A 114,069-nucleotide genomic window follows, 5' to 3' on the forward strand; every position below is an offset into this window, starting at 1 on the left:
AAAGTACTTCGCTGTAAGGCTGTGTACTGCATCAGTAACCCAGAGTTTCATCATCACACCTTTAGCAGAAGGAGAGGAAGAAGAAAAAATAAACATGGTCAGCTGGTAGAATATATATGACCTGTTAGAAATATATTGATCTATCCTGGATGTAGAGTAAAATAAATAAATCAATCTATCCAGAATTAAAGAGAAAAAAGATAAACAAGATATTTAAAAGGTCAAAGTGCATTAAGTAAAGCAGCTAATGAGCCATGTGACAGAAGCTACAGTAACTTCTGAACATCAAAGATAATCCTTCTAATTAACCTCGGGCCCATGCATGGAGAGGAGCACTTGGGGGCGGCGGGTGTTGGGTTGTGGGCAAAACGATGTTCACAGGCGACTGCATGGCACTTGAAACAGTAATATCCTACCAAACATTTCATCCAACTAGTTCCAACTGCTTGCCATAAGAACAAATGAATTTTTAAGATGCAGTAATGCGAGATTATGAAAATAAGAGGAGACATGAAAATCCACTTTTCCACTTTAAACATTTTATTACAGACAAAGGAAAACAAAACAAAAAAGAAGTATCTGTGACACAAAAATGAAGCTAATGTTGGTACATGTATGTGAGAAGTGTACCAACGACAAATTCAGAAAATATTTATTATTCTAAAAATAAGGTTGTTGGTTCAATAATAATAATAATAATAATAATAATAATAATAATAATAATAATAATAATAATAATAATAATAATAATGATGCGCCTGATGCAAAATAAGCCAAAATGTTTCTTCATAATGTCCATAAATACATGTAAAACCTGCAAAAAATTAAATAAAATAACCAAATTATAAAACATTATGGTACTCGACAGAACAAAATGGGGCTCTTTCGTCACTGGCTTTACAAATGAAAAAATACGTTTGGCAGGTTTGTACACAAAATTAAAATATCTACCCCCGATGACCTGAAAAGCAAATCCTGCTACAGTGAAAATTAAAATGAGATATCTTGAAAACGTTTTCCACACACACACACACACACACGCACACGCACACACACACACACAAAAAAAAAACAAAAACAAAGAAAAGAGAAAGATGGAAAAGTTTAACACAATTCTAAAACACCTAAGGAAACTAGTCAAAAACTTGAAAACCCACTGTTATGTTTTTTTTCTTTAGTAACATTTCACATTTAGCAACATATTTATTTTTTTTTTACTTCACCTGTACAAGTGATGTGAGACTAAAAGGATGGAAGGCGGGGCTATAGGCAAAGGAGGCGGTCCTTATTGACAAGAGTAGGAGGTGCTAAAAGGGGATTGGTTTAATCGTTAACTCCTGTAACGTCCTGAGGCCTCGCAAGCAGAGTGATGTCCTCCAGAGGAGTTCTGCTCGGCCGACAAGGACACCAAACAGTTTGCAGCCTTCGCATTTCCTGCTTGTACTTTTTTTTTTTTTTTTTGGAGAGACATGAACACAAGCGTCGACTTGAGCTTTTAATGTGTGTGGCCCCTCACTGAATCCGCCTGCACAGAAAAACCAAACAAAAGAGGGTTTTTTTTCTATAAACAAACATAAAAAATAAAAAATAGGGAGAGGGACTCCAGCTCAATACACACACGAGAGGGTTCCATTTTGGTGATATTTACAATCACTCTGTGATAAAGGAAATAAAGTCCTTTAGTAAGCGGAGCAATGATTTACAAACGGCTTATGTATTCTTGACGACACCAGCATTAAAATGTTGCTTTCCCTTCAGCCGGGGATGTTTCAGAAAGTCCTGAAGTACGTCCACCCCTCATGAAGCAACTATATTCTATATTCCTGCATTACATTTTCTACCTTTGAGTATGCTTTAAGCATTTCATCTTCCTAATAAGGATAGTTCATGGCAAACAGAGAGGAAGTGAGTGAAAAGGAAAGCGATTTAAAAATAATTAAGAAAAAAAGACAAAAAACATCAAAACAAGATGAGAGGACATTTTTTTTGGCCCTCATTTCCAGTATGCCGGCATGAGCTTAAAGCTCACCGCCACCTCCAAAAGCAATGTTCACAGACCAGGAGGAGGAAAAAAAAAAAAAAGAAAGCAAAGGAAGTGCCTTGGGCTTGTGGCCGATTAAGTGCTTGGCAAAAAGGTGGTACTGTAGCAGTCTTTGGGATTTTCAAAATCCATCAGAGAAAGAAGAAGAGGAAGAAGAAGAAGAAGAAAAAAGAAAAACAAAATGAATAAAAAGCAGATACATCAATGATGCTGTTGTTATGTTAGAAATCTCTCTGGAGTCTGACATGTGGAGGTCATATAACTTCAAGTGAGGTAGAGAGGCTTGTCCCGGGCTCCCATGCCACTGCTGATGAAGAAGACAAGAGCTGTGTCAATGTGTGACAGAATAAATCTGAACAGAGGTCTGTTAGCAAAACATAACTGATTATTTTACATAACATTTCACCAGGGAAATCTGTTTTTCTTTTTTTCTCATTTCAATGAAGGCCTGTTTTCTTTCCAATGAAGGCCTGGGGAGCGGCTCCAAAACAAACATGAAAGCTGAAGACAGACATCACAAGGCACAGACTCAAAATTTGCAGATCAGTTGGTATTTGAAATGTCACATCTGGAGTCGATTCTCCAGGTATCTTTACTGACAAACTAGAAGTAATTTAGAATCTTCTGAAAGTCCCAAACTACAGAAATCTGACACTCGAAGATCTCTGTAGAGAAGGTCTAAAGCAAAAAAACTCAGTCCTCTTCTAAGAGCCTCAAACAGGGTTTAACCCAACCTGTTTGGGATCCAGATGCATCGGCTCTAAATGAAGCAGACAGCAGGGATGTAAACAATTTGTTTGCATCCTTTTGTAAAGATGAGTACAAGCCCAAATTACCTTAAGAAATTATTGTTTTTTGACTAAGTCAAACTTGGCATACTTGAAGGAACCTCTAACAATTCCTGGAAAATAAAAGTAACTATAATGTTTTTTTAAAAAATATATATTTACTTTTTAAAATTTAATTAGTAACTCATAATAATTTCTCACTGCTGTCTGTTTTTGGTTCTGTTCTCTATGCTACATGAAAATCCCTCTTTAACTTTCCACTATGAATAACAATTAAACAACTGCAGCCAGGAGTGGATCTTGCTGTCCTAATAGTAAAAATTAGACCCCATTTAAAATCTAAACAAGAGAGTCTTTTTTTCTCCATATCATCACCAAAGAAAACATTCAACCAGGCACCATGTTCAGATGAGACTAACATTCCTGGTGGATCAAGCATAAAACAAAAGATTGAATGTGTGCAAAAATACAGCTTTTTTTTTCTTCCGTCGATCTTGGAGAACTTAGATTGCCTAACATAATAAATTGTTTCATATAACAACAGACTTTAAAAAGAAATTCAGTAGAACACAGCAGCAAGATGCCATTCTTTGCTGCAGTATTTCAACAATGAGTTTGGAGATTTTTTATTTTTATATATATATAATTTTTTCTGGACACATCTTTACCAGAAACAGCAACAAATTCATCTGCATCTGCATGTCCTCTCCAAAGTCCAAAGTAGCAACACAATATTTTTAAACGTGACACAAAATCTTTACTTGGTGACTGTCTGAAAATATTCACTTTATTCAATAAAGAAATGTATGTGGAGCGACACATAATTGGATGTCGGCACTTTTTCCAAGCTCGGTAATAGCATTGTTCTTGTGCTGCGTTGCTCATTTCAATTTCAAGAAGATGCTTTTCTTTAGCAGGTAAATTGCTTTTTATGATTAACACTGTCTGAGTGTCAGAGTGTGAAGCGAAATGGTTTAATGTAGATCACTTGGAAAATGAGGAGCTCTCACAGAGCTGCTTAGTATTCTCAACAGCTAGACGTCATGAAGTGCAGCAGAGTCAGAGCATTTTATCTTGGAAAAAAAAAACACACGGAAAAAAACAAAAAACTAAAAAAAAAAAACCCCAAAAACATGGAGCTATGTGTTAACTGGTGTTATGAGCTTACCCGCAGTGGTTGGATCCACATTCCCTGTTGCAGTACTCGCCATCCCAGTCGGGGTTCTGCCCATGCACTGGATTGGGGGCCCCTGGGGACTGCGAGCCCCCGACACTGTTCTGGTAATCAGCCTGAAGATGGGAGAATCCCTGCAGAGGAGGCGGAGGAAAGGTTATACCAGCCAAGCGTTTGTGATGGCCAGCCATCAGGGTGTGCTGAGCCATGATCTGTTATGAGGCCAAACGATGTCAGTGGTCTATGCTAGCTGCTGCTGAGAGGAAAATGTCCATTTTCCTCCCTCCATTTGCTCTTATTGCTTGGTTGAAATAGTTCTCACAATCTGCTCCTGGACTGGAGGTTTTATTGACTGAGGCCGTTACATAATTAGTTATTTTGATGTAAATTATTAAGAAAATCAAAGTTCCACTTTTGGCATAATAAACATGTTTGTGTAATAGTAATTAGCAAAAAAATCTTTACATAATTACGCAAATTCAATAAATGGGACAAAACTTTATTGAGGACTGCACCAACCTGTTGGCTGAGCGGCGGGGAATGCAGAGGCGCCTGGAGCCCCATTTGGTGTGAGATGATTGGCTGCGACTGCTGCATGCGGATTGGCTGATTCAGATGCAAGGAGAGCTGGGCGTGTGGGTGCAGAGGCGGGCTGATCTGGAAGGGTGCTGGGGGAGAGGCACTCATGCTGGGCGGGAGCATCTGGGACTGGCTGAGGGTCGGGCCCAGGGCGTGGCGCGGCGGCCCACCATAGCTCTGGAGCTCGGAGAGGGGGAAGGAGCCTGGGGGGCCCAGGTAGGGTGAAGAAGACTGAGGGGGCACGCTGTACAGGGGCTGTTTGGGGGGCAGCAAGTGAGAGGGTTGGCTGGTCTGCTGGGCACTTTTTGGTTCAGGATCATTGTATGTCTGCGGAACAAAAAATAAATAAACATTATTTTAGGTGCTGAAAAATGGAGGCAATGACAGAGACAAATGAAAGATCATCATCAGGTGGAAAATTCTGCTTTAAACTAAAAATGTGTATTGGATGGAGATGTGCAAAAAAAAAAAAAAAAAAACATGAAGTTTGCTCTGCTTTATGCTTCTAAGTTTCAAGCTTGAATGTGGAAATGGTGGCAGCCGTTCTGAACTTATCAGTGAGGACATACAAAGAAAATGTGATTCTCTTTACTGAATCATTATGTTCACAACATTGTGTAACACTTCAGTTTGTGTTCTACCTGTTTCCCTTGGAGACAAAAAGTACATTTTTAAAGACTGTCGTAAAGTTTATCCCATAAGATTTTTTTTGTGCAATTTTAATGTAGAAATATTATTACTTTCAATCCTCTGTAAACATAACAAATATTCACCAATTTTCTGACAGTATAAAATTCTTCCCTGTTAAATGCCTGTTTTAGAGGTTAAATTTTGTCTTTTGTTACAAAAAAACACACACAATTTGTTTTTCCCCCCCATTCAGTATAAATAAATTAGTAGCTTCCCAGAAGATAAAAAACTTGTTTTTCACCCAGTGGAGAACAACAGCTAATGAAATTTTAAGCGATTTGAACACATACTAGCAAAAACAAATAAAAAAATAACCCATAAATATACAAACTTGCAAATCTTATGCCATTTGCGTCCACACAACCAAAACTTTATCCACTGACCTTTATAAAGAAATGATTACCAGACATAAGCAATGTTAATTTTTAGTTTATTTCATCTGATTAATTAAGTTTTAAAGTTGTTATACAGTGTTATCACAGTGTTTTAACCTCGTTATACCACGTTAACTTTTAACATCGAATCAATGCCTTTAGCACTGAAAAACAACTCAAAACTGCCATATTATTTTAATATGAATTGAATCTTTTTACACCAACTTGCATCTCAATCATTGCTGAGCATGTTTATGATAGCTGCCTGCTTGAGGACACTAGAAGGGTGCAAGAGGTGGAAGCAAGAGGTGTGACCTTCAAAATAAAAGGTGATTTTTTGAAAAATAAATGCAGCCTATTTGGATTTGGGCACAAAATTGACAATTTATGAATGCATTATTTAGAGTCTTCATGAGGGTCAGCAGAGGACATCTGGAGGGTAGGATGTGGCCTACAGAGTCCAAATTTAAACAATGTTTAAGAAAAACATGCTTAACAATAACTTATTGCCTAAAATGATAAAAAAAATATATAAGTGTATAATGAACACTCAGAGTAGGGAGGTGGAAAAGTGAGGATTTTTGATGCTGTTGTTTATTAAGGATTAATCTGAATCAGCATCAGCACACCAAAGATTCACAAGCACCAGAGATCAGACAACTGGTTGTGACGCTTGATTGACATCCGTGACACTGACGTTTTAAGTGGTTTATGTGCTTCACATGCTCATGACGGCAATCCAGCGATTAGAGGGCTAAAGTGAACTTCGTTGCTTTAAGGGAGAAGGCTGAACTCCACCAAATTCCTGAAAACTTGACCTTTTGCTTTCAGGACAGTGAGCAGGTGCAACACCCCCACCACCTCCTCCAGTCTCTCCGCAGGCCTCAGTGATGAGCTGTCAGATTGCTCATCTCCAGCCATCAGTGTTGATTAGAAGGTAATGGAGCCCATTTGTATGAATAGAGCTAGGGCCGAGGTAATGATCAATAGACTCCTTGACAGATAGATGGGAAAGGAAGAGGAGCACACACGCACACGCGCACGCACACACACTTACACATGTGCACGCATACATATATGCAGGACCCTGGGCAGAGAAATGAGGCTGTTTGCCTGCAGAACAAATGGAATGACAAAAGGAATCTTCCCCTCACTATATTGTGTGTGCTGTTAATACGAGGCGGCACTAAACAATGCAACCCTGCTTTCCTTCTTTTTATCCCAGTGCTTTTTTTTCTCTTCTTTTTTTGCTGGTGTATACAACGCAGCTTCGTTCTCTGGGCAAAGAGTGTGTCATAGATCTGAATTAGCAGGAGAGTGTCAGAGAAGGAAGCAGCGGCAAGCCAATCATTGCCCGAGTTGTTTTGTGATGTACTTCCTGTTGTAGATGATGAGATGAGGAAATCAATGATCTAACGCATGACTAGTCTGTTGATGTGAGATAAGATTAGGATTTCTATTTTACGAGGATATGCACTGTATATTCATCTGGTAGAACAATTATTTTTAATCGTGAAATCCTGAACGATGACATGGTCATATGCTTATGTGCTTTCTTTTTGTGACCTCTTCCTTTTTACCATACACTGCATATTTCATTCGTAATGTATATTAAAATTCCCTGCGGATCTGATGGAAATCAGGTATTGTTCCAAATATAGCTCGCTATTTTTGCATAACCCCCCTCCAATGTCTTCAACATCACAGTCTCAAACCATGGAGCACCTACACCCCCACCTCAGCCCATTAGCAAGGATTTTCCATCCAATCCATCATCAGTCTTAGCCAGGGCTTGTGTGTCATAAGCGTTACCTTGGAAACCAGACTGGCTCGGTACGCAGCCAACGCTTTCAGGTACTCTTTCTTAGCTGCCTCAGTTTTCCTCTTGTAGCCCTGCGAAGAAGGAAAAAAAACAAAAAACAACAACCACAATAATCAAAAACAAGGGACGAGGGGTTGACATGCTCATAAATGTGCAAAAACACACACATGCACACACACACAGAATTCCTTTTAGCTCACTTGCTTAAACACCCTGGAGGTACACACCCAAACCCACACACAAACATGTCCGTAATGGTTCCCTTTCCATCAGAGCCAATGGTACAGAACACCTCCATTTCCTCATCGTGGTACTAATACTCCCTCATCTTAACGTGTCTCCCTCTATCGTAGCGTCACATCATTTCCATTCCAATCCACCTAAAGAAATGGACTGGAACTTCTCGTTGTCTTTTGCTCTGTTCAGAGCCACAATAACATTTTCAGGGCACTGACGTCTGCGCTAAACCAAAATGGTTGCCGTCATTTGGTATATAAAGATCCCTTAAAAGACTTTTTTTTTTTGGCCTTCAGTATTGGTCCAAACTCCTGCAAGTACTTGTTGCAGGAATCTCAATGTGTTTAGTTTTAATTACGCTCAATTCATTTCAGCTTATTTGTAGAGCACAAACTCACAGCAGATGCCATCTCAAGGCCCCTTACAAGACAAACAGATCCAATTCAAGTTTAACCAAAATAGTCCAATTACATTGATAGATGACAGCTTGCCATATTCAATTACATTTCATTTAAACACCAGTAAGAATACAACGTGGTCAAATCTGGTGCCATTACAAAGGAAATATTCTAAGGCAGCACAGGAAACAGTCATAAACTTTGCAGATATTTCACTTCCAGAACAACCATAAAGCGATAGACAGTGAAATTACATCGACTCCCCTTAACAGGAAGAACTCGACGTAAGCCCATAAAGCACATTCACAAAACGCAGTGCATGCACAGAATCGGGCCAGTTCTGCTGGGAAGCTTTTAACCAAACATTGTGTGAGAAACTGTAACTGTGTTAGAAACAAAAGAAGAAACCTCATGATTTTCCAAATTCCACCGTCTTGAACTGAGAAATCTCCACAGAAAGAAATAAGAAAATTTAAGAAATGCTGGCACTAGCCAAGTTTAAAATTTGTATTTTGATTAAAGAAATTGCTATGCCATTAATATAGGCAGGCAAGTTCTAAACAGAATACATAATTTTTACAAATTCAGATGCATTTAGAAAATTCTTATGAATGAACAATTTTAGTATAGAAATAACTACTATTGAAAGCCATTTGGTTTCATTTCGATGTGGTCTAGTAATCAAGGTTATGGGTTATTTCCTTTCAAACCACACTTTGGTTGCTTTAACATAAGATATTTGTCACTTTAATCCATTTTCTGCAATAAGAATCCAACACAGTGCGCTAGGTCAAACCCATAAGCCAACCCTGTCATGTTCAAAGGACCCAGGCCTAGATTGTCAACAAAGCACCGGGTCAGCAAAGATCAAATTAGTTCTTAACCATGCAATTTTTTGAGTGTGAATATTCACATGTTAGTATTCTAATTGATGCACTGAACTGAAAAACACAGGAGTGTCTAAACACCCGTGAAACACAACATTGTGATCTCCTACAACCCTGTCATCATTAGCATTTCCTATTTATTACCGCAGAGCAGGGGTTGACATTAACTGGCAACAAAAGGAATAGATAGTTCCTCCTGAATAGCCAAAATGTCCTTCAGCTGAATCCAAGGATGAGAAAAAAAATACTGGAGAGGTAACTATTTGTGTATTCCAAGCAGGATCAAAATAGCAGGCGAGAAATATAAATAAAGAGAGGAAAAGAAAAATTCACACATTTCAGCTTGTCAGAAGGCCAATGAAGATGCATGGTGGGGAGATATCCGTCACAGAGGCGAGAGGGGGAAAGGAAATGGGAAGTTATATTGGCCTTTCACTTTTTTTTCTTCATATTTGAGGTAGTTTTGTGTTAAAACCTCGTAAGACATCCCTGTTTTGTGATTGTTTGAAGCAAACAGAGCTGCAGTGAGATTCCAGATTCTCTTTCATATGCGATTGTTTGCTTTCGCAGGATGCATTAGCGTTTGGCTTATGAGCATATTTACCCAGCGCAAAACATATCACTCCTTGTCTGCTGAAATCTCCCAAGGCATGTTTATATTTTCCCCACATTGACTGTTCCAGGCTTGTAAAACGTCCTAGGTTGTTAGTCTCGGACTGTTTTATTGCTGTTGGTGCACGGACCCCTCCTCCAGCCCTCCCGCTCCCTCCCTTTGGTAGAATTAAATTTAGAAAGAAAATCATTTTAATGAGAGTCAGGGGAGCGGGGATAAACGGATGGATTATCTTTAGAAAGAGAAGAACTAGCTCATTAAGACGAGCTGTAACTCACAGCAACGTTCAGGTAATTACACAAAAGATAATGACAACAAAAAGGCTGCTCGTCTGTTGCAGCACACGCCACCTACTGGTGGGAGAAAACTGAATATGTCGGCACTTAAATAATGCTATTTTGGTGAGTTTATTTGGGTTTAGCTTTATCAGCTGAACTAATATATTTAGAACCAATTCAATTAGATATGTCATGCCTTATGTATGCGTACCTGAACCCCGTGGTTGTATTTTTGCCTCATTTAATTTGGTTTCATAATTTTGCTCATATTTCAGTTGCAATCAAGACATGATCATTTTTTTCCCTGTCTATTTAGAAAAAGTCACTTTTTACTGCAGAATTATGCGTGGCTCTACATAAATCGCAGAAGTGACAGCCTTCCATTTGCACTTAAACACAGCATGCATTTGTGGGCTTCAAAACTTGATAATGGGTGCATAGCAGGCAATTTGTGCCACACAGACACCTTTTTTTTCAGAACAGAGAAAGTATTAGATCTGTGAGATTTAAGTGAAAAAAAAAACTGCACATGAAATATTAATATTTATGCAGGCTGTGATGTGAACATTTGCAGGATTATTCTACAAACTCCGACACTGTCTGATGTCTCTGAATCTGAGTGAGCCTCCCAATTTATGCACCAATCATTATTCGTACTTCTACTTTAATGCTCATAATTTGAAGCCTATATTTCCATAATGCTTTCTCGTTCATCTGCATGATCAGCATTCTGTCAGACGACACCCAAGCTTCATGTCTCTAATCTAAGTTTCTAAAAATTTGGATGTTTAGCTTTTAATCCTTTCTAAAATAAACATATAAATAATGAAAAGATTTTTAATCCTTTCTGAGGTAGAATAGAAATCCAACGTATAATTGCAGTTTGAGACAACTGCAGGCTCTTCTGTGACAAGAAGAAAAAGGAGTCCTGCAGCAGATGGTTAAGCTCCCTCTGAGCCCTTATTACAACATCATTGAGTCAGTCTGGCATTAAATTCATAGACAGAAGACAGCGAGACAGCCTATATTCCCAGAGGAATCATAGCAAGTTCTTAGAGATGTCTCCAACACCTACGTACCAATTATTTTGATAAACTTTAAAAGGAAAGCAGTCAACAGCAGAGAACTGGCTTCTTGAGGGGCAATTACATACAGTTTTAATACATTTCACTATATTATTCTGTAGGTATGCAGCATAGTGTTTATAAAAGCTTTACAGTTTCATTGTTGTCAATGAGTTTCAAGTTGTGTTTTGGATGCCCCTTTGTGTTTCGGCCTGTAATTCGCTCCTCCACAGGCGTAAATTTTGTACCTGCTTCTGTTCCTCCCCGAGGCTGTCCCACATGGAGGCCACAATCTTGGAGACGTCTCCAAAAGTGGCATTGGGGTTTTGGCCTTTGATGGCAGCTTGGGTGTCTCTGAAGAACAGCGCGTACGCTGACACAGGCTTCTGGGGCTCATTGGGGTCCTTCTTCTTTTTCTTCTTCTGAGGTTTGGGCTTGGGCTTCATCATTTCTGCCGCGCTCCGCTTCTCGTTGCTTATCTGGAGGGGGAGAGGAACAAAGAGACAATTGGTTATGATCTTCTGATGACGCAAACTGATCTAGATTTTTAACTTTGGAAAAACTCACACATAAATTACATTCACATATAATCAATAAGGTTATCAATGAATATTTGTAAACATTCAGACCAGTGCCATTATGAACAATGCCTATTCTGAACATAACTTCAACACAACCCAGTCCTAGCCAGAACCATAATGCCAGTCGTAGCACTTTATCTGATTTCCACCTAACTTTTGTAAATCAGTTCTTTCGTCGCCGCATATTAATGACACAGATCCCCAGACATTTATCTTGTTATTTTTAGGACTGCTGTGCACTCTGGCTTTTCCCTCAGCAATACAGCAGACTGGAACAAAAACTTATTTTAAGAAAATACAACCAAAATTCCACACCAAATTTTAAGCTGTCACTAACAAATATCGTCTCCTTTCTCCAAACATTTTGTTGCCACTTTGCCCAAAATGTTGAATTTGAAAGTCATGGGTCATAGAAAAATAAATAAATAATTACATGTTGTGAATTATTTTATTTTTAAGCTGCTCAACAATAAACGAAGCAGATTGTGACTCTTGCACGGGCCACCCTGCACGCCCGTCTCTTTTTTTTGTGGTGTTCTGAGTAGAAGACTTCATAAGGTTATATTTTCCTTATTTATTTTTGCCTTTCCATTTTGGTGAGTGGATTGCTTTGAATTCTGAGTCAGACTGTGTCACACTGCTCATGTGACCATGTTGTTTTTCCTCTGGATTGTATCTCCCTTGCCTCCAGAGCAAGATTTTGTTGAGTTCACATAGAAAAGTTCATATTGCCTTCCATCGAAGCAACTTGTGGATGTGCTTGAAAAGCAAACATATTTCTACATAATTCCTTTAATTGGTGTTTTGATGCGGTTAAAAAGTGGTTAGAGTTGATTGAATGGAAAAAGCAATTTCTGACTTTCAGCATCTTTGCTTAGGTAAAATTTGGATGTTGCCCAAAGTGCACCGAATTTTGGTACATTTTCCCATAGCTACTTAAATCTTGTCTGGGCTTAAATAGCCATAAAAACACAAGTCTGACAGAACTCTTGAACATGGTGGACACTATTTCTTTCTGCCTGATTGACAGAGTGTAATCCACTTGCATTGCTTAGCTGTTTTGTTGTGCACATGGACTTGAGATAATTTTTTCCAATTAAATTTTGCAGTTTTTGTTTGTGTTCTTCTTGTGGTATTGTAAGGCTCTGAAAGCTTTTTTGTTCTTTTGCTTGTCTTTGTGTTGTTTGTATTCATTTGGTAATGGCTTAGAAAAAGAGAGAGCAATGGACTGCCTCAAGCTGAAAAAATAAAAACTCACAAACTTGCACACATTTAACCTGAAATGTTTGACAAATAAAGATGCGAGATAAGCTGATAGAGCAAAGGCTGTACATCACGTGAACAATTATAAATACGAAAACACACAACGGCAAAACACAAAGAGAGTGATTACATTTATGCTTGTCTTTGTGCACGCGATATCAGTAATAACACAGTATGCTGAAATGTCCCCACATTTTCATACAGCAGAGCTACTTCCATCAGAGTAATGTGCTGCTTCATCCAATACACATGAATACATTTTCATTTCCAGGTAGAGTTTTGACTGGGAGTCAAATCCAGGTCACCTGATTCTGCGTGTGATTCTGTATGGAAATTGCTTTGTGTGCTCTGGAGAAACCATGTGAAGTGAAGGATGGAATGCGAAAGAGAAGGAGAAAAACAGCGAGATGAAGGGAAAATCTTGTTATTATTATGAGAACAATGTGAATTAACCTATTTTTTTTCTGTCACTAAAAAACATGCATTTGACAAATGATCTAAAACTACGGAGAATATAGATCAGGTACTAAAATGCTGCAATATTGCTAAATGTATGTAAGTCAGTGCTTTATGTTTGAAGCATTTTCTATATAATTTGGAACCGGGGTGATCTGCCAATAATTGACACCAGAATTATATTCTGTAATACACTGCAGCCATATTTTAATTTAAACTTAGAAGCTGCTCTGGCTTCAGGAGCCTTTTGAGCTTCTTTCAACGGGGACCTGCCTAATTAAGCTTCACAGCTTGTATTAGCTTGTCTTAGTCTGAAGTAAGAAATACATGAGTGGATTTGTTGTTTTGAAGAACGTTAATTGATAAAATGTTACAATGGCACTAAAGAGACCCCCATTACCTCAAGCAATCTCTGTGAGTGATAATGAGAAGAAATGGTGACAGAAGGATATTTCCTCTCCTGCTCCTCTGATCCAGGATTCAAAAAATTTCAAACAAAGAAGAATGCGTCTTGCCACATCGTAGAAAAAATATTCACCCACATATGTACCAAAATGCAGCGAGAGGACATTTAGAAACATTCATTTCCATCGCAAGATTAAGTAACAACCTTGTTTTCCCCTATTAACTGTCATCTGAAAAAAAAGATTGCCTCTGAGAACGACATTGTTTTAGGAAAGCATTTGCCAAACAAAAGCTGCATGAAATTAACTAATCAGAATTCAAGGTTTGGGAGAACATTTGCCAGCTACAGAAAAAAAAAAAAAGAAATAAGAAAGAAAAAACTTCAAAATGGTTTTTGAGGTGTTCCTGAATTTAATGAATGTTTCCTCCAAAGCTTTGCTTGTCTATTTTGCAGATTACAGGTAATATTCATATTTTTTATGCGTGCGAGGATATGCGGTTTCATTAAAAAATAATCACCCCTCACTTTTAGGCAATGAGGCAGAAGACAGGCGTTTGAAACAACATCTGTTCGAGCGAACCTTTGATGTGAAAATAGAATAAACTGGCAGAGGAGCTAATGGAATGACAGAAAACAAGGGGGAAAAAAAGGAGGATAAATAATCTCCAAGAAAAATTCACATGTATTCATATGGAAGGAGAAAATAATGACACACGGCAGCTCACTGCTGCATGCAGGAGAATAAGAAGCAAGGCTCTCTTTCTTTTTCTTCCATCTATTTCTTTATTTATGATTTGACAACCACAATCATGAACTCCAATATACACAGTAGAGAACGGAGGAAGTTATAACATTTCAATGAATCTGAAGGACTGGCAAAAAATTAAAATTTAATGAAGACAGGCCCAACTTACTGAGAAAAGAACAATGTTTTAGGTAGGTTCTTTATTTTTCCTGAAAGCCATTTTCTACATAATGGAAATTAGATCAGTAAATTTGTAAAATAAAAAGTTTGTACACATTTCAGCACATTTCACTACCTTTAAATAGTATATTATAAGTAAATAAATTTAAAAAATCAATAAGTGCATGCCTAATTGTGCTTGTCTATATGTTTTACTTTTGAATCTACATCCGTTTTTAGTAAGAATTAATGTACTGATGTAAAGAGATGCAAATTTGTTGATGACAAAGATGTTCATCAGCAATTTCTGAATTGCAGTTTTTCTTGATTATCATTTAATAGTGGACAAATAGCCTGAAAACAGCAAGAACATCACATCTGTTTGCCTATTATTTAAATTGCTTTTAAAATGTTCTACAGTCTGAACTCTTTATGTATTTAATTCATTTTGCCCACCATGTTGCTGCTTCTGATATAGTTTCTCATAGTCAGTAGGGAGATATGCATCTAATCCTCTTCTGCAATGAACCTTTATTGATCCAAAACCGAGTCAAGGCAAAGCTCTTGGATTCTGATGTGCTGAAATCTTGATACTAAATCTTGAAGCTGTAGAAACATCAATTTATTATCTGTTTTTGTGTTGCGCTGACTCAATCTTGGCATGTAATATTTCTTTCTTGAACAAACATGTCCATAACTTTCGCTGAAACTTTTTTATTTTGTTTTTACTGATGCAACCATAAATTAAATCCAGAAGGGTCTATTAAAAACAAATTCTTTCCCAATATTAATCCTCTACTTTGGCCAGCAAAAGAAGTCTCATGTTTTCCTCCAGCAAATCAGTTGTCATAAATAATAAAAATGTGACTCTTTCGTAAGCAAAAAAAAAAAAAAAAAAAATGGAAGTCTGTGGCGCCTTTAATAAACATTTATAATACAGAGAGTCACATGAAAATGTCTGGCTATGGCAGAAGCAAAAATGATATTATCAGATATAAAAAATGCTGAATAAGGTGTCATTTAGATGAAAGATAATCAAATTAAACTACTTCATCACCTAATGTTGCCTCATGCTGCTGGTCAGTGACTGAAAGAAGCCTGCTACAATTTTACCAGAGATTCATTCTTTACTGTTTATTTCAGTCATATATTCATGTGTAAAAATCAAAACAAAACAAAATGCTACAGATGACATTGTTACAGCAGCAATAATCTACCTGGCATATTATTGTAGTGGCAACAGAGATATGTTATATTTCAGATTTAAATAAAACATGTTACAACATTTTTTATTTTTTTGTTTTGTATTTATTGTAGCCTTTGTGCAAAGACACATTGAACCGTGAAAAATCTTGCAACATATTTGTTTTTAGTGCATAGCACATTTTCTTTTGCTTGCAATGTATGAGGAAGGATTGACCAACATCACATTATTGGACATTAGTAACAAGAAACCTTTCCTATTTTTAGTACATAGTATAATACATAAGTATATAAGTTAGTATATAAGTGTAAATGTTGTTGTTAGATCAGGTATTAGAACTGGGACCTTCTGTGAATTAGTGTTAGTATCTGGTCCATTCCTTTATGAAGATCAATTTCTCGTGATGAATTTGCCATCGCTGTAAGTTATAAAAACCAAAAGGTTTTGGTTCATTTTAGGCTACAAGTGTGTAAGGAACATGATTGATTCATGAGTATGTCATTCACGGTCTACATGTGATTTATGGACGTGGGGATCGTCGTGCTGGAGGACACCATTCCCATCAGGATAAAAATGTTGCATCCAAGAAAAATATTGATCATTATGAACGACTTTGTATTGATTCAAAGGACACGTCCCTCTGCGATAACAAGTGGACTCCAAGCACAAAGCCAAAATGGTTGCAACAGCATGAAGGCATAAAAGCCTCCACTTTAATCTTGAAGGTAATATTTTGCTAAACTATTTTTTTTTATTTTTTTTGTTGTGGGAACCTAGAGGACAGCGGAAAGCAACCGGATGATCGACTGAAGTCTGTAGTGAATGCAAATGAATCTGAATGAATTCGTTTCATTTTTTGGTTGCATGTATAAACTATGTTAACTTTTCAAAACCCTTCTAAAGAAAACACACTACCTAAATACAATATTATGATAAAAAAGCTACTTTTGAACACTGCACTAAAAGGTCAACAACAGCACATGACAGTTACCAGGTAAGACCACAATGTCCTGCACAGTCTAAATTTATTTTGTCCACAGCTTTCTAATTTAGCAGCAAAAGATTGAACTACAGTGTCAGCCTTTGCTTGCTCATCCCATCAGCGTTTCTGTTGTCTGAGAGAGAAAGAGATGGAAGGGATGGTAAGTGAAGAGAGAGAGAGAGCGAGAGGGAGAAAGAGGGGTAGAGATAGAGTGGAGGAGGGGGTAGCTGTAATTCTGAATGGGCCGAGCTGCACTGGCAAGACAAGATTAGAATTGACAGCCTGATAACTGCATCACTATCAAAACAGCAGAGGGAAAGAGAGAAATAGTTCGAGGCTGGGAAAGCGAGGACGTGAAAGCAAGTGAGAGAGAGGTAACAAAAAAAAAGTGAGGTGAAATGAAAGCGAGACACAGTTAATGCAAAACCAAAAACAAAACAACAAAAAAAACATAGAAATGTAGGGAGAAAAAGACAGATAACGAGAACAAGAATGATGCACCGGCCAGGCAAGGTTAAGAGAAAGGAAAATGACACAATAAAAGGACGGAACAGTCTAAGAGAGTGGAAAAGTGCCCAGTGACAACAACGTTCTTAATATGCATTTTAATAAAGATCATCACAAACAGTCACAGGCAATACGGGAAGTGCTTCATGCAGGAGTGATTTTAAAAGGCCCATAAAGGCGAACAGGAGCAACTCCGGGATGATGAGCACATACAAAGAGATGGCCATTAGACTAAAATGAGCTGCAGATCCTCAACACAATACAGAATCAAAACTGAGGTGTAGTTTCATGGGCATCTGACTAAATGGTTATAAAAATTAGGATCACCAATAAAAAACATAGGAGCAGAGGTTGTTGAAAGCATCACTATAAAAACTCATGGTGGACATTCTTTTTTTTTTGTGTGTGCTGGGGGATGATTTCTGGTTGTCCAGTGATTGAGGAGTAATATTTAATACATGCATGTCTTTCTTTAAAGCTGCAGTTCAGAAAATCCAAACAAAGATTACAGAAATCAGGATACAATGAATTTCAAAACTTTTAGTTTGTCAAATGCTTATTTGGTCGATGCATTTGTCAGTGCAATATCACTTCTGTGTCAAACTCAGCTTAATCTTATCTTCTTAAACCTTCATTATTTTGTCCATAGTGAATCATCTAAGATTTACTATGGAAAACGTGAAGGGATTTTTTTTCTTCCCTTCAGTTTTATTCAAAGCACAATACCAAGTAATAAACTGTAAGAATGCAAAATGCGAAATAAAGACACATCTGGTTTTGAAAACCTGACACACATAAAAACGCAAATGATGCATTTTAAGTATGCTGTCATCAATCAATGCCCCACACACTCAGCTGCATATCTGCATTGTCTTTAAAGTGCATAAAAGTGAGCTTTTTTTAATGCATTTAACATTATTGTACATGTAATTTCCAGCCAACTTTGTATTTTTTTTTCTGGGCAGAATGAAACATTTTCTGGCACAAACATCTTAATTCGGCCCATATGCGAAACATTATCATCATTATTGGTGCAGAATTTAGAGCTCCTTAAAGGTTGCCATGACCAGATAAAAATTTTACTACATGCTGCACTATTTAAAGGCTCAACCTGCTCAAAAAATAAAATAAAATAAAATAAAATAAATCACTAATGTCAGTTTTCAGTTTCTGCTTGGAATTGGAACCAACTGGATTCCCTAATAGTTATTTGAACACTTTTAGTCACTGGAGCTGAATATAGTGCTTTCTTCCCCAGATGGCCAGCTGGTTAGGAAGTACAAAAAATAAAACTGTGAAAAATGACAATGGCATCACAAAAAAACAAACATAACACTAGCCACTGTTGCGTGTTCATAGACCCAGAAAGACTTTATGTGGTTTTGACTACATAAAAATAATTAAGTTAGAGTGTATACATATATGAAGTATGGAGAACCATTTTATTTTGGCCTGCTCTTCTGCCCTTCTAGGTTCTGTGATCGGATTACAGAGGTAAGAGCTAAAATTAACAGAGATTAATGTTAGATTAAGATTCAGGTTAAAACCGACGGGTTTTAGCTGCGATAGTGCAGACAGCCTAAAATTATAGTTTTTTATCATTCAAATTAAGAAACTGTTTAATGTAAAAGTTGAGATTCAAAGTGCACCTGTATGCAATGTCATAAAAACCGCTTTCATATGAAGGTTTGGCAGTAAGTGCTGAGACCATAAACAAAGCTGCAAAATGTTTGTAACTCTGATCGGTTCTGTAAACTAAACGTGCTTGTTTATCCCCCATATGGGAACCAAATTTTTGAAGTTTGCAATTAAAGTAGTTCTTTTATAAACAGTTTGTCAGCAACAAGGGAAAAAAAAAAAACATTTTCCTCCGGAACATTTTCCTTTCCCCCTCCCTGCAATCGCCTTGTCCTTGCATATTTCCATCACCTTCTTGACATCAGTCTAGATGAGTTAAAATGTGCCTTAAAATACACGCAGCGCCCACCTCATCTGGAAGCAATTACAGCTACAAGTTAAACCGCCCATCTGTATGCAATAAGCAGAACTACAACAGATCTCCGAGCAGAACCAGGCTCTCATCCAGAGAGCAGCACTCGTTAAATGAAAACACAGTCCAGCTCAAACAGTAATGAACCGGAAGTCCAGATTCTTGATCCTAATCTAAAAGACATAACGGGCTGTGAGTGGGACTCATATAAATCATAAAAAGAGGCTGCTATAAAAAATTGTAGGCGGTCCTCATTTTGTTTAATCAAAAACTACACAAAATCTCTCTGATGTGGGGTATGTTGCTCAAGCTTTCAGAGAACAAGGCTGGCAAGAGCAGGAACTGGAACTGCACATTTTGATTGAAACGTAACCCCGAAGCCACTGCCGAACTCAGCTGCTTGATTTATTTGACATTAGGAGATGACTGACAGCTCAGAGGAGCTCCTCCCCGCATGCTTTGCCTAACAACATTGGACCCACTTAATCAGTCTAAATTGCAAAGTCGAGGCCCTTGTATTTGGTAATGTGGTGAAAACAGTGGCAAGTGAGAGCTAATTAGATTAACGGTAGTTTAACGAGCTGTTGGAGGGGGGGCCCCCGCAGATTGGATTTTAATAAATACGAAGCGGCAAAAAGCATCTGCTATGCACTTCCTGGCTCTGCTGGCATCCTAATTGGCCCCAGTGGGTTACGGCAGCTCAGCAATACGTGGTGCAATTTAAGGAGGCAGAGGAGGGCAGGGGAGTCGGGAGGGGGGCAGGGGCAAAATGCTTATCTTCTCTCCAGGTAAGTCAAAGAAAAGGAATAAACAATATGCCTTTATAAGTGTTTGCATTTATTAAAAAGGTGCTGCCGATTGCGTTTGAACGCTAATAAAAATTTCCCAAGACTTCAATCACCATGCAGCCTCCATGAAATGTTAAAGCAAGGGGAGAAAATGTCCTGCGGTATAATTAAAGCACATTTCTGCGGTGTTTGTTTTTCAAGATGGTGTGCCCCCACGATGAGGTCTTTGCAGGGGCAAACAGCGCAGAAAGGAAAAAACAATTAATCAAACATGAATGAGCGACCATTGCAGGGTTATTTCCATAGCAACAGCCTGAGGGGACAACTTGAACCCTTTAATGTTAGCTGGTGATGTCTCTTTGTAAACATGTGCACAGCGGGGGGAGAAAGCCAATGAGAGAGCCTGGCAACAGAGGCATCACAGGGCAGCAACCTCTTGGTATCAATCGAAGTTTCCATTATGTGCTGGAAAGGAGTGAAAGGTACACTAAAATCATTGTATTGTGGCGCATTTGGAGATGAAACGCAGGATTTTGAAGACGCATCTGCAAATATCAGAGTTTGGTGAGCAGATTTTGTGTGGAATTAAAACACAGAAATGATAAAATATAAAGCATCATGTTAGAATATATAGCTGCATTTTGGAGTATAAAATTCCCTTAGATTTACATGTATATTTATTGTCACATTTTGTCACATTATAAACACAACATACATTTATTTCATCAGGATTTTATATGATAGTGCTTGTTAAATGGCTTATAGCTGCATCTTTTATATCACAAACACATTTAGCGCCACACACTTCACTCTATGTGATTTTGTGTCCTGTGCTGTATAAAGGGATGCATATATATTATTTGTGTTGGTTCCTGTTACGGAACAATGGATAAAAATTTGTGCTTGTTATCGATGGTCATTGGTGTGTATCTCTCCCTTAATAAACAATATTAGCACAGATTTTTCACAGTTTTTACAAATAAGATGAAAAGTGTCGGGCACATCAGTTGTGGTGAGTCAGGTCTGAGTCGCTATTAAATAGCAAAAGCTTAAGATTTAATGTCGACTCAAGAGTTATCGTTCTTTAATGGGATCAAAATAATTTGAAAACGGTAGCTCAGAGAAAGGTTTGGCAGTAAGTGCTGAGACCAATTGAGCAAATGATTCATTTTATCTCCGCTGAGCTAAGGTTGTTTTTTTTTTTTTACACAAATTACTTGTATTCATGGTAATGGTAACATTATATATGGTGGGTATGGATTTCCCTGCAATGAGTCTTCACAGTATGTGCCGGTAAAAGGAGTTGGCAACAATTTCCAAACTCACCTGTTTTTATTTAACACTGCTATTGAGCAAACATTTACAGTGAATAAACTGCTGCAGTTTAGACACAGAAGGATATTTTCTCCTGTTAAATGTGTGTTCAATTCATTGACCCAGGACGCTGGTGAAGCATGGTTCATCTGTCCACGTTTGGTGTACAACTACAAAAATAACTAAATAGATATCACTCAAACTGAACTTTATCAAAACAAGCAAAACAACAACAAAAAAATGTGACATCTCTATGGTTTGACATCCATGATTTTGGGCTATTTGGGTCTTCTGGACTCTATAACTCTTTTCCGGTTGCACTATTTTGTGCTTAACAAAACAAATGTGCTGCACTCATACTTACAGTTTTCTGTACACATGACTTAGACGTAAGAATGTTTCTTTGAATTCATCACTTCCTTATTTTTATATTGTATTCAGACTAGATAGTATGCAACTGAAGAGAGAATGTTAATTTCGGTAAACAGATATTTGAGACCTAACTTCGACTTAAGGTGAAGGACCTAATCAAAGACTATACAGCGGAAATAGGCAGCAAACATAAACAAATCATCATAGACATAGTCCTCAAAGTCTAATATCTAATTTCAGAATCCATTTTTCATATGAAAAGATTATCTGTTTATATAACAAGAAGACTCTCGCAGCTTCCAGCTGTGAACAACAATGCAAGAACCGAACAGCACAAACAAGTTTCATCAAGACCGTAGGTTGACGGTGGCTGACTGTCGTTTCACATATTCCCAGATGGAATATTGGAGGAACTGCTGTCAAAGCAATCTGCCTTCTTTGTCCACAGATGTGATTAGAAAGCAATAAAAAATCTTCAAATTTGCCACAAGAATTTTAAAGTAATGAGGGAAAAGTATGAACTGAGGAGAAAATAGAGGTTCATGCTTAAAAAACGAACCTGATTGCAGGCTAAAAATGTATAAAGCTCCATAAGTATATAGTAGAAGGATGGTAATTCAGTTAACCGCAAAGCTCTAAGCATGTAAAAGGAAACAAGAACATATAGTTCTCGGCGGTCAAAGCTCAAGAGTCAACAATCCCTGTAAAAATCAGTTCTCAGTCAAAGCCAGACAAGAACAAAATCTCTCTCTCTCTCTCTTTTTTTTTAAACTGCCACGCAGCTAGTGTTGAGAAGCATTCGGAAATGAATTTATAAAGTTTTTTCCACTTTCATTTTCCAACCTATTTATCAATGAGTCCTACAGGGGGGAACATGCCAGTGAAAAAAAAAACAAAAGAAAAAGAAAGCTGGCAGAAGCAGGTATCTGTGACTTTCTTGGCCCAGACCTTGCTGGGTTCCTTGGATGAGAGTAATGGCTTCTTTGCACTGGGCTGCGTAGTGCTATTGTAGAATCACAGAGCGGCTAATTGAAACAAATGACTCTAATAATGGGACATTATCCCCACAGGCTGGCTTTGTGGTGGGCCTAATTAGCGTCGCGGTGGAGACGAAGAGGACGAGATACCGACGTCGAGCCCTGTGAAGGAAGCAGCCGAGGCCCTCTCAGGGTGGCCAGTGAGGGACTTTAACATGTGCAGAAGCTCTGGGCTTTATCAAGAAATGATAAGAAAATGTACATAGTATACCTTAGTTCACAATGTTTCCAATATCTCCCCCATTCACTGTGTATTTTCCTCCAAAAACACAGTTGAAACCTGAGAAGTAGCTAATTTACAATTCTGAGTGGTTTATTTCAAAGGTTTACAGTGAAAAATGAATTGAATTTCAGTGAAATATGACTGCTGACAAATAATGTTTTGACTACGCCATTGTTTCACAAATCATTTAAGCACTTCTATGGATTATTAACAGGTTGTAATTTTTCCACACTGTTGTCCTTTCGTTTTTCGCATTGATGCGCCAATAGCCCGTAGCTAATGTGACAACCGGGAAAGTTGTTCTCCAGATTTGTATTAAAATCTGTTTATGTCAGTCCTAATTGTTTACACTTAGACACAATGATCCCAGAAAGTCAGACATAATGCAGCATTCGAATCTTTGCAACCACGCTGGCTTAAATATTCATTAGTTGTAACAGTTGCCTAAGGTTATTTGATATAGTGTCATGAATATTCATGATTCGCAGTAAATGTGCGCTTGTCTTTTAATGCTCAGTCCGTTAATGCTCGTCTTCATTACTTCATTCTGCAGCGCGAATAATAAGGAACAACAAAACAAAGCCTTGCTATTTTGAAAGAGCAATTCTCTTTGGGAGCCTATTTGTTTGAGTATAAATGAAACAGGAGAGCCCCACCAATTATCTCGCTGTCATTTATTTTGACAGCTACAAGACACATTGTTCACCTCCGCTGTGGAATGTGACACTGAAGGGCATCTGTCTTTTTTGTGAAAGGAAAAGTCATGACAGAAAATATTTCTGCTCTTACAAAACATGATTTATCTAGGAACGTCGCAGAGATGTGAGCGAGAGGCAGCAGAGCAAACAGGTCATATGGGATCTGTCTAAAGCCTGCAGTGGAAAAGATTGCTCTTTCAATTATACTTTAGAAAGAAGGAGAACAACAACATTTAGTAGTCCAGCTACAATAGGAAAACTGGAACAATTATTTTATATGCTGCACTGACTTAAAAACCTTTTGGGCATTTCTCATTGGTTTAATTTATAAATAAAGGCCATTGGATTTGTCATCATCTGGAATATGAAGTAAATATGTGACCAATTGGATAAGCAATCAGAGATCATCGCACGTAATAAGCACAACTTGCTGCACAAATTGTGCAAATACATTGTCAGATCACGCAGTTACCAACGGGGTTGAAGCTGAAATGAGACTTTTCGTCAGACGGTTCAACAACAACAAATCTTAGTTGATTCTGTTCACACAATCGTTACAACAATTACATGGCGACTCGGGAACAACTTCCTTTTGTTACTTTCACAAAAAAAAACTATAATATAGACAGGGACAAGCGCTTTATGAGATCGACTTAACCTTATTTATAAGATACCGCATGAATCAAAAACTTATGTACCAAACCAATATCCAAACCAGTTATGATTATTGCTTGTGTTACGTATCCTAGAATTGGCTGAATTTGTTGGGGTTTTTTTCAAACACAGCAGGATGTTAAGAGTCTCTTATTAAGGAGATGTTAGACAGACATCACCCTGCCAAGAATATCCATTTAGAACCAAATATTTCAAAACAAAATCCCCACCAGGAGTCATCCGAGTTAATTTAAACCATATACTTATAAAAACTGACAGCCGCTTTTTAGGCAGCAGGGGTTTCTCCCCCCCTTCCAGCTCCAACCAGCCTCCTTATGATCGTAACGAGAAAGGGGCTGGTTCACTGGTTCAATATTTAACACACTGGCACCCCTCAAGGTTCCACATTTGGGCTGTTTCTACTAACTGCTCCTCAAAATCTTATTAGTGCCAGCTGGCGAGGGCTCTCTGATATTTATTTCTACTTTTTTTTTTTCCCCAATGGGGCTGGAAGCTCCTCCTCCTCGTGCACCGCTGCGCGAACCTGAACGACAGGGCGACTTGTTGAACATGAGACCCCTGGGTGACACCTTTTACCCCGGCACCGAAGATGACAGAAACACTGAAAGCTGCGGGCGAGACGGGAATTCTCCCTTGGCAGCGAGTACTTGCACAACAGGCTGCTACATTTCACAGCAGCCAGTCATACAGGACTTGGCTCTTTCTGCTTCGGTTCAGAGAGGCTGACAGAACAGGTCAGCATTTTGGAAAACGGAGACGCGTCTCTGACAGACAGCTCTATAATCTAAAATGCCAGCACCGAGGCTCCACCTTGTTGCACTCCTGCAATTTTGAGCTCTTGAAAAGCTCAAAAACTGGCAGCGAGAATTGTAAAGAAAACGACGGAACCGCAACAAAAAGAATCACAGAAAAAAAAAAAAAATGAACCCACATACAACACAGGTGCTTCTTAAGTAATTAGGACTTAATCAAAATGTAAATCTATTTCTGCAATTAAACTTAAATGGTAAATTTTTTTAATGCATTTAATAATTGCAGGGGACATACTTCAAGCATTTTGTAATAATTATGCTTTCATGCAAAATGAGCTATAACTCATTTTGCATGAATTGCTCCATCAATGCATACAGCTCCATACAGCTGAATAGCAAAGGGAAGGGTGAAGTGCTCCAACATTTCTTGATAAATTGCTGTGCTAATTTTAGACTTGATAAAGCACAGACCACCACTATCAGATGCATCGGCTTTCTAAATCCTCACTTACTCTGGAAACTTCACACTGGACCTGAAGCAACTCGAATTCTGTACCACTCCACTCTTCCTCTTGTCAGGAGTCTTGATTAAAAAAACAAACAAACAAACTGCTAAATGTATGTTTATCTGAGAAGAGGACTCTTTTTTGTTTTCCTTCCACTCAACTATTTATTAGTTTGGACATATCACTCTGTGCACAAATGCCAGAATGAACAGAAGAAAATGCTTGAAAAATGTATCTATACATAAGCTTTGTGTTTTGATTTGTATCACAGAAATAAATTAACTCCTGCTAGTAATTTTGTCATTTAATGGGAAGCACCTGTGTCTCCATGTTGCATTTGTAATGGGTCAATATTTTCCCTCTTTGTGGAGTCATAAATTTACAAAAAGCAGAAAATTTGACTGGCAACAGCAAAGAATACACATCTCCTTCCTCTATGTCTTGTCGTTTTGTCACCGCTAAGCCAGCAGAAACATTAAAAGCTACAACGCCAAACACACACACACACACACCCCACACACACACACACGCACACGCACCATGCATGCACACACAACTATATCTATATGTCCATGTAGCATGATAGTCAATCCAATGCTCTCAATCCTGTAATGATTTAACTCTGTTTGCTGTGGGATCGATGCATGCTGAAAAAGAGAATCCCAAAGCAGGGTGAAGTTTACAGAGCTTTAGCCTCAGGCTAAATGTTGTACAAAAACCAGCAACAACATCCCATGAGATGAAGCGTATCTGTTGCTCCAGCTGAGCTTGTACTTGTAGGAGGCTTTTAAATGTGTGCTGAAGGATAGCTGCTATTGAAGAGACGTGTATCCTTAAGGTAACGCTGTCGACTTTTCATTTGCTTTATTTTCAGTCTTTTTCTCTTTTCTTTTTTTGCATCAGTAAAAGAAGTCTGCCGAATGATTAGGGTTTGGGTTTTCCAGCTATCTCCTCCAATTTTCCGAGTTCATTGTACGCTTTAGTCAATACCAAGAGAGGAGAGGGGCTTTTTGCTTCATTTCTGACCTCCGGTTTCATTGAGAGCCTATTTCCATCCCCCACTCATTATTCTTTAAGCATGCAGCAGACATAAATTCAATCTTCCTTATTATGCCTTTATCAGTATGAAATTAAGGTTAATTGACTTTGCTGGGGAAACATCAAATGAAACATCCCTAATGGAAGCAAAATGAAAATAACGTCATCTCCAATTGCCTTAAAATATTTCTCAATATACAGCCCAGTTTCCAATTCCTCAGCCTCAGAAATAAGCTCCTCTTGTCCCGGGAGATAATAAATGAATCGAACCCCCCACCGCCCTCCGCAGCCCCTCCTTCTTCCTTATCGGTCATCTATTTTTCCAGAGTAAGCTATTACTTGCCGTGGTTGCTAGGCAACAGGAAATATTAATAGCAGCTATTATTAGCCAGCCTCTGCAAGAGTAGTACTAAAATGTGGAAGTGGGAAACATGAATGTGTTACATAAATCTCTGGACCTTTTCTCAGTGTGTGCAAGTCTCTGTTTGTGCAGTGATTTATGGCGATGACGGTTCATTTATGAGAAAAGGGGGTGTGAAATAAGAAAATGGAACATTACCCTGAAGGGCTATTTGGAAATAAATAATTGCAAAGGTGAAACAAAAGCTGTTTAGGAAGTGGCTGCTCCCTCCGTGTTTGCCTTCAAAGAGTTATTTGCCAAAATGGGGCGCGTTGTTACGCATTATCTGAAATTACGTAAGACAAAATTGAAGCTGAAGAAGGATGGATGCTTTCCTTTTGATTTGTTTGTTTGTTGTTCAAAAATACTGACAAGTGTTTGCACCGAGCCTATTTTACTTGGATACCCCCAGTGTGTCAAAATGCCATTAGGAGTCTTCCCTCGAGGAAAAAAGAAAAAATCGACCAGAACTTTTCTGGCTTCAATCAAAACATTAAATATGGCAAAAAACCTGAAGTACCATGAACACCACATCCTCACTGTGACACCTGTGGTGGTGGCAGCATCATTCTGCGCTGATGATTATCTTCATTGGGGACAGGGAAGCCGGTCAGAGTTAATAGGAGGATAGGTAACGATATATGCATATATTTTTAAAATCCTTTTTAAAAAAGATCGAGGCTCAAGAGCGTGGTGAAGAACAATAACCACAGACATGAGATTAAAGCTGCAATGGTGGATGTATCTACACATGCACTTTTCTATCAATTCAACCTTTTTAGTCACCTTCCTTTGATTTTAAAACCGACTATATACATACTCACATGAGCTAGGGATTTAATTGATACGGTAGTCAATGGCCTAAACCTAAAGACCTTCACCACCACCCACAGAAAAAGAGAAAAAAAAGAAGAGTTTTCAATTTATGCAGTTTGATTCTGAAAATCACATAAGATCTGATTAACAGAGGATAAATGCCAGGGATGCTCACATTAAGGCATAAATATTCATCACAGAGGGGAGAGAGAAATAAGTAATATTTATGTCAGATGAAAGTATATAACGCTGAATAATTCACCACCGGGGCCATTTATAATTCATCTGGTTCGATTCCATGATTAAAGCTTTTGAACGTGTTCGCCAGAGGTGTTTACATGTTCGGTCAGGGGCATGTTTAACATAAAAGATAGTCGCTGCACTGGTAGGGCTGGTGTCGGCGGCGGTGCTGGTGCTGAGGCGGGTAGCGAGTACACTCTGAATCTCTTTGAAAAGAAAAAGTAGCTGACGTGGGATATCCCGCATTCTCATCAAGATGTTTGGGTCGAAACCCGGTATCCAGATAAAACATGTAGATAGAGCGGAGTGTTATTTCTCCTGTTTTTCTGGGTATGAATTAGAGAAGGTCCACTGTCAAGGTCAGCGCTCTAAGGAGGAAGCGGGTCTCTCTGTGATTAGCAGGGTACAGTTTACAGAGTTTATCTAATCTTCTTCTTTGGCCTTCAACTTTTTTTTTTTATATCATCATTTTCAAGTATTGGATAAAACGCCGGAGATTTTATAATTTTCTGTTTAAATCACTTCAAGACTTGCAAACAGACCAAACTTTCCATTAAAGGAACATGTCAGTGTTTCAGACTGGCTGGCCGATTTCCAATGCCCTGATCGCAAAGTCTGAGTCTAAACTGTAGCACAATTCTTGACTCGCATAAAGGCCCACAGCTACAATGAGGAATGGGGGGAACGAGAGGGGAGCCAACTCACCGAGTGCATAGGCCCAGAGAGGAGGTGAGTGTCCTGACCCAGCATGTTGGACATCATGAGGGCAGGCAGCTCGGGATAGGAGTAGGTGTTGAGCAAGCCGTTGTGAGGCAGAGAGTGGAAGGGGTAGCCCGACTCGTGCTCTGTGAGGTGAAGTAGAGAAGGGTCGACGTGGTTTGGAGGCGTGATGGGGGGAATCTCGTAGTCTTCGTCCCCTGTGCCTCCTCCTCCTCCTCCTCCTCCGCCTCCGCCTCCACCGCCGCCGCCGCTGCCGCTGCCTCTGCCCTGACTAGAGTAGCTCTGAAACAAGATAAAACAGCGGGGAGTGAACTCAGAGAAACCCGCACCTGTTCTTTTTATTGTCAGGTTCGCAACCAAGGCATTTTTGAGCACAATATAGATGAACAAGAGCAGAAAGAAAATGATTTGATCACTCAAATAGACAATTGTAAGCAGAGATGCGTTGAAAACTGGAATTGGGTGATTACCCGATCAGATGGTTGAAAACAAAAAAATTCAATCTATTTCTGATGGTACCATGTGGAAGCACTCACAGGTTGCGCTGATGACAAAATGCTGGTGTGGAAATGGTTTCTAAGTGAGAAATGGGGTCTTTGTTTTGAAATATTATTGAAATCCTGTTTTATTGCAGAGCTGTGTAAGACCAGCTTCTCTCTCTTTTACACGCGCAATTTGACATCACTTCTGGCTGTGCTATGAAAAATTAATGACCAATCATAGAAATATTTCTAGAGGCTCTTGAAGGAATAACTAACATAAAAATCTGCACATAAAAGAAAATCTGTGCTTTTTCCTTTTTGTTTTAAAGGTATTTTGTTGGAAACAATTCATTATCCTGTGATATGGGGCACTGCCACATTTTGTCTTTGCAAAAAAGTATGAGCTGCAATCTATTTTGATCAGGAATAAATGAAATATAATGTGATTTATTTGAACACGATTATATTTCTAGATATATCCGTCCCATTAAGTGGAGAAATTTACTGTACTCATAGATTTTCAGTGACACAGAGACCTATAGGGCTCCGTCTCTGAACAGTAAGAGAGATTTTGGGCTATTTCATTGAGAAATCATTGCGTTATGAAATATTCTATTCATAGCCGAATTTTCAATTCACCCAAAAATGAAAAGAAATGTGTTTTGTTGCCATTTACGGGGCTTAAGGAGAAATTACATCTGGCTAAAATCTGAATTGAAAATTGGTCACAGTATCTCCAATTTGCTCCGCCGTGGTTTCATAATTGCTGACAAAACAGAAAGTAGAGAACTACGTCGCATTCAAATTAAAGCCGGATTATACTTTAAAATGTGTTCGTCTTTATTTAAACTGTTACATGCAGAAAACATGAGAAAGATTGTTTGTGCTCTTTTATCTCCCAGGAATAAACAAAGTTAATAAAAAAAAACAAACTTTTGTGAAACAGCTTACCAAACATGTTCCAGACTAAAATATGGAAACTCTCTAATTAGTTTTAAATGCACCTGTTTATCTGTGTTGTTTACACTCGAGTTTGCAGCCTTTGCACACACAGAACTGCAGCAGTTAGTTCGGAGTGTTTGTGCTGCAAATAAAAAATAATTAGAAATGCAAATTGTCGCACTTGGAAAAGTGTAAAGAATTCGTTCAGTACAATCGTACGGAGCAAATTAATTAGTTAGACAAGAACAGCTGCTATACGGAATAATTTGCTTCAGAAATCTTGACAGCTTTGAAGCAACAAACTGTCAGCCTGCACGCCTTAAAAAAAAGAAAAGAAAAAGAAAATACAGTGAATCAAATTTATTACGTGGAAAAACACACCACAGAGAGTCACTTAGTTGTTATTTTGTAATCCCATAATTACTGTGGCAATTTTGTTTATATAAACAGAAAACCTGGATTGTACAAATCTCCCACTTCTCATTATGGAATAAATTCAGAGTATCCAGCTGTTGAAGCAGGAGAACATTTTATGGTGCTAATAAGGTGATACACGAGCAGTGTCTTTTCCAGGGCCTATCTTGACATAATGTTGCACAGAGAAATATGGTTTCAGGCTCTCAAAAAGCATACTGAGGGTATTCACCAGGGAGTGAAAAGCAATTTTGTCAGAGGCAATCTGATGCCAACTCCCTTTTATAATGACTGAAGAAAATTAATCATCACAAATAATATTCCAGTGTCAGCCATTCAAGAGCTTTTTAATAGAATTTTTATTATTCATGTCTCGTGGTACACATCAACTAGTCCGTTCTGCAACATTTCAGAAATCAATTCAATATCATCTTCATGTAGGCTGTCATCTCGCCTGCCAGCGCAGCAATTCATCTTGAAAACAAATACTTTTAGCAAACAAATGGCAAGAAACGCAGCAAAAAAAAAAAAAGAAGAAGAGAGAGCCTTAGCTGCAATGTGCTCACTAGTAGAACCGGTGCTTGAAGACAGGATGAAAAGTCTCATAATGTGCACTATCATTAGGGAGAAAATAATCATCATAATAAAAGAGGAGTATGTTTACTATCACGGGGCGATGTGCTATTTTCTCTTCCCATAACTGTTATTGCTCAGAGCTAGTTTGGAAATATTGTCTGCAACATTTTTTTTTTGCCCCATTATAAAAGATTTGTGCATTTCTTTGACATTTAGGATGCATTTGTTGCTGTTGTTATTGTTAACAAAAATTACATGCCGATATGCTTCAACGTATCAAACAGTTTACCATCCTGCATTCACCGGTCCATCCATTAGGTCAGATATGTCAAAGATTAGTTATAGGTGTGTGGATAGCACTACATGCATATTTAAGCAAACATAATCCTTTCGCCACTTTGCTACATAAAGCATAGGTCATACATGTGGATTTGACTGATTGAGGACAACTACCACTGGATTTCATGTGTGAAAAGAACAATTTTAGGCCCATTGAATTCTGACGTGAAGATATTCACTACCGCTGAAATGCCCAAGAGGTTTTCTTTAATTAATACTTCAATTAAAACAAGAGCACTGCTAATTGGGGTGTGAGATTATCAGAATAAATGTCCAACTTTAAAATAAACTAAATATAGCAAAACGTATTAAATGTAATGGCAACAAGCTGGCCAAAGTTTACACAGATTTCAGTCAATGTTTTGTCCAAATGATATATATTCATTAATATTATTTGACATCATTTGGTGTGAATATGAATCTTAGCCTCAGTGTTTGATCTATACTCTGCATATGTTGGTTGTTGCACTTTTTTGGCAGTTAAAATTTCCTCTGTTTCATTAGAGTCAGTGGACCAAAACTTTGCACAAGATTTGGACATCTTATGATTATCTGAGACAATTTTTATCACCTCCATATACTCCATCAAAACTACTGTAGCTACCAAAACAAATAAAGTAATATGCAGTGGATGAGAACATCCTCATGTGTGCAGTACGGGAGTATAAATTGGTGGTATGACCTGACGAGTGTTAATGATGAAAAAGATTAAAGCAAGTTTGTCTGCTATTTATGTACATACATTTACATCTATCGTATTTTACCCAGTGTATCAGATCTGCTTAAACAGTGTATGTTTACATTACTTATCTCTACATCTCTACTGTATCTATTGTAAATGATAGAGAAGACATGCAATGAGAGCCAAACACATCCAATATCAGAGAGAGAGAGATCTTTTCTCCTATTACATTTGCATGTAGTAGGAATTAAATGCTGTGGGAGGCTATTTTATGACCATACCGTCTGTTACTTTCATGTATTTTTTCCCCTTTGCAGCTTTTTATGATGCCCTTGGAGATAAGACGCAGGACAAGGACATCACAAGTTTAACATTTTCCAACATGGATAAATAATTCATAAAAATACTGTCTTTCAGGACATGGAGAAGAGGAGATAAAAGAAAGCGGGTCAAAAAGAAACACCAAATGTTGATTCAGCCTTCTCTCGCTGTGACCTTCAACCCCCCCTCCGTTGAGGTGAAACTTAAGCAAATCTGTCATTTTTCTTGCACAAGGTCCTTCGAGGACTCTGCAGACTTCTCTAATTTTCTTTCTTTGACATTAACATAACAGGGCCAAGCCTTGACTGGAGATCCAAACAACTTTTTCTCCTAGGTAGTTCAAAGATGATCATGTCATGTCATGTCATCGTATTTCAAATGATCCTCGTTTCTAACAAAAGAAAAAAAGACAACACTGATACCTAATCTTTAAATTAGGCGGACAAAAAAAACAAACAAAAAAAACACTTCTGATGTTCCTTATGTATTTAGAAATATTAAAAATGTCTGCAATGAAAGTAAAGTCTGGAATTGCGTGACCAACCTTTATTCAAGGTGACATTCATGAAACACAGAGGGTAAACAGTCAATTCTCTGATATTCACCAGTGTAAAAACTGAGGAGGCCTTAAACATAATGATGAAGAAATGTAAAAATAAAAACACAACAAACACACAAAACAACACCAGGGCGAACTGCAACCCATATTTGGAGGGGGAGAAGCCGAGCATTCTGCAAAGTAAAAACCTTTTTCATCCAGTTCCAACTAAAGCTACTGTGACTGAAGCTGATCCACCACCATGACCTCGACCAAGACTCTTCACAGCACAACCTCAAACACTTGCTGGGGTTAATTCTGAGCATCAACATACTTCAGACCCCTCTCAGACTGCAGGCGAATAAGGTTTGTTACTGTATTTAGATCTATATTTGCGCTTGAGCTTGAAAATTGTGTAACCCGACACAAACACGAGTTGCTTTTATTGAAACGCAGGCCTCACGGCTTTTATTGTGACCTCATATGCCCTAACTTTCAGACGCAGCAGCATACGGAAATTATTTTTATCATCCCACAATGCAAATAGCTGATCTGCTCACAGAATTTGTCCTCAGACTTTTTCTCCATGTCGTCCATCTGAACGCTCTTCTAGCAGCAACTGTCTGTCAATCTGTACCTAATTTTCTTGTTTTGAGTTCTGTTGGTGAGACGAAAGCCATTTTAACACACAATTTGAGAGGAGAGATCCTTTCTTTATTTGGATCATTGATTAATTCACTGGGATTGTGACGTCCAAAACAAGGCATTTTGTTCTGGGTTTTAATATTAGGCATTTGCCAACTCAGAATACCAAACCTATGCTATATTAAAGCCAATGCAATTAATGTTATGTACAGAATAAACCAGTTATTTACCTAAACTGTATAAAAATACACATAACTTTTTTGTTTAACAATCTGACAGCAACTCAAAACGAAACCTCTTCTGATTTTCAGATCAATAAGAAAAAATTTTTATTTGAAAAATGTCGAAATGATGAAACCAAAATTTTAAGAAACTTTTCTATTCCTTTTCTCAATTTCAGAACTTTATATATGCATTAAAGTAATGAATGGAAATGACATGGAATGGAAATTATTTGACAAAACTCAGGTGAGTGTGTCATGGGTTTAGCTGCTAACAGATCGACTCACAATGACGAAGTAAATTTGAGTCACATCTGATGTGTTTCTATCATTCTGTAGAAACACATATTGGCTTCATGTCATTCTGTGTTTCAAGTTATTAATGAGTGAGCAAATGAGATGAAACAATTAGCTTTCCAATAGAGCCATTTGAGGCCCATCAGGTGTTTAGCAGAAGACAGCTCATCAGGGAACAATGATGTGTCTGACGAATTGGGAAGATAAAAAATGATGCACACAATCTCCTCTTTCTAAACTCTCTAGAAGATCTCCCTGCATTGTTTCAAGAAAATCTATAACTTTGAATGAGTTGACAATGTCCTATAGAAAGTCATTCTGCCATATGCTTCTTTGAAAAAAAAAAAAAAGAAAAAAAAAACAGAGCAACAAACAACAGCTGGTCATGCATACGTAAAGGTTTTTGTGTCCATTCTGCTCGCCCCGGATAGACGGATGGATAGTGACTGTAACTCTTTTAAGCATCTCATGGAGAATTTCAAAATTCACCTTCAAAGAGAAGCCTCGCGGGGGAGAGAAAGGGCAGAAATCAAACCCATCATCAATAGGTGCCTTAGCTGAGGCGTGCCAAACAACTGACCATTACAGCGAAGAGCTGCTGGTTCCACAGAGGCTACCTGACCCGGCTTTGAAATGACAGGGAATTCGATTTGGATGATGTATCAAGAAAGGCAGACAGTTTGGCACAATAGAGGGAGAACGACACGGCAGAACGGACGAGGCCGGCTGACAGAAAGACAGAACTGGGATAAGTGAAGAGTGTGCGGAGGGGTGGGGGCATTTCAGCACATCCAATAGCAAGCCAGGGTCATAGGTAACGTCCATCAGTAAAGGACAGGTAGACTGTGCCGGGCTTTGGCCAATAGAAGAGGAATGAGCTAACCTATTCCCTGCTCCCCCATGCGCTGGTAATTCTCTCAAATGTCACATCAGAATGGATCTCATTTAGGCGGGTAAAAAGGACCTGACTCTCCATTGCAGATGTGGGTGGACCTGCACTGGATTGGACGTGAACTCGAAAAGCACGGCTGCAAAGGAAGTGCTTTGAAAAGGCGTGAAAGGGGGACAGGTTTATGTCAGTGCAGTTTAACTCAGTTATAGATTAAAGATAAGAAGTTTAATATATATAAACTATATATATATATAGATCTCAAATCTTTTACATTGGAGAAAATAGAAGGTTCTTCAGTTCTGGTCCAATACTTAAATTATTTTATTTTATTTTTTAAGCAAAGGGTGTAACGCTGTGCTCTTAGCCTCATTTCTTATTCTTATTCATTAGTGAGAACTGAATGAATAAAGAAAATATGTTGTCTCACAGTCACCCATCCACCCTCGAGGGAACATGGAAGCCCCGGTAATCACATATGGCACAATAGCTTGCCTATAATCCCCTTTATTTTTATTTTCATGATGTCACTCTCTTTAAGCTCCTTGCTTTATGAGTCGCAAACGGAGAGGAGTGGGGGCTGATGGGAGGCGGAGCGGTGAGGGAAACAGTGGGGGGGGGTGAAAACAAATGATGTGGATCCCTCATTGTTCTTTCTCTGTGCCCTCATTCCAGTCAGGGCAATAAGAGAACATTGTGATTTACTGTCAGTGAAGCGCAAGAGTGCATCAGAGAGAATCTACTGCGGCAGGGGCCATTAAAATAGATTTAACTTCCCACAGTATTAGGCCAGATGTCTGCACTTCTATTATATTTCAATCAGCCATGACCTTGGTCTCCACATGATGAGAAAGATCACTGGGAGAGAGGGAAAGAGCGAGAGAAAATATATGCAAAAAAACCAATACAAATATCAAACTACTTAGTCCCACTAAATCCCTCAGCGTATCGTGCTGCATGTACACTCAGAGAGAGGGAGGAAGAGGGAGAGAAAGACCAGGACCAAAATAGAGCCAAGGTTTCAAGTTCTAAAAGTGTATGAATCACCAAATGCATTTCTACTGCTGTTTTTGGGAGGTGGTGTCTTTCTGTATTTTAGGAAGAACCCAGGGAGAACCTGTAGAACTTGCTGCCGCAATTGCAGCTATCCCTGACTCTACGAGGAATTGAAAGCGAAGAGCTGACTTTTCACACTTTTTTCTGCATAAATATATTTAAGTGCACAAATGCAAGCATACATGCAAAACGTTTTCCATTTTTCTTCTATTAAATGTCGCAAAAGAAAATCCCAATAGCGGAATTTGGAGTTTTTGACAAAATATGAAAAGTGGGATTGACAGTCCATGAGCATGCTCAGACTTAAAGCATGCTCCCTTAAAGCAGGGAAGTGTTGACCTCTTATGTAATCACAGATTACCACGCTGTCTTCTCTGTTCCTAATCACATTCAGTTTGGAGTGACTGTCTACGTAATTTCTATAAAATCTTTCCTCTCTGAGCGCAGTATTTATTTCAGCTCTACAAACGGGCACTGGAGTTCACTGCTTGTTCCACTTCAGAGACCCATGATAATTGGATTTATTGGCTGACATGGACTGACCTAAAAATAATAATAATAATAAAAAAAGGTCTACCACTGGTACTGACTACAACCCACAATACTCCTCCCCACCCTTTAGTATTGGTGTTCATGTTGCTCATGTGTTCCTTTGATGTTCTTCCAGCTCAGTTTTCACATATCGATACGCTACTGCTGGTTTAAGAGCTGGGGAAAATAAAAAATGTTCAGCCTGATTTTATGATATTGAGTTTTCACACATTCTTTAAAAAAAATAAATATAAAAAAGTCAAACACAACGAATAAGTTGCATCTCCTCTTCATTCTGACGACCTTGCCGATGGGTCTGTGGAGCCTCAAAGAAGCCGTCTGAAGAAGAGATGTGTGTTGGCGTTTTCATACCCTCAATTTTTTATTTTTTTTTCCTTCCATTTTCTCAAACATTCCGCTAGGATTTCTCTTTTTCTTTTCTTTCTTGCAGCACAAGAACGCAAGCATGGAGAAGACTCTTACTTTTACTTTTATGGAGAGGTTTGGAGGGGAGAGCCAGTGTTGGGTAGTTAGGAGAATGCTGCAGTTGTGCTGGTGGGGGTATAATGGTGCACTGTGACTCACTATTAAGTAATGGTGCTTTTTCACATCAGCATCGCCCACACTGGGTGCCGAGGTGAACTGAGGTGTTTCTGACTCAGAGAGAGATATAGAAAAGGATGAAAGTAGGGAAAAAGAAGAGTGAATGTGGGATGGTCCTACAGGACAAATAACACCTGTCTCATGTTTAATGTTGCCTGAAAGAGAAAAAAAATATCCTTCATTTGCAGCAAATCTGCCAAAGATCCTTTGTGGGGTAACGAGTACACCAACTCATTTAGCCACAAATTAAAAATAAATAGTTCAAAGTTTCATGAAAACATATACATGGTGGTCTGTGATTTTAAATGAGGTTCAGTGCCAAGATATTTTTGCTACATAATGTGACATACCAGATGGTTTGTTAGACGGAGCCATATGAGATAGTTGTCCTTCAACAGTGGAAAAAAGACGGGAGGATCAAAAGAGTAACTGGCAGGTGACTGAAGAAACCATCTGTCCATTTTGTACTTCATTCACCAAATAAGAAGCACATACCAAAAATGGAACAAAAAGCTGTATGTGAGACACGAGTTGTCCTCAATGTCAAGCAAAACTAAGAAAATCTTATGAAATGTCCTGAAGTAATGTCTTGTCCTTTCAGTGCGATACAGAGTAAGACATTAAATCGAACAAACCCTGCTTTAAGTTTACTTTGATTCAAGTCAAAGTAAAGGTAGTTAAATACCCACAATCTGGAATAATCAAAATTCTGCTAAAATCCAAGACTATAATTATTATGATTATCACTTGACCATAACCATGAGAAAACACTTTCACTTTTCTTAATTTACTTATTAAGGTATTAAATTGTCCAATTCTATGGTTTAAAGTAAAACTTTCCAATTGTGTTTTTATTATTTATTATTTTTATTTCATTAGTGCCAACCTGATATAAATCAGGCTGCATTCTGAAGTTTATTAAAAGAACTGAATGTAAACATCTTGTTAAACTTTAATTTGGGATTACTTCTAGTGCTTCTACTATGTCAAAAAGAAAATCCATCTTTCATTTAGTTTAATTTAATTCTGACTCAGAGAGACAAAAAGAATAAACAAATCTCAGAGGAATGAACACACAGTTAACCAGTTCATTGTCAGTTTGTGACAAATAAATGATCTTGAGTTCACACAATAACTACCTGCTTGGTTGATTAACCAGGAACAACACAAAGAAAAAATGCTTAAAGATGAAAAGTTTTAAGAGGAAGAAGCAAAGAAATAATAGCATCTTTTTAAATAGTTTGCTTTGTGCTAGTCTATGCTTGCTTGAAGACTTCCTTCAAAGGATGACTTGTGTATAAACAACCATCTCTAAAAACATCCCTTGTGGGCGAAAGGAAAGTAGATTTAAATGTCAAAATGTTCCCTCAGAAAAATCTGTGAGGAAGAAATGCTAAGAAGATACTGCAAGTCTGCTTCCAATTTCGATCAAGTCAAAATACCATTAATGAGCACCTCAAAATTCAAGTTGATTTGTCAAAATAAAAGAAAACAAAAAGTCAGAAAATGTCTCATTTAAGGGATGTTACAAACAAACCTCAGTATATTCTGATAGACTGAAAAAAGCAGAGTAAAATAGAACAAAAATGAGAATAAGGTTTCAGAAACTCCTCAAACAAATCTGAAAAATGAGCAGCTGGTTGCTTTCAGAAGTTAGAATACAACTATAAAACTATCAAAACTAACTTTAAATTGATATGTCTGGAAAAGAGGGCATACAGCAGACGAGCGCTTGAGGAGCTGCAGATGTGCAAAACTCAGGAGACTGAAATCCGTTGACATGAAAACCAGTTCTGCACTTCACAGATCTGGCCGAGACAAAAAAATTTAACAAAGCAAGCTGTTGACAAAAAGCCACAAGAAGGCATGTTTGCAGTTAAGTCATGCAGGGGGGACAGCAAACATATAGAATAGAGCACTCTGGTCAAATGACACTAAAACACAGTTTCTGGCCTACTTGTAGGGGACTAAATAGACTGTGACAAAGTTGAACACTTGCAAAGAGCAACAAGAAAATGATACATATTAGCTCTTCTAGTGGTCTGTCTTGTTACTTCAACATCCACCACTATGTGGCTTCATTTAATCCAAATATTCTCTCCTTGTCTGAGCCTGTGGTTTACCTATGAAGACACATGAGTCCAAGAGGACTAATTACACTGCAGAGCGAAAGGAGAGGCCAGCCAAAAGAATCCAGAAATATACATCGAGGAACAAGTCTGCACAACCACTCAAACTGATCGAGCCTGATATGAAAGCCAAAGAAGGGCACTCATTGCCTATTAAACAAAATTAGAATTTGTGTTGGCGTGGTTGGAGGAACACCAATCATTCTCACGGAGCTATAACGGCGCTGCAGAAATATAAACGGCGGTCCGCCTTATTTCACATTTATCCGTGTGACGGGCTGATAACGAGCACACTGTCAGTTTCTTCACTTTCTTATTGAGTCTGAATAAATGTTCGCAAATTCCAATCAGGAAAATGTTTACGTTTCGCATTCTGTGAAGAATGATGGGTCTGTCCCGTTTTTTCTTTTCTTTTTTTTTTTTTATCCTTTTTTCGCTGATGCAGATGGAGAAGGAACCTTTACGACTCTGGAAAGTATATTCCGATTAAAAAGTGATTTCTAGGTAACGATGACTCCCTATTAATCTAATCAAATCTGCAGCTCGTTCGTCTGAGAGATTTGCGATCCTGTAATGCTTATTTCCATCCCATCAGGATAAATGAGGCATTTGATAATCTTTATTTCAACAAACTGTCCCTTCGTAGCTTTGTGAGTGGGCGACACAAACAAAGCTGGTCAAAGAAAACTCCCACACATTTGCTTATATTTTGAAACTCTTAACAGATGAACAGAATGTAACAACATTAGCATCATCAAACTGCCCCACAGCTCCATATGTGCAGCTCACATGGATTTTTTTCTAAAGAAAACATGCAATATTTTAAGCAAGGGAAAAAAACAACAAAAAAACATCTTGTTTGAATGGATGGGCTGCATTCAAGCATACAGCGAACAGCCCCTTTAAGGCTGTTTCTGATTAGCGGTTTGCTCTTTTTTTTAAAAGCCTAGAGATGTTATGTGTAATGTAATCTTCTGGCTGTGTCAGACTGCTACCTCAGTGCATTTGCTGTAGAAGACCCCAGACATGCAAACAAAGGAGTCTCTGTTCTGGCTACATGCACCGTTTTCACAGGCACACATCATGTACGGGTTCAGCTTGGTATCTGACCACACTGTTAAAATATGCAATAACGCATATGGCCTCTTTCTTTCAAAAATATGCTTGACCTGTGCAGCAGCACAGTAATTGTGAGCATTGCCCTGTGATCTAAGGAATAAAGGTTTTTTTTGTTTTGTTTTTTTACCACAGTGCTAGTCATGCAGAAAAAGAAAATGGGGGAGGGGAGATTGGATCAGAGGATCCTGGATCCCCATAACAGACCACAGAACATTTAATACATGCAATCAGAAAAAAAACCTGAATCATATCATACCAAAGGCTAACGTTATGTATGAAGCACAAAGAAAACACATATTATATGCATGAACTGTGCTTGAACACATCGGGTCATTCTGGGGTTAACTAGTGTGTTCTGGATTTTTTGGGTTGGTTGCAGTTCACACACAAACAGCACGACCCACGACCACGCGTGGGTCGTGCTGTCCTTGGCCCTGGAGTGGCAGAACAATGGTTGTAAATTTGGAAGAAAAAAAAAGGTGCATTTATTTATTTACCACACTTCAAATTAGCTTTGAAGAGAAAACTAACTCCATGGTGTTGGAAAGGAGGAGCTAACTGATTGCTGAACAGTGTGGCATCTTCCCTCTAAATAACCAAAGCAAGACCCGTGCCATCATGTTTGGCCCGAATGCTGTTTGTAGTCAGAAAGATGCTCTCAAAATGTTTTTCAAAGAAGTTGCTAGGTTTTGGGATGAGCTTATATTTTTTCGCTCTATGCATGAAGTGGAAAGTGTCGTTGGATGAAGTGTAAGATTGGGTTCTCGACCGAGCAACCCACTGATTACAGGACAAACTCCTGCCAGTGTCACCCATTGCAGTGTATCTGCTGCAACGTGGGAACTGGTATCAAGGTAAAGAAGCAGCTGAACCTCAAAGTAAAAGGTGCGAAATCTCTGGTTTATCTATGTTCTAACACATGCGAGTAAGCGTCGAGTAGAACCACAGGTCTTTCAGATCAAAACGAGGTCAGTTAAGTTTGGGTCCCTGATCAGAACGCCTTCCTGAAGCCTTCCTTTTCAGGTCCCATTGGGAGGACACTTAGTGAAGTGACTCGATCTGTTTTTGCCACTGAAAGCCTTGGGATGCCCCAGAATGAGCTGGAGAGCGTCGATGGACAGAGTGATGTTCAGGTTTCCCCTTCTGAGCCTTTTACTTTTGTTTATTTTCTCAGAAGCTGAGCAACGTAGCACACTAAGATAGTCAGAAAGAGGAGAAAAATGAACTAACTCGAGCTGGAAAATGTTTCTGTCATAAAAAAAAAAGAAGGCAATTTTTAAAAATATTTGTAGTATTAGCAGTATTATACTGATGCTATTATATCCTGCTAGAAAACTTGAAATTAAAGGCGCTCTGTTGAAGGACAGAGACGCCCAACAATGAACTCTCTGTTTCCCAGGCTTCTTCACGACTTGTGTGTAAGCTCCTATTTGACAGCGCTGACAGAGCATCAACTGCAGCTGACATGTTTTGAAAAGCCCAAATTGCCTTATCCACTAAGAAGGTATTTGTTGACACAACACTGCAAACCTGGAGTGGGCGCTGGTGATTGACGCATGACCGCAGCGTCAGCAAAACTACAAAGCTGGACATTTATCCCAATTAGCACGCACACTTATGCGCCAGCGGTGACATAATTGGGGCAGAAGAGGAAATGTGGCAAACAACAACCGACTTTATGGTCTTGTGATGTGAGCTGTAAGCAGACAATAAGCTGCTAAAGCTCCCCACTCGACCCTTCGTTAAAGTCCCGCAATCCCAACATCAAAGAAATATACAATCCTATAGGACGAAAGCACATGTGTCCATATGTGTGTGTTTATTGAACTCTCTTTTTGATTGTGCATGCGTGTGACTTAGTCGGTGGAGGTTTATGAGTGTTTATGTGTTTGCGGTGAGGTCCACATCCATATGTTTTTTGTTCGTCTGTTTTTTGCAGGGTCTAATTTAAATTTTACATCATGTGAGTAAGCACATTTTTGTACAGTGAGGACATTTTGGCTGCTCCTAACGTCTTCAAAGGCTTGTTTGAAAGCACTTTCCGAGTTACGGTTGTAATTAAATTCTTTTTAATGGGCCAGTAACACAAATTTAAAGAAAAGGGGGGGAAAAAAAGGGCGGAGGGCTTCTCAAGTAAGATTGTTCAAAGAGCTGCTTGCAGGAAGTTTTTTAATAAATCTTGTCTCCGCATTTATTGCACCACTCAGTCTTCCACAAAAGCATGGGCGTAGAGATGAGCCATGGTCAGAAAAACCTATTAGCTTTTGGTATGAATCTACACTGCTGCTTTTTTAATTCTTACATATTGCCCTGGCTTTGATACAGGGTACATGTACAGAAAACCTCTCTGTAGTTACAGTTGCAATGAGTGAGAAGTTTACAGGAAGGTATGTCAAACTCACAACACACACAGAGAAAGTCAGAGAATGTGGTTTTTTTCAGTCTCGGATGAACTTAGTGATTTATGACAGAATTACAACTTATGACCATGCATTAAGAGTTGTGGTGAAAGAATCCATCACCGAGAGTAAAACTGCTCTTTGTCTCTCAGATTATGTCACTTCCTATTACTGTAATTGTGTGTTTGCGAGAAACAGATAGTTGCTGCATGCGTGGGTCGTGCTGTCCTTGGCCCTGGGGCTTCGTCCGCTGCCGCTTTGAGTTATTTGGCGAGGCGCTAATTGACACGAAGGCTCCACCTTCATCGTGCTTTGTCGGAACAAGATGGCCGAGCCGCTGGATCAACAAATCTTTGAGGTCCAAATTCTGCCATATGTCCTGCCATCTGTTCCCATCTACCAGCTGGGAGCACTCAGAGCGGTGGCTGTGTCTAAATCACTGACCATGGGACTGAAACAGTGCCAGGGCCTCAATAATCTCAGAATGGTCAACATTAGCACTGTGTCTTTCGTGGAACCTGTCATCAGCAATGTCAGATTCATTTGGATAAATGTTTACAGTAGGAAAATGTGCTTCAGACAAAAATAATGAAATGTGAATATTTTGTGGTGGATGCTTCTCTGATTAATACCCACCCAGTCAGTTTATGTGGACAGGCATGCTGGTTGACCAGTGCTCTGTGAGATGGTTAAACTTTGAAATTAAAAAGCAGCTTTTCCTTGATTTTTATGACACTGTCTACTCTGTAATGTTCTCTAAAACTCTTTGAGGCCTTCAAAGAACACATTTATATTGAAAACAAATTACACACAGCCAGTCTTCGAAGACATTTGGGTTTTGCTGAATCAGAACAAGGGAAAATCAAAATCGAAAAACATTTAGCATTTTCCTAATATCCGTCCTTTAGTGTTAAATCCCAATATAATCTAAAAGTTCAGTAAGTGTGAATATGTTTCAGAGGCATTATAAACATGTGGGCTGTCTTACCTGATTTGGTGACCGAAACTCTTGGTTGCTGTCATTCATATACATGTTGTCAGCATCAAACTGTGAACAGAAACACAAAGGATAAATAAACATTGTATGTGAGATGAGTTTTGGGGAAAAAAAAAATACTAAAAAAAAAACAAACAAAAAACGACGATGGGTGCCTGGGGAGGAGGTACAAAGAGGAAAAGCTCTAAAGCTCTTTACGGGTGGCCTCAAGTGTGAGACTAATGACTTTGTCACTTTGGTTAAACCTCGTGGTGGCATGGCAGCACGGGCAATTACTGTTCGTCAGCAGGCCAGTAATTAGGCTACATGAGCGTGGTGACGAGAGATGGGCTTTTCCCTGTAGGCTCTGCTGTGTGCGAGAAAAGAGAACGAGTGTGAATGAATCTATGGCTGCATCCAGTTAGGAAGTGTGCGCTCGCTCTCTTCGAGGGTGTGTTTTGTGTGCGCGTGTGTGTGCGCGCTGTGAAGTGAATGCGTGCTGTGTCTTCTAACTGGAGCTAATCAGGCAATGAAGGATCACTTGCTGCAGGTGCCAAAACACTCCTTGACATGGGGTTAGGGCTCGCGTAACAACAACTGACTCCCGACCGGCGAGGGTGCAGCGAAACAACACAGGGTCAACAACAGAGTGCACCATGCTAGCTCTGCACTCTCTACTGAACTAAATAGCTGAAAAAGAGATTAGTTTCAAATGTGTCTGAATTCCTGGAGAGAAAACAATTAAACAGACCTTTTTTTAAGAAATAAAATCAACACAGTAAAGGCTGACCGAACTTTGCAGCATATAGTTCTATGAGCAAATAAGACAAGGTAGGAACTGCTTGGGAACAAAGAGAACACAAACAAGGCTTTCAACTTAAGTACTCAGAACCAGCTGTGAAGCATGGTGGTAGTCGTGTCATGCTGTGGGTCTGTTTCACTCCTTTAGGTACAGGTGGCTTGCAGAAAATGATGGGAATAATGGAAAAAGGTGAACTACCTTTAACTCAATTTGACAGCAAGTCAGTTGCAATGTGGACAAAGATCCTAATCACATGTGAATGCTGGTTTTAAAACAGATAAATCAGACCAACATTGACCTTCTGTAATTGCCACAACCTCAATCATATTGGAGACTTAAATCATATGCTTAGAAGTCAATCAAATTAAAAGAGCGCCTCCATTTTTGAAAAGATGAATGTTCGAGTATCTAGCCAAAATTGTGCCAGAATCTTGGCAACCGAAAGTTTGTGGTTTCCTTAAAACTCATTGAGGGACAGTTGTTATTAGTGGTGGGGTAGTATGTCAGTCTGTAGGCATGATTTTGACTATGGATTGGAGAAAAGCCTCAACAAGTTGTAAGCAAAGAAACCACAAGCTATTTATTATATATATAATCAACTAATAATAAAGAATGTTTCACAAGCGTCAATAAAATACCCAAATGAATGCTTTCATGCACATCATGGATCTATGTAGACCTCTGTCTGGAACTGTGAAAACCCACAAAAATTAAGCTTGTCAAATACAGTCAACATCTCTATTTGTTCACTGAAGTCAGACTTTTCAATGTCAAGGCCTGAAAAGAAACTCGTAAACTGACTGCAGTAGAAACATGATCAAACCAGACAGCTTTCCATGTCACATTCCTCAGATTTAAATATACGGAGGGGCCCGTCTCATTTTGCCGGTGGTCCGCTTTGTGCTAAGGAGAAGGTTACCGAAGGCTTGAAAGGTAAACAAACACCAGATAGGACAGCATACAAATGGATCGCAAGATGTACCTGCTCAAAACAATGACCAAATAGGTAGCCTAATGGACGGAAATGAGCTGAATTCCTTCGGGGGGAAATCTAATATCTACGCTGGAAGGCAGGAAAAGGCCGAAGTAGGTGAACGAGCATCTGAGTGGTGAGAAAGAGAAATTACTGCACGTCACTGCAGATGAAAGGTTGGGTAGAAGGAGAACTTGCCTTGCGGCGGCGATTGGTTAACGACGCATGCATTAAAAAAAAGCCCAAGTGAGGATTCACATGACTAATTTAATGATTACATTTACATTCATCTACATATGCAAACATGAAATCGAGTCAGGAGCTGCATGTAAGTCATATTGAAGCCACACTCCCATTCAAATTAATCAATCTGAAAGCAGTAAGCGAGTGCCCTGTGTTTGCTGAAGTTGAATGCTGACTAATTGTGCCGCAGATCCAGACGGCTGCTTAATCAAGCACGGGAGTGTTTATCATCTGACTAACCTGCAGAGAGAGGGTCAAACAATCTTGACCTGGCTCACATATCTGCAATAAACTCTTCCCCCAATCCCTCTCACGACAGCCTCTTGTTCTCTTCTAACTGAGCCATTTTATTCCATTAAACTCCACTTTAATATGACGCAAAGCCACTTAGAGAGCCTGTTAAAGATTCTCTCGGGTGGAAAGAGATTGAAAGAGAGTGGCCGAACAACGTCGTTTTTAACCCCGCAACACCCGGCGGAGCTTTCGTTAGGAGTTAATTTTTGCAAAGTGAATTCTTTGGGTGCTCAAAGACAGGAAATGAAGCGGGGAGGATGATCAATTTCGCCGCTGATATCAGGCAATGCGGTGATCGTCAGAAAGGCCAAAACAGCCCGGAAAAAAGGTCAGCCATTTTGTGCTTCAACATGGCTGCTTATATATTGCAATGTAAAGCCCTTTCCCTTATGCTCCTTTCTCTGAAGAACTCTGCTTTGCACTTTCTCACTCTTCCATTTAAAATGCCAATTTACTGCTTGCTCAGTGCTATCAGCTCAGCCATTACTCCGTGTGGGCTGGGGAATATCTTTTACTCTTTCCCTTTTTTTTTTCGTGTTCCACTTATTTCCATTTTTCTTTTACTGTCTTACTTCTATCCCTCACTTTTCACTCTTTATCGCTATGTTCCCATCGCCTCCACCTCTCTCTCTGCGCTACAACCTTCCCAGTTGTACTTCTCCATCACACACCCCATATTCCCCTTCCCGGCCCCCCCCCTTTTTTTTTCCCTTCACTCGTCTCTCTTTCTTCAGCGGGGCTTGGCATCGCTTTCTCATCGGCAGCTTAATTGGGCATTCTGCCTGAGACAAGGGCCTCATTAAGCAGTAATTACACACATGTTGTTTTCGGCAAACATCTCTATTTGGATTGCTTTGCATGGTAATTGTTCAGCAGGGACCACTGCTTGCGATGTTTCAATCCGTGACACACGTGGTGCTGGTGGAGAGAAATGAAAAAACATGAAGAAGAAGAAGGGTAGAGGAAGAACAGGAGAATGGGGAGGGGGACAGATGGGGGGGAGAGAGAGAGAAAAAATAATAATAGGCTGTGGAAGAGAGACAAATTGTGAAATAAAGAATGCATAGATGAGAGGGAGAGAGGATGTGAGTAACACAGATGCAAGCTGAAAGAATGAAGGCAATGCAGAGGCAGTAAGTGGAGAGACACGATGAATAAATGACAAAAAGGACAAATTCAGTGTGAGAGGGAAATGAGAATGAGGAAAATGAGCAAGAGAAGTGAAAAGGGGGAAGAAAAAAAAAAGAGATAGTGAGTCACAAAAGTGGGTCATGCCTCGCAATCATCGACAAAGCTGAGTATTTCAAAAATAATGAAGCCACAAGGTGGAAGTAATGCTAACTAGCACATCCAGGGAAAGCATGTAATATTTACACAGTTCTAATGGAGCAACATAAGGCTGGGATCCTTTCATCTAGGAGTCCTCTGTCAGGCTGATGATGACAGGATTGGTGGCTCCACTGAAGACTGCCTCTGATTGATGGACAATTTATATAAGCTCCCCACTAAGTCTTCTAGGCAACATCTGTTTGTGAGGAGGTGGAAGGGGGGTGAAGATCAACTGCTTGTGGCGTAATGCCGCAACTACTTAGTCAGTACAGAGAAAATCATGTCAAACCAAAGACAAATAAGCCAAGGAAAAAAAGCTTTATCTATGGACTGATTGTTTGAAAACCTCCAAACACAAATCATGAATGTCTACTAACATGAGGAGAACAGTTTAACAACTGGATATTGGTTGCTAAAGGTGACCTACTGTGCTTCCTTGAACAAGTTAGGGTAGGTCTATGGCTGTAAAAAAAACATGCTGATTGTTATTTTTTTCATTACACTCAGGTGACAGGATTTCACTTGGTCATTTCTGGCTATTTTGAGCTCCTTTCTGAATGAGCTGTTCCAGGGCTATGTCTCTTTTATGCAAATGAGCTGCTGCTGGTTTAGGGGCGTGTGTTGTCGTTCCACTGGGAAAGACCAGAGAACATGCCATTCAATTCTTTTGTAAATCGATGTCTTCACCAATCAACAATCTGACCAATAGCTACTTGGATGTAGACAGATACTTGCCCTAGCATGCTGATATAAAAAGATTTTGTTATTTCACAGATCCTTATCAGATACACCAGTAAATTTAAAGTGATATGTACAATAAAATAATAGAGAAAAATATAATCAACAAACAACAATAGAACCAATATCAGTGCAGGTAAATTGTTATATATTTGGAATTTGTGTAGCTAGTATTTGTTCAAAATAAATCTACTCCACAAACAATTACTTTTCTTTCCAGTATAATCTTCTTCTATGCTAAATGTCAACATTCATAAAGCTGAAGTTTGAGTAGCTTTTTGTATTTACTCAAGTTAATCTTTGTTATTTACATTTTTCTGATGATCCGAAACATTTAAATGTTACACAAAAAACAAAAAGCAGGAATTTACAGCAATGTATGTCCAGCATACCACCACGATTTACTCTCTGAAAATAATCACAGGAATTTACAACTGAATCTTACATGATGAGGTGTAACAGCTAATAATTTTAGTTTTCATCCAATTAACACTTAAGCAGATTTTGGATGTCGTGCAAGAAAGAGAAAAATGTCAGCAACAACAGCAAGACACGATCACACCAAACAGCAACCTCAACCAACTTTCTGAACTTTTGAATTAATAACAGAGAATCTATAAGCAGAATATGTACTAGGTGTGACTTTAAAAGCCTTTGCCGGTACACCAAGTCTCTAAAAATAATTCTCTTGCCGAGCAGAATTAATAAACCCAGAACAGTACACAGCCATTCTGTGAAGAGAAGGGGTGTGGTGGCGGTGGAGGAGGTGGGGGCTCATGCAATATGTATGCCTGTTTGAGAACCCTTCTTCCTCATCTTTCTCCCTATTCTCTTCATTTCACTCTTCACATCTCACTCCTTCCCCTTCAGCCCTCTGTTCAATTAAGCTGTAGGAGCGACCTAACAAACCCCAACCTGAGACAATGTGTGCCACCGAATTTTGATGTTGCCCAACTTGTCACTTTTGGTTCAAAGCCAGAGGAGGATGAGGAGGCAGAGACACCAACACACACGCACGCACGCGCACACACCTAACGACAGCAGCGGAGGAAAATAAAAAGGCAATATGGAAAGTATGGGGAGAGAAGAAAGAAAGAAACAGAGAAACAAAGGAGGAGAAAAAGAAGGAATGAAAAAAAACGAACTTGCACATTTTCTGCATGGGAAATGTGCAGAAGAAGACAGAGTAGAGAGGCTACAGTAACAAATCTGGTATTGCACCACGCCCCAAGCAAACAATGAACACGGGCAAACAATGAACATGGCACAAACATATACACAGGGACTCAAAACACGCGCATACACACACACACACACACACACACACATGCACAAAGCCCATAAAAAGCACAGCCGGTGGCCATGGCGACACATGCTCTGTTGTCGTTAGATAAGGGAAACAGGGCCTCTTCCTGGGTGTGAGAGCTTGATCCTGCACACACAATTGTGTTCACGCTGAAGTCACACTACTTGTGCGCGCACAGCTGCAGCACCACTGGGGTCACATCTATTGTACCAACATCAAATAACTCATGTGGCCCCACTTTATCAGCTGCATGATTCATTTTCATTTGCAAAATAAAAACAGGTTGTGTTCATAGATGGAGAAGTTTGCATCTCTTGAGGTGGAATTTAATGGATTTTGGCGAACGGATTGAAAGAGCTAGTGTGGAAAGTTTCTGATTTTAGGAACACTGCATGAAATGAAGCTGAATTCCACAGGGACCTCTTAAAAGTGTTAATGGACAAGTTATGTGGAGTATTTGGCATTATATGAATACAAGGTTGAGCACATTTACACAGCACACTTTATGTTTATTCGCGGAACAAAATCTGCACCCTTAAAAAGAACTAGCTGCCGCTCATGTGACAGTCTTTTTCATGATCTACCAACCTGACCATGACCGTCTCTCTTCAGTCCGCCGTCTGAGATTTATCCTATTGAACTGGATTTCTCTGGTAGAATTTCAACTCAGCCAATCAGTAAGAAGAAGAGGGAGTTGTGAAAGGGTGATGTAAATTTTATTAGAACTAAAATCTGCCTGTACAAGGTCCTTGTTCGGCAATGGCAGGGGAGGAATTGAACAAAGTTGTTGGGCACGCTTCCAAATATTGAGAGTTGGAGTAACAGGAATATATAACACATTTTATTGCTGGTAAAATAAATAAATAAATAAATAAATAAAAAGTTGTGGCCATACTCCCCATAGGGTTGTTTACAGCGCATGCTTCATTGGGCTAGCTCATTACATACATCACAGTCAAACATTAGCAACTGGGTAAAATCAGATTGAATCATTTAGAACTTCAACACAGATCCACGCTCATTTTAAAAACATTAACAACAACACAGAGGGTAAAGTGCTCTCTTACTGCAGGGAAGCAAGTAGATGAAGCTACGTAAAAGACGGCGAAAGCAACTGATGGATCTGCACAAGAACATGGAACGACAACACACTCTCTTTTCTAAAGTTTCACTAATATTGACCTTTTGTTAATCCTTAATGAGACAAAACCTCAACAAACACAAATCAAAGACAAGGTCTGCGATGACGTACAAGTCAATCAATGACAACATCTGAAAAATTACAATTTCTAAGTTTTTTTCCAGTATAATGAAATCTGAATATACTTATTGGTGAAGGCGATGGTGGCAGAACTTGAAGTAAGCTTTCATTTTTATTTGCTAAGTTGCACTTCCATTTTGAAATTGAAAATTTGTACCTGGTGCTGGAGTTTCTGTTGAACCCGCTCTGAAATATGGTACTGTTTGCATTTTACAGTACAAGAAATATAAGTGAAGTTTTTTGGTTGAAAAATAATAATAATAAATAATTATCCAAGTTAGTTTTCAACCTTTACTATGCAATGCAGAGTAAACGAACAGCGTCATAGAGACAGTGCTGGGCGCTGCAGCTCCATTCTTAAATCTGAAAGCGGTGAGTAGAGCTACAGCTGCTTGCTGAAAAACCTGACATTCAAAGACAATTGAAGTGTTGCATGTAAAAAACTAGAAAAAAGGAATAATCCAAGAAGAAGTAGCATTTCAGCATTCTTCAACATGCTGTTAGAAAGACAGGTATGCTTTCTGAGTTTCACCGAAGAAAAATTATAAAGCCGCACCAGTTTTAGATTTTGTTCATATCATGGTAATGTGTGGTCAAAAATGTATCATATTTTACTCTGCAAAGAAGAATGGGCCAAGGACCAACGTGAAACACTGTAGGGTCCTGAACATCATCAGTGGTGAGTGGGTTGAGTATGTGCCCGTCATCGCACTAATGTCGCTCATGCAATACATAAGGAATCTTTAAAAAATAAAGCAAACAGCTGAAATTGCTCCATTTCCACTAATGAGAGGTACTAGACTCAGATTCAGATACAGATTTTATTTGTGTCCCAAATGGGCAATTGATGTAACAGCAATTATAAAAACTTTTTTTAATTTTTTTTTTTAAAGAATACATTTATTTAACAAGGATCTACATGGAGACTTCAGCATTCATTTTACTCATATTAAACTGTAAATTAAACCAAAACACTTTGGTGAGATTTTGTTGACATTCTTAACTTATTTTATGTTTAGTGGGAAAGCAGGCAGAGAGGATGTTGGTCCTTCACACAACAATCTGGGGTTCAGTTCCCGACTTTCTGAGCTTGACTACACAAAGTTTGAATGATGTTTCTGATGTCACAGAAATCTCTTTCAAAAAATAATTAAAACATTTTCTTTTTTTCTAGAGAACTGTTTAAAATGATATTCTGCACGGTTTAATTCGAAAGGTGAACAACAGAAAAGCTGAAAGTCACCAGAGAGCTGCACTCAGCGTGAGTTCAAAAGAAAGGAAGCCGCCTCATTGAGTTCAAAATTCACAGAAAATATGAAAACCAATCCCTTGACGGATCAATCTACTCATCACCTCCAAGGCGAAAGCAACATACTGAGGCGAACTAAAAAAAAGTTTCTGTTTACCACTTCCGGTTTCGCCTATGCCTTGGGATGTGCAGCAAAAAAAAAAAAAAAAAAAAAAAAGTTAAGGCTTCCATATATCCACTTTGCTGTTGAGGTGATGGAACAACCACAAAACAGAGCCAACAGCCAGAAACAGAGATGAGAAGAGATGAGAGTGGAGATTGAGAATATGGAGAGGTAGTGCAAGGTGGGATTGTGGGGCATGTGGGTTTCCAAAAAAAGGCTTTGTTTCCACCTTGAACTCGGGTTTACAACGGTTCACAAAAGGATAGAAATCTAAACAGATGACAGTTTATCTGCACATACAAGTCAGTTAGTGTGAGACTGTGAAGAGATTTTCTAATTTCATTTTCTTTTTCTTTTTTTTACACCTTTTTTAGAATAAGGTGTAAAAAAAAAAGTCACATATAATTTGTGACTCACACAGCAAAACCAAAGATTGGGGAAAAATTGAAGCATGTTTGGTAAAAACCCCGTCAGACTATTGCATGTCTGCCTCGCATTTCAATGGCCCTGTCATAAGAAGTGATGCACATTTTGAGTTATTAAATCATAATACAAAGTGTCCATGGTTACTAGCTATGTTGTATTTTATTATTAATTCTTCTCAAGCAAATCAAAATATTAATCCTAAGACCCCAATATTAATAAAAGTGAGGATTTCACTTCTTGGGATAATTCACGTTTTACCAACTTACACTAGACTCACATTCATAAACATATACACAGATCAATACGCAATTTAGGATAATATGCCTTCTGCCAATGCTCTTAGTGCCGAGAGGGGGGAGTTCTTAGCAGTCAATCACAATCTCGTGTGGCGCTGCTCATCCCTTAGGCTAATGCTTAGGCTAGTTAGTATGGCCACCAGTGATGGCAAATAAGCGTTTTTTTCTGTAACTGCAAATTGTTTCTCCTCCATTATCACATTTACCAGCATTGATTGGCAGCACAAAGATCTTCCTCCTGCCTCTGATTGGTTACTTTTAGTCTGAAGAAGTGTGTTTCTTCAGATGACTATAGTAGCTCTGCATTCTGTCTGTATTTCATGCAACATATGTTGTCCTAAGTCAGAAGAAAAACAGGAGCATTACTCAAAGTAAAATGTTGGTTTACTATTAGAAAAAACTCATTACAGTATTATTATTATTTTTTAAACTCGTTCAAAGGACTATGAGGTCCATTTCATCGAACACATTTTGCTGTGTTTATGTGTTTTGTAACGAAGGTGGAAGAAACTGGCCGGACTTTGTTATGTCCCTGAGTCAGTTTGTGCCAACAGCCAGGTGCACAACCTACTAGCATTAGCAAGATCCAGAAATCCCCTTTATTGTTTCTGAAGCGAATAGGACGCTAATTAAAGCATACTGCTGATGTCTAAGTCACACGACACCTTCCTGCACTGTTGGCTTCATCGCTGAAAAATCACAGCTGTGTGGGAAATTGCTCTTCCCACTTGCAATTGATGAATTGCCCAAAGGAGCTCAGAGGGGGCTCGTCTTTGGTTCATGGCAGAAAGGTTCGGTGAAAGAAGATTACATTTCATAAAAATGTGACGGAAAATGGAAAGGTCTTGAAATCTTAACTTTTTTAAACTTTGGTTGATACCTATAAACGGCCCCACAGGAAAGGCTGACTGACTGAAGTCAAATAAATCTGTAAAAAAAATAAATAAATCACACAATGGAGGAAGACAATATTGTCAAGAGGACAATGATAATCCAAGAAGCAGATTTAAATAATTTCCTTTTGTAAAGTCCGCGTGAACTGTTTCAGCAACTTTTAAGGCGATAGACGAACAGAAAATAGATTTTCACGTTAAGGCTTCGCTTGTTGTTTCAGACGTGGCTGCTGCGTCTCGAAATGCGTCATCTGTGGCAACAGTTTTCCTCTGCAGCAACCAAGCCAGAGTGCAAAAGAGGACACATCCATTGAAGAAGCCACGTGTGAGCGCTTGTGCAAAGGTGTCGAAGAAAGGAATACGTCAAAACCAAAGTGCAACCCACATGGCCTCCATCATCCTGCTGTGGTGGCCTTCAAGGACCCTAGTGGTGCTGGATGAGCTTCATTAGCAACAACCAAATCAGCATCAAAGGCAATTAACAAATGGGTCCAGCAGGTGCTGTGGAGCTAAGCTCAACGATGTTAGTGTCACGGCTCTACCTGACAAAGTATGGCGTGAAAACACGCACACGTGTACTTGAAAATACAGTTTCTGCGATCTCTAGCAAGAGCTGCTTTTAACTGGCTGGGATAAACAGTGATGAGGAAAGATAAAAGGGCACAGTGAACGTCACGTTACCCCAGCCATTTGCTTTTGCTCACCGCAACCATCAGATAACTACAACAGGAAAAGGAAAAAGAAAAGAAAAAAAACACACACACAAAAACGGCTGGTTTCCTTCGGCATATAATTGAATGTCTTAGAGGTGATGCTCTACACAATAAATAAAATGTACAAAAGCAAAGGATAAAGAATAAAACAAATGTCAAAGTTTGAAAGCTTTGACAATAATAAACCATTACGTGCCAAATAAATGCATCATTTTATCTCCAAAGACGTCAACTCGTCTTCAATCTAAGCAGATGGCAAAGAACAAGAAAAACGTTTGGCTAAGACAACAAATAACTTAATCCCACTGCTCTCAAGCTAACACAAAATAACCTTTCAGTGTAAAAAGTGGCTATGGAAATTTATTAAATTGCTTTATAAATAGGATCACAGAGAAGTAACTATAACACCTAATACTGAAACAAATTGTCTAAAGATATATATCATGCGTCATAGCGTATTCATTAATGGAAACCTTTGTTGGCCTACTTTAAACAATAATATAATAACCACAAAACCAATGTTTTATCAGGAAGAACATGGCGGGAACAACAGCAAAGATGTTGTTGCTACAACATGAGACATTTGACCGATGCAAAGCAAGAAGATGAGTCAAGAGGGAAACCAAAACCCTTTAAGTATGTACATAAACAAGAAAAATATCATAAATAAGTGTGATGTATGAGAGGAAAGAATATAAAATGGTTTTATTTGAATTTTTTCAGTCAAATCAGTCTCTTAAACGTCATGCACTTCAAAGTAAATTGTGTTTAAAGAGAGCACAACGCTGAGGTTCATGGAAGAGTTCAGGAAATAGACGGATCCTGCGTTCAAGGACAATCCCATTCCAAGTTTTGTGATTTATGTAAAGAGGTGACGAAGGAGAATTCACTTCTAAACAAGATAAAATTATCTTGTCTAAACAAGATAATTTGTTTAGAAGTGAAAACAGCTGACTTCCTTTTGGACTTCCTTCATTTAAGATTATACAAGTCTGTGTGCTACACTAATGCATCATTTCGTAAATAAAATGTTGAAAAAATGTAATCTAAATGATTTAAAAGAACTTTAAGATTTAAACTGTGCATTCTTCTACCTCCAAAAGAAAGTTATTACTGTAACATTCAAGATTTTGGATAGGAACTATAAGAAAGAACATAAGAAAATTCAGCTGGATATTTTACAAAACATTATAATAAAATAGGCACAAAGTAACCTGCACTATTTTAGTGGTTCTGCCTTTTGGGTGAAGCCGTTTTGAATACAGAACATCTAACTAAAACATGTGATGCACTTAAATGTGTAGGAGCTACAGACAAATTAGACAGTCAGCTTGGGACTGGTACTGTAAATTGACAACTAGTCTAAACGCTTTTGAGTTTATTAGGTTTTTCAAAGTTTCCATATTGAGCAACTTCATACCAAGTGTTGTCAAAGTTTGTCTTCCACATAAGGTCAAAGATCTTGAAAACCTGGTCACTATTGCTTTCAGCTAACCAAAAAAATGGCACTTCATGCTGAGAGCTACTTTTTACCCTATCCAGCTCTAATTTCTCACAGCAAGTCATAGCAATCAACTATTTCCCCATTGTCTCTGTTTGAAGGCTTGTAGAAAAACAAAAATGCGGGAGCTTCAGCTAACATATCTCACCATAGCAATGGCCAGTCTTTTCCTAGATGGGTTGATGCCTGTAGGGGGTGCTGTGCGGAGCCTAACACTGTACTGGGCCTGTGGTCAGAAAGACAGACAGCAGGTAAAGGAAGAGAAAGAAAGGACAAAAGTTGGGAAGGAAACAAGATGCGTGGGCTTTAGTTTTGCAAGGTACAAGCAGGGAATTTGTTAAGAACCCTTCCCCTCTCCTCCTCCTCCATTCTGCCTGTTGCTTTTCTCTCCTGTCATTCCCAGCAAATGAATGCTGGGGGAGGAGTAATGACACAAGACTTACACGGTGACTCAACGCAGGGCTTTGCGAAGGGAAAAATTGAGGTTAATGAGCTGACATCCCCTCCGCCCCCTGAGCATGTTTCGTCCCCACATGCGTGCCGCCCAGCTCTTTTCCATACACTGACAAGCATATTACACAAAACGCATCAACCAGGCAGCAGGGCTGAGCAAGGGCACTAAGCCAAGGAGAGTTGGGAGATCTGTTAGCTAAGATTTTATTTTGAAAGCAAGCCAGAAACTAAGCAAACGACAAGCATGAATCACATCCATAACAAATGAATAAAAGCATCATGATAGTTTGAGTAATGTCCAAGGATTAAGGTCCCCAATGTTCCGTATTTACATGAAATTTAATTTGTTTTTCAGGATGGACAACAATCAGAAAGAGAAAAAAAAAACGTCAACATTGCAATTAAATACATAAAAGTAAAGCAATTTAAAACAATACAATAAAAGTTATATAGCGCAATAAAAGTAAGAGAGAGTATTTATTTGATAGGGACCAGGATGTAGAATCAACATGTAACATGCTACCACACTTGTAGCCATGGTTTATGTTCAATCCTGTTCAAAACAAGCTGTGTGACTGAAAACCAAAGTGGTTAAAAAAATACACAGGCAAAGAACCAGAAAGGAAAATTAAAATTAGGAAAAGAGGAAAACACCACAAAAGTCTATCTGTAAGTCATCAGAAAACTTATATTGACAAAAATAATGTGGTAATATTACATTTATCGTTATTTTGTGGAAATTTTAAATGATCTAATATTATCAAAACGCTGCAGCATTTATTTTGAAGTATGGAAGGAAGTACTTCTTGAGATGCCCTGTTGTATTTGACACAGTCAACTTTTAAAGACTTTATTTTCCATCTTGCTGGCAGCGACCGAACCATTTGAAAGCATTCAATCACTTGTTTGTGAGGCAACATATCAGACACCTGGCAAGAAGAAACTGTGACAGCAGAGAGGAAATAACTGTAAGTTGTGTCAAACAATTCTGGCCATTCAGTGTGGCTCTCTAATAAGTTGAAGCTGGCATCTGATTTTTACCTCTTAATCTTTGATTCTCCGCAGTTCAAAATCCAACATATCGTAGACCAGTTAACATTGAACTGTCATTTGAGATTTGTTGAAATTTGTATTTGCAAAAGCACAAAAAGTGCTTTGTTAGACACTTACATTTTAAAAAGCAAGTATTCAACAAATATTGTTGTAATACTTTATAGTCAGAGCATGAATACCCAAGAGAAAAAAACCCATACAACATATGGTAAGAGCAGACAATGGCTGGTGAATGTTCCTTGTTGACTGATGTACAAAAGCCTTTTCCAGTTTAACTGGGTCAAACTGTGAAACTGAGAGCCATACGGAGAGGGCAGAAAGTGTGTGACTTGCAAAACTTTTAATCTATTTGTGCAAAACACACAAACCAAATTTTTATTAACAAGATCTTGTCTTGTTCACAAAAAAAAACAGTATTGAGAATCATTTAATCTCATGTGCTGAACTTATCACATCAGCCCTAATGTACTTCCACACTTACAATTAATGCACAAAAAAAAAAAAAAAGAAAAAACTGCATTTGTGCAGTAATCTTCCCACCAGCAGCGGACTAAAGTCTACATCAGGCTTATGCGTTTTTATTAACAAAGTCTACGTGAAGAGCAGCTTCCAATTAATAAATGTGCTTACTTAGCAACAACAAAGTAAGTAAATAAACTGGAAATGTTTGTTAGAATGAATGAGGTGCCATTTTACTGAAGGCTAAATATTCTGCAGTGACAAATCAAGCAAACCAGTGAACCTAGCCAAGTTCAATGACTGGCCCAAGGAAACAAAACTTTAATGTCAAGTCCCCAAATTCTAAAATAAATGATCATTTGTTCTGTTTAACAACTGTATAGTTGCCAGGCGTGTAATGAGGTCTTGTTGCAGATGAAAATTTTACATTTCTTGTCAAAGCGAAGTCTGAATTAATAATGAGGCCATTAGGAAGTAATTTGATAATTTGCTTCAGGTGTGTTAGACCAGAAACACATGTAAGGTTTGAAACCCCTGCTTTAAAATACAGCTTGTAATTTCTGAAACCTTCATGCCACGTGAAAATATAACAATAAAAGTTTTCCCAGAAACACTGCTAAAATGTCATGTCATTCTCATAAATCCAAACATCTGCATTGTGAGCTGGACGCATGGTAGGCAGCCTTCCAAATGTCGACAGACAGCCTCACTTCACCAAAAATGGAAACAGTTTGATTTAGTCAGGTCTAACTGTCAGCCCTTTAGGTTTCACCACAAGCATGACTAAAAAGAGCAGTCCACCCACAAGTATAAAGATCTTACAGACGTCTCAATAGTTTGGTTATTAAGGACAAACAGCTCTTAAGCCCTCAGTACAGACCACAGGCTAAAAACATCATGTTATTACAGAGCCCAGAGTGCTGAGAAAAACCAATTAGACCTTCAGATGCTCCCCCATTTCTTGGTTATCACGTGGTGGTGAGTGGGTGTAGATGTTAAATAAAACCTTGCTGGCCTTTAACTTGCATCACCGGAAAACCAAAACGAAAAGGTGAAAGTCTTTCTTTTTCAAGCAGAGAATTTGCTGTAGCTCAACTTGCATTCTCATATAACCACTAAAACAAACTATGAATGACAATGAAGCAAAAGCTTGTCCGAATGAGGGCCGCAAAAAGCTTTTTTTTTCCTTTTTACGTCAATGAACATTTATCAGACAAAATATATTTGAAGGAGTTGTTGGAGCAAAAAACTTCAACACGACTTGCTTGTTTCGAAAGGACTTCTAAAGACTCATATGGTTTCATTTATTTGCAACCCTACTCTCATTTATTTATCTTTACTGCATAATTTTTCTCTGTAAATATTTTGCTAATGGAGTTAATGATCTGATATCCACACCAGTCCTCAAGCAACTTACACTGAAAGTAATAAAGCAACATTTTTGTGTATAAGGTGGTATGACACAATACTAACTGATGAAAACAAAAAAATAAACACAAAAAGACAAAGAAAGTAGGGCAGCACGACTTAGGTCTGACAGGATTTAGGAAACAATCCTGTCAAATTTATATTTGGTGATTAAGTCACTGTTTATGATCACCCACAAGTATAAATAGGTAAAGAGTTTCTCTTTACCAAAATATCAAACAGGAAGGATGTGATTATTGGTAAATGTACAGTTTTGGATCTTGCATTTTCCTCTCAAAGTAACGCTTTCTACTCACGCGGTTACTCTGCACATTCACTGTGCTACACTCCACTGCTGAAGAAAAGTCAATGCTGCTGAAAACCCAATGAGCTAGTGGGAGAATACAGTCTTGTCAGATCAGACCAAAACCAAAAATGGTGTGAATATCTGTGCGCATGTAGAGCTTGGATGGGAAATGGACCATTACATCATTTCAAAAATAGCATACAAACAGTAAAGTACGGCGATGAAGGCCTAAAACAGATGCACTGTGAAATTCTCAAAAAGTATGTGAACATAAAAAAAACAAGCAATTTCCACTTGTAAGTCTAACTCACAAAAGCCAACTGCCAAGCAAGTCTTTATTTCATATTTACCGAGATGTGCTCGATACTAATCTCCACCGCCATAATTTTTGAAAAGAAAGCTTGTGTACCTGAACCGCCTCAAATAAAAACGAGCAGAACTCAGGAAATAAAGTAACAGCCTTCATAAAATGAGAGCCGAACAAAGAAGCAGCAATAGACTTGATAATGGTGTGCAGACCGCTCTCAATGAGCTTGAAAACAATGAGCGAAGGACAGATAGTCATTAGCAGCCATTGTGGGTCTTTCGAATGAGTCATTCACATGGAGGCTTCTGCATTTTTAATAAAAATTAAATTGAAGAGCCCCCAAGAACACAAACTCTATAAAATAATAACAGCCATTTCACCTTCGCACTATCCCAGGCCTCTCAATTATTTACCACTAATGAATTGCTCGGGGCCATGTTTTACAATACCAACCATCCCAGAGACACAAATCAGCTCTCTAAAATACTTAAACACATTTACTCTATTCTGCTTAACTTCTCTCGTGTGAGAGAAACAGGGATATTAAATCTTCTGATTCTTGTTGCATCAACTGAATCTATGTTTAATTTCCTCAGAATCTCCCCTAGTAGATAACAGTTTACTGGTAAAAGGCAATAAGTAGGTCACTGATGCTTCAATTGTAATTTTGTCAGAAACAATAAAGGCAAGGTTTGCTTTTATTATAGTGCAGCATGCTGCAGCGGTGCTACAGCTCAGGTGCCAAACCTGCAGCTACGCCTTTTATTTTGGGGTTTCTGACATTCGTATAGGTAAGTTTACTGGAGTGAGTATTTATAAAATGTGCATATCTTACATGTAACGTGCATTCAGTTTTATTCTCCTTATCAGTCAAGAAAATTCTAAGATTTTTTCCACCAATCAGTCAAGAAAATTCAAAGATTAGTTCAGGCCAGCTTAAGTCCATTCCAGATGTAATCATGAGTCCAGAGCTGTAACTGTATCGGACACAAATTAAAGTGGAATGTATCCATTCCTGGACAGCTGGTGGAGGCAAATTCCTATGAAAGTGCAAAAGAAAAAATTAAAAGACTCATGGAGAGAGTTTGAAAGAAAACATATACTATTTTCATTCCGACTGCTTTACGGATTAAGGCTTCAGGCTCTAGGAAAAAAAAAACTGCATTAAAATAATCCACCATTTGCATGTTTTATCTCACAAAGGAGATTCACATAGACACACACATAAACCAACCCCCAACGCCCCTCCCTACCTTCTTCTCCTTGCCCCCCTCCCCCATTCTGGGTGCACACACACACCCACACACACACACATGCTCGCACACACACCTACAAGTTGCACATATACACACTGTCATCATTAAACACACACACACACATTGAGATCAACTTGCTGCCATCTGCTCCACGCGCTCTGTACAATCCATGCAGAATACATTATTCACTGCAATACATCACATCACATTTCCTCAATGTCATAGCCTTGCACTGAAGAAGACTGAGAGAGAATGGAGGAAAGAAAGCAAAGCATCTATCGCAACGACTGGAGAAAGAGAAAGGATTTGGCCTGTTGTGCCGCAAGCGTGGTGGGGAGAATTAAACACAGGTTTATTTGACTTTAAGGTGAAACGGGGCTGTCAGCAGAACACATTCCCATTACTTCCAGCAGGCTAGATTACAGTTTGAGACAAAGAGGTTAATGTACGAGAGTGAAGGACAACAGCTGCTGTGAATATGAGAGAAACTTACACATACAAAGAAAACCAAGAGTACCCATCTGCAAGCTGGATGCACACAGACTTTAAGTGACTAAAGCTGTCATACTGTCTGTGCATAAACAAATAAGTGGCAGCAAGAAGAGGGAAAGTTTTTTGTTTTTGTTTTTTTTCAGGTGTAATTCCACTTCTAGCCACAAGTAGATTGCTGCAGATTATTCAAATTCCTTTATTAAATACAATTTTGAAGAACTTTTTCTCAAGTAAACATATATAAATACTTACAGTTCAAACAAAATATTTACAAACCCTGCATAAAAAAATTTAAGACAACCAAAATGTTCCTGTTTAAGTCAGTAAGATTACCAAGATTACATCTATTTGCTAATTTTCTGAATAATGAGGGAAAGGGTCTGTAAGTCTTTTTCCCAACTTTCTTGAAATCCAAGTCTACATACATTTAATTTTTAAGCTTTATATCTACCAATCTGCTAGTATGATTAGGGAAATTGTCCATTTGAATGATAAATGTGTTTCAGGGCTTTAACTTCCTGGCAGATGATCATTTATTTTGGGAAGCACACCTGTCCCTGTCTGCAGAAAAACACCCAGAAAAAAACCAACATGAAGCCACCACCTCACTAACTAACGGTTGGGATTATGTCCTCAGGCTTTGTTATGTTTTTCACCAAATGAAGCAATGGCCATTAAAACCAAACACTTCAATGATATCTTTATCCTAACAGCACAGGCCTCAGAAAGATATGGTATCTGGTGCTGTGCGGTTTTGCAATCTTTAATCTGTTTTATTTTTCTATTGCTTTTGGAGTACTGGCTTCTTCCACGCTGACTGGCCTTTTCGGTCATGTCGATACAAGGTCATCGCACTGTGGAAATGGACACTTTCTTACCAGATTTAGGTAGCATTTCAAGTCTTTTGTCTTTAGCTTGATACAGATATTTCTTACCAAAACACAATCCTCTCTGGGTTACAGACCGTATCTTCTTCCAGAGGGATACAATGGCTGGATAGTTCCATGGTTTTTATTTTTGGGTTTAATTATTTAAACAAATGAATGTGGCACCTTCAGGCATCTGGTAATTTTACTCATGGATGAACCAGACTTGTGGCTTTACAGCCCCTTTGCAAATGTGTTTTCTGTTTGTTTTTCTTCAAGATGCCACAAAAAGCAGCATCTCTTTTGTGGCATCTTAGAGTTTCGCCTTACAATATACCCACATGTGTGCCTCCATTCAACTCAAAGGCTGAAAATTAAGCTCACAATCCCACAACTCAGTGGTCTTAAGTCCCCAAAATGCATACAGGTGGAGTACTGCTGTTCTATCAAAAATCTTGACTTCTAAACAAATCTAAACAAATATAGGGAAATGTTAGTTGTTCTAGGATTTATCAAAGTCCAGGATAATAAATTCTGGAATAACAATAATGGACAATAACAATAATTATTATGGTAAATGGGTGCACACACTCAGCAACAACACAAATTACGCAGACGAGAGTTAAGCCACAAGTAATTGTTTCTCTAAACCGAAACAGATACTGAAGGCTTAGTAAGGCAAAGGGTGCCCACTCTTAAACCAAAGTTCAAGGTAAGAGACCAAGGGACCAACAAGCTCAGTGAGAAAGACAGCATTACTACAGCTCTAACCAACAGTGACTTCTGTGGTAGCATAATGCTGAAACAAAGTTTTCATCCAAAGAGAAAGTAAGGAGAGGAGTCCAAATCTCTGTGGTGATATTGTCACTAAAACCAAACAGGCACATCTCAGAGCCGAATGGACCATTGACAACACTCAGAACTTTGTTCAGCCTAATTCTTGCAGAAAGTCGTTCCTCGCCTCGTTGAGTTAGAATAGACAATTTGTCTTGAAGACCAATTGTGCTCGTCTTCAGAACTTCGCTCTTCAACTTCGTGTAGACTACAATTCATATTAGATGTGATCACTTTTCTCTATAATTGGTGCTAGATGATGATTTTCCTTTAACTTATTAAACATCATAAATATAGAATGAAGAGATGTTCTTCTGTTTTGTTTTAAACAAACAAAAAACAGACATTAAGGCCATTTACTATGACAAATGTCTACTAAAGCTCCCAATAGCAGGTATCTCTATTCTCTGAAGATGGCAAGTCATCACACACTAACATCTTCTCTTATTTTGTCCGGAGCAATCTGCCCAAAGTCAAGATGTGCTGTTTATAAACAAACCCCCTTGTGCTGGTTTGAGTCGAGGCTTAAGAGCACAAATATATGTCATATTTTCCATATGGTGCCATGTTGGGTGTATAAACAATTGTCTAATGGAGTTAGTCATTTTGGACTTGTTGGATACAAAATAACGCTTTTAATTAGAATATATTTGTTCTTTGTTTTCACCATCACAAATGCTGCAAGCCACTTTCTCCTGTAAAAAAATAGACATTTGTGACATGATACTGTTATAAATTGCATTCAAGTAAAAACATAAAACAAAAACAAATAAAAAAGAAATACATATTTCTGGTTTTGTTTAATGTACATGTGTCTCATTTTTCTATGCAGGTCATGAGCTCATCCATTGGCGTGTTTTTATGAGTGTCAGCAGCACAGAAAGAGAGTGAACAGCTGGCAAGCCCTACACTTGACTACATATTGACCTGTTTTGCATTCACCTGTTATTCAGCCAAACCTAATGCTTGTTGCAACCAAGGTGCAAGTACCAGCCAAGAATGTCTCAAGTAATTTGTCAAGCTTGCCTAAATGTCATTGTGACAAAAAAGAAATGTTTAATTTGCACCCTTTTAAAGAAGAAAGAGCCAAGTTTTGCAGAAAGACAAGACTAGACTGCTAACCTTTGTCAAATTTTTACACTACGTGCAAATACTACTGACAGTCAAACAGTGCAGCTTACTTAGTGTTTTAAAAAAAATCTTTTTATGGTTTCCAGGAAATTGCACACGATCTCCTGATTGCACATATTTAGCCTTTAAAAATGCCACTTGCCTATTTAAATGAAATGAATAGGGGATGAGTGAGGGGGGAGGTTCTGCATCCAACACTTTTCTTATCTGCACTTCACTCCTCCACTTTCCCTTCTCGTGTTTTTTTTTTCCCACAGTCCGCTCTCCCTCCCTCCTCTTTTCCCAGATGGCCTCTCAGCTCTTGTCTGTGTTTGGGCTGCGACTGCGAGGGGTCACTGCCTGCCTTGTCTCACATGTGGAGAACACAGTGTGCGTGTAAATGCGTGCGCTGCGTGCGCTTCGTGTGTGCGTGCGCATACGACAGAAAGACACAGACACAGTTAGTGGATAATTATATGAATGAGAGTGGAAGATCACGAGAAAAAAAAAAAAGAACCAAGGATGTGTGTGAATTTTTCCCAGTGTGTCAGTGTCTTTCTCACAGAGTATGTGTGTGTGTGTGTGTGTGTGTGTGCAGGGTGTGTGTTTGTGTTTGTAACACGCGCACGTGCATGTTGCAAAGCTCAGTGCCAGGTCTCTCTAATGAGTCTGTCAGGGGCTGTTAGCGACGGCGTGCTCCCCTGGCTCAGCGCACTCCTACAGACACTGTGATTAGCCGGGCCAACGGCACGCCACCGGGCCAGATTAAACACTCACCATGCCACCAGGGAACACACACACACACACACGCATCCGCGCATGCAGACTTTACAGCAAGCGATACACTCACACCCGATAGCACACATTCTTAGACACACACAGCTTCATCCAGCATTGTGCCTATCAGCCTGATGTGATACAGTAACGCACACTTGCCCTCCAGAGCCAGGTGTTGATGGCACCGGCACTGTAGATTAATGAGAAAAATAAACGTTACACGTGCCGTCAATGGCCGAGGAAAGAAACGTGCTTGCGTTTCATCAGTCTGTCCGCCATTATTGAATTCTTGTCTGCCGCTAATTTTGAACATCACTTAGAATTAAGGGCAGCCCTTCTGGCTCCGGCAGCTTTCAACATCTTCATTAAAGCGACATGATTCACTAATTACAGGTAATTACCCTTTAATGAGCAGCCCAGATGAATGAGAAGATATGCAGACGAGGGCAGGCATGACTACATTATGTTTAATTCTTCCAAGGCCATTATCTAAGTTTGCTGTTTGGAGACAGGCTACTTGACCATTAAAATGCCTTCACAGAAAGCGAGTTGAGATATTCAACTGCTTGGACTATATGGATTATTGGTATGTTGCGCCTGGTTACATAAAGAAAGGCAAAATGTTAGTTCTGCCTATCTATACAATGATCTTTCAAGAACCCAAAAGCTTCTTTGAATATTGTTTTTTTTTTTCTGAAATATGTCCAGTGATTTTCTCCAGATGAAGAAAAAAACAAACTTTCATAACATGTCATTTCCTTTAGCTTTAGCTTTGCAACTAGCTAAAAGAGGTAGAAGGAAAAACACAGAATTATTTCTTGTCAACACGGGTCGTGCTTGAAAATCCTTACAAGAAAGAGAAGAACAACATTCTCCCAAAGTGAAATTAAAGACTGATTGCTAGTTTTCACAAATGCTCAGTTGCTGTTTTTGTAAACTTTGGTGGCACGGTTTCTAAATTTAGGCAGACATTATCATTTTACATGCCCAATTTGGTTTGGATCTGTAGTTTTGTACGAGAGTGTTTTAGAACAACTAAATTAAGCACAGCATTGGTGGACATAATGCAAAAGTTAAGCCCAGTGTCTAACTATGCAACAGTTTTCTTCAGTTCCTTTAGATTCCTAATGACTAATGACCAGCATACAGCGTGGTCAATCAAAGTCCCACAAGCCACAGTGACTATAATTCTGATTGGGTTTTTCCAAGGCAAGCATTTATAAGTAATTGAAGTGACAATGTGAAGAAGTGAGAGGTGTTAACGCATTTACATGTAACTGATTGAATAGCGAAGCCTTTTTAAGTCAGAGGTGGTAGGAGGTGCTGTAACTGTAAACTCCAAACAAAGACGAGTTCATTCTTCATTCGATGTTTAACGAGAGGAAATGATTTTTTTTCTTTCTTTTTTCTCTGCACAGAAACCACCAAGTGAAAATGAGATTAATCTAACAACTTACCAAACAGTCAAGTTTCTTATCTTGGGTCTAAGACAGAAAAAAGTCCCCACTAGTAGACATTGCACCAATTTTCCTCTCTTTCTGATTCTCCTCCTCCCCCTCTCTTACCGTCTCTCGTGCCAAGTGGCCTATTTTTACCTCTCCATGTGGTATTTCATGGTTTTCCTTGTTACCACCACGTTTCCTGTCATCAGTCTGTAGGTACAGTTGCAGTTACTGAAAAGGTACTGACACCTTTTGTTTAACTGCTGCTTCCTCAGATGTGGTCAGAGATCTTTGTCTTCATCTACAAGGCAATAAGGTCTTGACGTGTTTCACGGTTGCCTTTTTTTTTTTTTTTTTTGCATCTGATAGTTTATTAACTGAAGGAAGAGAAAAATTAAGCAATTCTTGCCTGAAAACATTTCCTTTCTGCTTGTTGCAGAATCAAGTCACGCCATTATCAGACTATTAGCACTTAGTTTAAGATGCGTTCAATGTGCTGCACCAATACGTGCTCTGACACTGACTTCTCCTGCACTCTTTATACTCGAGAGTATATTTATCATGATGCCATATGCAACAATACGGCACTGTGCCGTCTCTCTCTGCCTCTCTCTCCTGCTGAAATGTGCAGAATGTGATATACTGTACCACGCAATACAGTAGAGTAATTGTGTTTTGTCCCTTGAGGGAAGGAATGACTTGGAATAGTAGAAATATCAGCAAGGAAAGTCTGACTTTTTAGTCATATACTGTAAGTCCTTCCACTTTACATGAAATGTGTTTCATGTTTTGTACTGCGACAGGCGTTATTGGATTTTCTTAGCATTACCGTGTATTTCAGCACCTTACTTTAACCCACTTTATTGGCCTTTCCATCTGCAGGGCAATTAGGCCAGCACACACCAAACTGTCCCAAATTATTTCCAGATGTGCATGAGTGGGATTCCTTCTTGAAATACAAATACACTTTTAGACACGAGACGATAAACAATGGAATGCCAACGGGCTGCACGGCACTGGCCGTCCTCTTTGTGCTGCGTGTCTTCGCTTGTGTGACACACAGTGCCTCTTTTGTTCCGCCACTCACTACTTATGTTACTGTGGAGCTCTAATGCACACAGATCGATCGCATACTTTCCATTTCAACACATCCAGTTGATGTCCGGAATTGATCCTGTTCTGCCAACACAAAGTTTTACGTCTATATGTCTTCGGCCCTCTCGCAAAACAAACAAACAAACAAAACAAACAAAAAAAACTGTTTAAATGATAACGATTTCTTGAAACAATGTCAAAATCGCAAAGTCTGACTCTTTAATTTCTAATCCATAACTGGATAAATGTGATAGTGGGGACGTCAACTTTGAACTTTTTCCACATTTTGGCAGCACCATTCAAACTTCAATTTATGTGGGCAGAAAAACACAACGCATGTTTTTCAACGCATAATCGTGGGAAAAGAAAGGATGCAAGAATTATACAATGGTTTTAAAAATATTTGAAAAGTGTGAAGTGCAGTTGTCTGCAGTTCCTCTGAAACATAAAACTTCATAGAACCTGTTCAAAATAAAAAAAATGGCAAGTACTTTGGGGCTGCGTGTCTTTTTAAGTTTTACAAATCCACAGAAATATTTGTATATTGTTCTTTTCAGAGTTGCTTAAATTCAGTCAGATTGGTTGAAGAGTATCTGCCAAAGTCTGTCTTCAAGTCTTGCTATAGATTCTCAGTAAAGTTTATGCCTGAACCATTATATTTCACAAATGTGCTTGGATAGGCACCCTTTACCTTTAGCCATATGCTTATGCTTGTTGTCCTGCAGGAAGATGAACCTCGACTCCATTCTCAAGTCCTTTCCAATCTCTAAAATGTTTTCGTCCTGCTGAATAAGTCCTTCCCACAGCATGATGGTGCCACCCCCTTGTTTCAAGGTGGGAGGGGTGTTTTCAAGATGATGTGCAGTGCTGGTTTTCTGCCACATTGCAAACCAGCCACATAATTCTCATTTTCATTTCATTTGGCCACAGCAGTTTCCTCCACATATTTGGTGTGTTCTCCAGATGGCTTTTGGCAAACTGTTTATAGGGATTCCTATAAAACTCTTTCAACAATTGGTTTCTTTTTTGCCCCTGTTCCTTGAAGGACAAAAAAAAAAAAAAAGATTTGCAAAGTGCATGGTTGTCCTGACTACACATTTTCCCACTTTGGTTGTGGACTTCAGTTTCTTCATAGTATAAAATACTGATTCCTAACTTTACCCTGCTTCAAAGAAAGTTGTGCTTGAAGTTTCCACTGTGTTCCTTGATCTTCATGATGAATCACATGCCATTTGCTTATATTTACTTATTGCAGTTGGTTTTATTTATGTTTGCAGAGTAGGTAGGAGTGTGGGGGGACAAATGCATCCAACACTTCTCAGATTTTTCTAAGCAGGACGTTTTGACAACTACATATTGTTTTCCTGCTATCATCCCACAAAATATGGTAGTTTTTGAAAACAATCCAACACAAAGGAAAGAAAATGGAAGGGGTGAGAATAATTTTGCAATATCAAAAACAAGTTCCGAAATGTTTTGCTCTCTCCAGAGTTACTTTATTTGAAGCTGATATTACCCCATGATGTCCAAGAGCTACCAAAATTATCACAATATACGCAAATAGTCACTTAGCAGCATAAAACTGGGCATTTCATGTTGCCTGTTTGCCTCAAATAAAGAAACAAACAAAATCAATTTCCTTCCCCTACAGGAAGTCCACCACATGCTAGCACACTCTAACGACCACAAACAAAAACACAGACTATCAGTCCATGTATGAGTCTGCATGACAAATTAATAACCACTTGAAGTTTACACACACACACGCACAAACATGCGTGACCAGTTCAGGTGCATTTGTTACCTTCCTTAACAGGTAATCTGATAAACTTGTAATTGTCAGAAACAACTGACTCACAGTCAAACTGAGAGCATGAAAGTATGTCACGCTGAATGGCATGTCGGTTCAGGCAGCGCAGCGACTTAATACACCTCCGACAATTAAATCCGTCTGTTAAGGCCTTAGATCCCTCTCCACTGAGCCGAGTATGAAAACAAACACCAGAAAGACTCAGAATGTTGTGTTTCTCTGACACATTGTAGAAGGAAGCACTTTAAATATTGTGACACTCTCAGCCCACATAGCGCAGTTGGTACTTCTTCCACTAAGATAAAGTGTTAAGGTTTATTTTTTGCTGATAACAATGAAGCGGCTCTGTTTGGTTCGATGAACCAAACCATCAGCTTCTGAAAGGAAGGAGATGGAGGGAGAAAACAGAAAAACAGAAAGCACTAATCTCATTACCTTCTTCTCCTGGCACGAGAGAATAATCGTCTCTTAGTGAAAATCGGCAGGAGGGTGACGACAAAAAATAAATTAATTAAAAAAAAATTAAATTGCACATTCCTCCATTTCATTTTCCATGTAATTAAATGAGTTAAATGTTATAAAAACATGCAAACTCCATCAATGACTAAGAGCCATTTGCATTTTTAATCAGGACAGATTAATTCTAATAAGCATGCTGGGCTAAGGCGATGACAGAGCAGGCCTATTGTGTGTCTGTCACACTCATTTAATTCCATCATTATGCCCCATATCCTATTATGATAATTGGCTTTTCGTTCTCAATCAACAACCAGTCAAGGTTATTAAGTAATAATCTCTGATTAAACCGCTTTTAACCTTAAATATGGCAAAACTTTACAAGCCTACAACCAACAAGCACCTGATGACGCGTACTGGTGATTCAAAACACACCAGAGTCTGATTAATCTAAAATTGCCACTTGCAGCAGTTGACAAATGACTGTCAAAAGGCTCAATGTTTCTGTTTGGTATAAAATGTGATGCAAGCACATGAGACTGGAAATATTGATACTGTTAAATCCTCCTTACCTTCTGTAAGGAGGATTTAAACAACCCCAGAAACTTCACCTTTGGTTTAATGTTAGTTTACTTGTGCAGCATGACTTTAGTTCTCAACACTGGACCAACGCAGGCTGAAGGTTTCCCTTTGAAATGAAATGACATAAGACTTATATAGCACTTTTCAAGACTCTCAAATATGCTTTCCAATGACATCAGTTATTTCCATTCACCCACACACACTCACACTCTGCTGACGGCAAGTTACTGCCTTGTAGCCACAGCTGACAGAAGCGAGGATGGGGCATCCCGCTATCAGACCTTCTGACTAACGGCAGCAGGCGAGGTGGGTGAAGTGCCTTGCCCGAGGACACAAAGGTAGAGGCTCAAAAAGCTGCAGGGCAATCTCCTGCCTCTGTCGCCACCACAAATTCTTTGTCACAGATTCTGTTCATAACCTTTATCCCTTTTTTTGAAGGATGGCAGCTGCTTTTTATAGATGAAGCGGTTTTATTGGCTTCATTAGATCACAATGTCCAAATTTTGCTGGAGCAGTTTACAAGAAGTGAATTTGGAGGATCAACCTCTCCAAATCTAAGATCATGGTGTCAGGAGTGCCTTCTCTGAATCGGGGAAGAAGTGCTGCCCCAAGTGGAGGAGTTTAAATGTTTCAGGTCTTGTTCATGAATGAGGAGAAAAATGGAGCAGGAAGTTAATAAGCTGATTAATGCTACATCTGCATTGATCTGTCACGGTGAACCAACAGCTATGAGTAGTGATCGAAAGAGCGAGAACGCTGATACAAGCAGTCGAAATGTGCTAAGTGAACTTGAGACCTCTCCAAAAGCTGGAAACAGACTACAGCACAAGGCATTCTGGGTAAAGAAAACCAAAACCAATTATGTGTCTAGCACTAGTGGGAGAAGTGGCTCGTGGTCAGACTTTGAGTGACGAGGAGGTAAAGACCCTCAAACCGATAGTGTCAGATGGACACATGTTTCTAAAATCTGTCACAACTCCATTTTTGTTTACATTTTGTGAAAAAGGAAGTTGAGCTCAGTGTCTTTTTCAGAGGTTTTAGGGCATTTCTTTCAGTGGTTCTTGGTGGAGCAACACCTCAGGTGAGAGTGTAAACAGGTTGTTCACAGGGTTTGGTTCGTTTGACACAGTGCAGTGTGAAAGCGAACTGCACCAGCTGAAAATGCAACAAATGTTGCAATTTCGGTTTCTAATCAAGTCGAGTCTACCGAACTATCAGATGTGAAAACACCCTAAGTGAGATTTCCTACACTGGAAAATCCCACTTTTTTCTTCTTATTACAAAATGTTCTTTAGTCTTACTGAGTAAGCAACTCTGTTTGGGGTTTACCCTGCGCTTGCCTCCTTTGTTTATCTGTCATCTCAGCATCGTGTCAAGTAACTCACAGTGCCAAAAGGTAAGTGAGGGACAGACATCAGAGGTTTATGGTTGAATTATGTGAACCCGATATGCATTGATAATGGATATGGCAGCTACAGCATATGGTGATTCATGCAGCCAACGTGTTACAACGTGACTAAAACCTCTCGCTGAAAGCCAGGAAATGCAAAAGCACGTGAGTCACCAATAGATAGTAGATTATTATGCTTATGACTGATAAATTACATAGACCTGATTTAACATTGCCCTTACAGTATCAATATTAAATATATCATCTAAATATCATTTTCTGTGGACCTTGGAGCTATTATTTTGCATTGCCACAAAGTGATTAGTATTATATTAAAACAGTTTCTCTGATATTTTTGAAGAAACCAAATTAAATTAGAACTGTTAACAAAGTTAACAGTGTGTGCGCTTCCAGCCTTATCTTAAAATTATTGTAAAAATTACAAAATTACATTTGTGTTGTGATGTATCATGCATGATATTGATGTCAGGGTGTAGGGCAGCGGATGCCAGTCAACCCAAAAGATCAGATCTCATACTTAGCCCAGTTACAATACTGCCATGGTTAAGTTTGTGGCATTTCTTTGAAATTGTCAGACAGGAAACACTACTTTCAGCTTTTTCTTGCGACCGCAATCTGATGTTAATGATTCTGTGCTTCTCACTAAATAATAGAAAAGTACAGAGCAAACCTCTGTAAAAATCCCCAAAAAAAGTCCCATATGGTTCATCTTGGAAATGTAATTTACAGAACATAGAAGAATTATGCATAATCATGACTAATTTCAACAAATAAAGGAATAAGGAAAAAAAAAACAATAATTAAAGTTTTCTGAATGACAGAATAATGTGGTTAAAATTTGCTTGATATTTTTTTATCACCCTTTCAAGCCCTATGACTTGTGTCAAACGTTCTCCTTCTATAAACTTCTTTAAAATTGTCAGAATTTTGATCCATTCCTCCTTGCAGAACTTAGTCAGGTTTGCAAGCTACCTTGTTCACTCTCATCTTTTCAGGTTGGCTTACACATTTTATTTTATTTTCTAAGGTCGTGACAGTTGTCAGACAGAAACTGACGACTGGTTAGAAAAGAGGGGAAAGAGATGTGACAAGGGGTATCGGGTTGGCACCCGAACCTGTTATGGCTGCTGACTAAAGCATCCATATTAGGGTCGCGCTTTACTTCTGTGCCACCGTTGCACACTGATGTAGTTTCCAAAATGTGAAATAGTTTTTCCTGGGTACATCTGCAACTCATATTGTACAATTTCAGGGTATCCTCCAGAAAACTTACTAAGTCTGATGCTAGGAGTGCTAGCGCTCTTAGACAAAAACGCACACGCAAAAAACTTTTCTTTTGTACAAAAAACATAAAAGTTGACAAAAAATTTGAAAAATTGACTAGATTATTATATATTATTGGACAGCAATGTTGACAGTACATAAGCACACAACTATAGTCTTAAAAAGGCAAACACGCAAAAACTACAATTAGAATAACTTCAGTAAATCCTAAATGATCAATCGGTGGATCTCAGTTAGTCTCTGACTAAGTAGGCAAAGCCATTGCTTAGGGGCCCAGACCTTCAGTGGACCCCATAAACGCTTGAATTTTAACACACACTCTAGATCTAGAGCTTTAACATTTGTTTTTATGAGAATGACATTTTACTGAATTTTATTTAATAGTTTCAGCACAGATAAATGAATCCATTTTAATTCGTTTAACATTTAAATTTAAGATCTGAAGGAGCTGGCATGTTTACTTGGTAAAAATGCAAAGAATGCTCTTCATAGTTGTATTACCACAGAAAAAATTCTGATGCTGAGTTTAATCTTTGTGTTTGAGCTGGGTTTGTTCACAAACACATTTCAGCAAATAAGAGACGATTATCACGCTTATCAAATTTAAGCTTTAAGGCTTAAATTTGATTTTATGCTTAGCTAATTAAAAATGACCCCCTCTCCCAGAGTCCACCAAATCTGTATTTTACACACCTCTGGTGGTGGTGATATTCTTAACAGAAAGAGGAAAGAGGATCCAAACACCACTGGACCCAAACACCAGTCCTGGTCACATTTAAAGGTAAAATAAATAGATGAGAAGTATTTCTATGCTTGATTAAATATAATTTCATTAAAATTCAAGTATTTCTATTATTATGATTTCCAAATACACAGAAATTCTATACAGCTTGGTGCAATATTTTTTATTTGTTTGTAGTAACTGGTCATTATTTACCCAATCAAATGGTGTATTTACAATCAATACTCTAAATAACTTTATCAAGTTGCAAGCACAGACACAGAGTACATGCGTTAGGCACATGTCAAGTGCGCGCATGTACTGAGTGAGCAAGTTGAGATGTAAATGCACATGCTGCACATTATTATTTGTCCACAAAGATGTAGGTGCTCACATCGATGCAATCCTCTAAAAGCAAAACCACAGACTGAGTCATTGTCACGGTTTGCATTGAGCGTGCATGAGCCCGTCAAGCAGTGAGGCTTTTATTTTTAACTATTACCTTTGTGCATTATTCTCCAAATATTAGCCCCAATTGAGGGATCATAAATGCAAGTACAGATAAACCTGCTCTACAAGAGCCAAATCGTCCAGTTTGAGTGTAAAAGCGAGGACTGCTCAACCCCGATGCACGCAGACGGTGGGGTTGGTGCGCGACCCAGTCTTGCAGCCATTTCAACTGACCTAATAGTCTTTAGACTTTACTATCACTCTTCCTGGTGCATAAAAAAAACCCTGTTAAAAATAAATTAACAGCTTTGCCTGTCAAATAAAGCCTGCCAGCCTGCCATGTTGATAATACTCAGGGGAAACCCTAAAAATGTTCAGTGCTGCTGTAGCTGGCTGTGTGTGGGAAGATCTCCTGTAGAGTGATGTTGTGTAACAGCCTCATACAGAGGTCACTCAGTGTAAAGAAGATGCTTTTGGAGTGATGGCTTCTTCCTCTGTGAGTGGATTTTTTGACCATGACCATGTGGAAAGAGGACTTATCTTACAGCATATATAGACACTCAATGACCTGTGTCAGTCAGCATCTTTAGAAGGTGTTTTGTTTTTGTCCAGCAGTTGGTTTGCACAAAACCAAATCCTCGGTTTGTGGAAGAAAGATGAAGAGTATGACGGCTGGACATTCCCATGCTGTTTTATACTTCTGTAGAAAGCGGAGGCTGGGGTGGGCCCTGCGTCAGCAGAGGCAACCCTGATGCAAGTGACGGCTGAACCTTTAATCTCTGCCGCTGCTCCCCTCTTCACAGCAAAATGCTTCTTATATCAACCCACTTAGATTCGTTCGTCTAAAATTAGCAGTGGAGAGAGGAAAGCTGTCAGCGCTGATTTGGCTGGACAGGTAGAGGAAGAATTTATTAATTTTCTCACAGCAAGGGAAAGTGCTTTTCAAGGTTTCACTTGAAATGTTTTTTTTTTCACCTATATTCATGTGCATTAGTGTCTTGTTTGAAAGGTTACTCCACACCAGACGCTTTTTTTTATGTCCCCAGCACAGATGTAAAAAAGTAAGGTAAGACGTCTGAAACATGAGTTCCACTTTATCAAACAGAGAAACCTATAATTTGTCAACTGTAAAAAGCTGATATTGTGAGTAGTACGTCCCACCTTCACCGTGTCACCCTCTTTACCAGCAATTTCACTTTGACTCTCTCCAGACCTAATAAACCTTTTCGTTTCACAGTCAGGCCTCATTAAAGCGCCGCACATTTTACATTTCACTCTCTATTTGTCTGTAAAGAAGACTTAATAAGTTCCCTCTTGAGAGCACACGTGGGGGGAGCGTTACTAAGGGGACGCAGAGAGCCTCCTCTGTTGCTTTGTGGCACTGAGTCCTGCTCCATTGTGGTGAGAGACAACAGCTGTCTTTACCTTTGGCAGGCAAACAGACTCATTAAGGGCGGCCATGTTTGTTTTTGTGCCTGATACCTAGCCCTGAGCAAACACTGCCATATCTCCACTGCGCAGTGCTTGCAGTCTCAACATTTCCTTTCCTGTAGGAGTAGGAAGCCCTGGAACACAGGTTTTTTTCTTCTGCAGTCTTTTCCCTCCCCAAAACAATTTCTGACCAAGCTGCCAGTTTCTTTCTAAGAATTCATGCCTGATTGAGAAATCGAGCTGATGTTTTGAGCTGATAAAAAGCCAAGTTATAAGTAACACATTGTAGTATGCTTAATATACATAATGTAAGCCATTATGCTCCCTGATACCACTTCTTCTGGTATGTCACAAGAAAGCCTTCTTTGTTTGTTGCGGCGCAGACAAAATAATGGCACCGTTATTTGGCCGGCTCACAGCTAACAGCGCGAATCTGCAGTGAAAGATTTCATTCGCATATTTTCTCTCCTCTCAGCAATGTCTACGTCTTGAGTGACAAGGCAGGTTGAATTCATGAGGCTTTGACAAAAATTCCATTTAAGAGAGAAAATGGCATTGAATGTCATTCCATTACTTCAGATGGCAAACATGGGAACATTTTAACCTAGAAGGCATTCATATTAACATACACAAAACAGCAGAGAGGCTCTCTCTCTCTCTTTTTTTTTTTAGGTGGCTGGGTTGGGGGGGCTTTCCTCTACTCAAAAATATACACTGCTGGAATATTTCCAGTCAAAGCCTTCCAAGAGCAGCACTCCAAACATGTACTCACTTATTTGATTTCATTTGTCAAGCCCAAAGTCACAATGCATTGTGAAATGAGTTCTTAATGTGGAGTAATGAGGCTGTCAAGGCAAAGTCTCTGCTTGTTTGAGTTTGACTCATGTTGTTGATTCAATTAAATCAGCAGAAGTCAAGTTGGCCGCAGGCCTGATCAGTAATGGTTGACCTCATTCAAACAATGCCCCTGACATACTGAAACAATAAGAGGAAGGACCTTGAGTCAGATGCAAAAGCAAACTCTAACCAAACGCGATAAGGTAGAAATATTACAATGATGTCACCCAAGCATTTGAAGAGCTGCAAACATGCAAGTAAAGTTCCTTCCAAAAGGTTCTGGAGGATCTGAACTTTTTCACATGTTGTCAGGCAGTGAACAGAAACATCAACGCATATAAATTTTAGCTCGCTGTAAGGAATATCAGTAAAGTGAAAAGAAAACGAGGGATGACTTACAATTTTATAGACTAAAAAAAAATCTGAAAACTTATCTACACAAGAAGGAGGTAATTAAGCCATTTCGTTCCAGTGTTTTGTACCTGTGGCACATCTACAAACTGCAGGACAGTCGCCCTAGAGGACTGGAGTTTGACACTTCTAGTCTAGACCATTCCAGCTTTGAACTGAACCATTTTATCGCCCTGGTTCGGGTCATTGGGGTCGTTGCCCTGCTGGAAGCTACCCTCCAGTGTCAAGACTTTTGCTACTTCTAACAGGTTTTCTTTCAGGGTTACCACCATCCAGCTAATATCAACTCTGAGCAGCTTTTCCTATCCCTGCTGAAGAAAATGCAGCATAATGTTGCCACCAACACGTTTCATTCTGTGGATTATATTAGTGGCGTTTGTTTTCTGCCACACAGAGTTTTGCATTCAGGCCAAAAACTGATTTTGGTCTCATCTGACCAGAGAACTTTCTGCCACATATTCTGTTGTGCTCCATTGATCTGATGTTTTTTTTTCCCCCACTAATGTTTTTGAACAAACCTTCACATCTGCATCATTTTCCCAATAGTTTGCAGTTACACTGCTTTGTGTTGGTTTATTACAAAAATAGTACTAAAATGAATATATTTTTGTAGCTATAAATGTGGAAAAAAATCAAGATGTTTGAATATTAGTAGTGGCTAGATTCAATTTATTCATTCCAGGCTGTTTCTGTAATCTTTTTAGTTACTCAATGTGCATCATCTGACAGGACCCCTATCTTGACAGCACCATGTTTTTTATGTTCTTTTGGCAAAATAATAAAAACACAAAACGTGCCTGTTTTTGTACTAATCTGAAACTGCAAGTGAAGCATAAACATATTCATATACTATCTGCTAAACCACATGCCTGAAGAACTTAACTTGGAACCCTCCCTTGGAAAACTGAAAACATTGGTCCTTGAGCTGTTACAGATAAAGCTACAAAAAAGAAAAGACTTCAAATCCAGCTGCCCCTTTTTCTTCTTTTCAGAGGTTTACTCTGTCTTCAGAAGCCTAAACAGATTTATTTGGATGTTGAAATGTCTGGAATCTAAATCATGACACAAACACTCCCAAGGCAATATAAACAACCTCTGCAGTTGCAGTTTACATCCACATTTCTGAGCAATAACATGAATGCCAAAGGCAAAATCACCCCTCAATTTTTTAAGGGTTTCCATTGTCACACTTCCTAACAGAGACCATTACTTTGTGTGTGTAAAAGAGAACATGCATCTCTCTATGTGGCTCTTACAACCACAGACAGTTAATCAGGTTTATTTAATTTGCAGACAGTTACATATATATAGATATATATATATATCTATATATATATATATCTATATATACATGTAGATATATATATAGATATATATACATATATTTTTAAGCAGTAAACGTGCAGCTTGCTAAGGAATAAATATCTCAAGTGCTTCATAGAAAACAAATGAGGTAACAAAATCAAAATTGGAACATCCTGTTTTACTCACACTTGTTATTCTATTCACCGAGGTAAAAGCAGTTACAGTAAACAGATATAATACCAGACACACACACACATACACATAGACACAGAAAAAAGGAACAGTAACTGCAGCTCATTAGGCGCCATTCCCTCTGGCCCTTATTCCATTAGAAATTAAGACTCGGCACAATTAGTGGCAGATTGGTCTCAGCTCAGTGCGCTGGAGTCACACTCTCAAGGCTCTAAGATGACTTAATTACACGTACTTCTGAGAGCACTAAGTGAAAAGTGTGTGATGGTGCTGTGACACAATCAAGGACTGGAGAAAGTGTCAGGCACAAGGTTTAACACATGAAAATATCAATGTATGTATAAAAAAATGTAAACGGCTTTGCGGCGCAAGTAAGGACATAACTCCTTATTCAAGTGTTTAAAGACAATTGGCTTACCTATTTTATTCAAATTTGGTTTCATTTATGTAAGAGCACCACTAATCATGGCACAGCTGACATTGTTAAAAACTAATACTTCTTTAAGTTGTGTTTTCCCATCACTTATAACAAGTAAATAAAATTAAACAACAGATTTCTAGTCAAATTTGCAGGCATCATATCATGCTACATACCTATTTCTAAGGCTTTTTACACATTATTACCAGAGGTACCATCAAGTCCAGATTGTGCTGTACACTGGCTTTTTGTCCTTTAGTGAAAAGCAACAAAAGCCTGAATTCTCAGTATCAATATTTAAGCAGTTAAATATCACAGCTGCACGTCAGCCCAACATATACTGAAGCATACGGGACTAGCACAACAACATGGATGCAATATTTCCAAGAATGCAGCCGCAGAGATCAAGGTCTTTTTATCAAGCTGCTGGAGGAAAATGAACAACAAACTTATTTTCAATGTGTCTCATCACTCTGCTTATGACAAGGACACAAAGCACATTTTTCTGTAATTGAACCAACTCTGGTTTATGTAATAACTGACCGTTCTGCCCTTCAAGCCGGGGAGGGACAAAAAGAGCGATTTGATCGCTCCATGTACTCGCTGTTTGTCACGTGACGCCATGTCCCATTATATTGTGATGTTGCCAAAGAAAGTGAGGAAATGAAATGCCTCGGGGAATGTGCATGTATGCGAGTGTGTGTGTGCGAGTGTGGCTTTTAGAGGTTAAAGGACTTAAAGATGTAAAAGTGATTGAGTCAGACAAAACTTGTGTGTGGTTTTGCAAAGTTTAAAACTTTTCTCCAGCATCCAGGCTGGGAAAATAGGTATGTTCTTTGTCAACATCAGGAAAAATTTACTAATGTTTTCAATGTTTGAGTAAACCTTTGGTCTTGACAAATAAAACTAAATAAATATTCCCAAATAATGATGAAAAACATTAACCTAATGTTACAAAAAAATATTGACCTAATTTTTTAAGTCACCAAAAACGGTTTGGAAACCCTTAAAAACTTTAACTTGGGCCCCACAAGCCACCACAGAACTAGAAACCCCTTTTATTTCCTTCTTACAAGATATATTTTTGCGTGTTTTTGTTTTTTTTATTATTTTGTATATGTAAAACTTTTTTTACCGTCCGGGAAGGGGTTGCAAGTTTAATGTGTTCCCAAGCAACCACTGAAAAAAAAACTGTGAGTAGTAGCTGATTTGCTAATGAACAGAAATGTTTTTGCAGCACCCTCTGCAGTAATGATTAGCTTGAAACTATTAACATGACTTTGAAGTTATGAGTTCCTAGTAAACAACTGGTGCATTTATCAGTTTTATCTGCGTGAATGAAAATGTTGATGGGGCCTCCAAGGCAGATGCACAATTTGTTTACGACTCAGTCCACAGCCAGCCAAAATCCTACTAAAGGAGGCTAACTAAAGATGCTGAGATCAGGAATTTAAGGGAACCATAAATTACAGTTAGTCTGAACTGTAAGTATTTTATAATAAGACTAAGTTTTTTTTTCTGCAAGGCATTTAGAAGAGAATAAATAAGGTGCATTTTATATTAAAAAATAATAATAAAAATAAAAAATAAAGATTTGTGTTTGTAGATGAAACTTCACACACAGTCCAGTCACTGCAGGTCATTCAAAGTCCCACAATACCATCCCCATATGTCGCCATGGAAAATTTGCTCCATTTACATTGAATGGATTTGAAAACAACAATTGCATTTAATGATACTTGAAAGAGTTAAAACTACTCAATCGCTGCTCGAAATTATTCTGGAAGAGTTAAATGAATAACAGTTCTGAAAAGGACTTGGCAACGAGTTGATTTCGCTCTGGCAAATTTGCTGAGTTTGTTTATTTCCCTAAATAAAAAGTCTCAACTTTCAACATTGGGAATCAAAACACTTGAATCCCATAGTTCAAAATGGGATAGAAAAAGAAAAAGCAATCTGCAGCCTGTTCTGTTTGTAGACGGGCTGCTTTGTGTTGGTGTTTTGTTTTTTTCCCACACTAACAGGCCTTGCACTTTATAAATATAAAATAAAAAAAAAAATTGATGTGTGGCGCGACCGTGTGAAAAACACTGAGTAACTGTGGTAATCTGGAAAGTTTTATCATGCAGCCCAGCCACGCATGGCGTGTGAGCTGCATCTTTAGCGAAAATACAGACAACATTATTAATAAAAATTCACAACTCATTCCAGCAGTTAACATTTACCCTTTAGCCCCCTAAAAATGCTGCAATGACAGCTTCTCAACATCTCGTATTCATGATGCTAAAACTGGGCAGGAAGGTTTTAGAAAGTGATACGATGGACAGACAGCCGCTGTGGTACAGCACAGAAATAAAAAGACCTAAGACTGATTTTATCAGCTGACTTTATCATCCTACACCCAGTTTACAGTAAACTATAAATAAGACATTTTCATGCCCTCTGAATAACCCGATGACTTCCCTGCTTCAAATATGACCCAGCTTTGGCAATGCGAGATATTTTCATTCAAATGCAGCCAGGGCCTGATGGCATATCACTTGTTTGAAAGCTTTCCGCAGTAATATTGGCATTACTCTATGAAATACTCTGCATGAATAAATGATCAGATGCAGGTCCTCCTCAGATAGAGTGTGAAGCTTTTGCTATAGTCATTGAATTCAAGGCCATTTGTAACCACACTTTAGCTTGTGTTTGTTTGATGTAGCTTACAACTTTGAAATAATACCTCAATATGCAAAGAAATAGTTCACTCACTCAATGATTCATAGGTGTATGTTACAGGAAAAATTGTCTAATAGCTTTCATGATGTGCAACGTCCTTAGTATTTAAATAGCATGAACCTGATGTACTACAAAAATCTGTGGTTCTCTGCTGGAAGCTTAGAAAACAATTTTTTACTTTGATTGCCATCTTCCTCACTGTCCACACTGGCAAGGCTGACTTTGTTTCTCATCCAGCCTTGCTTGTCATAGTTTTGATGAAACACTTTGTCAACATTGCTTTACATTTATTTTGTAGCATTTCCTAAATTATGAATCTCAACACGCATCCACACAACTTGAAAAATACGATCTCTTGTTTTCCACAAACTGGGTAAATGCGTCTCTCTATTACATCATATTCATTCCTCAAGGTAAGAGGAGATAATGATTTTGAATCTAGTCAAACTATTTTTAAAAAACTTTTTAAAATAATGCTTCTTGCATTAGTAGAAGCATATTAAGGTAAGTATCTATTTTTATGTAGACATTTCAGCATAAACTTAAATAAGTGACATCTCTGATTATTCTCATAACGTAAAGTATAAAAGCAATCAGCCTTGTGTCACGTCATATTTACAAGTTATGGAACTAACCAATTAAAGACTTATAAATGCTAATCGAATTTCAAAAGAAAGAAGAAAAGTAATACAATTAAACTGCAAGGGCATCATCTCAGAAATTGAACTTTTCCCATAGTGAGTGTTTGTTCTGTGCTCATAGTTTGATGCTTTTGCACTAAAACTGAACACGATTGCATCATTTCCAACTTAAAATGCATAAAAGTGCTATAAACTAGTTGTCAAGAGAAAACTCAGTTACGATTTCGGTGTGCGTCAAACACTGCTACAGCTTCACACATCATAACAGCTGAATGCAGAGAAATGGAAACATTTCTGGGTTTTTAACAATGGAAATATTGGAAACAATGGGTGATGAAAGACAGTTGTTGTTTTTTTCCCCAAAAAATCTGTCACCTCGTCAGTTCAGAGTTTCCTTTATGTGTGTGCCTCTGTGCACCAGGGATGACGCCTCAATGGGCAGTCAGCGTTTCGGGCTCAGAGAGGAAAACAGCAGCCCGAGCTCCTGTTTGTGTGAAAACCAAGGCTACCCAGCTCTGTATCAAGTGCCATTGTTTTGGTAATAGTAAACCTGGGGCACTTGCCAGCAGGCATTAGTCATTCATCTAACAAGTTCCACAAAGCAAACCACAAAGTACTCTACTGTTGACTTCCTCTTATTGAATTATGAGCACAAAAGCAAATTTCCAAGTATCTTGGACCACTGGAGAAACTTACTAATGAGTAAGCTACCTGAAGTATGGCTGCCATGCCTGTTTGTCACAGGAGAAGGAGGGAAAGAGAATTAGGGGAGATGGGCGAAAGGCGGGAGGGAGGGGATTAGGGCGGAGTGCAATTATTTAGCAGGCCCGCCATACGACATGATCTCTAATTACCCACAAAGCAATGTGTAACCCAAGCCGCAGATTAGACTGCATTATCAGGCTTAATAAAACATGACCATCGCTCAATTTCACTCCCTTTCGCTGCCTGACTGTGACAAACACTTGTTTCTGCTTATGGCATTCCACTAGCAGGGCTGTAGCCTTTAGCTGTTTAACCCTTTGCTGTTGTGTGCAGCAGAAGCACAGTTTATTTCAGCGAGTAGCAGCCATTATGTCAAAGGCTCCTAAAAACAAATAGATTATTTTCACACTCATGAATGCAGATCTTTGAGATAAATAGTGAAATAAAGCTCTTATTCTTTTTGTCATTGTTTTTGCTTCTAAAACAAAATTATTATACATCTATGTCTAAAGTTATTCCCCTTTATTTAGTGCTTAGAAGGCAAATATTCATAATAAGCCTTAAGAATATGTCATGTGTTCAATATTTCTAGCCTTGAGTCAGTTTACATACTGACATATTCACCCACCAGCTGATCTCTCTTGGAAATTAACTACAAATTATAAATAAAAAGACAATGGACCATTTAAACATGAAGAAAAGTAATACAATTAAACTGCAAGGGCATCATCTCAGAAATTGAACTTTTCTTATAAGCACTTTAAACACCTATTTCTGTTGGATCCAGGTGGCTCTTGTGAAATATGAGAGATTATGACCCCGGATCAAACCACAATAACTCTTGAGTAAAGTTCAGGTTAATTCAGCTCTTTGCTATTTCATGTTTGCAATTTAAGCAGGACAACAGCACCAGATTATCCGAAAGTGACAGAAATTTGGTGAAAGCTGACACTTTTTTTGGGGGGGGGGATATGTTTTCAGCACAAAACTGTAGAATCACAGTAGAATCTTTCACCACCAAGGTATAGCAACATTTAAGCTAAATATGCTCACACATACATTGTATATTTGTTTGGCTCATGTGGGCTGTGGCAGTTAAATGCTACTTTGGTTTTTCACTACAGTCTACTGTGTTATTAACAATTCTATATAAAGCTCGCTGAAAGTTTCCTTTTCCTGTGTGTTAACAAATGTACTGAACCACCCAGAGGTTGCTGAAGCTTAGTTAACACACAGACGATCTTCAATAGCCTGACATCGCTGACCATATCTCAAAATAATAATAATAATTTTAAAAAACACTGTTTATTTTGGCCTTATTTGTTTCTTATCCTAAACACGTCAACACCACAAAGCGGTCACCCTTTTCTGGAGCTCTCTCGTCTGGATTTTAACCTATAGGTCATTTGTAGACTTCTCGAAGTTTGCGTCAAGTGATTCTCTCTGCGGTCAATCCCAAACCAAAAACAATAATACTGTGGATGCTAAGGAAGTCATGTTACTGTCACTGCTTTGTGTTGCGCCTTGCTCTCCACCCATTGTGTGTGATCATAGAGCTCATTATTAGCTCTGAGGGGAAGAATGAGCCCGCAGCTTGATTACCTCGGTGACTCTGTGGGCTACCACAGTTGGCGGACAGAATTGGACGCAGACAATTATAGCCTTACGCAAGCAATTATATCTGCCTGCTAAATATGTCACATACAATAAACACAATCTTGACTGACGGCAGACAGGGGAGGCAGTCAAAGAAGAGACCATGAAAGACTAAATTCAGAATCACGCACTGTCCAATCGCACAAGACCAAATAAATACAAGAGTTCATGGCATTCAAAAGTGAGATTAATTAACACGGAGGAAGACAACTATCAAAACATTTACTTGACTGAAATATCCGACCCTATACAAGAAGAAATCAGATCATTTTAGTCTGCGTGTCAGTCCATTGAGTTAACTTTCTAAAGGACATTGGGACAGAAGATCAACATCGGGCTAATAATATTTGTAAAGGATATTCATTAAAAAACAAATGAAGGAACAAGACTTAAATGCCTGGCAAGGAACTTCTAAATCATGGCCCACAGTGTTTGCACAGGACATACCTCAGGAAGCTGAGACAACTGGGAATGTTTGTCCAGCTTTCTGCCTTTGCCATGCTTCCACATGCACAATTCATACACGTATTAGGATGCAGCAGTTTGTTTTCACAGTGTGTTTGTGCATTTATGCATTCAAATTTGCAGCGTAGAAAAAAATTAACCTGCGATTGAAGATTCTGATATAAGCTAAAGAACACAAATTAATGTTTGAAAGAGATTTTTGTTCAGAAGATGAAATTGGTAACTAAGATCTTAACTTTGAGTGATTTCCTTCCTCAGGGCTGGACCTCTTAAGGTCACTAAAGAAAAAATATACACTGTGGCATATTTTTATTTGGGTAAGTTGTGTGGGCTTTAACCCATCTCTACCATGTTGACCTCTGGGCTCCCAGCAAACCACATAACCTCGAACTGGTTCATCCAGATGCTCAAGGAATTTTCAAAGAGTCAGAAATGTCCTGATACCAAAGCTTCATGCACTCTTAGAGTGAAGCTCAGAATTAAAAGAGGATTGCAAAACCATTGAAAAGTGCATTTTGACCCAAATCAGATGGTTAAACTGGATTTGAAGAATAAAATATAGATCTTCAATTGTATACTCCCAAGTCTGCAGAAGATAGAAATTGCCTCGCAGATCTTCAAGGAAATTGGTTAGGAAATATTCTTTATGGCAGCATTAACATGTAAAAAAATAATTCTGCAAGAAAACTGTACCACTGTCCTGACATGGTGTGATGTAATTAAGTCATCCGATTCATGAGTGTTGGATAAGCATGGGCCGGTCACAGGTTTCAAGGTAACGCGGCACAAAAAAGTTTCCAAACCACTCAAATTTTCTGTCATACAGTTTCTTGTTTTTTTTGTTCTGTCTTTTTTTTTTGTTTTGTTTTTTTGTCGGGTCAAACATAAAGTGCAGATCAAATCAGCTGTGGCATCATGACCCCTCATTAGTAGCTCTCAGAGTTCAGGCAAGTTTCCAAGCTTCACTCCCAACTTAGTTGTTGAATATGTGACTAATTCCAAGCAAAAATACAGAGAGGCTCAATAGCTTCACTTAAGCAGTTGTTTATTAGCTGAATGTGCATTTCATAAACAGGGGGGTCACACTTGTGTTTTCTGTTGTTTCTGTGTGCATAAAATTTATAGTTAGAATTTGCCTCACATCAAACGATGACTTGGAATCTAACAAACTTCCAACATGATTCGTCAATAAAAAGACGACAAACCTGATTTGTCGTGGAAATAGAGCTTTCCTATTGGATGGAATCTTAATCAGTACGGCTTGTGCTACGTGCCAAACATCATGTTAAGTATGAACATGCACATTTAGAGGGGACTGAAATTTCACCATCACACCGGTGATCTAAAAGCAGCTTTTCAGGAAGCTGCTTTTAGATCACTACAGTTGACTGCGACTGTAGAGATCATGGTGAGGTCATGGAGAGGTTATGGTTAAATTCACGTCTGCCCTAATTGTTGTTTTAGAACAGCAGTGGCTCTGGAGGCAACAGATCGTGTCAATGGGTGAAGATCAGCCCATGCTTTAAAGCATGCTAAAGCAAATGCAAAATAGCACATTAAGAATCATACAGTGATATTATTAGCTAAAGTTATCATACTGTCATAATTTCCAACAGGCCAATGCCTCCTGCAGGACATTTGCCTTGAGGACAGGAAAATGTATCAGGTATTCAACTGAGGAATAACGCATCAACTACAAACTATGACGGACTCAGATCATGCTGACATGGTGCTTAGCTAGTAGTGGAATGATAGACTGAATGTTAGAGTGCCACATTATCTCTAGTCAAAGTCAAGTGTCACATGCAAAGTGTCGTCAGCCTGGGACTTATCATGAACACTTGTAAGCTCATATTTTAACTTCTTGATATGACAGTTTGGAGCTTCATGCCATGTGTAAATTTCTGAGACTCTTATTTTGAAGTAAAACAGGAAATAGTTTCTGAGCTGTCTGATACAGTCGTCCAACATTGGCTCGAATGTAATGGTTTTAAGAAACACTTTTTAACATTGTCATTCGCGGAAAAACCTGCTGCTACAGGGTGACAGAAACTATTATTGCTCTCATATTCCTATGCGATATGAAAGCAATAATGGCTAAAAATTAAGCACTAAAGATGTTAAAGTTAGCATCTGCTTTAAAGCTCTTGTCAACTCTAATCTGCAATGGATTTAAATACTGTGGTTCAAAATCTATAATAATTTGACCCTTCAAGATTGAATTGGATGAATCTTCACTGAAACATTTTTAACAACAAAGTTTGACAATCATAAAAACCCTTTTTTATACAAGAATTTTACTGTGACGATAAAAAGTTTTCAAAACCAAAGACAAGAATCCAAACTTTCCTTTATTCAAATTAGAGTAGTTTCAGTTTAACTTTTCATTTTGCTTTGTCACTTAAATAGTTGTAAACTTAACCTTTTTTTGGTCTCACTTTATTAAAAGAAAATGAAATAAAATCCAGTTGAAACTCCATTTAGATCCTCTTTCAGAGAAACCTTCAACAAATTTAGAAATATAGAAGGAAAAATCTGAAATAAATAAAGATATTTTCAAAACATGTCAAAATCACTTTTCACTAACTTCTTACCAGCTTTGTCATTTTAGGCTAAAACAATGAGAAACCAAACACAGAGGAAAAGCTCTCAGCGTTTTCATCCTTTTAACATAACATAATCAACACTGAGCTAATCCTGGGGTCGACTTTGCACCAGGTGCTGGCTCTGTTTCTTTCTCCGTCTTCTTCTGCTGTAAGAATGAGACGATCGCTGCACTGCCCCATGGGAAGGCTTGGGCTGACTAATGTAGGCACACTCCATTGGTGCGGCGGGTCTTAATTATGATAACAGACGCTGAAGGGGACGCACTGGTGCCCGCAATGAGAAAGTAGCTTGGTACCGGCATGACCAATAATTACCACATGGACCAACACTAACCCTCCCCCCATCATTAACACACACACACACACACACACACGCATTTACACACCTATTCAAAATGTAATTCTCGTAGCACACATCAAACACAGCATTTAAAGGTCAAACAAAGAGATGTGAGGCATTTGAATAGTGAAGAAGTGATTAATAAAGCTGCTTGTGGTCCAGGTGTCCCATCTATATTCATGTTTTGATTTGTTTTTTTATATCATCACAACCAGTATTGGAAAATGTCCGACGCATGTCCATAGACGAAAACAAACAGTTGATAAAAATGGCTTCTCAGACAGAGTGAAATACGCAAGAATATTAGTACATAAAATGCAAAAAGTAAGCGAAATGTCTGGACCTCATACAGGTTTACTGAGTCAGCCTCTCTAAGAGCCTGTTGCAGTTTTATTGAAATGATTTCAAATGCTTGGAATCCCCATTAAAATCTCCCCTGTGTGCCGGTGCAAGGAGAATACGATTTAGTGGGTGGTTTTGCTCTGCCCCTGCTCGCAGTCTATCACCGGCCTTTACTGTGGTATGCATGGCTTTCCTCTGCACAGGGCTATGAAAGCAATTGTGATTGTGACTCCATAGTCAGCAAAACGCTTGAATGCTCCAGAGTTAGCATGCCCAGTCACACATGCCCATACGCTCTCACGCGCAGACGCACACATCCAGAGCGTCCCGTACAGGGGTGGGCGGGGGGCGCTGATTACTTCAACCCATTTGACTCTCTCTTATCCCTTCATTCTCCCCCTCTGCCCTTCTGTCACATACCACAGAGTTTGTCATTAGCTAATAGTGAAAACACGACTCACTGTGAATGTACACCACAGCCAGCATTACAGGGATTGCTGATTTTTGACAGCCGCATTCAAGCTCTCAAGGTATTAAAAATAGCTCTCCCGCGTCGCCAAATCAAACAATAAATAATGTTTTGTCTTTGTTTATTCAAGAAAGGTGGCTTCACTTAAAGGGTGATCACTTGATGGGAAGCGGTTGGACAAAGCAACAAAAGGTAATTCAGCCCTTTGCATGTCTGCGCTGTCATAAAAAATAAAACTGTGATAAGGCATGCAAATGGATCACGTCATTCCCCAGCTTATCTGAGGCAAAGAAGACCACCAACTAACAAAGACGGCCCTTCAGTTATGTTTTTTTTTTCTTTCCTTGCAGATATCGGTTGTTGGGATGATATATGAGCTGGGTGGGGCGTAAGTGTATAAACACAGGCCCTACTCTGTCTGCACTCTATCCTTTTGCTGTACTGTAGACAAGCACCTCACCCCAGCTGCACCAGTCAGCACTGTTTGATTAAGGTATTCAAATAAAGGAGCAGGCACCATGTTCCTGCCTCTGAGAGCAAACCAGAGTTGTTCTGAAAAGTAGCCACAGTAGAATTACAGTCTGACATGTTATGAGACAATGCGTATGTGTTTACTTCAAATGCTTCCCATCACACTCAAGCTGCTGGCGTGTTAGGAGTGTAACAGGATCACACTGCCAAAGATCTTGCGATACCAAAATGGCACAATATTTCTGTCATGGTCAGGTTTGTCTTACAAATGGATACACAGCTTTATTCCAAGCCGACCGCAGGCCCCTGATGTAAAGGCGAGTGCTTCTATGTAAAATATAAAATCACACATCACAAAAAAAAAAAATTACTGTAAGGATACACAGAGAAATCAGGTGAAAGGAAAAAAATGATCAGATTCTCTTCAGTTTGTGCAATTTTGCTGATCTCCAAATCCCTGCATCAAAAGTATTTGCGGGGCCACACCAAAAGGAAAAAAAACATATTTAAAGCTCAAGACAAATCGATTTCTATATGAAGACGCTCAGCAATAAGCCTAAAATGAAATACTTCATTGGGACAAACAAAACAGATGATTTCCATAGAAAAGGGATCTGTCAGTCATTGTGCATCCACAATATAAAAGGTCAGTCACTGGTCAAAATAAAGGCATTCAGTTTAGTTATTGGGGAAAACTGATTGCTTTATATTCTTTTTCCTGACTCTCTGAAATCAAGGTGGGATATATGACTCGTTCCAACACTAACTGCATTTAGTCAAGTTGATTAAAAAACCGTCTTGAAGCCTGGTCATGTGTTAAAGTCACTGGATGTTTCACGAAAATCAAAGACAAAAATGTGGTAAATAAATCACTAATACTTTCTGTCATAACTTTCTGTTTTGCTAGCCGCCATTATTGTGCAAATTGGAATTTATCAATTGAAATCTAACATTGAAAAATTTAACTTGCTGTCCATCTGTGTCACGCAGCTGTGTTGGAGTCTCTTTAACGAATGCAAACAAATTGACATTTTTAACACTATGAAAAAATGACTTGTCTGACTGCTCCATGTTTGCATTATTTTGGCTAAAGGGACCCTCAGATACGATGCCTTTAGTCCAACAAGTTAACAATTACTTGAAAATCAAAGCACAGTCAAGTTCATTTCTTTAGCAGTTCGCCTTCTAGAAGAAAGCAGGATTAGCATCTTCATTGTTGCATTTGAAGACCAACAAACATGCGACAATTGCACAACTTTATTTGACGCAGTAATTCTAATTAAATGTTAAGCCAACATTTTCCCACAGTAGTTGTCAAAGGCACAAATCAGTGATTACTAGTACCTAAAAGTTAATTAATAAAGTAGAAGACGGAGGAGGAAAATGAAACGAATATCCACAATCTCTCTGCTTTGGCAGATCATCAATATCTTAAGCTGCAATTCTATATTCTAAACCTTAATATTATAATATCATCTTCCCCTAAATGCATTTCTGTTTGAGGCCCTTACTTTGAAATAAGAGGAAAGTAGTTCTTGAGTTGTTCTCCGGTTAAATGACGGACTCGGCTAATGAAGACAGAAAATCAATCACGCTGGTTGTTAACACTCAGTTCCATAACAATTACAGAAATTACTTTTTAGTAAAGTGCCTTCAGATGACATGTGTCGCGTGAAATGAATAAACTGAACTGAAACTGAATTGAGGATAGTCTCTTAAAACAAACAATGCAAACTGAGCCACAGTTGCGACTTTTTAATGACTTTTTTGCGGCTCCTTTTTTGCGACTCCATTGAGTAAGGAAGAGAACAGGCACAAGGGGAAGAGCACGGCACATTGTATGTGAATTGCTTATTTGATATGCAAATATTATATTTCATCTTGGTTGTTCACACAGCCGGACAGACGGACATGCTATGTTTTGACTGACGACTCAAAAAGACAAAATGATGAGCTGGAAGTGCTGCATCATGAATGTACACGTTCTAATGAAGAAACTAGTTACTTTATCATATTTAGCAATGACTATAGAGCCGGATTAAATTAGCAGCCCGGGGCTGTCTGTTTAATAACTAAATATTAAAATGAACCAATTCTTTGAAAGAGCCCAGTTCAAAATCCCTAAATTTAAAGAAGTTGGAACTAAACCTGAAAATGTTGTACAAGTATACAACATTACAAGTATTCTTACTTTTAAAAATAATGTTAATAAAATGTAATTTTGTTCTCATCAACCCACTAATGGGTCTGATCTTGTCTCGTGAGCGAGACGTTTTGCCACACACCGAGAATGTAAATGCGCCTGAAAGTGTTCAAATTTGGTACTGCAGGTTGTGCGTCAGTCTCGGAGCAAAACGCTCCCGTGACGGCATAGTTTTCTACAGCTTCTTCTTCTTCTCAGATGTGGCGAAGCACAACAGCAAGACAACCATTCAGCCTCACAGCAAAATACGGAGTTTTGAAACTACTGAAGTAGACATCTTCACGGTTATTTATAAATCTCCATGCATCGTTTCAATCTGCACTTCATGTACTTTCACTGCTCGTGTCTAGCATCTCTTTTTTGGGAGGGACATTCTTACCTTTTCCAAATGCTCGGCATAGAAGAATCTTTTAGCAAAGTGTGAACAAGTAAAATGATTTATCTCTATAAACATCTGACATCAAAGACAGGACAAAGTTCACATTTCCTTCCTGTGAGGTGTTTTTGTGTGTGTGTGTGTGTGTGTGTGTGTGTGTGCGTATGTGTGTGTGTGTGTCGATCATGGACAAGGCAGAGAAGCTAAAGGAAATGATCTATGCAGCTGCAAATAATCAGAGTAAATATTGGTACACTGTAATAGTTGCTAATTTAAACTGGACAGTGAGAACAGGTAGAATCAAAAGGTCCAAACGGGCAGACCAACGATTGAAGGCACGACAACAGCATGTGCTGCATGGACGTCACAAAAACTTGTTACACAATCTAAAACCCACAGAATTACGAATGGCTCAGTCGTAGACAAGCGGGACATAAAACTGTAGACCAGAGAAACGTTTTTACCCACTTCCAGCTAGTTTCTGTTGGTTTTTTCCTTCTTAATAAAACACTTTCCATTTAAATCCGATGTCCTCAACCTGCCATGCATCTGCCACTGGTGGTCACCTTTCAGCTATGCTCAGAATACAGGACACAATTTTAATGGGGATTTTAATAACTGAGCTGCTGAATAGAGAAATCACAGTGATTTACCTGTTCAAATACTAAACTGCTGAATATTTAAAAGTGGAGCTTTGAAATACAACACAAACTTCAACAAGCCACAGGCCCTTTTAACAACACCAGTGTCTGTATCTGTTCAAGAGAAACATCCCCACAGCATGATGCTGCCATCAGCATGTCTCACTGGAGGATCGGTAAGTTCAGAGTTTGCCAAATTGAGAAACTTGTGAAGACAGTTGGTTGATTTTATTTGGGGGTATCATAGCAGAGTGGGCTGAACTTAGATGAATTCCGCACAATTCAGATTTTGATTTACTTTTTCAAATAAAACCATAATTTATTGTCCAATTATGCTCTACCTCCAGATAGTGTATCATGTACAACACAATATAATACATTAAAATTTGTGGATGCAATGCAAGAATAGTAGAAATGTTTATCATTTCCTTTGCTCTTATATAAAAACATACACTCTAAAGTGAAAACATTGCTACTATTGTTTTTCTGCCAATATGGCTCCAGTTGGGAACCTTAGATTTTACTCCAAAGATTTAAACCATTTTGTATTCTTTGTAATAATGCTGTACCTGCAGGACAACAAGCTAACAATATTATCGACAAACTTAGATGTAACCAGAAAAAGGAAAAAAAAAGAAAAAATTCCACACGATTCTGAAAAGTCAAGCATTAAAGAAACACATCCATGTTAGTGATTAGCCTCTGGCCTCACTGCAGCTTCAGTGGGCAGAATTTATTAACTTGCAAACCAAGGCTGTCGGAGATAATTCACGGGAGGCACGTCTGATTCGTTCGTTACAGTATGTCTGTTTCACGCCACAGTCAGCTTGACGGGTTTTCTCAGAGAGGAACTTGACCTTGTGCGTTGTGTTAACAGGACACCAAACGATCCCCCACCGGTCTCATTTGTATCGCTAGTGAGGGGTAGTTAGTGTTACACATGTGACGATAGAAAATTTCTGCTCCTTTTGTCAAGAGAACCCAGAGTAAAGAGAGTAGAGCAGTTTTAATTATTTAAATGAACACTTGTAATTTCTAAGGGAAGCCACACTTCATTGCCAGCACCAGTGGTTAGAGTCACTTTCTCTCACTCTCTCTCGTTCTCACATAAGTGCTTTATATCTAATATCTCGTGGCTTTGTTTCCAGGATTCATGCGCTCCGCATAGATAGCAGCGTATTCTCTGGATTATCCGCATGGAGGATGATCCTAATTCATTTGACCTACAAAAAAAGATAGCCTGAGCTCGGGGGGTGGGGGGACACAGTTTAAAAAAAGAAAGAAAAATAAATCCCACTGATGCGTCGCAGGTGAAAACTTCCCTTATCGATAAAAGTTTTACAAGGTACTCATTTCACAGGCATTCAAATCAAAACTGTCAAGTTCACTGTTACACAACTTTTCATGACCCGAAACCTGGAGACTTTGACTACAGGATTGTTCCATTCAGTTAGAAAGATTTTCCAGTGCCCACACAGCGAAAGGCAAACATCCCCGACTGAGTTTCGCATCATTCCCTCCTTCTTAAACTCAAAAACTATCTTTAATCTGTAGGAGAGAGAACTCTGAACCATTCTTTAATCTCGAACCAACTTCAGACAGCAGGTCAGCATCTGTAGGGGCCGAGGATTTATCCTTCCAGTCGTGGTAAGTGGCAACAGCGATTCCTAATTCAAACAAGCAGACAGCCTTGAAGCGAATTCAAGAGCTGAAAAATTCCTGTTCACATTAATATTTGGAGTTTGTGAGCTTGTTTGTGTTGCTTTGCACCTGGTACTGTGTTGTCAACGTGTATCATTGTCATCCCGATAGCAATACTGTTAAGTATTGTGAAGTGGAAGAAAAATTATACATGCTTTTCAACTATTTCAACACATAAAATCACTTTTATGTGTTAAAATAAAACACATAAAAGCTCAAAACAAGGTGGTGGCACCATCATGCTGTGGGGGACGCTTTTGCTCGTTAAAATCCACCTATTCTATTTGCAGCCTGACAAGACAGTTTTGTCTTTTTGTTTTTTTTTTTTTTTTTTTTTTTTTTTTTTTTAGACATAATTAATTACTGTATCCATGTTAACGAATCAAGCTGTAAGGGGCAGCGGCGCTGCGAACGGCGGATCTGCGCAGGTCAAGAAAACAAAACCCCGCAGGTTGTCAAAACTGAGCGAAAGAAAACAACCAGACAGCGCTTGGCTCGCTGCAAAGTAATTAACTGTGTATTAAAGGCACACATCCATTTAATCGCCTAACTCCATGTGGAAAGCCTCCAAGAAATTACAGAGAGGAGTGCGTAATACTGAACCGGACAGCAGTGAGCAGCGGGCTTTATGGAATGCATATAATTTCTCTCTGTTCTGCCTATGGAGATGTCATGCCAGCTTTATGCAAAACACAACTGCGCAACGTCCACAGGGACATTATTATCATGAAAGGTATGTAGAGGAGAAGAAAAGTTGAACAGCAGACTGTCAAAAAATATATATATATTTAAATCAATTAAGTGTTATTTAACAACAACAACAACAAAAATACCACTTAGTTCAGTCTCAGTAAAAGCGTATCTAGTGCACTTTTACTTGCACACACCTGACGGATTTTTATTTGTTTGTGTTTGCCTTTTGGCAAAAGCGCGTACAAAAGCATCCGTTTACAGTGCGCGACTGCTGCAGGATGTATGATTCCTCTCCTAAACAGACAAGTGACACAGGATTGCAGAGCACGGAGGTTCGTTTTACCTTGTTCGAGTGGTAATAGTCCAGCGAGCTCAGGCAACTTGGATCAGTCGGCAGGGAGCATGAACCCACATTTGCCGGGGGCGCAGGATAAAATCTCACGTCCATCTCAGGCTGAGCGAGACTGAAGGCATGAAATCACTTTCGGCGTGTTTCACTCACTGTTGTCTTGTCAAACACACACCGCCCAGAAGCACGAGAGAGCAGGAGTGATTACACACACTCACGCTGAAAATAAAAAAATAAATAAATAAATAAAAATAAAAATGAAAGAAAACCCCAAACAAGTGCAGGAGTTTTACTCGGTGCACTCTTCTCTTCTCTTCTCTTCTCTTCGCAATTCGTACTTCGGCACCAACTCCGCTGATGCGCAGTCCTTCCTTCAGAGCCCGGCACCAGGATGCGAAGCAGACTCACTCACTCGCTCTACACGGAGAGTGCAAATGCATTGGTGGTACGCACGTGTTGGCCAAACAATGCAAACCTCCAACTTAGATCCTGTTTTGTGGGTTCTTTTTTTTTCACGTTTTTTTTGTTCTTTCTTTCTTTTTAAAGAAAACAATTAAAACAGCCCCCACGGACGCGCGCTTCCTCCGCTGCTCTCAGGATTCCATACGGGCTTTGTTATGGAGCTGCATATTCTTGCATTGGTTCCAGTACAGAAGTGGTTGGACTTCCCTCTGCCATGCGACCTCTGCCGATAATAAACGGGAAAGAGGAGCGGAGGGAGCTGAGAGGGGGGGGGGGAGGGGAGATTGGTGGCTGCCTTGGCAACCGCTCTCCTTTCTGCAACTGCGCGCCTCTGATTAGCTGGAAATGTAGTGGTGTGCACGGCTGTGCATTATGAAGCGCACTCTGCTTCCATCAGGGCTTCATAAAGGCTTCCATTTGGGTTATTGTGCCAAGGCGGATGGGAGGAGGCTGCACAAAGTCTCTCTTTTTAGTCCGACCGTGTTTTAATGTTTGTTTGTTTTGTTTCCCCCCCTGTTCGGCTTTACTGTGCAGACCAACAACTTTTAATCAATACATCAATCAGTAGGTCCTGTAATGCTTTAATGTTCATGGAAGGCAAAATGACATAACTATTCTAACTTTTTCATTGCTAATCTTATTATGAATGTTTTATGTGGCTGAGCCGGTTCGTGACAGGCAAACATTTGGATTAGAGATCAAAATGTTGTTGTCTAATCAGGTCCAAACCCAACAGGAGTGTGCCCTTAAAGTTTTGAAAAAAAACAACAAAAGGCTGATTTTTATTTTATTTTATTTTATTTATGTTTTTGTGAAGTAAACAGTGATTTGCTGTGAAGTATGGGTAACAGATTTACTCTAAAAATGGCAAGAATGGGAAATTCCTTTACGGAATATTTCAGAAAACTGGAAATTGACGGAGGTCACTGATTCATTTTCAACTTTCTTGAGCAAAATGTATGGATCACGTTGAAACAGTAAAAGTTAAATATTGATGAGTGAACTCAGGTGATGGTTTTAGGATCATTTTCGGCCTGTGCATTATACTTTCTGAAATGACTGGGACAACAGGCTGCAGTGAGAAAAAGACGGCACCCTTATGCATAAGAAAAAGAAATGCCACAATACTATAAAACAGAGATAAAATTACTAATATATAAGGACTGTAACACAGAAAGAACTTAATGTCTCTGCTCAGCTGAAGTTATAAAAGTTAAAAACACCACTTTTGATTTCTTGGCTGCTGCATTCTGTCTGCATGATTACTCCCATGTATAAGAGTGTGTATGTGTTATTATGTAAATGTGCCTAGATGTGAAGGCAGAAGTTGTCCGTGAAATAAAATTCAGAAGGAGGAGACCACCTCTCCACTCCAAGTTCGTAAAACAAAAAACACACCAGCCTGGGATAAAAAATCACCCAAAGGTACAGAGGGGACGACAGGCCGGACCTGAGCCAAGACCAGGCGGCTCTTTAGAATTATTTCACACAATCGAATACTCTGTTCATGTTCATGTTTTCCCTATACTGAAAATCAGCTAATTTGCTTTGCTAACCCATGCTTCTTTTAGCACCCATGAAACTTAGTGTCCATAAAACTGAAATTCATTACTTTTAGACCACAATGCATGATCCCTTTTTGAGCCCTAAAACTTACTCAGTTGGCAAGTTTTACCGCACAAGATGGTTTTATCTTTTTTGCTTTCTTTTTTACTACCATTTTTCACTTCATTGTTTCTCTTTCCACTGTATAAATTATATTAATATTAGTATCATTGGTACAATCACTGTTATCATCATTATCAAAATTACTTTTATTATTACTTCAACAAAAAGCCAATAGCACAGCTAATTATTATGTCAATAAATATTGTAAAAGAAGAAATTTTGCTAAATATTTGATAGGAATTAAAAAAAAAAAAGTGTGTATGAGACGGTTTGGAGATGGGGGACGACAAATCTTTAGGTTTGCCCGTTGGCTCCCACGGCTGCCTCCTGCTCCGCGAAAACCTGCAAAACTCGTACACGACGGTGCAAGGCATTTTGGAAGGTGTACAGAAAATTGCATGTTCAGGGTGGAATATATACAAGAAGGTTTAATCTTGTATTGCCACGCAGCTGCAAATGCTTGGAGGGGTGGGGTGGGAGAAACCTGGCTTGTGCGAGCCATACCTCTGACAGCTCTCCGAATGTGATGGATAGCACACCCTTGCCCTGTGATGTGCGTGCACATTTGATGTCGAAATGGCCTATCCATGGGACCATTGTCTTTCAATCATGTCAAGGCAAAGTACAGAACAGAGCACATTTTCTGCTGCATAGCGTTATTACTGTGCCACAGTTTACAGCCCATCCTTACAGCCAGCCCTCAAAATAATGCTCAACAGTCTGCTGATGTCGTTTTGTTTAAAGAGCTCCGATTGCAATCATTTTTGCAATGAATCCAGAGAAGGAAATCACGCTTCTGCCTCCCCTGCCATTAACTTAAAAGTGTAACAAACAGTGTTTAAGTTGTTCTCGATTATCAGGGGCTGTAACTCTAAGAAGAATGTAATAGTTCTCACGTGAAACATGACGGGAGTACCTGACAGCAGCTCGACTGGACGAATCTGTTAGATTGGGGTGAGATCATACCATAGGGTGAGCACATCCTGCCACTCTTCCTGGCGTCCCAGCAAACACAGGGTTAACCTCATGGCTCGGTGCCATGGCTTCATGGGAATGGAATGTGGAGTGCTGTGTGTGCAGTGCTTCTTTCCCAGCATCCCTCGCTGCCCAGGCGCATGCTAATGATCAGTATTATTGAAGCACAATTGATGGGCTAGCAACCAAACAAGAGAAACTAATTACTACTAAGGCTTTATTGTCCTTTAATTAGTGCTGCACAAAGATGCAGCCCTGCTTTAATATCAAGTAAAATGTGATGCAGATGAAAAAAAAAACAACAACAAAAAAAACAATTTGAAAGATGAAAGGTGGATAAGATAATTTGTCTCCGATGTGTTCTGCAGAAATGATGCTTGATTTGAGTAAGGCATGCAGCAGACAAAAGGAAGCTGCTGAGAGCTGCTGGGCTAATTTAAACAGAAAACTCATCTCCAAACAGAATCAGCACGTGATATTTCTTTGACCTTGGAGGGCTAAAAATGAGCACTGAACACCAAGTTACAAAAACGCTAGCTTTCAACCAAGCCTCGTCTCTCACACAAACCCAAATAACGACTTACAAAGTTGCAATTGTGATAAAGTACAGGTTATTCCCCTTGATTGTAGAGCAATAAAAGTTAATCCTGGTCAGAAAACAACGCAAAAAAGAAATAATATTAGGATGTAAACACACTTATCTCTAAGTTCTGTGCTTGATAGATTATACAATTGTATTGATGGACATGCTATAATAAATGCTTTAGAGAATGTTCATTAAAATCTGTATGTTTTAGACTCACATAGCAGGAAGATTTTCAGTTCACTAAATATGCAACAAACTTACAAAAGTCTCAGTTTAGTGTCAAGCTTGATGCTCCTAAAATTGAAGTGGTGAACATTTTCTCTATATTTTCCTTGCAGTTAGTTTTAATTTGCTTTCCATTATTTTGTGTTAATATAGTGTATATTATTAGGCCTGAAAAAAATCATCCTGTTTGAAACTGCATTAAAAAAATGTGATAACATTAAAAAAACAACTTCCAGCCTTCAGAAAGTACAACACGACCTCCAGTGACGTAATGCAGGTTGAGTTATCCAGTCAACAGGACGTACCAAACCTTAAAGGTTACACCAGAATCAGCATGACAGGTCAGGCTTAATGTGGGTTCTCGTGATTCTGTGCTAAAAGTTACAATTGCTGAAATCATGTGATTTGTATTTTTATCTTTTGTGTTTGGCACGTCAACAATAGTCTATTTTTTAATGTTTAATGTTTCTTCCGAAAGTGATTATTTCTGTGGTGTCTTTTGAAAAGGGGAAGAAGAAATGATGTGCGCAACAAATTATTTTGTTTTTGAGAAAACATGGGAGTGAAATTGACTCAAAGAAATACATTTAAAAAAAATATATTACAGTCGCTGATGTTTAAGCTTTAGAGACGCATTTGCTTTCAAACAGTTGAGTTGAACAACTTCCAGATTTTTACCTTGCTCTTTCTGGTATTGAAGCACAATTTCATTCAGCAGAGAAAGGTGTTCATGCTGAAGAAGTGCTTAATGAAACTTTTCTCATTTTTGTTTCAAACACTCGTGTTGCGGTTGTGATTAAAGCTCATGTTTCACAATCTAATTCAAATTATTTCATTTAGCTAGATATGGCAGGATGTTCATTTTAATTTTGCCTGCCGTCTAATTTCTCAAACCAGAGTTGGGGACTTTTTTACAGTTTAGAGAGTTATTAAAAGTGAAAAGGAATCACATTAAGAAACGTATTGATGTGAATTATACAATTATGATACAAATCCATGTGTCTGTTCTTTTGCATATCACAAGTGACTCAAATATAGAAATGCAATGCAGGTTGCACTTTTAGTTTTTGCAGTTTATCAGGGTGATCTGTATATTCAAATCAAATCCCAGAGATCAGCCACGATGGTAAAGGATATTAAAGCCATTTTTCATTTCTGGAAAAGCCACATGGAACCAAAAGTCAACATTATTTCCACTTTATCTTCATTACATGGTTGATTTGTTCCATCACCTACTCACCTAGCAATCCTCTGAAAAAAGCAGTCCTCTTTTCTTTGACCAGATATTACCTATAGAGAGTTAATAACTACAGAAGTGTGGAAGCCTGCAGAGGACTTCCCGTTAAAGTTGCTTCAGGCTGAAACGAGAGGCATCAAAGTTTCTTTTTTAATTGTATCTACGGTATATTTTCTTGATCAGACCGCATCTCATAGGTGCTACACGTTGCCCTCCTCCACAATTTTGTTCTTTTGCAGTTTTTGGCGTTAAGATCTGATTTTTTTCAGGACCAACTCAAACCCTCTTTGAAAATGCCTGACTAATACATTTTTCATATTCTTCTCATAGCCTGCCAGAATCGAGTTATTTGACCCAGAGAAATATTATCTGCCAGAAAGATATTGCTCGAAGTCATTTTGTGTATATCATGGGTCATGATCTGGGTCATGTCATATTTCATGAGAATCAATTTGTGCTAATGGGTATCATATTCATGACTAATGGAAAACTAATGTGATATAAAATCTAAAGACAACAATATCCAATAAAGTTAAATTATGAATACATTTTAAACTGTTTAATAACTATTTATCTGCAAATTTCATTGCACAGGTGGTACAAAAAGAAAGCAGATCGGAAAACAATGGGAATGGTGATGTTCAATATGAGGAGGATTCAAGGATTAAATCTGTATTTTTTGTTTAAAAATATATTTTCTGTGAATGTAAAGTAGGCAAAAAATAAATAAATGAAAACACACATGCAACATGACAAGTTGCCAAAACTGACTAATTTGTTACCAAGCAAACATGCACTGAATATATTATTTTGTTTTAATAGCATAAGTGATTCTGTCTCTGTGTGTTGTTAAACAACTTTTATTTGCTTCCATCTTAAGAGAAACATGATGTAATAAGTAAGTAAATGAGTAAAACTGTATTGATATAGCTCTTTTTGGGATAAAAAGCATTTTCCTAAAAATGAAGGAGAACTTAATACTGGCCCAGGATTTCATTATTTGTTGGACTGAATCTACACATTCTTCAAAAGGAGAAAATGATACGCATTAATAATTTTGTGGTGTTAAACAATTTGTGAAACCACAAAGAATGATGTCACTTTTCTAGTGTTGTGGTGGGTTCATTTGCAATAATGAGGCACAACTAACACAGAATTTTGGACTTTCACAAGTCTGGTTCGATCCTGCACACAAGTTAGAGATGCTCCAAGGTGCCATGTTTACAAATTAAATTTTATTCAAGATCAAACAGCACAAGAACATCCAGACATTATACTGTTTAGAGAATGGGCAGGTTCTAAGTCTCTGAGATTAGTTCGTTTTTGTGCTCCATCCATGCAGAAGCAAAAGTCTTTGAATCACTGTGAAATAAGTCCTCCACCAACAGCCTGAAGGCCACTCAGTGAAGACATCATTACTCCAAAAGCAGCAAAAAGCAAGACTACATTTTCAAACCTGCACAAGAAAAAATAACTTTTTAAGTACGTCCATCGGTCTAAAGATACATACTGGTTGGCCGGAAAAGAACAGCCCAACTGTGACGTACACTGCTGGTACCATGATGTTGTGTGAATGTTTCACAGAAAAAAGCTCTTGTGCCCTTTGCAAAATAGAAGCCAACATGAGGACAGAACATGATGTAACAATACTCCAGCAAAATCTAAACATCAGACTGGAAGAAAAGGCCGTCTTCCAAATGGAAAAACAGCCAAGCAAAATAAATTAAACAAACATAAAAAATGTTGTTTAATTGTTTAATTTAAAAATATGTTATTTGTCTTTTTACATTGTGAATGTAAACATGTGGTTTCAACTGTATTTGTTTTAGTCAAGGCGTGAAATGACTAACATAGATTGCGCTCTCTCTGGCTGATTAATCTTAGCAGAGCAGTGAGTTCAGGAAGTCAATCTGAAGCAACTAATGACAACACTGCGTTCAACTTTCCAAATGTAATATTCTCAACTATTGCAATACAGCAGCCTGAAAAGGTTTCGCATGTAGCAGTTTTACACGCAGCATGAAACACGAGGACTTTCTGAAAACAAGTGAGCTCAGTGCCTGCATGCAGGTGGATGTCAGCGAGCTTGAAAAACTTATTACTTGACTGACAACATGTCCTCATTGTGTCATCCACTTTTCAAATCGTCTTGTAGCATAATTAAGGAAAACCACCTCGGGGTGCATGCATTGACTCTTGATTTGTTAAAAGGCTTGTACATACTTTTTCCCCGGAAAGTGAGGGGCTGCCTAAGAAAAGAAGAGAACTGCAGTAAGAAGAAGAGCAGACTTATCAGTCTTCCCACGTTTCATTTAGCACTTCAAGGAAATTCGAGAGTCTTCACTAATTGTCCAAAGCATTTGAGCTTTGCTTTGTGGGAAGACTGTGTTGCTGCTCGCCTGAGATTACTTCGTTGTTTTTTTTTGTTTTTTTCTTCATATCATTAAAAAGACGATATGTACATGTTTATATTATGAAGTAAGGTTAGTGGGCTTTTGATGAATGGGACTCATGTTTAGAGAAAGTTCTTCTATTCATTTTTAGTTTGTTCTATCGCATGCTTTTGCATGAAGACATGTTTTGTGAACATGCAGCAAAACAGAGCCTATTCTTTTTTTTTGTCTTTTATTGAGGCAGAAGGCATCATTTGCCAGTGAAAATTGTTTGTCATTCAAGCAAAGGGGACTGTGAGTCATTGCTATATAAAGAAATTTGAGCATCCAATCATGGTCCCTTTCAGATGAGCAATTAGGAGACTTTATGCGTAGCTCCAATTACCAATATTTTCTCCTGAATAGAGGGAAGAGAAAAGACAAAGAAAAAGATGAACCTCATTTGAATGCATGAGCCATTTTAATAATAAAGAAAAGCAATAATAGAAATGATTTAAAGGAGGAAAAAAAGGTGATATTCTGAAAATATGTAAGGTTTTTAATGAAAATGCAATTTTCCAGTTTTCTTGGAAGGTTGTTTTTTTTAACCTTGTGTTTTTGCAGTTAAGTTAAATTCACGTTTTTAGAGAAATTTGTGGGCTGATAATGAGCAACATTTTCAAATGTATATAATTAGCCTTCTTATTCTTTTCCTTCGAGTCAATACATATTGAGTGTGCATCAACTCTATCAGCCATGGAGGTGAAATAATGCTTTGGCTTCTCATGTTCCATGATCCACCGGTTAAATGAAGCATACTTGATCTTTATCTGGGCTGAAGGATGATGACTGCGCTGGCCTTCGTCCAGGTCCTCTAGGCTGTGAAATAAGAACAAGTCCATAAAAAAATTTTTCAGACATCCAAATGATTTATATTCCCTTTAAGTTTGTGGAGGGAATATGAAAGCTTGATTTAAACAAATCTGATGTTCTGCATATTATTAAGAGAAGCTAGTGATTGATTAGATTGGAAGAAAACCAGAAAAAATTATACTACAGCTTCTGAATCATACTTCATGGTAAAACAATAACATTGAGTTTAGATTCTTATATATATATATATATATATATATATATATATATATATATATATATATATATATATATATATATATATATATATATATATATATATATATATATATATATATATATATATATATATATATTTATATATATATATATATATATATATATATATATTTTTTTTTTTTTTTTTTTTTTTTTTTTTTTTTGCTGTATTACAATATTTGTGGCACAGATTTTCTTTCAGGCTATTGGAGTCAGTTTTCTATAGAGCCACATTTTATAGCATTTTTCATAGCAATTATAACATTAAGTCTTTGGGGCTTGTTTTATATCGTTATTACCAATCCGTCTTTGTAAAATATGAAAAGTTAATGATTTAATGACAGGCATTTGTGAACATCCGTTTTCAAGTCTTCTCCCAGATTCCCAGTTAGACTTCAATCTGAACTTTGACATGAATATGTTCAGATTTCAACCATTTCTTGAGCCGCTCCGTGTTTACCACGATTCTAATCCAGGCTAAAACTCTAACAGGTTTTCCATATTTGCTTTCATTCATATTTTCTTTAACTTCTCCATGTCCAGGGTTAAACAAAGCACCCCATACCATCACACTCCTTCCACCATGCTTCAGCATTAGGGTGCTGCAAGGTGTTAGTTTTCCTCCTCACATATTTGCACTTGGGCCAAAACATTCAGCTTTGTTTCATCTAACCGCAGCACCTTCTCTCACTTATTTGCTGTGGTGGTTTTTGATAAACTGCAAGCAGGATGTCTTTTCTTCAGCTTCTCACTTTCCATATCTGGTGAATGACTAGTTATCCCATAAAAAGCTTCTCCCGCCTTAGCTGTGGATCTCTGCAGCTCCTCCAGAGTTAGCATAAGCTTCTTGGCTGCTTTTCAGATAATGTTCTCCTTGCTCAGTCTGTCAGTTTAGGTTAAAAGGAGTAAAAGGGGCTGACTAAAGATAAGCATGACATATTTTCTTGACTTATGAAATACATATGTATAAAAACTACTTGTTCTTTTCCACCCACTTTACGGTTATATACCACTTTGCATTGATGGATACTAAAAGTATACACTGAAATGTGTGATCATAATGCTGAAACTGGCAAAAAGTTCAAAGGGGAATTAATACTTTTGCAAAACAGTATAATCCTGTGATTCTATCCAAGATTCGATGGACTATATATATCATATCACAACAAATCTACATCTGTAGTTTTAGTAGAGTGCACTTGACTAAAATATCATCAGCTATGGTTTGTAAGATTCCATTAGTATGAGAGAAGCATCAACAAAAGGCTCTGATCTGAGGAAAAAATACACTTAAGTAAATATAAAACCCAGAATCTCCCAGGCTTTGTTTTTTTTTCAGTGTTTCAATGACGGCTTGTGAAGAAAAGGACGCTTTTGACACGGCGGAGAACAGAAACCATTTGATACATGGCTCACACTTCAAGACTGTGTTCCAGATGTCTTTTTTTTAACCTTGGCTTCACAAAAGGACAGTAACATTACAATCTCACTCTAAAAGCTGATTTATGTGGTGAGAAGTGTCTGTGTCTGAGATATGCAGAAAACTGTGGTTCATGGTCAAATTCCTTTAAAAACAACCTCACTGCTCATTCTCACGCCTGTAGTACAGATAAAACAAATAAACAAAAAAAATTGTTGCAGTTCTGCTCTCAGCGAGCATGAGAGTGACGGTGTGAGTTTTGTGTAAAACACTTCAAGGTTTGTTGCAGTCCACACACAAAAAACACACCCTCTTGTCTGCCAAACAGAGAACAGAGTATGTTGTGCATTTCGTGCTAGCGTCCATCTTCCATCTTTCCAGGAAGTAGCTACCTGGATAGTTTAAAAGAGATTGTCATGCAGTTTGGACCCAGTGGTTGAGGATCTTCCTGCTGGGGAGGGCTGATGAACACGTTTAATTCTGTCAGTTTGGAGTGGCGTCGCTGAAAAGTGGCTGCCGGGATGGAGAAAAGAGTTTCTGAGTAGATCCCCGAGAGATGGGAGATTAGAGTTTTATTGATGCTACTTTGCAACAGGAAGAAGATTAAGCACATGTGCATTTGCTGTGTGGGTCTCTGAGTTGGACATTGCTGCTCGCATGAATAAAATATGGCCACAGAACATGCTGTTCAACACTCGGGGAACAACAGTATCCTTTTAAGAGGGAATTCACTTTTGCAGCATGTGTCCTCGGTGGCCGCACCCCTTCTTCTTCTTCTTCTTCTTCTTTTTTTAAACAGACACAAACAAACACAAGCAGACTTTTATTTTCAAGGGTGAGAGCATGTTACAACGCCATTAAGAGGGAACACAGAGGCTGTGAGTAGGGAGAAGAAAGAGCAAAGAGGAGGGGGTGGAGGGGTAGGGACGGTATAAAGTCCATCAGATTTGATGGCATGGTGATGTAGATAATGTTTTCTCTTTTTAGCCGCAGCTCTGAGAAAAGACGGCAGAACGCAACCACTTTCACCCTCTCTGTTTTGAAATGGAGCACAATGTGCTGAATTTGTGCATCTAACACGTCCCATTGTGCACAAACACTGTGCCCCCTTTTACCTATCAGAGTGATTGCCTCACCATTATGTGATTTAATGGCAAAGCACACATACTCTTAATCCGGCTGCGCCACTCTGAAGATGGAGCAGGGTTTACAGTAAAAAAGACTAAAAAAAAAAAGTCTATCTTTTTTCATCTGTTTGCACAAATAGAACAGAAAAACAGCTGAACGCTACGGTAATTTGCCACAGAGAAACATTGGAAAACAAATGTGTTCAGGAAACGTAGCTGGGTTTTAAGGTCTGAAAGCCACAGCTGCTTGGCAAGCAGACGCTGGCTCCTTTTGTCTTTTATCTTCTTCTGTAATGTGCACAGGTGCTGCTTAATTCAATTGGAGAACGTTGCCATGGTTTTACATTAATATATTTCCATGTTACCATTACAACTGTTGTCATGGAGATGATAGGACCTATTTGAACTGAAAGCAGAGATGGTTTTAAGGGGGTATTGCTCTCTGTCTCTCTCTGTCTCTCTCTCTCTCTTTCTCTCTCTCTCTCTCTCTTTCTCTCTCTGTCTCTCTCTCTCTCTCTCTCTCTCTCTCTCTCTGTCTCTCTCCCTCATCTTTTCCTCTTTTTTTCCAACCCCCTCCCTCCATTTCATTTCGTTGCTCCGTGTCGAGTCACATGGTATGCAGCCAGATTTTAAGCTTGACTTCACTGTTCATTCCTCCCCCCCCCTTTTTTATTTTTTTTTCTGCTTCTAGCTAAGAATTGCATTTCAATCGAACATGGCAACCCACAGATCCAGAAACAAAACACTTTAACACTTCTTTGTAAAGCAAAATCGAATTCAGCATTGAGGATTTTTTTTTTTTTTCTTTAAAAAAGATTTTAACCTCACTGGCTTCCATTTACCACTGAATTCATGCTATAACACCTTTCTGAAAAGGAAATGTTAAACAGAAAAAGAAGAGAAATGTCTGTAGATGGAAAAGGCCTTTAATTACAGAAAATGTAGAAGCAGAACAAAGGCATTAAAACTAATGGCTATTTCCTTTGCAGTTATTAGAAGTCAATTTTCAACCTCGGGTAAAAATATTTAGATATCCTTCAACAAGCTTCTGACAATTTTGTGAGAGTCAAGCTCTCATACACCGTTTCAGATTTGCTCAGAAGTTTTCTGTGGGATTGAAATCAAGTCTTGACTTTGTTGCCCTTAATAAGATAGTTCATAACTAAATTAGCAATGTGCTTGGAGTCGCTGCTCCTCTCTAAAGGCCCATATCTGCCCAGGCTCTAACTTTCTGGCTGACGTTGTGAGATGTTCTGTCAGTATTTCCGCAATAACTCTTAATATTTGTGAAGTACACCAGTCCCTCCTACTGAAAAACGCCCCACAGCCTCATGCTGCTACTCCTGTACTTTACAGATTGAATTATGTTCTAAGGTTTGCGAGCTTCCTCTATTTTCCTCTCAATATGACAATAGAGGTTACCAAACACTTGGCTTTTGGCTTCATCGGAGAGCAGGGGATGTCTTACAACAGTTATTATTTATTCTTGAGTGAATTTGTAAACTATTTGTTTTTTGTTGTTGTAGCTTTTTGGCTGATTGCCAAGATGCCTTTCATGCAAAATCAGCTTTTTGTAATAAATATTTAATACAAAAAAAAAAAACTGTTGTGTTATTGCATTTGTGCTAATAAACCAGAAGAATTTACTAAATAAAAAATATGACATAGATTGTTGTTGTTTGGTTATTACAGCATGGTTTGTGTAATATGTGACGTTTCACATAGGGCTGATACTGTTTATGTGAATAGAACCACAGCAGAAATAAAACAGACGTAAAGCAGGTTGCAAAGGTTGGATGCAAAAACAAATATTTTATGACCTACAAGTAAAGTTTACATTTATATTTATATAAATAAGTTTACATTTCTTACCAAGAAAAAAAAGATTAAATGAATGAGAATTACTTTATTTTTGAGCTGAAGACACAGTTCAGACTGTTTAGATTGTAAATTATAAACATAATATTACGACTTTTGACCAGGTTTAAATGACTTCAAAATTAGTTATTGTTAACGCTGAACTGGCACAAACAGTGAACAAAAATAATCCACTCTGAAATGAATATCAGACCTGGCCCAGCCCCCAAGCAATAACTCAGGAAACCACAGAACAACCACTAAATAAACAATATAAGCATAAACAGCCATAGGCAGACATTGCTTTAATCCAGACTACTAAGAACGTCTAATCGAGACATGCTTATTTCAATTAAAGTAATTGCCCAATTTCAGAAAATCAATACTGCTCCCCGGTTGCGTAATTGCTTCTTTCAATCAATTTGATGCATTTTCTAGAACAAAAGGCAAGCGGTAGTATTCAATTTACTGAAGCATGCCAAATTTGATGGAATTGTTACATTGGCTATTAAAGCATTGGATGTTTTCTTCTTTTCAAAAATGGCAGCGTAATGTCTTCAGAGGTAAATTCAAAGTCACCTTGTTATCTTGGCATTTTGTTTTGATGCCACTCTAGCTCATTATATCTGCAAAATCAGTAACAGTACATGCAATATTATACATATATATAGACTTTGAAATGAGATGCAAATTTATCACAATATGCATTTGCTCTGTTGAAATAAATCTTGGTTTCAACTAATGAATATTCTTGCAAACGAATGGGGCACATTGGGTGAAGGGCCAAGCAAACGGAGAGAAAATATTTCACATGAAGTTCTGAAAAACTGGGCTATGCTGACAGCTTTGATCCATCAGCAAGCCGTAATGCAAAGATAAGCCGATGTGGGCCTACTTTTTTTCTTTTTTTGTATTAACTGTGCTCAAAATATTTTCAGAATTTTTTACACACTGTATTTTAGGCTGCTCTTCCCTTAGTAGTGCTTGGACATGAAAGGACTCTGAAATGGGCAGCAGTTTTACTCAGTTGCATACATTCATGCAGACCCTCACAGATAAACTGACAGACCCGTGTTTAAAAGTACCATCATTTTTATGATCCTCCCCATTCACCCTCCCTGAACTTCCCTCCTTTTTCCCTCTGAATGCTGAAAAATGTTTAATATGAACCTCCAGATTTGCAGAGCAGCACCAAGCTTTCTGCTATTCTTATACAAACACAAAGTGACAAGATGGTTACTCTGTGCGCACACTGACAGTTCATTCCGGACTAGGAAAAATGTCAAAAATGTTTAGTTACGGCTGAGTGGACTTAATTACCATCCTCTAGGCTGCCTCAGAACTCAGTGCCACTAATGGTCCTGAGCTACAGATAAAATTCCGTTTACAAGAATGTTTGAGGCACGACGACTGATTCAGCCAATATGAAATATTTACTTTGATGTAATTAAACCGACAATGCTTTTGTGCTTAAAAAACGAGAGAATGCCCGCGTTTAAATTAACGCAAAAATGCTGATTGCTAACCTTTTAAATTAAGCTGACATGCAAGTTTAGATTTTATTACATCTGGGGATAATTGGAATTGCCTTACTAGTAGAAAGTGCAAACTTTTATTGACTTCTCTTGGTTTTCTGAGGCACGTATGGATGTTCCATCTTAAAGGAATTAAACAGAAGTGCTTTGCCGAAGTGAACAGGCGAAAATTTAATTGCAGTCACTTGCAAACATTTCCTTTTTAAAGTTGTAGTTGTGCAATTAAGCAACATGCAATTTGAACTATAAGGAAACAAGAACAAAGCATTCCTTATGAAGAAATTTTATTCCTATTGATTAATTCATTGAAACTAGCAAATAATCCCACTAATTCATATTCCAAAACTGTGGAATATTGTGTTGTGTTCTTTGTTTTACCCAAGAGCAAACCATTTTATGCCAATGGGCATGGTTAAATTCTGTTAGTTTTAAAACAATTAGGCATTGTGGAGATAAAAAGAAATGAAATCTCAAACCGAATTTGAACAAATGGCACACAGTATAATTTTTGAAAGAATTTATGTCTGAATTTTTTCCTATTCACTGTGATTCCTAATTGTTCTGCTCTGCATCTGGCTGGAGGATTGAAAAAAAAAACTGTAATGTAATTTCATATAAAATAGTTCTTTAAAAACATCCACCCACTCTCCATTCAAATGTATTTTTGTTGGGACATTTGGCTTTAGACCAAAATAACCCTGAATTACCTCCGGTCAGTAGGTGTGATTCCTCAGCGTCAGAAAACCACATTTCTCAGAGAGATATTCACTTCAGTTCAATTCAGTTCATTTTTAAAGCCAACCCAGGGGAAAGAGCAGATATGAGAAACTCCAAAAAACAGAAGAACTGATGTATGACCAGAATACAGATTATTACTTGAAGTTGTCTGTTTCCCAAGCCGCTCTGCAATGTCCCTCTGGCCTGTACAACCTGACACATTTACCTGCAAAAGTATGAAATAGCATGGATAAAACTTTTCTGCACAGATACTAACTGAGATTTTGGCTCTTATTCTTACAATAATGAATAGAAAACATAACTCGATAAAGACCTCTTCTCTATCAATGGAGACAACTGCCTGTGTACTCCCTAAGAGACGTGGTGTCCTTTTATTTATTCATAGCAACATAGAAATTCAATCAAACAGCATTAAATGTTTAGACTAGTCTTAACCCTTACAAGAAATGTCCATTGAGTGGAACGGCCAGACCCTCTGTTCTGTCAGGATTGGACACAGTGCAGTGGGGCATTTTCAGGAAACTAAAGTTAAAGAACATACAAAGTCAGCAATTCCTCTTTTGTTACTAACAGGCGTTTTGGCTCGTGTGCTGGTGTCAGTTTTATGAATCGATAAACAAACGCCTCTTTAGGTGGAGCGAGTTTTGGCAGGACCTCTCTAAAACATCCTGTTTTCAGCCAAGTTTGAGACCTGCAGGAAACTATTCTCGTCCTTTTCTTTTACCTCGGAAATCACTGTTTCACTCTGAGCTAAGTGGATATAAAACATCCTGCCTTCACCTCAGCGATCTGAGTTTTACTCCAACAAACAAGAAGCAGTAAAGAATACCTGAGCAGGGTCATGGCCAATGCAAGGCTTTGCTCTCGCTCATTGCACTCACGTAACCCGCGTACTCTTCACAAGCGGTGATTACAAGGAACACCAGGCTCTTTTTGGGGAAAGAATGTGAAGTGGAAATAAGCCGCGATCTGTTTTCCAGCAAATCAAAATGGAAATATTTTTAGAAGGACTGGGCTTTAAAAGACATAGTTAGAGTAAATAATAGAAGTGTTTATTATTTATTTCTTCTTTTGCTATTTCTCACAGGTCTGGAAAAACTGCAGAGACCACTGCACTGAACCCCATTGAAAAGCTCATGGCTGTTCCACCTAGTTTTGATTTCTGAACTCGTCCTGAGTTAAAAACATGAGTGTTGTTGTTTCTAAATGAACATGAACTTGTTTTCTTCGCATTATTTGATGTCTGAAAGCACTGTGTCTTTTTTTTTTTTTTTGTTATTTTAATCATTTCTCATTTTCTGCAAATAAATGTTAGATTTTTGCTTGGAATTTCAGAGACATGTTGTCAATAGTTCATAGAATAAAAGAATAATGTTCATTTTACTTACAGTATACCAACAAAAGTAAAATCAGAGAAACTGATATTTTGAGTGGTCTCTTAATTTTTCCCAGGTAATTGGCACAAGTATATTACATAGTTTCATTCAGTCCATAGTCATTGGGTCTCATTTGACCCAATGACCTTTCAAGTTCCCCCTGTGTTATTTTGGGCATTTGTCTGATGTAATTTGGTCTCTCTTCTCCTATTCTGACAGTGTAGGTGGACGGCATTGTGCAATACACTTTCCATTTGATGATAGTACACTGTAAAGTGCTTCACCACACTTTAGGTATTCTTTTATAAACTGCCCTATTTTAAGCTTTTGTGCAACATCATGCTGTGTTTGTTGGTGTTTGTGATGTTGCCTCCTCTGTCATGTCCATGGCTGTTTGCTTGCTAAATGCTTAGAGAGGGTAGAGCTATGAAAAATAGCCTCTCACCTAATATTTAGCAAATTGATTGCTTTTACCCTGAAACATAAACATTTACGCTAGCAACATTAACGTGCTCCTTGTAAAACTTCTTGCGCTTCGAACCTTTTTTCTAAGTGAAATGTCATCATTCAAATATCTGGTGATAATGCGGATGCCACAAGACATGTGACAACCACAGCAGAACGAGACGATTTACCTCACCCGAAAATGTACATGAAATTATCACCCCCGGAGGCTTCGGTCTGAATAAAATGATCAACAGCTGCACTCTGACATTTTGCTTTGTGGTGAAACGCTCAGGAAGTTGCAGCTCACTCTCTCAGCTGAGCTGCTGCAGGAGCTGCTGTGCCTCTCCCCGTCCCTTCCATCCATCATGTGAAAATGAGTTCACATGCATCACCGCCAACATAATGTTCTTTACAGGCTGAGAGAAAAGGCTCACCCAACGCGCAGGGATGGCACAATAAAGAAAAAGCGGCTGACATTAATGAAAATGTATACCGTTAGAAAGTATGAGAAGAAATGGCCGAGAGGAAGATGGAGCGGTATTAATTGATTGTCACTGACTAAGTGACTGGCTGTTGATGGTATGGGCTGTTTTCATTACCTCTCCAGGCACTCATTGTCCTTCCAGGATTTAACTTAAGGAGAGATGGAGGCATTGTTTGGCTATATTTTATTGAAGGTTGTTTAGAATATCAATAAAATTAACAAAAACGTCTGTCTCAGCTAGAATGCCCAAACAAACTGAGTATTTATACATGTATCGAGGTAATATTTTCCACAACCAACATAATAAGTTCACATTATTTTTCAAGGTTGACACCATAACTCAGTGTTATGAAATTTGCTTGCAATTTGTTTTAGTTCTTTCAATAGTGCTAAGATAAATAGAAACATGGATGAGGAAGCCATAATGCAGAAACACTGACAAACCGAGAAAAGTTTAAGTTATTGGAGCATGTCTGTCACAGCAACAAATCAGAGGGATCTTCATCTGAAGTTCGTCTCAATGACGTTTCAGTGAGCTTTTTTGTTGTTGTTGTTATTTTCCAATCAGTCAGCATCTGCTGTATCGGAGTATTGGTGTTTTTATTTCTGTGTTTTGACTGATGTAGTTTACAGTTATTAGATATAAAGCATTTAACTTTGGACAAGCTTCACACACAGACAAGTGCAGGTTTGACCAAATGACTGCAACTTGCTCACT

General features: G+C 38.5%; 1 protein-coding gene across 3 annotated transcripts; it reads right to left on the reverse strand.

Moving 5' to 3' along the window:
- Positions 1 to 517: 517 nt before the first annotated feature.
- LOC129372448 (TOX high mobility group box family member 2-like) lies at positions 518 to 96,381 on the reverse strand. 3 transcript variants are annotated; one of them, XM_055049774.1, is made up of 10 exons: positions 96,005 to 96,381; positions 95,706 to 95,930; positions 56,312 to 56,389; positions 43,989 to 44,048; positions 28,803 to 29,099; positions 11,194 to 11,424; positions 7,459 to 7,539; positions 4,523 to 4,909; positions 3,998 to 4,137; positions 518 to 2,348 (listed from the first exon to the last, which is right to left on the reverse strand). In XM_055049774.1, the coding sequence occupies exons 2-10, from the start codon at positions 95,808 to 95,810 to the stop codon at positions 2,306 to 2,308; spliced, it is 1,422 nt and encodes a 473-aa protein (XP_054905749.1). In that variant the 5' UTR covers positions 95,811 to 95,930; positions 96,005 to 96,381; the 3' UTR covers positions 518 to 2,305. The 3 variants fall into 3 exon arrangements, with proteins under 3 accessions (XP_054905749.1, XP_054905751.1, XP_054905752.1); XM_055049776.1 differs by having other exon boundaries at positions 518 to 1,525; positions 95,706 to 96,381; XM_055049777.1 differs by lacking the exon at positions 56,312 to 56,389 and having other exon boundaries at positions 95,706 to 96,381.
- Between the last annotated feature and the right edge of the window lie 17,688 nt (positions 96,382 to 114,069).

Source organism: Poeciliopsis prolifica, unplaced genomic scaffold (genome assembly GCF_027474105.1).
Source record: "Poeciliopsis prolifica strain line A6 unplaced genomic scaffold, Auburn_PproV2 SCAFFOLD029, whole genome shotgun sequence".
NCBI lineage: Eukaryota > Metazoa > Chordata > Actinopteri > Cyprinodontiformes > Poeciliidae > Poeciliopsis > Poeciliopsis prolifica.

Excerpts from the sequence above, each read along its gene's own strand:
- LOC129372448 (XM_055049774.1), bottom strand. The coding sequence starts at position 95,810 with ATGGACGTGAGATTTTATCCTGCGCCCCCGGCAAATGTGGGTTCATGC. Across the intron at positions 44,049-56,311 it reads AAAGACTGGCCATTGCTATG|TTTGATGCTGACAACATGTA; the intron begins GTGAGATATGTT and ends TTCTGTTCACAG. Across the intron at positions 7,540-11,193 it reads TCGGGGAGGAACAGAAGCAG|GGCTACAAGAGGAAAACTGA; the intron begins GTACAAAATTTA and ends CCTTCTTCGCAG.